The sequence below is a fragment of the Lathyrus oleraceus genome, chromosome 7 (assembly GCF_024323335.1).
Source record: "Lathyrus oleraceus cultivar Zhongwan6 chromosome 7, CAAS_Psat_ZW6_1.0, whole genome shotgun sequence".
Lineage (NCBI taxonomy): Eukaryota > Viridiplantae > Streptophyta > Magnoliopsida > Fabales > Fabaceae > Lathyrus > Lathyrus oleraceus.
In genome coordinates this window covers 325681543-325825721 of record NC_066585.1, presented here as the reverse complement: position 1 = coordinate 325825721, position 144179 = coordinate 325681543, and the positions used below count along the sequence as shown (strand labels likewise).

The following is a 144179-nucleotide window of genomic DNA, read 5'->3' as shown; positions in this document are numbered from 1 at the left end:
ATATCTTGTATTGCTTTGACCTTGGCAGGAACAACTTTAATACCCTTCTCGCTGACAATAAAGCCCAACAACTTACCAGAACGAACACCAAAAGTACACTTAGTGGGATTCAAGTGGAGTTTATACTTCCTCAAACGCTGGAATAACTTCAACAAATGCTCAACATGTTCCTCTTCATCAATCGATTTAGCAATCATGTAATCAACATAAACTTGAATCTCTTTATGCATCATATCATGAAAAAGAGTAGTCATTGCTCTTTGGTAACTTGCACCAGCATTGTTCAAACCGAAAGGCATCACTCTATAACAGAATGTTCCCCAGGGTGTAATGAATGTTGTCTTATCCACATCTTCGGGTGCCATCTTGATCTGATTCTATCTGGAAAATCCATACATAAACGAAAAGACTTTGAATTTAGCTGTATTATCTACCAACATATTAATGTGTGACAGAGGGAAATTATCTTTCGAACTGGCTTTATTCAAATCCCTATAGTCGACACACATGTGGACTTTTCCATCTTTCTTTGGCACAGGCACAATATTGGCCAACCATTGCGGATACTCGGCGGTCACACGGAAACCGACATCAATCTGCTTTTGCACTTCTTCCTTAATCTTCACAGCCATATCAGGATGCGTTCTTCTCAACTTCTACTTGACTGGCGAGAATTTTGGCTTCAACGATAATCTATGCTCCACAATCTCAGAATCCAAATCAGGCATGTCTTAATATGACCAAGAAAACACATCTGAATACTCTTGAAGAAAGTCAATCAACCATTTCTTAACATCTGGACACAGGCGAGACCCAATCTTGACTTCCTTCACATCATCCTCGGAAACCAAGTTGACTAGCTCAATCTGCTCTTCGAACGGCTGAATGATTCCTTCATCATGCTCAAGAAGAAGAGATAATTCATCACTTTCCTCCTCGGCCTCATACTCTGTAGCGGTAAATTTATGATCATTAAGCTATGAATAAGCTAGAGATTAAATAACAAGAGTCGCCACCGCGCTTTTATTGTTTCCAAGGGAAAAAGGAAAAAGTACGAACAAAACCCAAAAAGTAAGAAGTGTTCAAATCAAAACTAATAAAATATCAGAGATTACAGGTAAGGGAGTTGGTTACACAGAGGGAAGGTGTTAGCACCCAAAGTGTCCTAGGTACTCCTAGGTAGCCCTTTTTGTGTGCATATGTATTTGGTACAAATATATGTTTACAAACAAATAGAATGGGGGGATGAGTAAAGAATTCATTAATTATATTTTTGTGTTTGACAAGACTTTCGGTCTCGTGCCTACATACCAATATAAAAATGAGGGATCAAATCCTCCTAGTTCGTGTTATAAATTTCAAAGTGGATGCATTGTTTTTAACAAAAATTAAGTTTGAAATGCAGAAAGGCCTAAAAATGGTTGGAATGAGTTAGTTCTTTTTGGCTTTGTGAATGTTTAAGTCAAGTATATTTATGTTTATTTACAAGTTTGATTTAAGAAAAGAAGTTTGAAAATGAAATGGCATAAGGCCAAAGTTTCTATCTTTTTGTAAAAGTGGTCGAAGTTTTAGAACAAAATAAGTTCAATCAAAGAAGATTTTTGAAAAGGGAGGGAGAGATTTTGAAATTAAATAAATGGGGAGAAGATGAAGAGACTACTATAGCGGTAAATTCATGATCATCAAGCTATTGACAAGCTAGAGATCAAATAATAAGAGTCGCCATCACGCTTTTATTGTTTCCAAAGGAAAAGGGTAAAAGTACAAACAAAGCCCAAAAGTAAGAAGTTTTCAAATAAAAACTAATAAAAGTCAGAGATCGCAGGTAATGGGGTTGGTTACACAAAGGTAATGGGGTAATGGGGTTGGTTACACCCAAAGTGTCCTAGGTACTGCTAGGGAGCCTTTTTTGTGTGCATATGTATTTTGTACAAAGAGATGTTTACAAACAAATAGAATGGGGGGATGAGAAAAGAATTCATTAATTATATTTTTGTGTTTGACAAGACCTTCGGACTTGTGCTTACGTACCAACATAAAATGAGGGATCAAAACCTCCTAGTTCGTGATACAAATTTCAAAATGGGTGTGTTAATTTTAACAAAATTTAAGTTTGAAAGGAACAAAGGCCTAAAAATGATTTGAATGAGTTAATTCTTTTTGGCTTTTTGAAATTTTAAGTCAATTATAGTTAAGTTTATTTACAAATTTCTTTTTAAGAAAAGAATTTTGAAAATATAATGGCATAAGGCCAAAGTTTCTATCTTTTTTGCAAAAGTGGTCAAAGTTTAGAACAAAAATAGTTCACACAAAGAAGATTTTTGAAAAGGGAGGGAGAAATTTTGAAATTAAAGAAATGGGGAGAAGATGAAGAGACTATCCTATGTACAAAAATTAAAAAGTTAAGAGTTGAAAAGATCTGGCCAAATGGGTAGCAATCCAATAGACAAGTATGTCAATAGAAACACAGAATTCCCTTGGATTTTTAGAATCAAACAACACACAAATGCACAATTATATTATCTTGAAGAGCAAGGAATCAAATAAAAATGGCCTCATCCAAGCTTGTCCATTCCATGATCTTCTTCAAAATGGCCCATGTAACAGATGAATTCCACAAGTCATAGGTTCAAAGTAACAATTCCACAATGATCATGTTGCAGATGAACTTAGGGAGGTCTTCAAAGATGCATCATATGAAATTCAAATTGCAAGAACTTGGTTCTTTCAACAAGTTGGAATTGGCCAAGTCCATTAGCAAAGAAGGTTGCCTAAATTCTAAGTCCATTTGTCCAAGATCAAGCCAACAGTCCACTCAAATGTTTTTTAGAGTTCTTTGTTGTTTTTATGTACATTAATGGTCAAAGACAACACAAACAAGCAAAGTATACACAAACAAAATATATCACACAATATGGACAATGGCAAATGAAATAGAGTGCTAAAATTAAATTGCATTGAAGTAAAAGCTTGATATTAAAAGTTAGTAGTTAGTAGGTTAGGAGTTAATATTTTTTTGTTTTTCATTTCAAGACATTCTTTGGAGAACACTCAACTCACTTATCACAAGCATGGATTCTTGTACCAAAACATCTTCCAAAGGAAGGAAAGAAGGCCAACTTTCCATACAAAACCATGAAAGAGGGGAGACTTACAATCTCACTAACTAGAATGCTTATGCCTTTTATGTCACAAATTTAACGCTATGTTAAGCAATCGTAATTGGACTTATGTAGAAGTCACAACTATTTGAGGTCGGGCAATAGAATTTTGGTGTTAATGCATGTTAGAGACATAGTATAATGAACTATGCTCATGAAACATACCACACACTAAAAGAATATGCAAAAGGTGTGGCCTAATCTCATCCATACTCATGTTAATTTTTCAATCAACTAGCATTAGGACTTTGAGATTTCATACGCCAAATGGAATGAATGAATGAATAAGGGGAATAAGATGAAGTGGGAAGGGAAAGAATGAAACCACAAATAGGTCAATGGAGGACTTTTACCAAATTAATATCATCCATTCATTTTGGGAGATGGAATGTACATTCCATCAATCCCCTAAATCCAATGATATTAATTTGACAAAGTCAAATCAACCTTCACCAAGGCCCAACAACAATAAGGAAACTCAAATAAGTCAATAAAAGTGGTCAACAAAATTAATTTGCATTTATTCAATTAGAAGTAATAAAATAGTGCATTTAAATCAAATATGGTTTGTCCAATTCATAAAATCTCATCAAAACACCAAAGAAATGACCATGGGATTTTCATAGGTCAAACAAGGTCAAACGACCTTGGAGAAAAAATTTCATAATTTTTGGACATTTAAAAATACTTTTAAACAATTAAAAACAAATGAAAAATCAATTAATTCATGAAAAATATTAATAATGAGCCAAAAAATAATTTATATTCAGAATATGAAAGAGAAAAATATTTCAAAATTTTTGGTGAAAGTCCCATATTTTTTGGATCAATATTGAATTTAATATGTATTATTGAAAATAATGCAATTAAAATAAAAATTCAGAAAATCAAAAATACGTGGACCATCTGATCTCCCTCATTAATTGAGGTGGCAGATCAGATGGTCCCTAGCGCGCAGTCCACATGGAGTTGAGTCAACAACGCTGCACAGGTGGTATTTAAAACCAACAATCAAGATTAAAATGTAATGGATGGATCATGTGGTTCAGAGCCTTGCCAACTCATCGTTGGAGCCAGAGCTCCGGTCGTCTTCTCCGGTGGACCTCACCTGACTGGTCCACCATGAACCATCACCAAAATGAAAAACAAGGACATGATCTTAAAGAAAAAATGGCACTGAGCTCGAATCTGACCTCCATTCACTCCAACTCCAAGTATATTGAGAGATACATGGAGTTGAAATTTGAGGTACATGAACTGAGTTGCTTCGATTTTGCCTCAAAGCAACTCAATCTTCTTGCCTACATTGGTAGGACTTCAGACAATCAAAGAATCAATAGAATTGAGCAAGAATTTGAGAGAATCGAAGAGTTCAAAATTTCTGGAAAATACCTTCAATGTAGGTCTGGATTCGATGGATCTTGATCTTGCTTATGCTTGATCTCACTCCACTTGCTTGGAGGAGAAGGATTGAATGGTTAAAAGGCTATGGATTCCTAGAGAATTGAATTCCAAAACAGTGGAGATTCAAGCTCAAACTCAAAAGAATTTTTCAGGCTTATCCTTTGCAAAGTGAGGGTTTGGAATGGGGGATTGTAAGACCCTAATTTTTAACCTAAGATCCCTCATGGCATCATATCATTGCTCATTGCATTTGCGTCAAGGATCAAAGCATCTTGGCTCCTTTACCCTTTGGTCGGGACTTGTGTGAGTTGGGTCGAGACTACCAAGCATGCTTGAATTTTATATTATTGCTTTTCTTAATTTTTTACCAACCAAAAGCACAAAAATATGTCACTAACCTCTTTTTTTTTTAAGCTTAAGTAATCATGAGATCCCTTGCTCCTAGGAGGCCCCTATGCTCAATGAAGCGGCCAGATGAAGATGAAATCAAGCATTACAATGGTCCCCAAGGCTCTCAATCATCATATATGTCTCTCAAGTATCTCAATTTGCCAATTTGATCAAGATAAACCAAAGGGCTTGAGGATTGTCTCCCAAGGAAACCCTAATTCATCTGTGCATTGATTGTGCCTTGCTCATGAAGCAACCTCAACCTATGATAAAATTCAATCAAGTGAAGTTCTTTCATTCATCATTTTTTGCATATATGATCTTATATGAGTATCCTCAATCATTCATTCATCAAGATTCGAAGTTTGGGCTTGAGAAGTAGACTAGTCAAGTCATCTGACTAGTCTGAAATCCACTGAGACTTAACTTTTGATGTGTTTGTCAAATGAAGATCACCCCTAGATAAATAATGTTCTTAAGAACCATATGAACAACTTTCATGTTAATCAAAAATTCATTTGAAACTTGGAAGGTCATCATTCATTTCAAAACATTATAGGTCATTTTGATTGAAACCCTAATTTTGGGTCAACTTCCCAAAGACCTAACTCACTCATTTTTTATTATTTTGGGGCGAGATCAATTTCATTGGAAATATTAATATGTCTAATTAAATTTTTATGTTGGACAAAATTTTATAATCCTAAAAGAAACACAAAAGATAATACAAAACATTATAGGTCACTTTGGACCAAAGCCATTGAATCTTGAAAAGGTCCAACTTCAAGTGCCGATAACTTTCTCATCAAAAATACAAATGATGCAAATTTTAAGTCCATATTTATCATATTGAAAAGCTATACAACTTTTATGTTGGAGGGTTTTCCATTTGAGGCTTTCATCATTGAAACAAAAGGGCTTGAAGTTGGTCACTTTTGGCAAATTTTTTAAAGGCATGTTTTGTACATCAAACTTCATGACCAGTTTTCATAAATTTCCAAACTCTAAATGGATTTTTGTCCAACATAACTTTTGTTCCTTATGTCAAGATCTTTCCAACCATTACTCACATGCTTATGTTTGGGTTTTTCAAGAGTGACTTTGAAAGAGAGGAACACTTATGCCCAATTATCGAATTCATGATGAAACTTCATGCACAAGCATTTACCACTCAAACCACACGTACAAATAAATTCATTATGCTATCAGCTTGCAAAACATTCAAATTTTGGGCCTCACATGCGCCTGTACAGGCCCATGCATGGAGGACTCAAAGCGTCATGCACACAGATTCTTCACCTCTTGGCATCAACTCCATCTATAAATACATGCCATGCTTCATTCATTTCTCATCCTTGATTCAATCTGAAGCTCTGCAGAAATTGAATCCCAACCACACTAGAGGAATTTTGATTTTATTTTCTCAAATTCAAACTTGAATTTCAACTTCCCTAGTTGATCTTCAATTTATAATTCCACACTAGAAGAATTTGGTTGGTATAAGGCACGTACAATTTGGTGAAGGTTGCAAAACCTCCAACTGGTGGCCGGTTTCTGTTGGCTCACCGGAGAAGACGGTGGTGTAGCGGTGTATTCATCGCTATATGGTCTATTGATTAAACCATGAGCAAAGCATACAAAGAATCGAGTCGCCACCGCACTTTTATTTATCCTAAGGATTGGCTAAAAAGCGAACAAAAGCCTAAGAAGTTTTACACATAGAAAACTAATGAAAAAGATCAGGGAATCTGGGTAAGGGGTAAATTACGCAATGGGAAGGTGTTAGGCACCCAAAACGTCCTAGGTACTCCTAGGGAGCCCTTTTCACAATTGTTGTATGAAAATGTTATTTGTTATGAAATATTATTGTGCAAACATGAATGGGAAAATGAGAAAAGATTGTACAAGTTTTATTGTTTTTGTTTTTGAACGGATGAACCCGTTGCCTACGTACCTTCCATGAAAGGTAAGGATCAAAACGCCGTAGTTCGGCTAAAAGATTTCCAAAAATTTGTGAATTCATTTTAAAACACAAGCACTAAGGTTTTTCAATACCAATGGGAGAAAACTCAACCTGAATCAACAATCCACCATGCGAGGACGACTTCAACATACTACTGAGGGGTTAACCCTATAATAAGTATGGAAGACTTACAATCAACTCACTAAGGATAAGGTAAGATTTACATCAACCACTATGGTAATTGAAACCTATGGCTAACGTGTGAAAAACTTAACAAGAATGGACAAAGCCACAAAACAATTGAATGGGTGAAGTTAATTGATTACGAGTATTCACAAATTATGGTCAAGGTATGATTAAGATTCAATTCAGAAAGAAGTGTTATCAAAAGTGAAGTTTGAAAAATCAAGGACTTAAGGTCCAAGTTTCTAATTTGGAAAGACATGAAGATGTTTGCACAACAATTATTTCAAGTTTGGAAACAACATGTGAAAAGGTTTAGGACAAAGAGGGTGAATGGATAATGGAGTATAAAACTTCTTAGAAAAGTTCACCTCTTGAGATCATATAGAAGATCATTCAAGTATGTCCTTAGGAATGAGCAATGAGCAATAACAAACAAGCAAAACAAATGATACCGGATGTCAATTGCTGGGCTTATACCAATCTCACAAACAAAGGTGGATACCGGACACCACTCAATGGATTTACACCAGTCTCCTAAAACAAACAAGGATATCAGATGCCAATAAATGGACTTATTCCAATCTCCTAAAGCAAAACAAAACATGGATGTCAGATGCCAATCTATCTGGGCTTACTCTAACCTCCACAGGATGATCATAGGAATACAAATGCCAATAACATGGACTTACACTTGCATCCTCACATACAACAAACAAACAAAAGCACTAAATAAAGAGGACATAAGTGGCCAATGAAATGGTCTTACACTCAATCCCTTCCAAATCATAGGAACAATGGCCAATGAATGGACTTATAGTTGATTCCTCAATGGACGAACAAAGATGTGTCACAAAGATATGAAATTAATGATGATAAATGCACAAAGGCAAACAAGTAAACATGTACAGATGAACCAATAAGCAATCAATGATTCAGTTAGCACACACTATATACAAGCAAATAGGCTCAAGCAAGGGTTAGACTTTAAAGTCAACTGGAATGGGGTAAGTGGTGCTCTTAACCTTAACATTGAGAGTTAAGGTGAAGCAGATGAAAGGATATGAGGGGTGTGCCTCATTGCTCTTATCCCTGGTCAGGGAGAGCTTCAAATGATAGAAGGTGGGGGAGTTCAGAAAGTTGGAACTCTCTCCCCAAGGTAATGACTCTATAGATCTTGGGTTAAGATCCACAATGCTACAACATGTAATATGAGCAAAGGGATGACACACAGAATAGTAGGAGATGGACTACACATCTCTTCTATCTACCAATTGCCTTATCAAAAGGACTTTTCCTGCTTGGGGACAAAAATAAACAATCACAAACATTGCCTCTTAAGGAGGACTTCAGACAGGTGCCTGGCCACATAACAAGCCAGGTCTTCCAGACTACATGAAGAAGAGAAAGTATACCTAATTGGTTAAGCAACCAAGCAAAAGCAAGTTCAATATGAACTTAAGCAACTAATGTACTTGTTGAAACATCAAACAAATCAGTATGCTATACAGACAATCAAACCAACAGTTAATATCAACAGTCAACCAATAAGCAAAGGCATAAGCCCCAAGTCAATCTCAAATGAACCAACTCCAACCTACAAAACACACATTAGTAAGCTAAAGCAAATATCAAATGCTCTCAATATGAGGCATCATCAATTGTGTAACTTGAATGTGTAACCTGAAACAAAGCTTCAAACATGAGCAACCAACCACTAGGTCAAAGCCTAGGGTCAAAGAAGCTCAAATTTAACATGAGTCAACCTCAAACACATCTTAAGACAATCTAAAAGGTCTCATGTCATTATCAATTATCAAAAGAATTTCACAATCAAAACATGTCAAAGTGTGCAAGTTGAAAGCTCAATGAGGTAAACAGAATGAACCAATTCAAATCAAATCAAAAATGGCTCAATAAATTCCAAGAAAAATCATTTCTAAACAGAACACATCAAATGATCAACACACCAAAAATCATGGCATTTGGATGAGTATAAGCATGTCAATAAAATCATCAAGTCAAGGTAGGCATAAACAAGCTCAAACAAGACCACAAATGGTAAATCAAGTTCACACAAGCATAAAACAGTGATGACAAATGATAAATGATCCAAACCAAAACCAAAATGAACTTCAATGTGTCTAGAAAACATGTGTAAAATTTCAAGCTCATATGATAAGGCATAAGAATTTCACAAATCATGAAAGTTCAACACTCAACATAGGTTCAAATATGACCAACCAGCAAATAAAAATATCAAACAAATTGGAAATGGATCCAAAAATTCTACAATAGATCATGATCAAACCTAACATCCAGAAGAAGCAACATGCAAAAATTCAGATCATTTAGCATTTATTTGGCATGGTAAATAAAATCAGCAAGTTGGACAAGAAATGGTGTGACACACATTGTCACACCTATATTGATCAGCTCATATCTCACAAACCAAAAAAGAAAAAAAAGCAAACTCAAAGCCAAAATGTCAATTAGGATCTCTAGTTTATGCATGCAACTTTTCAGCTTCATTGGATTAACCATCCTCATTTCACAACCAAAATAGCAAGCAAGGTGCAAGAAGACACAAGCATGAACAAACCCTAGGCAATTTTTTAATCCAACCGAGCACAAATTCTGGAAAAATCATCATAAAATAGTAGACATCATGAGGATCATTATGCAAAAAATTTCATGTGATTTGGATGCATATTTTTGGAGATATGAATTTTTGAATGAAAAGAAAAATTAAAAAAAACACATGATAACATAGCATGAACATGGATGAATCATATAGAATAAAATGCATAAGGCTTAATTGGAAGTGATGGAGTGGGGAATCGAAGCTAGGCCACATTTGAAACTGGATGGCGCGCCAAGTCAAAACGCCGCGTTTCATTTAATTGAAACGCTGGCCAATCAGAAGCCAACAATTGGACCAGTACATGAGCACAAACACGAAATCGCATGCAAACAAGGCTTAGCAAGATCAAAATGATTCTGGAATTGGAAACCCTAACAAACTCATACAGTTCATCGTGTTCATCATCATCAAGATCCAATGTGCACAGAAAATCATGAAACGCATATCATTCGATTCGTCATTCAACACACATCATCAATCCAGCATCAATTTAACCTAACTCTAAACATGTTCAGAGAATCGAGCAATGGAAGTTTCACATATCAAACTTGTAATCATGATAACTACTTCAATATTGCATGAAATCACTAGATCTAAAGCTCAGCATAACCTATGTTCAACGATCTACAAGATGCATCTAACAATTTCAAGAATTATGATCATCGAAAACTGACCTCAATGATATAACAGAGTTGGATTCGTGCTTCTCAGGCTTGGAAAGGTTGAAACAGAAGTTCTACAACACCAGAACGAATGAATGGATGAAGGAAAACAGCTCAACAATGCTCGATCTCTCTGGAAACTTCAACTGCCATGGAAGAGTGCAATGTTCAACAGCTTCGATTCTTCAAGAATTCTCAAGGATCCAGCTCCAATAACCTTCAACAATGCTTGTAGATGATGCACAAACCAAGAAACAAGCAAAAGAAATGAAGAATTCAATGGAAAAGTTGAGAGAATTTTTGAGAGCAAAAGTTTAGATCTGAAATTCTGGAGTTGTTGCTGATGAATTCTGTTAGGATTTTGTTTAAATACCACCTGCTAATCAAACTTGTTAATCATGTTTAGCAAAAAACCCAAGGATTAGTGAAATGGACATGTTTATGCAAATTGCCAAAATCACCCTTATGCATATGCAAGGTAATGGAACAGTGCGAATTTCACTTGAAACAAGTTGCAAAATCTGTTTGGAGGCAAATGGAATTGGTTGGAATTGAAAATAATGCACATTTTTCAAATTCACATTTTCCCACCAAAATTCAAAATGAAATCAAGTGAAAAATGCATTATTTTTGTGATGAGTTTTAATGAAAGGTGATGCATGATTATGATGGTAGAGATCATAAGTGAAATGTCACAAAAAGAACCACATGATTTGGCCATTTGGTGCAAAAGTTATGCTAGCTTGAAGTTCAAAAATTCTTGGCAATGATTTGATCATAATTCTTCAACCACACATGAGAAATTCATGTTCTTGGACTTTTTGGAAAGGTGAGCAAGATCTCCAACTTTCATGTTGGACAAAATTTGATTTGAAGCTTGTTTGATGATGTAAATTTGAGGAGAAGGCCTTTCCATTTTTGGCAGTTTGAAATTACAGGTCACTTACTATTTTTGGAAACTTTCCATCTGACCTCAAATTCTTCATTGTTGATGATTGACATGTCAAATGAGACTTGTATGGACATGAATGAGACCTTTCTAACCATCTCCCACCATCAAATCCCTGATTAAATGCACAGTTGACTGAGGTTGACTTTTCTAGTGTTTTAGTTGACTGAACAGTGATCTGATGAAATCCAAGCCTCTACCACTTGAGATCTTGATTCAAAATAATATCATGGTTCATATGAACTCTTGTGAATGATCAATGGTGCCCAAATTCTCAAGAATGGCCACCATCTATTGCTCAATGGCTGCCTTTGACTGTCTTGACCTAGAATTGCTTCATCTGCAAGGAACCAGGTTAGATGACATATTTTTGTACTTTTGGTTAGTAAACAAAATGAAAAGCAATGATATACATATGCAAAACATGCTTGGTGATTAAGAACCACACTCACAAGATAACCCACCCACAGGAAAGAAGGCAAGGTGCACAATGATCCTTGAGGCAATGATATGATATGATATGATGCCATGAGGGATCTTAGGGACAAAATTGGGGTCTTACAGATGCCCCTATTTAAGGTCATTCTAGCCGGAGAAGTGAAGTTTAGAAATCTTCATCTCGACGCGGTAGAATGGGCTTAAATAACAGTAATGAGACAAATTTTGGTCCCTAAAAGACCTCATGATGCAGATGTATGCATGCAAAAGACACAAACTCTGTGGGGATATGGTTCACACAGAAGAAAAGACGATCCGTCGGAGTAATACACTCACCAGGAACGGAGACTCTACTAGGATTCTTATGGGGATAATAAAAAGAAAAAGAAATGCGTGAGCAGGACACGACTCTGAATTGGGGGAAAATAACACTGACACAGCGTGAACAAAACACGACTAGAATGGAGGCCTCACTGGGGAGTAAAGGACTCACACTGGGGAAGAGAAAATTCCAAAGGACAACACATCCATTGGAAGAACACGAGCTGACTCCTGGGGAAAAGCACCACAGGAAACTCCACTGGGTAAGCACCAAGATGAGGTGTTACCGGTATAAAGGTAACAAACTCAGGAGGAATGAATATCTAAGACCGGTATAAGGGTGAGAGATATCAATCAACCAAACATCTGAGAAAGACCTGAAAAAGGTACATCAACTCAGGAAAATCTGACTCCACAGGGGACCAAGGTCATAATAGGGAGCAGAAAGGAAGGAAACACAAGGGATACCGAAGTATATAATAGGTGACCGACCAAAGCGTGAATTGGTTTTTACTGCCAAAACACTCATCATCCAAAAGGAGGGCTTGAAAAAGCAAATCGACTTACAGGATGGACATTCGAACCCACAATGGGAAGACGAACCTTACTCAAATGGGGACATAAACCCAAAGAGTGCATGAGATATAATATCCATTACCGTCAGAACGTGGATAGAATACTCGCATGAGATATATTGTCTATTACCGTCAGAACGTAGATAATATACTCGCATGGCAAGAAACACCAGGGATACCGGTTACTGGGTATATAATAGGTGATCTACCGAAAACGTGGATTGGTTTTTATTGCAAAAACACTCATCATCCGAAACACAAACTGGTTAAAGGATGGATATTCGATTCTACAAAGAATACGAATCTTACTCTACTGGGGAAGATCAACAAAGGATTCCAACCAAAGAGTGCATCAGATATACTATTCATTACCGTCAGAACGTGAATAATATACTCGAAAGGAAAAGACACCAGAGATACCGGTTAGGGCATATAATAGGTGACTAACCCAAAAAGAGAGACAATCGATACCAAGCATACGGGTAAACAAAAGACAACTCAAAGGGATAAATTGCAAGCATCCGGCAATTATCCGAGAACAAAGAAATATTCGATTCCACAAAGGAATAACGAATCTTACTCGACTAGGGAAACACAAAAGGCTTCGACTGAAGAGTGCATGAGATATATCATCCATTACCGTCAGAACGTGGATAACATACTCGCATGGAAGATTATCCACAACCGGTTACTGGGTTAACAAAGGATAAATCGACCGAAAAGAAGGGCATCGGGATACCAAAACTAGGTATATAAAGATGACCCATCAAAGGGAGCAACAGTCATTTACCAAGCAAACGGGTAAATGAAAGGCGATCTACTGAGGATAAATTGCAAGCATCCGGCAATTATCCACAAGGACTAGCTGGGGATGCATTGATAAACAATCAATGATCCGGGGAACAAATCACTAGCAAACGGTGAAAAGACCCACTGGCGACTTCAAAGGGGATAACATTGCAAGCATACGGCAATGATCCAGAAGATTGCTGGGATACAATTACTAGCAACCGACAATTGTCCAGAAGCAAGGAGGAATATCAACATCGAACAACGAATGAAGATAACCACAAAGAGTAACCATCATCGGTTAGGATGAACAACAAGGATAACTCTGCAAAGGGGAGAAATTAGGGTTTATAACTACCGAATACTGGGTAGAAGACCAAAAACTGGCTGAGGAAACAAGGGGTTTAACACTACCGACCACTGGGTAGAAAATCAAAGACTCAGCTGGGTTAAACTTGCTAGCAACCGGCAATTATCCACCTGTACCACAAGGCACAAACTCCGCTGGGGAGAAAAATCACAACATGGGATTTACAACTACCGAATACGCGGTAGAAGACCACAGACTCAACTGGGGATAGGGTGAATGAATGCCAAATATTGAGCAATTGTTCAACCTATTCCACAGGGAGACTCCAAGTCTATTGGGGATGAAACCACAACAGCCAAAAACCCACCATCAACCAGAACAAACCACAAAGGTTACCTCTGCTAGGGGAAAAAGAGATAGGACTTACAACTACCGAATACGGGGTAGTAGCCATCAACTCTGATGAGGATAAAAAGAATTAGGGTTTACATCCATCGAATACTGGGTAGAAAACCAACAACTCCGCGTGGGGATGGAAAGAATCATAAATCCGCACGGGAAACAAAATAAAGGTTTATAACAAACCACAACCTCTGCTGGAGAGCAGGAAAACAGGAATTACGACTACCGACTACCGGGTAGAAAACCAACGACTCTTGCCGAGGAATAAAAGGTATATAACCACAAATTCCGCCAAAAAGGCAAGAACATAGGACTTATAACTACCGGTTACTGGGTAAAGGCCCTCAAAAAGACTCCACTGGGGATAAAAGAATTATTGCCGGTTACTGGGCAGTTCATTCATTTATTCCACAGGGAAGCACACGAAACAGTTGACAAATAGCCAATTCGGGATCAATCCGAAAAGACAGACTGAAACAAAACACGTCCTATGAGGATATAACCCAATAGGAACATCCATCCCAATATATGTGTTGGGTGGAAACGGAAGAAACCGTCATCCACGAGGATACATCTCAGTGGGGAACTGCAGAAGGAAAGACAGACACTTTCTGCTTATGGGCCGACTCTACATGGAGAGATTTAAACACCCGACATCTGCTTGGGAAGATCGATAAAGAGATCTATATCACCCAGAGCAGGGGACAACAAACAAAAGATATATGGCAAACAATGCAACATGAATATCTGAATGTTTACGAAAATGTATGAAAATGCGTAATTTATGTTTGATGAATGCTGACAAAACAGACATATCTAACACAAACAAGTCCAGGAATCAAACGCCCGGTACTATACTTCCAGGGGGAAAACCAACTGGAAAGCCAATCTGCGGAGATCCACATGCTAGAAAGCAAAGATCTGCGGGGAGGCAAAAGATCAGAGATATCAGGAAACACCAAATCTCTGAGTGATGGATCAATCAACAACCCAACTAAGGCACAGAAAGTCACAACATGTAAGAAACTGCCACCAAGACCAATCTGTTGGGGAATAAGAGAAATCTCGAAGTTCCTGCGGGGGATCTCAGTATCAACTGAGAAACAAAAAGAAGTGCACTGCACAAGCAAGAACTTGCTGTAAAAGCAACTCCACATAACTCCGCTGGGGAACAACCCACTGAGGGAGAAGATGTCACACAAGTAGATTCTGCAACAAACCACTCTACTTGGGGAGAACACGCATAGTCGACCGATCACAACAAGTAGATCCTGCCACATAAGCCACTCTACTGGGGATCGAAAGAACTTTCAATGGGCGGGAACTGCCACAACAACTGCTCTGCAGACTAAGCCGAGGAAAATGGATGAAACGCTGGGATATCAACCCAATCAACCACTGAATCTTCCAAAGAAAACATCCATGCTAGGGAGAGACTGCTGCTGGAAAAGCAAAACTGGATCTTCAACAACGTCTACTTGAGGAGCAACCCCACCAACAGCTCTGCTTGAGGAACAACCCCAACAAAGGTCTGGAGAAAGAGGATACAACCAAACCAGGAATGTGAACAACTGTCTTACCTGTTGGAAATCATGCCACCCTTGGGAGAGCACTGAGAAATTCTTAAGTATCCTTTCATCATTGTGAATATTCACTTTGTTTAAAACAACAATTTGGAAAAATTTATTTGTTTAAAACAATGATATTTTATCAATTAAAACATGCAAAACATTTGTTGAATTGAAACAAATAAGAGTGCAAATAATTGGATAAAAAGCTCAAATTGATTTGATGGAATGGTAGCCTGCAAATGGCAAGACTCCATAGATCTGTACAAATTTGAAATCAGTGATATATATTGGAAGAGGGCTACATTGAACATAATGATCCTTTCTCTACCAATTTGAATCTTGATGTATTTGAAGCTTCAGTTGACGACGAATCGAGAATCTTTGAAAAGACGGCTGTGGAACAAAAAGTCTTGTCAAGATGCAGTTACCTGCCAAATCCCTAATTTTTGCCTAGATTGCCCCAGGGTGAGGTACTCAATCTAGCGGGATGCAAATATATTTTTTTCATGTCTCTAATTTTTGCCTGGATTACCCTTGCGGGTTTACCACCGAGACGCTCATTTTTGCCTAAGCCGCCCTTTCGGGTTTTCAACTTAGCGAGCTATTCTGTTTTTCTTTTTGCATATACCTTTTTTTTTTTAGGCAAAGTATTTCTTGACTGCATCTGAATTCACAGGACGAGTGAAATCCTCCCCATCCATTGTTGTAAGCATCAAAGCACCGCCTGAAAAGGCTCTCTTAACAACATATGGACCCTCATAGTTTGGAGTCCACTTGCCCCTGGAATCGGGCGCGAAAGACAAGACTTTCTTGAGCACGAGGTCACCTTCTCTGAACACACGAGGCTTGACCTTCTTATCGAATGCTTTCTTCATTCTCTGCTGATATAACTGACCATGGCACATGGCAGTCAATCTCTTCTCTTCAATCAAATTCAACTGGTCATAACGACTCTGAATCCATTCAGCATCAGTCAACTTGGCTTCCATCAAGACTCTCATTGATGGGATCTCCACCTCTACTGGGAGAACAGCCTCCATGCTGTAAACAAGAGAGAAAGGGGTTGCCCCTGTTGAAGTGCGGACAGATGTACGATAACCATGCAAAGCAAATGGCAGCATCTCATGCCAATCTTTGTACGTAACTGTCATCTTCTGGATAATCTTCTTGATATTCTTATTAGCAGCTTCAACAGCCCCATTCATCTTTGGTCTGTAGGGAGAGGAGTTATGGTGTGCAATCTTGAACTCAGCGCACAACTCATCCATCATCTTATTATTCAGATTAGATCCATTATCAGTAATGATCTTATCTGGCACACCATAACGGCAAATCAGCTGATTCTTGATGAACTTCACGACCACCTGCTTGGTCACATTCGCATACGAAGCGGCTTGAACCCATTTGGTGAAGTAGTCAATTGCTACGAGAATAAACTTGTGTCCACTGGACGCTTTCGGTTCAATCATGCCGATCATGTCAATTTCCCACATAGAGAAAGGCCATGGTAACGAAATCACATTCAGAAGTGTCGGAGGAATATGAATCTTGTCCGCATAAATCTGACACTTGTGGCATTTCTTCACATATTTGCAGCAGTCAGACTCCATTGTCAGCCAATAGTAGCTTGCTCTCAACATCTTTCTAGCCATGGCATGTCCATTGGAATGAGTACCAAATGAACCCTCATGGACCTCAGTCATTAACAGGTTTGCTTCGTGTCTATCCACGCATCTGAGCAAAACCATGTCAAAATTTCTCTTATACAACACTTCACCACTGAGGTAGAAACTGCTTGACAACCTTCTCAAAGTTTTCCTATCTTTCACAGATGTCCCAGGCGGGTAGACCTGGTTCTGGAGGAAATTCTTGATATCAAAATACCAAGGCTTGTCATCTTTCACTTCTTCTACTGCAAATACGTGAGCCGGTCTATCCAAGCGCATCACGGCAATGTTGGGTACTTCGTTCCAATACTTGACCACAATCATGGAAGCAAGCGTAGCAAGAGCATCTGCCATCCGATTATCCTCTCGAGGAATATGATGAAAGTCAACTTCTGTAAAGAACGTTGAAATCCTTCTCGCATAATCTCTATACGGAATGAGACCAGGCTGATTCGTCTCCCATTCACCCTTGATCTGATTAACAACTAGGGCCGAATCACCATATACATCAAGATGCTTGATCCTCAAATCAATACATTCTTCCAATCCCATAATACAGGCCTCATACTCAACCATATTATTCGTGCATTTGAAAGTTAGCCTTGCTGTAAACGGAATATGTGTGCCATGAGGAGTAATGATTACTGCCCCAATTCCATTTCCGTACTGATTTACAGCGCCATCAAACACCATCGTCCATCTAGAACCAGGTTCCGGACCTTCATCAAGTGTAGGCTCATCACAATCTTTCATCTTCAAATACAGAATCTCCTCATCAGGGAAGTCATACTGAACAAACTGATGATCTTCAATCGGCTGGTGCGCTAAATGGTTAGCCAAGATACTACCTTTGATAGCCTTTTGAGCTCGATACTCAATATCATACTCAGACAACAGCATCTGCCAACGGGCAATCCTCCCAGTTAAAGCAGGCTTCTCGAAGATATACTTGATCGGATCCATTCTGGATATCAACCAAGTTGTATGATTTATCATGTACTGGCGCAAACGCTTAGCAGCCCAAGCCAAAGCACAGCACGTCTTCTCAAGCATAGAGTACCGAGACTCACAATCAGTAAACTTCTTAGTAAGGTAGTAGATAGCAGATTCTTTCTTCCCTGATTCATCTTGCTGACCGAGTACACAACCCATCGAGTCTTCAAGAACAGTTAAGTACATAATCAGAGGTCTTCCTTCTACAGGCGGACACAAAATCGGAGGTTCAGACAGATATTCTTTAATACTGTCAAAAGCTTTCTAGCAATCCTCGGTCCAATCATGGGACTGATCTTTCTGGAGGAGCTTGAATATCGGCGCACATGTGGTAGTCATGTGGGATATAAATCTGGAAATGTAGTTCAAGCGGCCAAGAAAACCTCAGACTTGCTTCTCAGTCTTGGGTGCAGGCATCTCTTGTATTGCTTTGACCTTGGCAGGATCAACTTCAATACCTCTCTCGCTGACAACGAAACCCAATAACTTGCCGGAACGGACTCCAAATGTACATTTGTTCGGATTCAGCCGAAGTCTAAACTTCCTCAGACGCTGAAAAAGCTTCAGCAAATGCTCAACATGTTCAACTTCCGTTCGGGACTTAGCAATCATATCATCAACATAGACCTCTATCTCCTTGTGCATCATATCATGAAACAAGGTAGTCATTGCTCGTTGATACGTGGCTCCGGCGTTCTTCAAACCGAAGGGCATCACTCAATAACAGAATGTTCCCTAAGGTGTGATGAATGTTGTCTTCTCCATATCTTCGGGTGCCATCTTGATTTGATTATAACCGGAAAATCCGTCCATAAACGAAAAGACTTTGAATTTAGCTGTATTGTCTACCAACATATCAATGTGTGGTAGAGGGAAATCATCTTTCGGACTAGCTTTGTTCAAATCTCTATAATCAATACACATACGGACTTTTCCGTCCTTCTTAGGAACAGGCACAATATTGGCCACCCATTGAGGATATGTAGAAGTCACCAGAAACCCCGCATCAATTTGCTTCTGAACTTCCTCTTTGATCTTCACTGCCATGTCTGGATGAGTTCTTCTGAGCTTCTGCTTCACAGGCACGCACTCAGGCTTCAAAGGCAGGAAATGTTGCACAATATCTATATCTAAACCCGGCATGTCTTCATACGACCAAGCGAAGATATCGGAATATTCTCGTAGCAACTCAATCAATCTCTTCTTGACAGACTCTTCAAGAAGTGCCCCAATCTTTACCATACGAACACAATCCCCAGACCCCAAGTTGACTGTTTCCAGATCTTCAAGGTGCGGCTGAATGATCTTCTTCTCGTGCTCAAGGAGACGGGTAATCTCATCAGGAATCCCTTCAACATCATCTTCCTCTGCCTCGAATACAGGGAATTCAAAATTGGGAGATGGCGTTGGATCATTATGTTCAATGGGTTTTAGAATCAACCTGCATAATGATTTTGGTTAATGAAAAACTTTAGAATTTAAACAAGCAAATCATTATGCAGATGAAAGATGATTGCTTTTATTCTTGTCTTTATGGGTTTTTTGTGATCACTGATTTCATGCAAAAGCAAAAAGTGAAAACAAATGGAAAAACAAATGTTTAACAATGCATTAATTGAATGAAAATATCATTGTATAAATGCTGCCAACAATGTCATCACTTCTCCTTTTGGCATGGGAGAAGGGTTTTGAACAAAGTGAACAATTACTCTGATCTATGGATGACTGTAGGAACATCTACAGCAACCCAATTGTGGCAGACACCACCAAGAATGATGAAATTGTTCAGATCCTCTGCATCCTCTTCCAAGATAGCAGCAGCTTCTTCAGGTTGGTCAGCATGGATGAATCCTCCACTCTTGAACAGGCCTTGCTCGTTGAATGCCCCAGAGGCATAGCCAATACCAGCCCGGGATTTGTTGTCTTCATGCTCAATCATCTTCCCTAAACCAGCAATTGCACCACATTCAATGGCCAGTTTCGCATCACGGTAGGAAGCAAATGAAGGAGACTTCTTCTGGATTAGCTCAGCAATAGACAAAGCTTGGAAAGGTGTTCCAACTTCATCCTCAGCGTCAATATACGAGAAAGAAGACAAGTGGCTAACCAGGAGAGCCTTTTCTCCCCCTACCACAACCAGTTTCTTGTTCTTCACAAATTTCAGCTTCTAGTGTAGGGTGGATGTCACGGTGCCAGCCTCGTGAATCCATGGCCTACCAAGGAGACAACTATATGATGGGTGGATATCCATTACCTGGAAGGTAACTTGGAAATCACTAGGTCCAATCTTGATTGGGAGATCAACTTCCCCAATCACAGTCTTACGTGACCCATCAAAAGCTTTCACAACAACACCACTCTGCCTCATAGGAGGACCTTGATATGATAATCGAGAGAGTGTGGTCTTTGGCAATACATTAAGAGATGATCCGGTGTCCACCAGCACGTTGGACATGGCATCAGACTTGCAATTCATATAGATGTATAAAGCCATGTTGTGGTCTCTTCCCTCCTCAGGGAGATCAGAGTCACAGAAACTCAAAGTGTTGCAAGCAGTAATGTTTGCAACTATACCATCAAATTGTTCCACAGTGACATCATGATCAACATATGCCAGATCCAAAACTTTCTGTAGAGCCTCCCTATGGGGTTCTGAATTCAGCAGCAAAGATAGTACGGGGATTTTGGATGGCGTTTGTAGAAGCTGGTCTACAACATTGTACTCACTCTTTTTGATGAGCCTCAGCATCTCATCACATTCTTCATTCACAACGCCACTAGGGCCAACAGAAGAATCAAGAGTCTTTTGTACAGAGGAGGGTTTGGCCACAGCAGGTGCCGGGTCTGAACCTTAACAGCCATCCCAACCGGACGCTCAACAGTATCAGAAGCAACAGCCCTAGCATGAGGCTTAGGCGCAGAAAATACATGACCACTCCGGGTCAAACCGCTCACATCAGCAATGTTGGTCACAGAAGTTGAAGGCAACGGCACTTCTCTCCCATCTTCCACAGCAACGGGGTTATATCTGAACGGCACAGCTCTGTCAGAAGAATAAGGCACATGGCCTGCAGGCTTGATTACTAATGAAGGAGAGACCTTCGGCTTGCTGCTATCATAACGAATGACAACAGGCTCGGGTAGCTTGAACACAGGATATATAACATTGACCTCTGGTTCATCTTCGTCAACATTTCGATTCTGTAGAATCTCAATGGTACCTTCATCTAGCAGCTCTTGAAGTTCTCTGTGCACTTGGCGACACCCCAAACGATTAACCGAACAGATGCGGCACCTGTCATGGTCATGCTCCATATGACTGTATTGACACAGCAACTGATGTAACTCGACCAAAGACTGTCTAATATGGCTGACATATTTGACTTTGTATTTCCCAGGGCACCCCTGGACCATATTCACAGATTTCCCATGCTCGGGCAATGGGTTCTTTGTAACATTCGGGCCTGAATCCTCGAAGCTCAGAATGCCACATCTCATAAGGTCTTGCACCTTAGTCTTCAACGGAAAGCAGTTCTCTATGTTCTGACTCGGAGCACCGGAGTGATACACACAGTGTTGGTCTGGCTTGTACCACCACTGAGGATTCGCGGGCACAGCAAGAGGATCCCTGGGAGTAACCAACTTCCTTTCCAACAAGGAAGGATATAGCTCAGCGTATGACATAGGAATCGGATCGAAGCTGATCTTCTTCCTATCATAACTCAAATTAGCCTGGTTGGTAGTGCTGCCACGAGGCTGGTAAGCCTGTTGCTGTGGACGGTGTTGTTGCTGATACTGCGGTTGCTGTTGATGCTGATGCTGCTGAGGTTGCTGATACTGAGCACTGTCTCTAAAAACAGGTGCTATGTGAGCCACCTGGTGCTGATTACCGGCACGACGTGCCGACTTCCTCTGAACAGAGGGTCTTCTTGGCTTAGCATGGGATTGCACAGCATGTGCCTCCCCATATTTCTTCTTAAACGCCCCGTACCATTTAGAAGAGCTCTCATCTTTAGCCAATCGTCCTTCACGGACTCCTTCCTCCAGTCGCATCCCCATGTTCACCATCTCGGTGAAATCAGAGGGAGCACTTGCTACCATCCGCTCATAATAAAATGAGCTAAGAGTCTTCAAAAAGATCTTAGTCATTTCCTTCTCTTCCAGCGGAGGAGTGATCTGAGCAGCCAATTCTCGCCACCTCTTGGCGTACTCCTTAAATGTCTCTTTATCCTTCTGGAACATGGCCCTGAGTTGATCACGGTCAGGCGCCATATCAACATTATACTTGTATTGCTTGACGAAGGCTTCGCCAAGATCATTGAAGGATCGGATATTTGCACTATCAAGGCTCATATACCAACGAAGAGCCACACCAGACAAACTATCCTGGAAATAATGAATCAGCAGCTGATCATTATCTGTTTGTGTAGACATCTTTCTGGCGTACATAACCAGATGAGCAAGAGGGCAGGTGTTCCCCTTATATTTTTCAAAGTCAAGCACTTTGAATTTGATCGGAATTTTAACACCGGGAACAAGGCAAAGCTCAGCAGCAGACTTTCCAAAAAGATCTTTCCCTCTGAGGGTTTTCAATTCCTTTCTCAACTCAAGGAATTGATCATTCATTGCTTCCATCTTCTCATTAACATCTGGGCCCTCAGACGGCTTAGAATGATAGATGGTGTCGTCTACCCTAGGCATGGTATGCACGACAGGAGGAGCAGCAACAGGGACCCGGCTAGATGCCGGCATGTGAGCAAAGGTTGGAGCAGGAATATTAGGCATGAAGCCTGGAGGCATACCCCAAGGAAACCCGACTGGCATGGCATTGGGCACAAAGTGAGCACTGGCGGCCGGCACGGTCGAAGCTACGACCTCTGAAATAACAGTCCTCTGGGGAGGAGTTGCAGGAGGCGGAGAAGGTTGATTCTGAGCAGACAGAAACAGCTCCATCAAAGCACTCAGACGAGCGACCTCTTCCTTCAATTCACGGTTCTCTTGTTCTAACTGATCCATCACTCTGGCAGAATTGGCTCTTGTATAGTACCGGTGAGTCAGCTTGTCTTCAAAATAAATGAAGAGCACAGAGTTAGGCCACAGACAAGAAGACCAGAACAAGATACCTGCTTATGCAAAATGATGCATGTAATGTTTGTGCATACGCTTTGCTTTTATTTCAAGGAACTTTTAGGGCATTATTTGCAAATTTTGAATTTTTAAAGCATTTTAATCTCATATGGAAAATATCTCATCAAATATATTTTGAGACAAAGAAGTACAACATTTTTTATCATTACAAAGAGAAAAGGAAAATAGACATCCTATGGATCCCTAGAAGCTCGGGATGCTGGAAGACGAGATGCACAAAGCTTCTTGATCTCTCTCTCATAGGAAGCTTCCATGTCTGCTTTCTCTTTTGCAAGTCGATCATACTTCCTCTTCCAGAATTTGGAAGACTGAGGAAGCAGAGAAGTCCAAGTATCATTCGGATCATCGATCACCTGATGCTCGAGAAACTCAATTAGAGCGTCCTTCTCCTTGATTCGCTGAAGCAACTCTTCTCTCTCACGGATCCAGGCACGTGAAAGGTCTTCTTCTCTCAACTCCTCTACACGTTGGTTAGGGAGGGTTGAAGGCCCAGCCACATCGAACGGTGTAGGCCTCGGATGATCATAAGGCATAAGGTACTCGGCAGCTCTCTGTCTGACCCAAGAAGTATAAGGCTCCAAAGCGATGCAACTCTTCGGACCCAACTCATTCCTACCCTTCTTGTGAATATTGCGCCAAGCGTGGACAAATCTGGCTTTCAGGCCTTGGGGATCTTTACCCTCCAGGAAGAATACACCTTCTAACAGAATGTTATGAGGTTTATCCTTTAAGGGGAACCCAAGCTGACGACGTGCTAGAATAGGATTGTAGCTAATCCCACCACATGTACCAAGAAGAGGCACATTAGGGAATTCACCACAATAATCAATAATCTGAACAGTATCATACACGCGATCATACCAAGAGATATCATCATTAGTGAGAGACATGAGTCTCTGAGACCACCGTAGACATCCCTTGTTCTCCTTGAAAGCAAACGTCTGCGGCAAGTGCGAAATAAACCACTTGTACAGCAAAGGCAGACAGCACACAATAACTCCTCCACCCTTTGCATTCCTCAGATGCAAAGAGACATAGGCATCACCCAACAAAGTCGGAACGGGATTAAGAACTGAGAAGATCCTAATGGCGTTCATATCCACAAATTTGTCGAAGTTGGGAAATAATATCAACCCATAGATGAGCAGCACAAATAAAGCCTCAAAGGCATCCTCACTCATGGCCTTTCCATAAACGGTAGCTTGAGCGATGAGGAAATCAGAAGGAAGACCCTGAATTCCACCTTTGGTAGTCAGATTAGCTTTAATCAAAGATTCATCTATGTGCAACAAATCTGCAACCTCTCGAGCAGTCGGAATACTCTCTAAGCCACTGAACGACACCTGATCCAGAATCGGAATCCCAATAAGATGAGAATACTCCTCCAAAGTAGGCAGCAACTGGAAGTCCGGGAAAGAGAAGCAATGATACAGAGGATCATAAAACTGAGCCAGAGTACTCATCAATCCCTCATCAACCTGAGTAGTCAACAGAGGCAGAAGCTTCCCATAACGAGCTTTGAAACCCAAGGGATCTAATACATAAGATGTCAGATTCCTTAGCTCTTTCACATCAGGTTGTCTAAAGCTTTACTTCTTTGTGTGCCTTTTTGGTCTTTCCATGTCTGAAAATTTTGCAAATAAACCCTTTAAGTTCCTTGAAAATTTTCTGATTTCTGATGACATGAAATGCAGATGAATGCATGAATGCATGAATGTAACAATCACACTCAAGGATCAAGCAAGTCACACCAGACAAAGGTCATGGGAAAGCTCATTGTATCCCTAATATCAATCGTCCATTTTTGTGGATTATGGTTTTCACCTTATCAACACCCAAGTTCCATTGATATTAACGGTACATGAACCGGCTCAAACATCCTTAATATCAACCATCCGTTTTGGTGGATTCAGGATTTACACCTTATCAACACCCAGGTTCCATTGATATTAAGGTTGTCTGAACGACTCAACCATGAATCACGGGTTTGCTGAGAGTCACGAGCATGGAGTCTCGGTTAAGAGCCACCCAAAGGGAGTGTACTAGGGTTTAAACCTGCCAGACATGTTCTACCAGAGGTTCCCATAATCATCATCCCATCTTTAGAATATTATCGGAGGAACGAATACTCGTATTCCAATAATATTCTCAAGAGAGACTCTTATGAGTGTAGTATCGCGTAACAATCGTATCAGATCTGACATCTGAACGACCTCCGCACTCCGTCCTATAAATAGGCCAAGATGGGCTTGGTAAACTAAGGTCCTTGGCTTCTAAGGCACATGATTGAAAGAATAATGCCTAACCACAAATAACTTATGTGACATTATTAATCCAACATGACCTCCACCAAGTGAATGGACTCGCAAGTCAACTGGCTAAGGAATACTCCACACCAGTCAACAAGACTATGCCATTCTCCTATCCTAAGGTGCACTCGAGTTCGGGTACAGAACTCATCTCACAGAGATCACCAAAGCAAACAACAATTGTATATCAAGCCATTCAAACATTACACTCCATACAGTTATCCCAAATCATACAAAAATATGTCATATAACAAATAACAATATATCACACATCAAGGGTGAAAAGTAGGCAATACCACCAAGGAATGTAGATCCCCAGCAGAGTCGCCACTTTTCTGTAGCGGTGTATTCGTCGCTATATGGTCTATTGATTAAACCATAAGCAAAGCATACAAAGAATCGAGTCGCCACCGCACTTTTATTTATCCTAAGGATTGGCTAAAAAGCGAACAAAAGCCTAAGAAGTTTTACACATAAAAAACTAATGAAAAAGATCAGAGAATCTGGGTAAGGGGTAAATTACGCAATGGGAAGGTGTTAGGCACCCAAAATGTCCTAGGTACTCCTAGGGAGCCCTTTTCACAATTGTTGTATGAAAATGTTATTTGTTATGAAATATTATTGTGCAAACATGAATGGGAAAATGAGAAAAGATTGTACAAGTTTTATTGTTTTTGTGTTTGAACGGATGAACCCGTTGCCTACGTACCTTCCATGAAAGGTAAGGATCAAAACGCCGTAGTTCGGCTAAAAGATTTCCAAAAATTTGTGAATTCATTTTAAAACACAAGCACTAAGGTTTTTCATTACCAATGGGAGAAAACTCAACCTGAATCAACAATCCACCATGCGAGGACGGCTTCAACATACTAGTAAAGGGTTAACCCTATAATAAGTATGGAAGACTTACAATCAACTCACTAAGGATAAGGTAAGATTTACATCAACCACTATGGTAATTGAAACCTATGGCTAACGTGTGAAAAACTTAACAGGAATGGACAAAGCCACAAAAGAATTGAATGGGTGAAGTTAATTGATTACGAGTATTCACAAAGTATGGTCAAGGTGTGATTAAGATTCAATTCAGAAGGAAGTGTTATCAAAAGTGAAGTTTGAAAAGTCAAGGACTTAAGGTCCAAGTTTCTAATTTGGAAAGACATGAAGATGTTTGCACAACAATTATTTCAAGTTTAGAAGCAACATGTGAAAAGGTTTAGGAAAAAGAGGGTGAATGGATAATGGAGTGTAAAACTTCTTAGAAAAGTTCACCTCTTGAGATCATATAGAAGATGATTCAAGTGTGTCCTTAGGAATGAGCAATGAGCAATAACAAACAAGCAAAACAAATGATACCGGATGTCAATTGCTGGGCTTATACCAATCTCACAAACAAAGGTGGATACCGGACACCACTCAATGGATTTACACCAGTCTCCTAAAACAAACAAGGATATCAGATGCCAATAAATGGACTTATTCCAATCTCCTAAAGCAAAACAAAACATGGATGTCAGATGCCAATCTATCTGGGCTTACTCTAACCTCCACAGGATGATCATAGGAATACAAATGCCAACAACATGGACTTACACTTGCATCCTCACATACAACAAACAAACAAAAGCACTAAACAAAGAGGACATAAGTGGCCAATGAAATGGTCTTACACTCAATCCCTTCCAAATCATAGGAACAATGGCCAATGAATGGACTTATAGTTGATTCCTCAATGGACGAACAAAGATGGGTCACAAAGATATGAAATGATGATCATGCAATAATGAACAATTAATGATGATAAATGCACAAAGGCAAACAAGCAAACATGTACAGATGAACCAATAAGCAGTCAATGATTCAGTTAGCACACACTATATACAAGCAAATAGGCTCAAGCAAGGGTTAGACTTTAAAGTCAACTGGAATGGGGTAAGTGGTGCTCTTAACCTTAACATTGAGAGTTAAGGTGAAGCAGATGAAAGGATATGAGGGGTGTGCCTCATTGCTCTTATCCCTGGTCAGGGAGAGCTTCAAATGATAGAAGGTGGGGGAGTTCAGAAAGTTGGAACTCTCTCCCCAAGTTAATGACTCTATAGATCTTGGGTTAAGATCCACAATGCTACAACATGTAATGTGAGCAAAGGGATGACACACAGAATAGTAGGAGATGGACTACACATATCTTCTATCTACCAATTGCCTTATCAAAAGGACTTTTCCTGCTTGGGGACAAAAATAAACAATCACAAACATTGCCTCTTAAGGAGGACTTCAGACAGGTGCCTGGCCACATAACAAGCCAGGTCTTCCACACTACATGAAGAAGAGAAAGTATACCTAATTGGTTAAGCAACCAAGCAAAAGCAAGTTCAATATGAACTTAAGCAACTAATGTACCTGTTGAAACATCAAACAAATCAGTATGCTATACAGACAATCAAACCAACAGTTAATATCAACAGTCAACCAATAAGCAAAGGCATAAGCCCCAAGTCAATCTCAAATGAACCAACTCCAACCTACAAAACACACATTAGTAAGCCAAAGTAAATATCAAATGCTCTCAATATGAGGCATCATCAATTATGTAACTTGAATGTGTAACCTGAAACAAAGCTTCAAACATGAGCAACCAACCACTAGGTCAAAGCCTAGGGTCAAAGAGGGGGAGAAAATTTAAAACAGAAGCTCAAATTTAACATGAGTCAACCTCAAACACATCTTAAGACAATCCAAAATGTCTCATGTCATTATCAATTATCAAAAGAATTTCACAATCAAAACATGTCAAAGTGTGCAAGTTGAAAGCTCAATGAGGTAAACAGAATGAACCAATTCAAATCAAATCAAAAATGGCTCAATAAATTCCAAGAAAAATCATGTCTAAACAGAACACATAAAATGATCAACACACCAAAAATCATGGTATTTGGATGAGTATAAGCATGTCAATAAAATCATCAAGTCAAGGTAGGCATAAACAAGCTCAAACAAGACCACAAATGGTACATCAAGTTCACACAAGCATAAAACAGTGATGACAAATGATAAATGATCCAAACCAAAACCAAAATGAACTTCAATGTTTCTAGAAAACATGTGTAAAATTTCAAGCTTATATGATAAGGCATAAGAATTTCACAAATCATGAAAGTTCAACACTCAACAAAGGTTCAAATATGACCAACCAGCAAAGAAAAATATCAAACAAATTGGAAATGGATCCAAAAATTCTACAAAATTCATGATCAAACCTAACATCCAGAATAAGCAACATGCAAAAATTCAGATCATTTAGCATTTATTTGGCATGGTAAATAAAATCATCAAGTTGGACAAGAAATGGTGTGACACACATTGTCACACCTATATTGATCAGCTCATATCTCACAAACCAAAAATGCAAAAAAAGCAAACTCAAAGCCAAAATGTCAATTAGGATCTCTAGTTTATGCATGCAAATTTTCAGCTTCATTGGATTAACCATCATCATTTCACAACCAAAATAGCAAGTAAGGTGCAAGAAGACACAAGCATGAACAAACCCTAGGCAATTTTTTAATCCAACCGAGCACAAATTCTGGAAAAATCATCATAAAATAGTAGACATCATGAGGATCATTATGCAAAAAATTTCATGTGATTTGGATGCATATTTTTGGAGATATGAATTTTTGAATGAAAAGAAAAATTAAAAAAAACACATGATAACATAGCATGAACATGGATGAATCATATAAAATAAAATGCATCAGGCTTAATTGGAAGTGATGGAGCGGGGAGTCGAAGCTAGGCCACATTTGAAACTGGATGGCGCGCCAAGTCAAAACGCCGCGTTTCATTTAATTGAAACGCTGGCCAATCAGAAGCCAACAATTGGACCAGTACATGAGCACAAACACGAAATCGCATGCAAACAAGGCTTAGCAAGATCAAAATGATTCTGGAATTGGAAACCCTAACAAACTCATACAGTTCATCGTGTTCATCATCATCAAGATCCAATGTGCACAGAATATCATGAAACGCATATCATTCGATTCGTCATTCAACACACATCATCAATCCAGCATCAATTTAACCTAACTCTAAACATGTTCAGAGAATCGAGCAATGGAAGTTTCACATATCAAACTTGTAATCATGATAACTACTTCAATATTGCATGAAATCACTAGATCTAAAGCTCAGCATAACCTATGTTCAACGATCTACAAGATGCATCTAACAATTTCAAGAATTATGATCATCGAAAACTGACCTCAATGATATAACAGAGTTGGATTCGTGCTTCTCAGGCTTGGAAAGGTTGAAACAGAAGTTCTACAACACCTGAACGAATGAATGGATGAAGGAAAACAGCTCAACAATGCTCGATCTCTCTGGAAACTTCAACTGCCATGGAAGAGTGCAATGTTCAACAGCTTCGATTCTTCAAGAATTCTCCAAGATCCAGCTCCAATAACCTTCAACAATGCTTGTAGATGATGCACAAACAAAGAAACAAGCAAAAGAAATGAAGAATTCAATGGAAAAGTTGAGAGAATTTTTGAGAGCAAAAGTTTAGATCTGAAATTCTGGAGTTGTTGTTGATGAATTCTGTTAGGATTTTGTTTAAATACCACCTGCTAATCAAACTTGTTAATCATGTTTAGCAAAAAACCCAAGGATTAGTGAAATGGACATGTTTGTGCAAATTGCCAAAATCACCCTTATGCATATGCAAGGTAATGGAATAGTGCGAATTTCACTTGAAACAAGTTGCAAAATCTGTTTGGAGGCAAATGGAATTGGTTGGAATTGAAAATAATGCACATTTTTCAAATTCACATTTTCCCACCAAAATTCAAAATGAAATCAAGTGAAAAATGCATTATTTTTGTTATGAGTTTTAATGAATAGTGATGCATGATTATGATAGTAGAGATCAAGAGTGAAATGTCACAAAAAGAACCACATGATTTGGCCATTTGGTGCAAAAGTTATGCTAGCTTGAAGTTCAAAATTTCTTGGCAATGATTTGATCATAATTCTTCAACCACACATGAGAAATTCATGTTCTTGGACTTTTTGGAAAGGTGAGAGCAAGATATCCAACTTTCATGTTGGACAAAATTTGATTTGAAGCTTGTTTGATGATGTAAATTTGAGGAGAAGACCTTTCCATTTTTGGCAGTTTGAAATTACAGGTCACTTACTATTTTTGGAAACATTCCATCTGACCTCAAATTCTTCATTGTTGATGATTGACATGTCAAATGAGACTTGTATGGACATGAATGAGACCTTTCTAACCATCTCCCACCATCAAATCCCTGATTAAATGCACAGTTGACTGAGGTTGACTTTTCTAGTGTTTCAGTTGACTGAACAGTGATCTGATGAAATCCAAGCCTCTACCACTTGAGATCTTGATTCAAAATGAAATCATGGTTCATATGAACTCTTGTGAATGATCAATGGTGCCCAAATTCTCAAGAATGGCCACCATCTATTGCTCAATGGCTGCCTTTGACTGTCTTGACCTAGAATTGCTTCATCTGCAAGTAACCAGGTTAGATGACATATTTTTGTACTTTTGGTTAGTAAGCAAAATGAAAACCATGATATACATATGCAAAACATGCTTGGTGATCAAGAACCACACTCACAAGATAACCCACCCACAGGAAAGAAGGCAAGGTGCACAATGATCCTTGAGGCAATGATATGATATGATATGATGCCATGAGGGATCTTAGGGACAAAATTGGGGTCTTACAGGTGGTTTCCACCACCATCCCGACGTGGATGAGTTCTGGCCCTTGGATCTCACTTCTCCGTTCTAATCATGGCCATGCATTGTGTTTACTAATTTTAATCCAGCGTGTGATGTGTTTGACTAATGATCACCATGCGCGCGCGCTTCTGGACCATTTGGTTGTCTACGTCAATTAATGAAGCTGAATCATTCGCTCCTTATTTTTTCTATTTTTCTAATTTCTATTTTATTTTCTTTTATTCCATTTATTTTCAAAAACTCATAACTCTTTTATTTGGAATCACAAAAATATGAGACCAATTAAAAAAAAATTCTTTTAAAATCTAGTTTCATAATCTGATTTTTAATTATGTTTGTGATTCCATTTAATATTTTTTGTGAATTATTTTGTTTTTGATAGTTTTTAATTCATTTTAAATACTTTTTGATATTCAAAAATTCCAAAAAATATTTTCTTAACACATATGGATGATGATAAGTCTATGAAAAATATTCTCATTAATGTCTTAATTGATTTGAGATATATTTGAGATTTTAGTTCATTTGTGTTATTTTTCTTGATTTTTAATTGTTTAAAAATAGTTTATGTTTTCAAAAAATGTTGAGAAAATTTGTCAAATCTTGTTTGACCATGTTAGACTTATGATGATTCAATTGGACTTATCCAATTTAATTTGAATTGAATTTGAAGTTTGACCTTACTTTGTTCATTTTATTTTATGTATTATTTTAACTCCAAAAAATACCAAAAAATATGTTTGACCTTTCTTGACTTCTAATCTTCATTTCACTTCTGTTTACCATTTAGTTGATGTTGATTCCGTTCATACTTGACCATTGTATTTTGATTATGTCATTTGAATTCTCATTTCCTATTCATTTCATCTCATCTTCATCTTCTTCTTTTTATTTTGGCCAATGAGTTAATGATTTTTGGTTAGTCTTGACATATGAGAGGCTTAACCTTATTTGATCCAAATCACATTCAACTTGATCAAAGATCAAGTGAATTGCTTTGTGTCCAAGATAGGTTGCTTCTTAGTCAAGCAAAGAACCTGACATCCATACAAGGCCTTCCCTTCTTTTCTTTTGGCATGGCAAGTTGTAGGAGCTTGGCTTACTAGTCATGATCTCTAACTTGTGTTTATTTGCCTATAGTTTTATTGACCGGCCTCAGATAGGCGTGACTACTACATTAGTCCACTTATAATTGCTTAACATAGCGCTAAATTGCCTTATGGCACACTAACACTAACTATTTATTACTAACTTTTAATTCAAGCATTTAATTCTTGCAATTTACTTTAATGCAATTTGATTTCTTGCTCATTTATTCATGTTGCTTTTTACTTTGCTCACTTGAGCTCATATTTTATATTTATGCTATTTGCCTTTTGCTCACTTGAGCTCATTATTGTGAATAAATAAATTGTTGCTTTGTGTTTGTTTTGTCTTTGTTTGTGTGACCCAATGCAAAAAGGAGAAAGAACTTAGAATTAGGACCTTACCTATGCTTAATGGAGTTCAAGAACAACTAGGCCTCGTGCCTTTAGAATGCTAAATTTGTTGAAGAGCAACTAAGGCTCATGCCTTTAGAATGCTTAATCTAAAAGTTTGCTTGAAAGGACCCCTAACCCAAAACTCTTTCTTTGTCCATTCTTCTTATTCAATTGTGAACTTTTTGATTGTTTGTTCTTGTGTGATAGGGATTCCAAACTTGAGATAGTAAGAGGGACCATTGTCATGGATAGCCAAGTTAAGAGAAAGACAAGCCAATTGAGATCCTAGGAGCTTATATGTTAAATTTGTTTTGATTGCTTGTTGCTTGCTATGTCCAAAGGAAAGGAGCATCTTGAATCATCTTTATGATCTCAAGAAAGAAACTCCAAGGGTTTTATCTCTTCTCTTATCTTTGCATGTTTAGGACTAGCCCTTATCTTCTTCCCTCCTCTCTAACCCAAGCCAAACTCATTTTGTGCAAACATTGACATTGTTTTCAAACTAGAAACCTAGGCCATATGCCTTTGCTTTTTCAAACTCTTTTCATTTAATACTTATTTTGAATTGAATCGTAAGTCAACTTTGAATTCATTTTGGGAATACTTCTAATTTTTAAATATAACTCACTTCAAGTGATTTTTGTGGTTCCAATGACCACCTTTGTCAAAATCTTTTTCATAAACATTAGCCATAGGTTTGAGTTATCATAGTGGTTGATGTAAACCTCACCTTATCCTTAGTGATTGGACTATAAGTCTTCCATACTTGTTATAGGGTGGATCCCTCACTAGTATGTTGAAGCTCTCCACACCTGGTGGATTGTTGGTTTAGGTTGAGTTTTCTCCCTTTGATAACAAAAGACCTTAAGGCTTTTGATCAAATCAATTCACCCATATTTTGAGATTTTTTACCCCGAACTATGAGGTTTTAATCCTACCTTTTGTGATGGTACATAGGCGATGGGTTTATCCATTCAAACAACACAATTTTAAATAATGTGTATATTCTCTTCTCATCTCCCCAATCATGTTTGCACAAATATTTTCACAAATACCAACCTATAATACACCTTTGCAAAAAGGGCTCCCTTAGAGTACTAAGGATGTTTTTGGTGCTTAAAACCTTCCCATTGCATAACCAACCCCCTTACCCAGATCTCTGACATTTTTATTAGTTTTTGATTTGATAAAACTTCTTACTTGGTTTTTGTTCGCTTTCTAACCTTTCCTTTGGATAAATAGAAGTGCGGCGGAGAATCGAATTGTATGATTTACTTTTGATTTAGTCAATAAATCTAAAGGTAACGAATACCCCATTACAGGGATGAAAGATGGTGCCAATGTGTGTTCATTTTTGAGCAATTAAAGCCATATTTATAGGTGAAATGGTTGATAATTGCACACTCCAATTCACTTTCCAAATTTGGCAAATGGTGATGCAATGGTGCATGGGCGTGCACAGGCCCATGAAATGATTTCTTGAGGTCCACAAATGAATATCAAATGCTCTGAAGTAAGCTTGGATTGCAAGGAAAATGCACATTGATGTTTGAAGTTTGATCCTTGCCAAGTGATATCACCCTTTTTAAACCATGTGCAGCCTATGCATTTCTTGTCTAAAATGAATGAATTTGAGCTCTTTGGAAATGTGATATCAAGAGGAACAACTTTCATGTTCAACACTTTTCCATTTGGAGCTTGGAACTTGGAGAAATTTGAGGTGGAAGTTTGGAAAACTTTGACATATCAATATTCCACCTTGCTTAACTTTTTATATAAGCTTCAAATGAGAAACGTGTCTTCATAAAAGTTGTATCTCTCTAAAATACCTTCAAAATTGTAACTAATTTCATGTCATTTGGATTGGAAATGATAGAGTTATGCATTTTTGAAGTTTGGAAAAATCACTTGGTCAATGGTATAGGTCAAAAGTGACCTATAATGTAACCTCATATGACATGCTCAAAAAAGTTGAATTACCTCCCACTCCAAACATCAAAGTTGAAGTAGACACATTTAATTTGATTGTGCAACTTGGATATCTTTCATCTCATAAAAATTGAGCAAGTTATGGCCTTGGTAAGTTGACTTTCAAATTAGGGTTTAGACAAAATGACTTGTAATGTTTCAATATAGAAAATGATTTTACAAGCAAAAATAGATCTAGGTCTCAACATGAAAGTTTTTTTGGAATGTCATTTAGAGTAAGTTTTCTCTTGGAATCATTTTCATATGGTGAAAAGTGTAGGAGATAGGGTCTAGGGAGACCCAGTTTTGATCAGATGAATCCATCTGGCCAACCACCATCAACCAACTTGCTAATTTTGAATTCTATTAACTTTATTGACTCATGGTAGATCATATATGCATAAGATGATGAATTTTGAAGTTTCCCTTGAAAAATTTGATCAATTGGCGAGATAGCTTATGGGAGAAGTTACTCAAGATACCCAGTCAAACTAGGGTTTCCAAGGCAAATCACCCTCAAACTCTTAAAGAAAACATGAGCAATATAATATGTAAAGAACATTGGGACTCATATATGATTTTCATAACCATTATTGAATTAATTCTTAGTTGTGTTCTTTGTTCATGAGGGTCTCAAACCCTAGATGTGATCTTGATGAACCAATGAGACATATTTTTGGTATTTTGGTTAGTGAAATGGTAAAATATAAGTATGATATAATCACAAAGTGCTTGGTGATCTCTCCCAAAGAAAACCCAGTGAAAAAGGGGTAAGGAGGATGCCAAGGTATGATCCTAATGCTAATGCTTATTATGGAATTACATGAGGGATCTTAGGGTCAAAATTGGGGTCTTACAACTATCCTATGTACAAAATTAAAAGTTTAGAGTTGAAAAGATCTGACCAAATGGGTAGCAATCCATTAGACAAAAATGTCAATAGAAACCCAGAATTCCCTTGGACTTTTAGAATGAAGCAACACACAAATGCACAATCATATTATCTTGAAGAGCAAGGAATCAAATAAAGATGGCCACATCCAAGCTTATCCATTCCATGATCTTCTTCAAGGTAGTCCATGTAACAGATGAATTCCACAAGTCACAGGTTCAAAAGAACAACTTCACATTGATCATGTTGTAGACGAACTTAGAGAAATCATGAATGATGTATCAGATGAAGTTCCAAATTTCAAGCACTTGGTCTCTCAATAAGTTGGCATTGGCTAAGTTCTGTAGCATAGGAGTGTTGCATAAGTTCTAAGTCCATTTGTCCAACTTAGGGTTTTTGTTGTTATTATGTACATTGATGGTCAAATACCACACAAACAAGGAAAGCACAAACAAAATATATCATACAATATGGTCCATGTGGACAAAGTGAAAATTGCATCAACATAAACAATTAGAATGATATGAACAATGGAAAATTAATAAAGGCTAGAATTAAATGACATTAAAGTAAATGGCTTGAAACTAAAAGTTAGTTGTTAATGAGTTAGAAGTTAGTATTGTTTTGTTTTTGTTTTTCATTCTTAGACATTCTTTGGAGAACAATCAACCCACTTATCACAAGCATGGATCCTTGAACCAAGACATCTTCCAACGGAAGAAAAAAGGCTAAGTTTCCATAGAATACCATGAAAGAGGGAAGACTTACAATCTCACTAACAAGAATGATATGCCTTTTATGTCACAAATTTAGCGCTATGTTAAGCAATCGTAATTGAACTTATGTAGAAGTCACAACTATTTGAGGTCGGGCAATATAATTTTGGTGTTAATGCATGTTAGAGACATAGTATTATGAAGTATGCTCATGAAACATACCACACACAAAAAGAATATGCAATAGGTGTGGCCTAATCTCATCCATACTCATGTTAATTTTTCAATCAACTAACATTAGGACTTTCAGATATCATAGGCCAAATGAAATGAATGAATGTAGAAGGGAAATGAGATGAAGTGGTAGGGGAAAGGCTCAAAACACAAATTGATCAAATGAGGACTTTTACTAAATTAATATCATCCATTCATTTTGGGAAATGGAATGTACATTCCATCAATCCCCTAAATCCAATAATCTTAACTTAACAAAGTCAAATCAACCTTGACCAAGGCCCAACAACAATAGTCAAACATAAACAAGTCATCACAATTGGTCAACAAAATTATTTGGCATTTATTCCAATTAAAAATACTAAATAATGCATTTAAATTAAATATGGTTTGATAAATTCCTAAAACCTCATCAAAACACCAAATAAATGGTCATGAGATTTATCATAGGTCAAACAAGGTCAAAGGACCTTGGAGAAATTTTTTTAGAATTTTATAAGAATTAAAAGTATTTTTAAACAATTAAAAACAAATGAAAAATCAATTAAATCATGAAAAATATTAATAATGATACAAAAATTAATTTTAATTCAGGATATGAAAGAGAAAAATATTTGAATTTTTTTTGTGAAACTCTCATATTTTGTGGATCAATATTAAAATTAATATGAATTAATAAAAATAAAGCAATTAAAAATTAAATTCAAGTAATCAGAAAAATGTGGACCACTTAATCTCCCTCATTAATTGAGGTGGCAGATCAAGTGACCACCACCGAGCGTTCCATCATGGTCTTGAGTCAATGCGCCACAGGAAAGGTAATTACAATGCACGCTCGTGGTTAAAACAATTCAAATGAGATCATTGGCTCAGAACCAAGCCAGCACATCACCAGCGTCCAAAGGTCGATCGTCTTCTCCGGCGACACTGGCCGGATTGGTTCACTCATCACCATCAGAAAAATGAAAAATGAGGATATGATCTGAAAGAAAAAATGGCGTAGAGCATAAATCTGACCTAAATTCATCCTAACTCCAAGTATATTGAGAGATACATGGAGTTGAAATTTGAGGTACATGAATTGAGTTGCTTCGATTTGGCCTCAAAGCAACACAATCTTCTTGCCTACATTGGTAGGACTTCATACATCCAAAGAATCAAGAGAATTGAGCAAGATTGAGAGAGAATCGAAGAGATGAAAAATTCTGGAAAATACCTTCAATGTAGGTTTGGATTCATCTGTTCTTGCCTTGGTTCGTGCTTGATCTCACTCAGAATGCTTGCAGAAGTAGTATGGAATGCATAAAAGGTCTTGGATCCCAGGAGTTTTGAATCTTAAAACAGTGAGAATTCAAACTAAATTTCAAATGAAATTCTCAGGATTATCCATTGGAATGAGAGGGTTATAGGTTTGGGATCAAAGCTGGCGCGAATGTGTGTGAAATTTTGAGCATATGGAGCTCTATTTATAGCAAATTCAATTGATATTTGCACACTTGAAGTGAACTTCCAAAATTAGCAATATGTGATGCAAGGGTGCATGGGCGTGTGCAGGCCCATGAAATCACTCCATCTGATCCATAATTGAGTGTAAGCAAGGCTGAAGTCATGTTGGAATGCTAGGCAATTGTGCATGGAAGTTTGAAGTTCAATCTTTCCCAAATGATGATTACATGTTCATGTCATGTGCAGCCGTAGCAATTCTTGTCCAAAATAGATGAATTTAGACTTTTTAGAAAGGTGAGATCAAGAGGAACAACTTTCATGTTCAACACTTTTTCATTTGGAGCTGGTATCATGATGAAATTTGAGGTGGAAGTTTGGAAATTTCAACATGTTGAAATTTTTTCTATGTGTCAAGTCATATATCTCAATATTCCACCTTGCTTAACTTTTTATGTGTGCTTCAAATGAGAAAAGTGTCTTCAACAAAGTTGTAAATATTTCAAATACCTTCAAAATGGTCGCCAATTTCATGTCATTTGGATTTGAAATGATAGAGTTATGCATTTTTGAAGTTTGGAAAAATCACTTGTTCAATGGTATAGGTCAAAAGTGACCTATAATGTAACCTCATATCTCATGTTCATAAACATTAAATTAGCCCGCACTCCAAACATCAAGGTTGAAGTAGGCATCTTGAATTTGATTGTGAAACTTGGAAATCTTTCATCTCAGAAAAATTGAGCAAGTTATGGCCGTGGGAAGTTGACTTTCAAATTAGGGTTTAGACAAAATGACCTATAATGTTTCAACATAGAGAGTGATTTTACAAGCAAAACTAGCTCTAGGTCTCAACATGAAAGTTGTGTGGAATGTCATTTAGAATAAGTTTTCTCTTGGAATAATTTTCATATGGTGAAAACTGTAGGAGATAGGGTCTAGGGAGACCCGAATTTGATCAGATTAATTCATCTGGCCGACCACCATCAACCAACTTACTAACCTTCAATTCTCTTGACTCTTTAGGCTCATGGTAGATCATATATGCATAAGATGATGAATTTTGAAGTGTTCCTTGAGAAATTTGATCAATTGGTGAGATAGCTTGCTGGAGAAGTTACTCAAGATACCCAGTCAAACTAGGGTTTCAAAGGAAAATCACCTCCAAACTCTTGAAGAAAACTTGATCAATATGATCATGTCCTACCTACAAAAGTGTTAGGCAAATGCAAAGACATATTTTTGGTATTTTGGTTAGTAAAATGATAATATACAAGTATGGTACAATCACAAAGTCCTTGGTGATCTCTCCCAAAACAAACCCAATAAAAGAGGGGTAAGGAGGATGCCAAGGTATGATCCCAATGCTAATGCTTATGATGAAATTGCATTCTAACTTAGGGTCAAAATTGGGGTCTTACAGCTGCCCCTATTTAAGGACATTCTAACTGAGGAGGCGAAGGTTAAAATCTTCATGTCGACTCAGTAGAATGGGCTTAAATAACAACACAGAAACAAATTTTGGTCCCTAAGAGACCTCATGATGCTAATGATTAGAATGCAAAAGTAAATTCTTTATGGGGAAATATTGCCACGAAGGAAAAGAAATCGGAGAGACCGAAAGTCCGCAGGAGTATAATGCATTCCATAAGGAAAACTCACTGGGGAGACAGAGACTCTAGGGGGAAAAAGGGTTATGTGTAGGCCCGACTACGACTTAAAACTACAGGGGGACTCGAGGGATTCCATAGAAACATGGAAAACACTCAGGCGGGGAACAACAACATCTGTAGGGGATAGGAGTAAGTCAGGATAAAACTGAAATACTGGAATCATGCAGGGAAAAGCGATTTCACTAAGGAAATGCGCACTCAACTCAACTGGGGAAGCAATAAACTTCAACACAGGAGGAGTAGAAATCTATTATCTACTACCTATTACTGGGTAAGGAGATAATAAAGATCTGACACAGAGGACATCCGTCATCGGTTAAGATGAACATATCAAGGATGACTCGCCGGGTTACAACAGAAGGGAATATTTATTACCGGTCACTGGGTAAGAAGAGCCTTGCTGGGGAAAACTGTAGAAAATAGGATTTACAACTACCAGTTACTGGGCAAAAGACCAAAGGTGAGAGTATCTGTCATCGGTTAGGATGACCATATCAAGGATAAACTCAACAGGGAAGAAAATCCGTCACCGGTTAGGATGAACATATCAAGGATAGACTTGCCTAGGATTGTCAAGGAGGATACGTGTCATCGGTTATGATGAACATATCGAGGATAAACCAATTGAACAAAAAGTAGGAATTACATATATCGAATGCTAGATAGAATACCGTTAAATAGAAAATATGTCACCGGTTAAGACGAACATATCAAGGATAGACTCTGCGAGGAGATAAAATAGGAATTACATCTATCATTTACTGGATAGAATACCAGGAGAGAGAATCCGTCACTGGTTAAAGTGAACATATCAAGGACCAACTTTGTAGGGGACCAAAAGCAGGATTTACAACTACCGGCTACTGGGTAGAAGACCACAAAGAGAAAGAAACCCGTCATCAGTTAGGATGAACATATCAAGGATTAACTCTCTGGGAAACAAGGATAGGGATTACAACTACCTTTTACTGGATAGAATACCGGAAAGAGAATATCTGTCATCGGTTAGGATGATCATATCAAGGACAAAATCGAGCAGCAGAGAGAAAGATATCCTTCACCGGTTAGGGTGAACATATCAAGGATATAGTTCTTAGGAAATTAGATCCACTAGGGACTCTTTTGCTGGGAAAACCGGGGTATTTTTGTCGGGTATTGGGCAAGAAGTAACAAACTGCAAACTAAGAAGAATATTACTAGTTACTGGGTAATAGACTCTTAGGGGACTCAAAGTATATATCTAGGTAGGAGCTAGAAAGAAACAGTCAAACAAGACTCAACCCAATGAGAACATAACTCAAGGGGAGTGGTTCCATCCAGATAAACAACTGGGGGGGAAACTGAAGTAATAATCATCCACGAAGAAACAACCCAGTGGGGAAAAGGAGAAAGGTTAAAGTCTTTCTGCCTAAGGGGCTGACGCTCTACAATTGAGGGAGGACAGACACCGAAATTTGTATGGGGATCAAGTACCTCCATCCAGGGAATGAGAATCTCAAACCAACAATTTAATCAGATATATGAATATGCAAATATGAAATTATGAAATGATATGAACGTATATATATATATATATGATGATGATGATGATTATGCTGACAGGGATGATCACAAAGGATACGAAGGTGTCGCAAAGAAATTGAATCGTCGGCACAATCCTTGGTCAATCCACAAAATATGGAGACAACTGCTGGAGAATAGAGAGATCAACAATCCAAAAGGGCTCAACCCTAACTGGGGAAGGAAGAGATCTGCTGAGGATAGAGAAAATATCATCGAGCCTATGGGGAATTTTAGGTCAACACCATAGAAATGGGAGACAACCCTACAGGGGAAAATAAACTGCTCAGAAACAAGGAGGAAACTCTGACTAGGGAGCAAGTCGACTGGCGATTGGAGGGGAAACCAATGCGATCTACTGGGGAAACCGATCTTAATCCGCTGGAGATTGAAAAAAACATCGACCCTACCGAGGAATACACAAACTCCGCTGGGGAGGACAAAAACTCTGGTGAGGGAAACAAGTCGCAGGGTACCTGAATCAACCAACTCAGCTAGGTAAAAGGAATGAGGCTTTACTGGGGAATCAAAAACTCCGCCGAGGGACTGAATCAACACTATTGTCTAGGTATACCCGAAGGGTTAAATTCTTGGGGAACCTCTGATGTTTCACACTCAAAGACTTATTCTCCATCAGAATACTGTTGATATTTCTTTTAATTGCTTTGGAAAATTCTTGCTTTTTATATGTTTTTAAGAAAAAGCTTTTCTTAAAAAAAAGAAATTTAAATTTTCAAAAATGATCATAATAAAATTTAAACTATTGACGGAAATAAATAAGAGTAGAAATAATTGGATAAAAGCTCAACTTTATTTGATAGAATGGTAGTCTGTAAATGACAAGACTCCATAGATTTTACAAAGTTGAAAATGGTAATTTACATGGAAAAGGGTTACATTGAATACAAGTGATCCTTAATCCTTCTACCAACTCTTAATATCCACTGTGCTCTTGACCGTTGTCGGGGTGATGAATTGATGTCAACCCTTGTGCTCAAACAAGTTTCTCAAAAACATTGAAGATTAGGAGAATGCAGTTACTTGCCATAATCCCTAATTTTAGCATAAGTTGCCCCAGGGTGGAGTACTTAACTTATCGGGAAATTCTTTCTGTTTTATGTCTCTAATTTTTGCATGGATCGCCCTTTCGGGTTTTCAATCCACCGAGACACTCCTTTTTTGCCTAAGCCGCCCTTTTGGATTTTCAACTTAGCAAGCTGTTCTTTTATTTTTTTTAGGCGAAGTATTTATTGACTACATTTGTGTTCACAGGACGAGTGAACTCTTCACCATCCATAGTTGTAAGAATCAATGCACCTCCTGAAAAGGCTCTCTTAACAACATATGGACCTTCATAATTAGGAGTCCATTTTCCCCAAGAATCTGGTTTGAGCGATAAAATCTTCTTGAGCACAAGGTCACCGTATCTGAACACACGAGGTCATACCTTCTTATCAAAAGCCTTCTTCATCCTTTGTTGATATAACTGACCATGACACATGGCAGTTAATCTCTCCTCTTCTATCAAATTCAGCTGATCAAACCTGGTCTGACACCATTCAGCCTCGGTCAACTTAGCTTCCATAAGGACATGCAATGAAGGAATCTCAACCACTACGGGGAGTACTGCTTCCATACCATACACAAGAGAAAAAAGGGTTGCCCTTATTGAAGTGCGGACAGATGTACGATACCCATGCAAAGCAAATGGGAGCATCTCATGCCAATCCTTGTATGTGACAACCATCTTCTGAATGATCTTCTTGATGTTCTTATTCGCAGCTTCAACAGCCCCATTCATCTTGGGTCTGTAGGGAGAATAATTATGATATGCAATCTTGAAGTCTTTGCAAAGAGCTTCCACCATATTGTTATTCAAGTTTGATCCATTGTCAATAATGATCTTACTTGGCACACCATTACGGCATATAATCTGATTCTTGATAAAACTTACAATAACTTGCTTGGTTACATTTGCACACGATGTCGCTTCAACCCATTTTATGAAGTAGTCAATTGCCACCAAAATGAAACGATGTCCATTCGAACCTTTGGGCTCAATCATCCCAATCATATCAATTCCCCACATGGAGAAAGGCCATGGGGAAGAGATAACATTCAATAGTGTCGGAGGAACATGAATCTTATCAGCATAAATTTGACACTTGTGGCACTTCTTCACAAACATGCAATAGTCAGATTCCATTGTCAGCCAATAGTAACCTGCTCGCAACATCTTATTCACCATTGGATGTCCATTGGAATGAGTACCAAAGGAACCTTCATGCACTTCAGTCATCAACAAGTCTGCTTCGTTTCTATCCATGCATCTGAGCAAAACCATGTCGAAGTTTCTCTTATACAGTATATCACCATTCAAGTAGAAATTACCGGCTAATCTTCTCAAAGTCTTCTTATCTTTCAAAGATGCCCCAAGCGGGTAAATCTGACTTTGGAGGAGACATTTGATATCATAATACCACGGCTTCTCGTCTTTGATCTCTTCAACAACAAACACATGAGCTGGCCTATCAAGACGCATCATAGACAAATTGGGAACTTCATTCCAATACTCTACCACAATCATTGATGCCAATGTTGCAAGAGCATCTGCCATCCGGTTTTCATCTCGAGGGATATGATGAAACTTGATCACACTGAATTACACCGTGTTTTTGACTCGGATTTCACATGTTTATTAGGACTTTATTATCATTTTTTTTTGTATTATGCTATCTTTTATGTTGTTTTCAGATATTTACCTCTTTTGAGACCCTTTGAGAAGAAACGAAGCAAAAAGACCTAAAATTAGGGTTTTTCGGCGAATATTGTACACATGGCGTTGCACATGGCGACCGTTATAGGAGAAGCCATGACTCATCAGCCCTCAACCAGGTGGTAACCGCCACGTTCCCATGATCTTTCCCATTTACAGACATGGCAGGCGCCATTAAGGGATGGCGGGCGCCACCTTTGGAAATCACGTTCCCACTAAGCAGAAGTTGGAGGTCATCATGGTCTTTGCAAGCTGCTGAAATCCTCTATAAATAGTTCGTTCCATTTCATTTTCAAATCATCCAACTTAGTTTACAACATAAGCCTATATTTATCATTTGTAAAAGCGGTAATCCGTCACATCAGGGGGTGTCGCATTACGCGAAAAACCGGCGGGAAACGAAAACAACAGAGCCGCTACCGTGCGTTATTTATCCCAAAAGAGGGAAAGGAAACGCTCGAAGTAAACCTGGAAATGACATGGTCTCGCGACCAAAGAGAATGGGATTGGGAGTCGGTTATGCGAAGGGAAGGTATTAGCACCCCTACGCATCTGTCGTACTCGACGGGATCCACGCACAAAAGGAAGGAATATGGTTGCTAAACACTGCTCAAATAAACACCAAACACTGGCTGAAAGAGACACAGAAAACAAATGAAACTAACTCGGCAGGATATCGCATCCTGGGCCTACGTAGTCTGTCAGGCACAGACATCAGAGTCGACGTAGTTCGGGACAGGGGAAACGTGCTCGCTAGGATGTCGCATCCTATGCATACGTATCTTCTTGGACTAAGAAGAATCAGAGCACTCGTAGCTCGGCTCACGCACGCCAAACAAAACCACACAGGAAATCGACTGCCAATCGCTGGACTTACGTCAAACTCCACACAAAGCAGGCAAACCTGGAAACCGAAAGCCAATCGCTGGACTTACATCAGACTCCGAACCAAACACACGCACACTGGAAACCAAATGCCAATCGCTGGACTTACATCGGACTCCAAGCACACAACAAGAGGATACGGAATGCCAATAGCTGGTCTTACATCCATCTCCTGACACACACAAAGGGACAAAACAAAAAGGGCGCCCGGAGAGATCAGCTCATCTCCTGCCTACGTACCTCATCTGGTATGAGGATCAGGGCGACGTAGTTCCCCTACGCAGGGATAAAGGACTAGCCTAACCAGATACAAAGGGAGACACAACTAGGGAGACTACGACTCGAGCCTAGATGTTATCATGCATATCATCCCTAAGTTAAGGTTGCTATCTAACTTGCACAGGGAGCAAGCTATCATATACAGCACAGGCAAAGTAAACAATCACAAATAGCACACACTATAGACACACAAAGTGGGCTCACACAAGGGTTAGGTTGCAAGAGCAACACAACTGTAATCGGGTGATGTTAGCTCTTAACCTTAACATTGAGAGTTAAGGTGAAGCAGATGAAATGGGAAGTGAGGGGTGTGCCTCACAGCTCTTATCCCTGGCCTGGGAGAGCTTTAAACAAAGGAATGTTTGGGTTCAGAAAGTGGGAACCCTTCTACACTTATGACACAGACTCAACTGTACAACTGTACAAGGATCTTGGGTTAATGTCCACAATGCATCAACACCAGTTGTGTGAGCAAAGGGATGACTCAACAAGAATAGCAGGAGATGGATTGCACATCTCTTGTATCTGCCAATTGCCTTATCAAAGGTCTTTTCCTGCTTGGGGACAAAAATAAACAATCACAAGCATTGCCTCTTAAGGAGGACTTCAGACAGGTGCCTGGCCAAGTAACAGGCCAGGTCTTCCAGACTACATGGAGTTGGAGACATTATACCTCAATGCGCAAGCTATCAAGCAAAGCAAAAGCAAACTCACAAAGAAACTATAGCAACTAAGGTACCTGAAAACAATCCAACATAATCAGTACACAACTCAAATAAAAGTCAAACAGACAGTGGTCAACAGTTAATAGTACACAGTCAAGCAACAATCAAGCAAAGCAATGCACAAAGGTGCAAGCCACAAGGCATAGGCCTACAAAACAAACTCAAGGTTAGTCATAAACAAGCAATGGGCCAACTCCAATTGAGTGCACATCATCAAGTATAAGCAATTGTGCTCTTTGACCTGAAACAAAGCTCAAACATTAAGCACTAACCACTAGGAAATGGCCTAGGGTCAAAGTGGGAGCAATAAACCAAAACAGAACATGAAGATTGGCATAAATCAAGTTCAATCAAATAAGAAACAAATCCAAGTGGCCTCACATTCATATCATCAACCAATTCCATTTCACAAAGCATTTAGTGCAAAGCATGCAATTTGAAGCTCATAGAACCAAATAGAAAGATCCAATTCAAATCAACTCACAAACAATTCAATAAATTTCAAGAAAAATCATGGCTACAAATCATTCATCAAAGGATCATCACACCAAATTTGAAGTCATTTGGATAAATGGAAGCATGTCAATTAAATTCATCAAGTCAAGGCATGGCAAAATAAGCTCAAATGAAGCACAAATTCATACATCAACTTCACACAAGCATAAAACAGAATCCAAACATGATATGGACATCAAACCAAAGCCATGGCAAACTTCAAGGTGTCTAGAATACGTGTGCAAAATTTCAAGTTCATCCAATAAACATCAAGAATTTCACAAATCATCTAGAATCATGACTCACAAAAAGTCCACAATTGGTCAAACAGAGGAGAAATTCTCAAACAAATTGGAAATGCACTCAACAAATCCACAAAATTTCAAACTCAAACTTAACATCCAGAAGAGTCAACATGCAAAAATTCAGATTATTTGATGTTCATATAGCATGGTAAAGAAATTCCACAAGTTGGACAAGAAATGGTGTGACACACATAGTCACACCTCCAATGAACAGAGCATATCTCACAATCCAGAAATGCAAAAATCACAAACTCAACGCCAAAATGTTCCTAAAGGTGTCTAGTTTACTCATGTAAAATTTCAAAGTCATTGGATCAAGCATCATCATTTCACAATCAAAATGGTAAGCAAGGTACATGAAAGAACACATGTGAACATTCCCTAGTCAAAATGAAAATCCAGGCGTGCACAATTTTTGCAAAAATCATCATAAAATAGTAGACATGGCAAGGATCATGGCACAAAAAATCTCATGTAAATTGGATCATTATTTTGAGAGATATGAATTTTCTAATGTGGAGAAAAAAAATAAAAAAATGCATGTGAAGGCATATGAACATGTATGGATGAATGAGCTAAAATGCCAAAAGCACAAAATGGGAATGCCTTGGACCAGGATCGAAACGAGTTGGTTTTTAAATGTGGTGCCCTCACAATGAAACGTCGCGTTTCATTAAAGGTGAGGTGGCAAGGAGAAACGCTCGTGACCAATGAAAATGCCATGCTGTACTACATGCAACCAATGCGAAGCCATAAACAAGAAATCTCATGCATTCAGCGCCAAACAAGATCAAACATAATCTGGAAATAGAAAACCCTAATTGTTCATCGTGTTCTTCATGGATTTTCCAGCTCAAGAACAAAGTATCACCAAAATTCACAAACAGCATACCAATAGCTTCGTCTTCTAACGCTCATCACTAATCTAACATTGATTAAACCTAATTCGTGCTAACATGCTTGGATCGAGTCAAATAAGTTTTACATCTCAAACATAGATTCACAATATCTCATTCAATTCTCAATGAAAATTAAAGATACGAAGCTCAGCATACTCCACATGGAAAGATCTATCAAACGTACATCACAATTACAAGAATTAGGAGGATCGATTCCTAACCTTGTTTGAAGTGCAGAGTTGGATTTGGAGTTTTCTGGCCTTGTGATGTGCAAACAGAAGTTCTTCAATGCTCAGGTTGATGAATGGAAGAAGGATCGAGTCTCAAGGATGCTTGATGTAGCTCAAATTCGCATTTGCCATTGATGAAGCTTGATGGAACAGTTCCACAAGAGGCACGAAAACCTTGAATGCTTGCTTCCAAAACCTTCAATAATGCTTGTGGATGATGGAACAATGAAGAACAATGGAAGTTCTATGAAGAAATTTGCAGAAAAGTGAGAGAGAAAGTTCTTGAGATTTTCAATTTTTGATCTAGATCTGGTTTGAATGAAGTGTTAATGATGAATTCAGTTAGAATTATCTATTTATATGATGCACTAATCATTTCCTTAATCTCAATTAGCCAAATGTGAATGTTTAATGGAAATGCAAGTGTTATGCTAATTGGTCAAGTCACCTCTCATGCATGGAATGTGCTGCTACAGTACACGAAAATTGAGCCAAATGCCCTCCAAATATCATGTAGTAGCCAAATGTGAAGCTTGGAAATGTGGAAAATGCATATTTCTCAAAATGGACTTTTTCCCTCCAAATTCAAATTCAAATCAAGTGAAAAATGCCATTTTTGTGTGATGATTTTTGATGAAATGTAATGAATGATTATGATAGAGCATGTTAAACCAAGATTGTAGCAAAAAACCCCACTCCATTTGGCCAATTGGTGTGAAAGTTATCCAAGTTTGAAGTTCAAAATATCTTGACAATGATTGATCCATAATTTGCCAACCACACATGAGAAATGGATGTTCTTTGACTTTTTGGAAATGTGAAAGCAATATCTTAAACTTTCATGTTGGACAAAATTTCATTTGAAGCTTGTATGATGATGTAAATTTGAGGAGAAGACCTTTCCATTTTGGGCAGTTTGAAATTACAGGTCACTTACTATTTTTGGAAACTTTTCATCTGACCTCAAATTCTTCAATGATGATCTTTGACATGTCAAATGAGACTTGTGTGGACATGAATGAGGCCTTTCAAACCATCTCTCACCTTCAAATCCATGACTTTATGCACAGTTGACCACAATTGACTTTCTAGGGTTTCAGATGAAATTCAGCTTGACTGTTGAGCTTTGATCATCCAATCCTTGGCCAAACCACTTCAAAAGGACCCCTAGATCATATGAACTTGATGAGTCAACCCTAGGGCTTTGCTTCAAAGGATATGCATTTGCTTGCTTGCACAACTGATCCTCCTAACCAGTCTTGACTGATGACTTGCACTTGGGCAAATGGACAATGCAATGCTATGCAGTGGACAATGTAATGTTAATGACCTAATCATGAAAATGTATGTACAAAAAGGTAGGTGCAAATTTGAGGTGCTACAGCTGCCCCTATTCAATCAACTGGGAACCCGAATGGATGAGAGCAACGGCTGTCAGACTTTCAGGGTAAACAGGGATTGAATACCAAGAACCGTAGAAATTTGCACAATGCGGGGATCCACCAACGGAAACGTCCACTGGGATCTGATATTTATTACTGGGGATTTTGGTTTTTCTCTCAAAGGTACTGTCACATCCAGACATCACAAGACGATGAATGGGACAACTAGGAAAAACTCGACGTTTATCGAAACCAACGGAGAGGTTGTAACACCCTAAAATTTGCCCTCCTCATTCATGCATTCATTTAGCATTTCATATTGCATTTCATCATGTCAATCAGAATTAGATCCGAAAAAAAAATAATAAAATAATAAGAATAATAATAATAATAATTTTTTACAAAAAAAATAAATAAATAAAAATAATAATAAATAAATAAATAAAATATAATAAAAAATTTTGGACTTGGGGTCTCTCTCATTTGAGCCCACAAAACCATGAAATTCAGTCTATAAATACCAAGGTTTCACTTGAGAAAAAAGGAAGAGAAGCAAAATACTCTGAGGTTTCCTTGGAACAAAACCCTGGACAAAACCTGAAGAGAAACCTGACAGAGAATTCAGAGCAGCCTCCAAACCCTGAAGGGCCTCACGGGTGCAACTCAATTTCAATCAAGCTCTCCAATCAGGTTTGCCATATTCCCATTATTTTACGCCTTCAATTTGAATGTTTTAAATGTGTGATGTATTATGAATGGGTGAAACCTATGCCTTGAATGTTTAATCACATGATTTCTGAAGTGTATGCCACAGGGTTTGAGGTTTCTGAAACCATACTGTTATCCATGAAAAAAATGCTTATGGTGTTTCACTAACCCTTTTGTTGAGTTTTTGTGAGGGCTCACATGACTTTTGCAGGGATAACTTGCGTGGTTTCCCACTTTATTTGTGGGATAACCCCTGGAGGTTCATTCCGATTACCTGTACTGACCCACTTTCTTTGATGATGTTAGCTTGGAAGGATCTCAGGGTTTCCCATTCCTCTAATTGCTGTTACTTCGGATCTTTATCCGCGTGGTACTTTTACATTTTTCCCGCATTTTACTACTTTCCTAGCTGGAAGACCTCGATAGGAGGCAATGTTTTTGTGTTTACTTTATGCAGGTTCCTTTGTCCAGGGTTAAGAGCTATGAGGTCTTATCCTCATTACCCTTTTGCATGCGCGTTCCTACAATGCAAACAAACCCTTCATTGATTTTTCTTCTCCATAACACACGTTTACTCCTTCTACTACAGGCGAGTAAGTCTCCAAAGGTCGAGCATCCGGTAGATTGCGTAGTGACGTCGTTCGTCCAAAACCCAATCCACAACCCCGTAGTTAGCCGAACTACGGCTTGCTCTGATTCTCATTCCAGATGAGATACGTACGCATAAGACGCGATGTCTTAGCGAGCACACATCCCCCAACCCATAGGTCAGCCGAGCTACGAAGACTCTGATTCTCATATTCAGATGAGATACGCATGCAGTGGATGCGACATCCGTGCGAGTCATTTTCATTTAACCCTTTTTTTTGGTAAACAGCACAAGATAAACTCACACCCTTTAGACGAAAACTACACAAGTGGATCCCGTAGAGTACTACGGATGCGTAGGGGTGCTAATACCTTCCCTTCGCATAACCGACTCCCGAACCCAAGATTTGGTTGCGAGACCCCGTCTTGTCCTTTCCTTTTTCAGGTTTACTTCGAGCGTTTCCTTTCCCTCCTTTGGGATGAATAACGCACGGTGGCGACTCTTCTGTCTTTTTCTTTCGCCGGTTGTTTTTTTTGCGCACTGTATTTTTCAGGTTGCGACAGCTGGCGACTCTGCTGGGGACTAAGAAGTTGACCTCTTGCTGGTCCATCTTCCCTAAGCGAGTCCCTCCTAGCTTGTGTGATTTTCTTGATATTGGGTGTTCATGCTTTTGTACATTTATATGCTTACCTGCTTGCATGCATCTGTTGTATCTATTGGATCTGTTTGTTTGTTTGTTGGGATGGGATGTTCTATGAGAGATAAGCCCATCACCCAGGCTTGAGTGTACACACAGGTTTTAGAGTGGATGATCATGAGGCTTGCGTGGCATGTTGCTACGTTAAGTCGTTCGTGAAGAACCACACCCAGACGAGGTTTCTTTTGGATATATTATGTCCTACGGATGTTCCGTAACGACATGGTGTTCCTTTAGAAATCGTCGACTCTGGTGACCATTTCCCGAGAACTCAGTCGAGGCCTCTCCTCCGAGACATGATTATGTTAGCTCTGGTGGGCGCATTCTCGCTGATCAATCCGAGGACCCCGAGACTGGGAACTTGCTTTAGGATGTCCTGTTGAGGGGAGTCAGTGGAGGTCTTTTATCCCATAATAATGCCAAACCTTCAGTGGTAAACGTATTATTCGCGACTGAAGGGCTGAAGTTGACGAACTTCTGTTCTTAGAACCTACCAGTGAGGGGCGGGCTAAATTCAGGAAACCTTAACCTCCAACCAACCCGGTTTTCTGGAGCAGAGTTTTGGTCTTGTATTATATTCCTCAGTGAATTTCTCTCCAGGAAATGCAACCTGACAGATGTTCAAGCGGATCCATCAATTCTGATTGACATGCCTTTGCATTGCATAACATCATCTGCATATTTGCATCCAACATCTCATGCTTATTCATTTGCAGGGTATTCCCTTTCAAAACGGGGGTGCCTTAAAACTGAACAAGCAGTGCATCGCATACCATGCATATTAACCCTTGTTTGTTTTGCAGGTGTCACTGCAGTGTCTAATGTTTGTTCCCTGTATCAGGCAGTTATTGGTCCCAAGCGAGTTCACAGATACCCGACAAAGGAAAACCGTCCATGACTAGCGATGGACCAAGTACAAAAAGAGCTGGCTGATATGCGTGAAAGGATGGATCAGTTCATGACATTGATGACTGGTATGGCAGCAGGTCAAGAAAAGCTGAGGGAATTGGTTGGGCAACCGAGGCCTGAGGTGGAGATACTAAATGCTGAGGGAAACCCTGGTAACCCTGTGAACACTGGTAACGCGGGTAACGCAAATGCTGATGAAAACCCGGGTAATGTTGGAAACACAGGGAATGTTGGAAATGGTATTGGCGGAAGGTGCAATGTGAATCAAGGAATTCGGATTAACGGGCGCCCCGTTACTGAAGATTATCAGTATGATCAATTTTCTTTGCACGACGAGGCCCTCGAGACCACTCGCCGTATGGATGAGCTTGCTGAGAAGCTCAAATCTTTGGAGTCTCAAAATCCCTTAGGCTTTGATGTCACAAATCTTGGTCTGGTTCAGGGAGTAAGGATTCCTCACAAGTTCAAACCCCCTACTTTTGAGAAATACAACGGGGCTTCTTGCCCACGCACTCATCTCCAATCTTATTTGGGAAGGTTGGGAGCTCACACGGAAGATGAAAAGTTGTGGATGTACTATTTTGAAGACAGTCTAACTGGAGCTTCTCGTGAATGGTATGCTTATTTGTCCCGTACCACCATCAAGAGCTGGAAAGACTTGGCAGAGGCTTTTGCAAGCAATATCAATACAACTTGGACATGGCTCCAAATCGGACCTTGTTGTAAGGTATGTCCCAGACTGCCAAGGAGACCTTTAGAGAATATGCTCAGCGTTGGAGACAGATTGCTGCGTCCGTCCAACCCCCTATGTCTGAAAGGGAGATGGCGGACATGTTCATGAACACTCTTCAAGGCAATTATATTGAGAGATTGGCTGCTTGCCCGTCAATCAGCTTTGCAGAGATAGTAATTGCTGGAGAAAGAATCGAGAGTCTATTGAAGATGGGCCGAATTCAAGACAATAGTGCTTCCAACTCATCAGGTCCCAAGAGACCGTTTGCTGGTAAGGGTCAGCAAAGAAAAGAAGGCGAGGCAAGCGTTGTGTATGCCAGCAGAGGCAGGGGTAGAGGACGCCCTAATTATTATCAAGATCAAGTGGCCGCAGTCACTATTCCAACACCTGTTCCTCAACCGCAATATCATCCGCAACAACAACCCAGGTACAACAATCAACAACAAGGAGGTAATCCGGGTCAGCAGAGACACTATCAACAACGTCCAAGGTAGACGGACCGGGTCATCGAACCAATCCCAATGCCTTATTCAGTATTACTTCCCAAGCTGATTGACATGAATCTGGTTACGTTGAGAACTCTGGCCCCACCAATCGATCCCAATAATTTGCCTAGAGGTTATGATGTCAACGCCAAATGCGCTTTTCACTCGAACGCACCTGGCCATACTACAGATAATTGCAAGGCTCTCCAGTTAAAGGTACAAGATTTGAGAGATGCCCAGGCTATCAATTTTGCTCAGGTGCCTAATTTTATCCAGAACCCGATGCCGGCTCACGGCGGGCAGAGGATTAATGTTGTTGACAGTGGGGAAACTTTGAATTTAGTTTCTGATGTGACTAAGGTGAAGACTTCGCTATCGGTGGTTAAAGACCGACTTCTAAAAGGACAGATTTTCCCGGGCTGTGGGGAAGAATGCAGAAATTGTCAAGCTGCCGAAAACGGATGTGACAGTTTGAGAAGGGGTATTCAGTAGTTGATAGATGAAGGTTGTCTTCAGTTCGATCAGGCCCTTCCGGTGAAGAATGATGTATCGACGGTGACGTTTTATTTCACTCCTGAAGAATTATATGTTCCCGAGAGACTCGCTCCGACAACAATATATTTCCCAGAAAGTACAGAACCAGCAGCGGTGAACATCGAAAGTTCAGCACCAGTCGCAATTTACTCTGACAGCCCTCAACCGACTTTGGTTGGTCCAATCACCATCACGGTACCAGGACCTGTTCTGTATGAGAAAGACAGTGCTATCCCGTGGCACTATGGGGCTGATATCTACTGCCAGGGGCAGAAAGTTAACGAAGAAGACATTGACATTGGTAGCTCCGGTGTAGACAATGTTGGAGGGGTTGGTGGCTTCACTCGTAGTGGACGCCTATTTGCACCATCAACATTACGCGCGAATACTGAAGCCGAGGCAGCTGCTAAGGCTAAAGGGAAACAGGTATCCACCGAAGAGGTTACTACTGAGGAAGATCCTCCTAAGACCGCATTCGAGAAGGAAGTGGATGAGTTTATGAGGATTATCAAGAAAAGTGACTACAAGGTAGTCGACCAGCTAAATCAGACACCCTCAAAGATCTCCATTCTCTCACTATTGCTGTGCTCTGAGGCGCACAGAGCAACCTTGTTGAAAGTACTGAATATGGCCTATGTTCCACCGGAGATAACTGTTAACTAGCTAGAGTCGGTAGTTTCCAATGTAAACGCTAGCCAGGGGCTAGGTTTCACCGATAATGACCTGACACCTGAGGGCAGGAATCACAACAAAGCCTTGCATATCACAATGGAGTGCAAAGGGGTGGTGCTTTCCCATGTTTTGGTTGATACAGGCTCTTCTCTGAACGTTCTTCCAAAGAAAGCCTTAATGAAGTTGGATTGCGACGACACCATCCTGAGGCCAAGTAACTTAGTTGTGAGGGCTTTTGATGGCTCTAAGAGAGCTGTCTTTGGCGAAGTTGAGTTGCCAGTTAAGATTGGACCGCAGGTATTCAAGAGTACCTTTTATGTGATGGATATCCAGCCTGCCTATAGCTGTCTGCTAGGTTGGCCTTGGATTCATGTTGTCGGTGCTGTTACTTCTACCCTCCACCAGAAGCTCAAATATGAACTAGAAGGCCAGATCGTCACTGTATGTGGTGAAGAAGATATTTTTGTTAGCCACCTGTCTACATTTAAGTATGTAGAGATGGATGGCGAGATGCATGAGATGCTGTGTCAGGGCTTCAAAACTACAAACATCAATGAGGTCGTGCCCGAAGCTGTCTTTTCACCTGAGTTTGAGAAGGTCGGAACTTCTATCTCTTCATACAAGCAAGCTGTCGAAGTGGTTAAAGCTGGTAATGCCCAAGGCTGGGGCAAATTTGTGGAGCCAGTCATCAAAGAAGACAAGTTTGGATTGGGGTGTGCTCCGGGATCTCAGAAGAATGAAACCAGTACTCTCTCCAGCGGGGGTTTGGTTTCCCCCCACATCGTCAATGCTGCAGATGAAGACAAGGCTGACAGCGGCTGTGACTTAGATAGCTGGATTCGCCCCTGTGTCCCGGGAGAAAAGCTCGACAATTGGTCGTCTGAAAAAACCGTCCGGGTTACTCTGCTGATAGAGTGATTTTTATTGTTTTCCTTTATTACATGCATAATAAAGTCTTACACTTTGCCCAAGCTGTAATGGCTCATTTGTAGGGCCATCCATTTAGTTACGTTTCGCAATTATTTTTATCATCAATAAAGGACGGCTTTTGCAAACAATTTTGTGTTCTCTTTCTTTCAGGTTTTTTTTTACTTTTTACAAAAAAAATGGCAATGTTTCTTTTTTCGTTTTTCCTTTCTTTAAAAAAAATCTCTCATTCTAAGGTAAAGCATGATCCTCCATCATGCAGAGCCGACCACTCGGATCTCACTGCTAACGACACTGCTATGGCCAAGTATGACTTCGACAATCCTATCTATCAAGCCGAAGAAGGGGCTGAGGAAGATTGTGAATTGCCTGAAGGGTTAGCCAGATTGTTGAAACAGGAGGACCGAGCTATTACACCTTATTAGGAGGTGGTTGAGACCATCAACGTTGGTACCGAAGACGACAAGAAAGAGATCAAGATTGGGGCAAGTCTACAGGCCGAGAGGAAAGACCGTTGATCATGTACTTGACTGTGTTAGAAAGGTCAATGGGTTGTATGCTCGGTCAGCATGACGAGTCAGGTCGAAAAGAGCATGCAATATACTATCTTAGCAAAAGTTTACCGACTGTGAACAAAGATACTCATTGCTGGAGAAAACTTGTCGCGCTTTGGCATGGGCTGCTCGCCGACTAAGATAGTATATGTTGACTCACACGACTCTATTTATATCAAAAATGGATCCAGTCAAGTATATTTTTGAAAAGCCATCACTTACCGGAAAGGTTACTAGGTGACAAATGATACTGACAGAGTATGACATCCAATACACTTCACAAAAAGCCATCAAGGGAAGTGTCTTGTCAGACTATCTTGCAGAGCAACCGATTGATGATTACCAACCTATGAGGTTTGACTTTCCTGACGAGGACATCATGTTTCTCAAATCGAAAGATTGAGAGGAACCACTCCCGGAAGAGGGGCCTGACCCTGAATCCAAATGGGTTATGATGTTTGATGGGGCGGTCCACGTCAATGGTCGCGGAGTTGGTATAGTGTTGATCACACCGGAAGGGGGTTCATATGCCATTTGGTGCCAGAATAACTTTTCCCTGCACCAACAATGAAGCCGAATACGAAGCTTGTATCCTAAGACTTGAGGAAGCCGTCAATATACAGATTAAAACCCTGGATGTATACGGGGATTCAGCTTTGGTCATCAATCAAACCAACGGGAAATGGTATACACCTCAGCCTCATCTGGTTCCTTACAGAGACTACATGAGAAGATTGTTAATTTTCTTTTGAAGAAAACCAATTTGCTGATGCTTTGTTTACCTTGTCTTCGATGATTAAGGTGCTATGCTGGAACTACGTACCCAGAATTGACGTATCTCGGTCAGAGACGAATGAAGAAAGCATTTGGTCAGAAAGTGCGCCCTCGGGGTATCAAGTCGGTGAATTGGTACTCAAAAGATTTCTTCCTCCCAACACAGATCACAGGGGCAAATGGACACCGAACTATGAGGGTCCGTACGTGGTTAAAAGGATTTTCTATGGCGGAGCTTTGATGCTAACAACCATGGATGGCGAAGGATTCCCGTCCCCTATTAACTCAGACGCAGTTAAAAAAAAATACTTCGCATAAAATAGACCCGCTGGACGATAAAAAGAATAGTCCAGGCAAAAAAAGGGCATCCCGACGAACCAAAAAAAAAAAGAATAAAGAGGTTCGGGCAAAAATTAGGGATATAAAAAAAGAGTACACCCGGTGAGTCGAAAACCCAAAAGGGCAGCTCAGGCAAAAAGGGGTATCCCGGTGGATTGAAAACCCGAAAAGGGGGCGATCTAGGCAAAAGTTAGGGAATAAGCGAATGACTGTGATCTGAGTTCATCAGTGTTATATCACCGTTTCATTCAATCCGGCAATCTTCGAAGGTTAAAGATCGACTAATCATCCACTTCAGAAAGCAAGATGAGCAGAGCGTCTTGAGGACATACGAGTCATAGCAGAGTCGAAACTCAGTGGGACCCCGTATCCCCATTGCCATTAGGATAGTTCTCTTTTTATAGCGATCACCTCTTTTCAGGGATCAACTTCCTGATACCCTCGCCTATTCCTGGCACAAATTTTCTCCCCAGTAAGAGTCGAATAATTCAGTTAAAGAGCCTCTTTATTTTTCATTTATCAGTTTGTTTGCAAAAATGTCCGAATTTTTGATAAAACATATTGCATATGAACATAATGGTGGCTTTTGCAGATGATTTGCACAGGAAAACATTTAAAATTGCTTTGAATGTGCTTAATCTCGGACGGTGAATTCAAACCGAGTAATTCCCCCGAGGCATACGTGTATTTTTGGTTGCAGGTCACAGGAACCGGATGCCAAGTCATGAATCCTCATCCCCAAGCGGTTGACAAAGTCTCTCCTCAGCAAAGCATGTTCCCCAGCAGAGTTGACAGTATCCAGACTATATATCCCCAGCGGAGGTGACAGTGTCAGACTGTATCTTCCTAGCAACAGCGGAGTGGTTGCATAACCAACAGATGAGAGGGTGGCGTTCCCAGTGTTCATCTCATTCCCCAACAGATTATTTTGAACAGATTTGTTAATCCCCAACTTGAGGGCGATTAGCAAGTTCATATCCCCAGCAAAGGCTGTTTCCTACGACATTTCCCCAAGAAGTGTTTTCCCCACAGACTCTCCTCATAGAGCCTCGCCGAACAAAGTTTCCATAGTTGATACTCCCCCCGCAAGGTCAACTTTTCAAGCAGCCAATTTATTTTTGGTGGCTCATTGGTCCCGGCAGACGGATCATTACCCACAGAGCATTCAAGGGTTGATACAGCGATCTGTTCCCTACCGGAGTTTGCTTCCCCAAGCAGATTTCTTTTTACACCATGCATAACATTTGCATTTGCATGCATATCATATCAAGCACACACATAAGCTGATAAACAGGTTCTTCCAAGCAGACTGAAGAATTACTTTATAACCAAGGTCATGAGATCCAGCCAGAGGATCAAGCGTGAGTGATCCATCCTGAGGGTCGTTTTGAAGATTCAGCCTGAGAATCGTGTTCTAGTGATCCAGCCTGAGGGTCATTTTGAAGATTCAGCCTGAGAGTCGTTTTCTAGTGATCCAGCCTGAGGGTCATTTTGAAGATTCAGCCTGAGAATCGTGTTCCAGTGATCCGGCCTGAGGGTCATTTTGAAGATTCAGCCTGAGAATCGTGTTCCAGTGATCCAGCCTGAGGGTCATCTCAAAGATTCAGCCTGAGAATCGTGTTCCAGTGATCCAGCCTGAGGGTCATTTCGAAGATTCAGCCTGAGAATCGTGTTCCAGTAAGCCAGCCTAAGGCTCAATTTGAAGATTCCCCAGTGAAGTCGCCTACAAGCTTTATTTCCCCAGCAAGCCCAAGTCTAATTGAGGAGTCGTTACAACATGTTCTAGCCCGAAGAATATGTACGAAGCCCAAAAGTGGAATATTCTCGAAGTTGCATATCTAATATGAAGATTGGGTGTAGATTTCAAAAGAGGGTCAACCAGCGCATGCCTCAGATGCGGGATCCTAATGACGGGAATTTATCATCAAAACAATCCAGATCTAGCCAGAAGATCGAAGTAGATTCAGCCAGAGAATCGAAACAAAGAAGATCTAGCCAGAAGATCGAAAATCACAACAATTCAGATCTAGCCAGAAGATCGAAGTAGATTCAGCCAGAGAATCAAAGGAAATAGATTCAGCCAGAGAATCGAAACGGAGGAGATCTAGCCAGAAGATCGAAGAAGATCTAGCCAGAAGATCAAAATCGTATCCAGCCCGAGGATCAAAATTAATATCCAACCAGAGGACTAAATTGAGTATAGGTTCAGCCAAAAGGATCGAAACTCCAGATTAAGCCAGAGGATCGGAAGAAAAATAAACAGCACGGTGTATTTCCGCGTTTTTGTGGTGTTCTCAGAGCGCAAATTTTCGGTCTGTCTTTGGTATTCAATCACAGCTCACCCCGTTTGTCTGATAAGCTGTTCGCTTTCATCCTACTCGGTTTAGCTGATGATTGAATAGGGGCAGCTGTAACACCCCAAAATTTGCCCTCCTCATTCATGCATTCATTTAGCATTTCATCTTGCATTTCATCATGTCAATCAGAATTAGATCCGAAAAAAAAAAAAAACGAAAAAAAAAAATAATAATAATAATAATAATAATAATAATAATTTTTTACAAAAAAAATAAATAAATAAAAATAATAATAAAAAAATAAATAAAATATAATAAAAAATTTTGGACTTGGGTCTCTCTCATTTGAGCCCACAAAACCATGAAATTCAGTCTATAAATACCAAGGTTTCACTTGAGAAAAAAGGAAGAGAAGCAAAATACTCTGAGGTTTCCTTGGAACAAAACCCTGGACAAAACCTGAAGAGAAACCTGACAGAGAATTCAGAGCAGCCTCCAAACCCTGAAGGGCCTCACGGGTGCAACTCAATTTCAATCAAGCTCTCCAATCAGGTTTGCCCTATTCCCATTATTTTACGCCTTCAATTTGAATGTTTTAAATGTGTGATGTATTATGAATGGGTGAAACCTATGCCTTGAATGTTTAATCACATGATTTCTGAAGTGTATGCCACAGGGTTTGAGGTTTCTGAAACCATACTGTTATCCATGAAAAAAATGCTTATGGTGTTTCACTAACCCTTTTGTTGAGTTTTTGTGAGGGCTCACATGACTTTTGCAGGGATAACTTGCGTGGTTTCCCACTTTATTTGTGGGATAACCCCTGGAGGTTCATTCCGATTACCTGTACTGACCCACTTTCTTTGATGATGTTAGCTTGGAAGGATCTCAGGGTTTCCCATTCCTCTAATTGCTGTTACTTCGGATCTTTATCCGCGTGGTACTTTTATATTTTTTCCGCATTTTACTGCTTTCCTAGCTGGAAGACCTCGATAGGAGGCAATGTTTTTGTGTTTACTTTATGCAGGTTCCTTTGTCCAGGGTTAAGAGCTATGAGGTCTTATCCTCATTACCCTTTTGCATGCGCGTTCCTACAATGCAAACAAACCCTTCATTGATTTTTCTTCTCCATAACACACGTTTACTCCTTCTACTACAGGCGAGTAAGTCTCCAAAGGTCGAGCATCCGGTAGATTGCGTAGTGACGTCGTTCGTCCAAAACCCAATCCACAACCCCGTAGTTAGCCGAACTATGGCTTGCTCTGATTCTCATTCCAAATGAGATACGTAGGCATAAGACGCGATGTCTTAGCGAGCACACATCCCCCAACCCATAGGTCAGCCGAGCTACGAAGACTCTGATTCTCATATTCAGATGAGATACGTATGCAGTGGATGCGACATCCGCGCGAGTCATGTTCATTTAACCCTTTTTTTTTTGGTAAACAGCACAAGATAAACTCACACCCTTTAGACGAAAACTACACAAGTGGATCCCATAGAGTACTACGGATGCGTAGGGGTGCTAATACCTTCCCTTCACATAACCGACTCCCGAACCCAAGATTTGGTTGCGAGACCCCGTCTTGTCCTTTCCTTTTTCAGGTTTACTTCGAGCGTTTCCTTTCCCTCCTTTGGGATGAATAACGCACGGTGGCGACTCTTCTCTCTTCTTCTTTCGCCAGTTGTTTTTTTTGTGCACTGTATTTTTCAGGTTGCGACAGAGGTAACCAGACATTAATGAATGACTGGAAGAGATACAACCACATGTCAGCGGACATAGTGGGAAAAACTCGACGTTTAGCGAAACCAACGGAGAGGTAACTCAACTGGGGACGACCAGGAAAAACTCGACGTTTACCAAAACCAACGGAGAGGTAACTCAACTGGGGACGACCAGGAAAAACTCGACGTTTACCAAAACCAACGGAGAGGTAACTCAACTGGGGACGACCAGGAAAAACTCGACGTTTATCGAAACCAACGGAGAGGTCCCAGACATCATCGGATGACTGGGAAGACTCGACCAGACGTCAATGGACGAACGGGAGAAGCTCGACGTTTATCGACACCAACGGAGAAGGAGAAGACATCACTAAGGAAGGGATACCACAACCGGAAACCGAATAGGACGCCCACCGACGACTCTACTGGGGATTCTGGCTGGGAATCAACCAGACATCAACGAATGACTGGGGAATAGGATATACAATCAGACGTCAACGGAGGAATGAGAAAAACTCAACGTTTATCGAGACCAACGGAGAGGTAACTCTGCATGGGGAAATATATCACAAACAACCGTCAACAGACGATCGGGAAAAACTCAACGTTTATCGAAACCAACGGAGAGGTAACTCTGAGGGGAATCAACAGCCATTAACGAATGGTCTGTGGGAAATAAGCAACTATACGTCGACGGACGCATAGGAAACTCAACGTTTATCGAAACCAACAGAGAGGTAACCCTTATTGGGGATAATGAACACAACCAACCGTCAACGGACGATCAGGAAAAACTCAACGTTTATCGAGACCAACGAAGAGGTAACCCTGGGGAGGGTAAGGGATGTTACGAACATCGAAAGATGATCTTTACCGACATCAAAAGAAGACCAGACATTGACCGATGACTGGGGTGAGACTCGATGTTTACCGACACCGAAAGATGTCCAGACATTAACGAATGACTGGGAAATACGACTCGATGTTTACCGACACCGAAAGATGGTGTTTACTGACACCAAAGAATTAACACACGCGGGTGTTGACATGACACTGACCAGTATCACGAGGTGACATCTACATATGTCAGGGCAAGGCTGAACACTTGCTGGGGATCTCACTGGGGAGAAACAGGCTTTCCTTCCACCAACGGATGAGGAAATAAACCTCTCTGGGGGGTGTCAACCCTGGATGCTGCCAGGAGCAACTGTAGCAAATGTGCTGTACCGATGTTGAACAAAGATCCGCCTCTGTCGGGGATATGGTCTGATGGATTTCAACACATGAATGCATATGTTTGAATTTTTCTATGGCGTAATGCTCCATATGAAATGGAAATGCTACGCGATTTTGAGGATGCAATGATCACTATATGAAAAATGCAAAATGATGAACTCCGGTTGGGGAGCCAAACTGATCAGATACTCCAACTCTGTGGGGAGATTCTGCTTGATGAATACTCTGCGGGGAGAGCACCGACTTCTCACTCATGCTGGAGAAACAATATTGTTGCTGAGGAAAGGATAGACTCCACTGGGAACATCCTTCAAAGGACCCAATCCACTCGGGGACTCCACTCGGGGAAACAATCAATACCACTCTGCTGAGGACTACCCAACGACGACTGCACTGAGGAACCAACAATACGACTTCACCGGGGAAGTAAACAAGGCAACTCTCTGGTGAAGTAATGAAACTACTCGCTGGGGAGTAACAAGGCAACTTTGCTAGGGATAACCAGGCGACTTCACTGGGGAGAGCCAACCACTCCACAAGTAGGATAAACTCTGCTCTGGGGAATAAATGCTACTCCGCTGGGGACGACCCCTCCAATCCACAGGTAGGATAGACCTAGCTGGGGGATGCAGATATCGTTCCGCTACGGAAAACTCATCCAATCCCTAGGTAGGATAACTGCTGGAGATAAATTCTTTGAACCCGCTCCACTCGGGGACTTGCTGAGGAAAACTATCAACACCAATCTCTGCTCGGGAGATCTGCTAGGGAAAGCAACTCTGTTGTGGATAACACACCAACCTGCTGAGGAAGAGCAAAACTCTGGTGGGGAAAGCAAATATACCAGCCTCTGTGCTGGGGAGAAATATCCACAACCCTGCTGGGGAACAAGCGCTCACGACCATGCTGGGGATAACAATACTTCAAACCCGACTGCTGGGGAACAACACTCCACTGACCTCCGCTGGGGATACCACATCCTTCCAACTCAGTGGGGATCTCAACTGGGGAAATATTCGTTGGGGAATACACCCACTTTCAGGCCTGCTGGGGATAGGCAATCCTTAGATCTGCTAGGGGAATAAAAGGCACTATCCACAGACAACTCTGTAGGGGAGAATATAGCTCTGATAGCTTCCACACTTGCTTGGGAATATAACTATTGGGGAAACGTCTTCCCAGGTGGCGACCTGAAAAAACAGCACAACAAAATGCCCTAGGGGATACATGGACAAGATACGCTCAAGTGTCCTCAACATTCAAAATGATTTTCAAATGCTTTATCTTTCTGCAAGTTATTGTTCAGCCTTCATGTTTTTATATGCAATGTTTATCAAAAATTCGGACGTTTTTGCAAACAAAACAGTAAAAATAAAACAAGAGAGCTATTTATCTAAATAACGACTTTTATTGATTGAAAATGTGCCTGAAAAGGCGAATACATCGGGAAGCAATTCCTAGAAAGAGGTAATTGCGCACAAAAGGAAAAATCTATCCTAATGGCAATGTGAACACGGCATCCACTATTTCCCAATTATGTCATAACTCACAGATCATCAGTTTTCCTCCCAACTCCTTGCTTTCTGAGAAGAATGACTGGACCGATCACATCTTTCAAGATGGCAGACGACGAAGCGCGATGAGGTACAGATAACCCAGACTGTAGTCTTCGCTCTAATCCCTCTTTTGGCTGGATCGCCCTTTCGGGTTTTCAATCCACCGGGATACCCATTTTTGCCTAAGCCGCCCTTGCGGGTTTTCGACTTACCGGGTGTACAAATTCTTTTCATTTTTATCCCTAATTTTTGCCCGAACCTATTCTTTCTATTTTTTTGGTTCGCTGGGATGCCCTTTTTTGCCTGGACTCTTTTATTCTTTTTGTCCAGCGGGTTAATTTATGCGAAGTATCTTTTGACTACATCTGAGTTAACAGGGGACGAAAAATCTTCACCATCCATAGTTGTAAGCATCAAGGCTCCACCGGAGAAAACCTTCTTCACAACATATGGACCTTCGTAATTAGGAGTCCACTTGCCCCTGTTATCTGTATCGGGAGGAAGGATCCTCTTCAAAACTAGATCACCAGTCTGATAGGTTCGAGGATGCACTTTCTGATCAAAGGCTCGCTTCATCCTTCTCTGATATAACTGCCCATGGCACACAGCTGCTAGCCGTCTCTCTTCGATAAGGCTCAACTCATTAAACCTTGTTCGAATCCACTCGGCTTCGTCCAGCTTGACATCCAACAAAACTCTCAGAGAAGGAATCTCCACTTCAACTGGTAGGACTGCTTCCATACCATACACAAGGGAGTACGGGGTTGCCCCGGTCGACGTACGTACTGAGGTACGATACCCATACAATGCGAAAGGCAGCATCTCATGCCAATCCTTGTACGTCACGACCATCTTCTGCACAATCTTCTTGATATTCTTGTTTGCCTCCTCTACAGCACCATTCATCTTCGGTCTGTAAGGAGAAGAGTTGTGATGTTCAATCTTGAAATCTTTGCAAAGCTCTTTCATCATCTTGTTATTGAGATTCGAACCATTGTCAGTAATGATTCTCTCAGGAACTCCATAACGACAAATGATTTCTTTCTTGATGAACGGGCAACCACTTGTTTGGTAACATTAGCATAGGAAGCTGCTTCCACCCATTTGGTGAAGTAATCAATCGCAACCAAGATGAAGCGATGTCCATTAGAAGCAGTAGGCTCAATCTTCCCAATCATATCAATCCCCCACATGGCGAACGACCAAGGCGAGTTCATGACATTCAACGGGCTTGGTGGTACATGCACCTTATCAGCATAGATTTGACACTTATGGCACTTCCGAGAGTACTTGAAACAATCGGATTCCATGGTCATCCAGTAATAACCGGCTCTTAACAACTTCTTCGACATTGCATGACCACCAGCATGGGTACCAAACGAACCTTCATGCACTTCTTGCATCAACATGTATGCTTCGTGTCTATTCACGCATCTGAGCAAGACCATGTCAAAGTTTCTCTTGTACAGCACATCATCCTGATTCAAGTAAAAGCTTCCAGCTAGCCTTCTCAGGGTTTTCTTGTCATTCTTTGACGCACCTTCAGGATACTCCTGGCTCTTGAGGAAGTTCTTGATGTCATAGTACCACGACTTCTCATCAATCACCACAGACTCGGCTGCAAACACATATGCAGGCCTCTCGAGTCGATTCACCGCAACATGTGGCACATGATTCCACCAATGAACTTTGATCATGGAAGACAAAGTAGCCAAGGCATCAGCCATCTGATTCTCATCCCGGGGGACATGATACAACTTCACCTTCTTGAAGAACGTCAGTATTCTTCTGGTGTAATCTCTGTAAGGAATCGAATGCGGCTGGTTCGTATTCCAATCTCCATTGACCTGATTGATCACCAGAGCGGAATCTCCAAAAATGTCAAGAGTTTTGATCCTCAGATCAATGGCTTTTTCTATTCCCATGATACAAGTCTCATACTCAGCTTCATTGTTGGTGACGTCAAAAGTCAATCTGGCAGCAAAAGGTATATGGGCACCTTTAGGATTGATCAGCACTGCACCAACACCGTTACCATTCACATTCACAGCCCCATCAAACATCAGTGTCCACTTGTCATCAGGATCCGGTCCTTCCTCGACAAGAGGCTCTTCACAATATTTCATCTTAAGATACATGATGTCTTCATCAGGGAATTCAAACATCATAGGCTGATAATCTTCAATCGGTTGCTCGGCGAGATAGTCTGACAAAATACTACCTTTGATAGCCTTCTGCGACGTGTACTGGATATCATACTCTGTTAAGTTCATCTGCCAACGGGCAACACGTCCAGTGAGAGTCGACTTCTCAAAGATGTACTTCACTGGATCCATCTTAGAAATCAACAAGGTAGTATGGTTCAACATATACTGCCTCAATCGGCGAGCAGCCCAGGCCAAAGCACAGCAAGTTTTCTCGAGCTGTGAATATTTGATTTCACAGTCGGTAAACTTTTTGCTAAGGTAGTATATGGCATGCTCTTTTCGACCAGACTCGTCATGCTGTCCCAATACACACCCCATCGAATTCTCAGTCACTGACAGGTACATTATCAATGGTCTCCCAGGAACTGGAGGAATCAGGATTGGAGGTTTCTGCAAATACTCCTTTATCTTGTCAAAAGCTTTATGACAGTCATCATTCCACCTGATTGCTTGATTCTTTCTCAGCAATTTGAATATCGGTTCACACGTGGCAGTTAGGTGAGATACAAACCTTGCAATGTAGTTCAATCTCCCTAAAAACCCACGAACCTGCTTTTCCGTTTTAGGTTCAGGCATTTCTTGAATAGCTTTGACTTTTGCTGGATCAACCTCAATCCCTTTCTCACTGACAATGAAGCCTAACAGCTTCCCTGATCTCACGCCAAACGTACACTTGTTTGGATTCAGCCTCAGTTTGAACTTGACCAATCTGTCAAACAACTTCTGCAAATTAACCAGGTGCTCCTCTTCTGTCTGCGACTTCGCAATCATATCATCCACGTACACTTCAATGTCTTTGTGCATCATGTCATGAAAGAGAGTCGTCATAACCCTCTGATAGGTAGCACCGACATTCTTCAGCCCAAATGGCATCACCTTATAGCAGAACGTGCCCTAAGGTGTAATGAATGTCGTCTTTTCCATGTCCTCTGGCGCCATCTTAATCTGGTTATAGCCCGAGAAACCATCCATGAAAGAGAATACCGAGGATTGAGCCGTATTGTCCACCAATACATCAATGTGAGGTAATGGGAAATCATCTTTCGGACTCGCTCTGTTCAAATCCCGGTAATCGACACACATTCTGACCTTGCCATCCTTCTTCGACACAGGAACGATGTTGGCAACCCACGGTGGATACGTCGTCACTGACAAGAAACCCGCATCGAACTGCTTCTGAACCTCTTCCTTGATTTTCACTGCCATATCAGGACTCGTTCTACGAAGCTTCTGCTTGACCGAAGGACAATATTCTCTGAGAGGTAGTCTATGAACCACAATATTAGTATTCAGCCCAGGCATATCTTGATAAGACCAGGCGAATATCTCCACATACTCTCTCAGCATCTCAATCAATCTGCTCTTGACCTCTGTTTTCAAAGCAGCCCCGATCTTAATATCTCTTCTGGCGTCCTCAGTACCAAGATTCACAATCTCCAACTCCTCCTGATGAGGTTGGATGACCCTTTCCTCTTGCTTCAATAATCTGACCAATTCTTTCGGGAGTTCACAGTCTTCCTCACTCTCCTCTTCAGCTTGGTAGATGGGATTATTGAAATCTTACTGAGCCATAACAGAACTGTTCATAGTAGATGCCGTGAAATCACTTCTGCATGTTTAATGCTTTATTTTAGAAAAAGAGTTCAATAAAGTCACAAAAACAAAAACATTGCCATTTTTATTTTTTTGAAAAATGAAAACAAAAATAGAAAGACAAGGATCACAAAATTGTTTGCAAAACGTCCGTTATTAATGATAAAATTGTAAAACATGATGTGGCCCTACAATGAACCACTACGTCTTGGGAAGAACGTAGGGTTTTGTGCAGAATGAAAAAAAACAAAAGAAAATTACTCTGTTTGAAGAGTAACTTGGACTACATCCTCTACCGTCCAGTTGTTGATCACTTCCCCTGGTGCACGCGGGCGAACCCAGTTGTCGAGATCATAATCACTGTCACCATCTTCAACATCGGCTGCAAAGACGTCACCGTGATTCATCAGCCCAGCGCTGGTAAAGGTGCTCGGACCTGTCTGCATACCCTGCTCCTCCTGCAAGGGTTGATAGCCAATACCAAATTTATCTTCTTTGACCGGCAAATCCACCATCTTGCCCCAGCCTTCAGCCTTGCCAGAGTCAACAACCTCTTTGGCCTGCTTGTACGAAGCAATCGGAGCACCCGGCTTCCTCTGATCAGCACATGCCACCCCCTCGAGAGCAACCGTCTCAAATGCCTGGCATAAAGTTTCATGGATCTCTCCATCCACCTCGACATATTTGAACGAGGACAGGTGACTCACCAAGATATCTTCTTCGCCACACACGGTCACAATCTGACCGTTCCAGACATACTTGAGCTTCTGATGGAGAGTCGACGAGACTGCCCCTGCTGCATGAATCCATGGACGCCCCAACAAACAACTGTAGGCGGGCTGAATGTCCATAACATAGAAGATAATGTTGAATACCTCAGGACCTATCTTCACAGGCAAGGTAACTTCACCAAACACAGAACGTTTGGATCCGTCAAAAGCACGAACTATCAGGTCACTAGGAGTAAGCACAACCCCTTCAACAGATATCTTCTTCAGAATTTGCTTGGGCAAGACATTCAGCGACGAGCCGGTGTCTACCAGCACGTGAGACAACACAGCGCCCTTGCACTCCATCGTGATATGCAAGGCCTTGTTATGGTTTCGCCCTTCAGGCGTCAAATCAAGATCAGTGAACCCCAAGCCGTGTCTGGTGCTCACATTGGCAATTACACCCTCCAATTGATTGACAGAAATCTCTTGAGGTACATACGCCATATTCAACATCTTCAGCAAGGCGTTACGATGTGCCTCAGAGCACAACAGCAAAGAGAGAATGGAGATTTTGGAAGGAGTTTGGTTAAGCTGATCTACAATCTTGTAGTCACTTTTCTTAATGATTCTCATAAACTCCTCCACATCCTTTTTAAACGAGCCACCAGGCACATCCGTCTGAGCAGGTTCTTCGTCAACCACAGCCTGTTTGCCCTTCGACTTAGCAGAAGCCTCAGCATGGGCATCCCTCAACGGTTGAGGAGCAAACAGTCATCCACTGCGAGTAAAACCTCCTGGACCACCAACATTGTCCACAATGGGACTCACCACCACAGGAGTTCTACTAACTGGTACACCAATAGTCACAGGCGCTTGATTCGACGGTCTGACCCGATTCTCAGCCCTTCTGTTGCTACGATAGGCATTATCATACTTCCAGGGAACAGCCCTGCTGTCAACAGCCCTTCTGACCGGAGTGACGATGGTTGTCGGATTACTGGTAGAAACTGGTGCAGAGATGGTAACTGGATTACCACTTGTTGTAGGCGCACTAACAACAGTACTCGGCCCACGTCCTTCAGACGGTTTGAAGAAAATAGTGACAGTTGACACTGCCCCACGATCTCTATTTTCAGCCCGAACAAACTGAATACAGCCCTCGTCTATCAGCTTCTGAATACCATCCCACAACTGTCCACAACCATTATCAGCTTCTGCACAGCCCAAACAATCTTCATCACAGCCCGGGTAGACACCCCCATTCAGCAAACGGCCCTTGACAACAAGCAGAGAAGTCTGAATCTCATCAACACTGACCATCAGATCCTCAGCTTCTTCCCCTTCGACATTGTTCACCCTATGCCCACCATCTGAGGCATAGGATTGTTCACGACGTTAGGCACTGGAGCGAAGTTGATCGTCTTGGCATCGATCAAATCTTGGACTTTGTGCTGGAAAGCCCGACATTTCTCAGTATGGTGTCCTGGTGCCCCAGAGTGAAAATCACAACGGACATTGGCATCGTACCTAGGAGGCAATATTGTTGGCGGAGCCATAGTCCTCAACTCGACAAACCCTAGTCTGAGCAACTCAGGCAGAAGCTCAGCGTAGGTCATCGGCAGTGGGTCAAAAAGTCGATCAGGCATCCGCTGCCTCGGCTGATATGGATGTTGTTGATGTTGTTGTTGTGGCATCTGTTGTTGAACCCTCGGTTGTTGCGGTTGTTGACGTTGTTGAGGTGCAGGAATGGTCACTGCGGCAACCTGACGGTACTGATTTCTGTTCTGATTTCTGCGGTGTTGAACAGCATTAGTCTCACCCTCTCTACGGCGAGGTGCCCTAGAGAAAGGTTTCTTGGAAGACGAGGAACTAGCATCATTGATCTTACCAGCTTTGATCAAACTTTCAGTCCTCTCCCCACAAATGACTACATCAGAAAAACTACCGAATGGGCAGCTTCCCATCCGGTCCATGAAAACACCTTGAAGTGTGCCAATGAACATATCCGTTAACTCCCTTTCCAACATAGGGGGTTGAACTCTCGCATCCAATTCACGCCACCTCTGGGCGTACTCCTTGAAGCTTTCACCGGATTTTTGGCAGAGACTCTGCAACTGAGTCCGGCTCGGTGCCATATCCATGTTATGCTTATATTGCCTCAAGAAGGCCTCACCCAGATCCCTCCAGCATCGGATAGAATCTCTCTTCAGCTCCATGTACCAGTCCAAAGAAGCCCCAGATAGACTATCTTGGAAAAAGTACATCCACATCTTTTCGTCATCGGTATATGCGGAGATCTTCCGATAATATGCCTGCACGTGGGTGCGAGGGCAAGAAGTGTCGTTGTATTTATCGAAGGACGGTGCTTTGAATTTGTAGGGGATCCTCAGCCCATCAACCAACCCAATATTGGTCACATCGAAACCAAGGGAGTTTTGACATTCCATCGCTCTAATCTTCTCAGCCAGGGCATCCACCTTACGATCCCTATCCTCAACTCTGACCACCTCATCATCTTCACTCAGCAATGTGAACATGTCCTCTTGTCTATCGACAATAGGAGCTGGATGACGAACCGGAGCCCGGGTAGCTCTAACATTGACAGTCTCTGCAGCAAGAGGCTGTCCATTGATCCTTATTCCTCTCAACTCATCCCCGACAGCATAGTCGTTAGCGGGAGCAGCAACATTAACATTCTCATGAACAGGTGCAACAACAGGTGAAGCACGGTTGGACGTATGAATCACGGTCTCTTGTCTCTGAACCAAGGCTCGAAGCTCTTCCTGACCTTGAGCAACCCCTTGCATCATCGTCATGAACTGGGCCATGTTTGCCCTTATCTCAGCCAACTCAGTCTGAACCTGATCCATACTTCTCTGTTGATTGAGTCTGGTTGAATACCGGTGCGGTCTCTGATCAGCTATCCTGCCTGACACAGGAACCAGAGTGAGAAGTCACGAACAAGAACACCTGTTATGCAATATGATATGAGTATGATGCTAATGCATATGATGCACATGATATGTTCATTTCTCAGGCATTCAAAGAGCCTGATTCATCCTCAAAAGATGGCAACCCGCAACAAGAATAACACAGGAAGCATAGAAACAACATACACAAGAGCAATGAATACAAAGTGAAACCAACAACCTCATCTATAAATGAGCAACAGGATCATACAACAAGGTCAACAAAGATCCAGATACCTCAAAGTACAACAATGAATCCCACCCAACAAGCCTGGGGGTGATTCTCAACATATACATCAGAAAAGCTAAGACAAACGACTTCCAGGAATGAGCGTCTTCAAGTAGTGACACTGGTCTATCAACAGTTCACACTCTGAACATTCTGGCAAGGGAGTAATCTTCTCCTTCAACTGTCTTCTAAGCTCTACAACTTCTGCTCCAAATTGGTCCTCTGATGCAAGTCTCTGATCGACTTCCTTCTTCAGCTGGATATCTTTGTCCCTGAGTTGTTTCTCCAAGTCTCTGATCTTCTTCAGGTAATTGGCTTCAGCTCTCTGCAATCTTAAACACTCTCTGTGCTCTGCATTCAGCAAGTTCTCCATCTCTGCATAAGATCTCTTCTTGCTCCTCACTCCACCCATATCTATACTCTGAATGTCTCTGAGTTGATGAGTCAGGTTCAACCTATTTGCTTTGGCCTGATACAACTCCATCTGGGCATCTTGCTCTTTCTCCTTCAGACGACGGTTCTCCATCAGGGCTTGCTTGTACTGCTCAGCAGGTACACTCTTAGCAAGGATCAAAGGTGGTTGCACTTGCAGCGGATTCATCCTATCATAGGGTAACAACAAAGTTTCTTGTACAAGACTTAAAGCCCTCTGTTTGGAGCAGGTTCTTATTTTATCTCTTTATTTAATTACTTATCTACGCTTTATTTTATTTACATTCTGTCTACACTTTACTTTATTTATTTTCCGTCTCGCTTTACTTTATTTACTTTCTGTATATGCTTTACTTTATTTATTTTCCGTCTCGCTTTACTTTATTTACCTTCTGTCTACGCTTTATTTTATTTATTTTCTCTCTATGCTTTATTTTATTTATTTTCTGTTTACGCTTTACTTTATTTATTTTACGCGCTTTACTCGTTCCTTACGCCTTGCATTCTAAAACAACTTTTCATCATGATCAATATCGTTGTGTTTGTTGGTATTACCATGTCTGGCTAAATCTTTTAAAGATTAGAATGTAAGGATCGCGGTTAAAGAGATGTTTCACATATTGAATCTTTATAAATACTTAAATGCTGTTTTGATTTTTAACTTGAGTTTTCTGAGACAAACTTGGTTAGTTTTGACTAATCAAGGAGTGAGAAAGCACCCTGGCTTAGTTAACTAGGAACATTTATCACTTTAAGGAAAAACTATTTTTGAAACTGTTTTCGGACACGTTAATAGATTTAAAATCAGGAAATTCCTTGGGTAAACTTTCCAAATCAAGATCACTTTTCAACTAAGGTGACGAGTCTTATTTCTTAAAAATAAATTTACTACTTTAGCATTCTGCGCACCTTTTATAAGTGACAATGAAAGGCCTTAATTTAAGGGTAAACTCGGTTCTGAATACACGAAAGCGACAGTTCCTGTTAGATGGATTCTTTTCAAGAGTAGAAAATATTGCCTCATAAGTAGTTCTATTTAGACAATCGAAATATCACTTAACTAACTTGATATACATTTAAACCTGTCTTTATCTGCACTGCATTTATTATTTACCATTATTTTGAAACACCAATATCTCTATTATACCGCCTTAGATAAACACCGTAACGATAGAAATCGATAGATTGACGATTTGGTCTCTGTGGGATCGAAATTCTTTTATATTACTTTGACGCGATTCGTGCACTTGCGATTCGTACCCTGTTGTTACACCATCTAGACTAAGGCATTATTAGCCGGTAAATGCAAAGAACCCGTAGTACCAGAAATTTAGTAGATCCTTTAGCGGAACCCGAACGTTACACTCGTACACGCCTCTTACTCATCCGAATTAAGAAAGTTATGGCCGAGAATCGCGACCGGAGACCTCTTAAGGAATTTTCCCAACCCTCAGACGAGGAACCTAGTTCGAGTATAGTAAACCCCCTTATTCCTGCTAACAATTTCGAACTAAAACCGTCTTTGTTGCAATTAGTGCAACAGAACCAATTCACGGGTCTCGCTACTAAGAACCCAAATCAACATTTAAAAGTCTTTATCCAACTGGCCGACACTTTTAAATTCAATGGTGCTTCGCCTGATGCGATCCGTTTGAGATTATTTCCTTTCTCCGTCAAGTATAGAGCACGTTCATGGTTAGATTCACTTCCATCTAATTCAATAACTACTTGGGAAGACCTTAGGAGAGTATTCCTTTCTAGATATTTTCCCCCTAGTAAGACTATTGTTATTTGAAACCAAATAACTAGATTTACTCGAAACCAAGGAGAATCGCTTTTTGAAGCTTGGGAGAGATATAAAGAGCTATTAAGAGTCTGCCCACACCATTGCCTAGAACAATGGCTGATCGTTCATACCTTCTACAATGGACTCCATTATAACACCAAGATGAGCATCGATGCTGCCGCTGGTGGCGCGCTGATGAACAAACCTTACCCTGAAGCTTGTGACCTAATTGAGGATATGGCCCGAAACCATTACCAATGGGGAACTGAACGAGCATCAATAGTGAAAAAGGAGACCCAAGGTGGAATACATGAGATAAGCTCTCTAGACATGATGCAGGAGAAAATGGACGCTTTAGCCCTTACGATCGAACATATGTCTACAAACACTAACACCACAGCAGTAGTCCACATAGAGTGTGAACACTGTGGATCTAAAGGACACGAATCAACAGAGTGTAACCTTTTGAACGACCTGAACACCAACCAAGTGAATTACACCCAAGGTAACCCATTTTCAAACACTTACAACCCTGGATGGAAGAATCATCCAAATTTTTCCTATAAAAACCAGAACCCTATCAAAAATAATGCACCTCAAAGACCACAAGGTTATCAAGCCCAAAAACCAAATCAACCTATGCAAGTTGTACCCCAGAAGTCTAACCTTAAGAAGATCATGGAGAGATTTATATCGGGCCAGACTCAGCAAAATAAAGAATTCCCAAACCAGAACATTCACGTAAACGAACTTATAACGCAATTAGGAACCAAGGTTGATCATATAATCACTCACAACAAGATGCTTGAAACCCATATCTCACAGGTAGCACAAAACCAAGCCCCACAAACTACACTTGGAGGGCAATTCCCTAGACAACCTCAACAAAACCCTCGAGGGCAAGCTAATGATATCTCGTTACGAAGTGGGACCGTTACGAAGGGCCTCATATCCCAGCAATGAGCGAGTCCAAAATTTCTAAAGAAAATATACCTACCAACCAAGAAGAGGAATCAGTAGAACCCGAGAAACAAACCAACATCGAAGGAGAAGCCAAGGATAAAACATACAAACCACCACCCCCATACAAACCACCAATCTCATATCTGCAAAGACTCAAACAAACCAAAATCAATAACCAATACCAAAAATTTATAAAAGTGATAGAGAAGCTTCACATAGAGATTCCTTTCACCGAAGCTATCACCCAAATTCCATCTTACGCCAAATTCCTCAAAGACATCTTAATCAACAAGCATAGGCTTGATGATCCAAAACCCTTGGAATGCAACTTTATTTCCGAGGATAAACTTGCTAAGAAGGAGAAAGACCCTGGTAGTTTTTCTATACCTTGCATTTTAGGGAGTCATGTGATCGACAAAGCTTTCCTAGACTTAGGGGCTAGTGTGAGTTTAATGCCCTTAGCTGTAGGTAAAAAGTTAAACTTAGGAGAATTACAACCAACTAAGATGTCCCTCCGAATAGCTGATAGGTCTGTTAAGTATCCTGTAGGCATTTTAGAAGACATCCTAGTTAGGATCGGTCAACTTTATATCCCAACAGACTTTGTAATCATGGATATCAAAGAAGACGAAGATACCCCTATCCTTTTAGGTAGACCATTCTTATCAACAGCAGGAGCTATAATAGATGTTAAAAGAGGAAAGTTAACTTTTGAAGTAGGGGATGACAAGATCGAGTTCATTCTTTCAAAATTCCTGATGGCACCAATCCTAGGAGACGCATGTTATGCAATCAATATCATAGATGAGTGCATAAGAGAATTTGATCGAGGAGAACCTGTGATCGAACCATTTTCAAACCCGAATGAAAAGGATGACGAGCTAGAGGAAACGGAACCTCACACTAACGAATGTTTGGATCTTACGCCAGACCTTTCACCAAATTCTCAAAAACCAGCTCAAGAACTTAAGGAACTACCCAAGGACCTAAGATATGAGTTTTTGGATAAAGAGATGAACCGCACAGTAATAGTTAGTGCCACCTTAAACCAAGACAAGAAGAATCGACTCTTGAATGTTTTAAGAAGATACCCTTCTGCCTTGGGGTACAACATCTCTGATTTAAAAGGTATAAGCCCATCCGTGTGTGTGTGCACAGGATCTCACTAGAGGAGGATTCAAAACTTTCCATGGAACATCAGAGACGAATCAACCCTGTAATGAGCGAGGTAGTAAAGAAGAAGGTCCTTAAACTACTGGAAGCTAGTATAATCTATCAAATTTCTGATAGTAAATGGGTAAGTCCTGTACATGTGGTACCCAAAAAGGGAGGCATCAGAGTCGTGCAGAACACGAAGGGCGAGCATATAGCTAAACGCATAGAAGGCGGATGGCGTATGTGCATAGATTATAGGAAGCTCAATAAGGCAACTAGGAAAGACCATTTCCACTTTCCATTCATAGATCAAATGCTTGAGCGTCTTGCCAAACACTCTTACTTTTGTTATCTGGATGGATATTCTGGATTTTTCCAAATACCCATACACCCCAAGATCAAGAGAAGACAACCTTTACTTGTCCTTACAAAATGTTTGCTTACAGACGAATGCCGTTTGGACTCTGTAATGCGCCAACTACATTCCAATGTTGTATGATGTCAATCTTCACAGATTATCTCGACGGAATTATGGAAGTATTTATGGACGATTTCTCGGTGTGTGGGTTAGACTTTAAAGATTGCATCATTAACCTTGAGAAAATCCTAGAGAGATGCGTAGAAGTTAACCTTGTGTTAAACTGTGAGAAGTGCCACTTTATGGTTAAAGAAGGTATAGTGTTAGGGCATTAATATCTGAAAGAGGCATTGAGGTCGACCAAGCAAAGATAGAAGTTATAGAGAACCTTAACCCTCCTAAGACATTTAGAGAAGTCCGTAGTTTTCTAGGACACGCCGGTTTCTACCGACACTTCATAAAAGACTTCTCTAAAATAACAAAACCCCTGACTGGCCTTCTAATGAAAGACATTGAATTCATTTTCGATGAAAATTACATCAAAGCCTTTAATCAGTTAAAATAAGCACTAATTTCAGCACCCATTCTACAAACTCCAGATTGGACTAAACCCTTCGAAATAATGTGTGATGCTAGCGGTTTCGCTATAGGAGCTATTTTAGGGCAAAGAAAAGATAAGAAAATACATGTAATATATTACGCTAGTAGAACCCTAGACGCCGCTCAATTAAATTATACAACAACAAAGAAGGAACTCCTAGCTGTAGTTTTCGCAATCGATAAATTTAGGTCTTATCTTGTAGGATCTAAGATTAGAGTCTATACAGACCATGCAACAATCCGTTACCTTCTAAGAAAAAAGGATGCAAAACCTAGATTACTCAGGTGGATCCTTTTGCTACAAGAATTTGACTTAGATATTAGAGACAAAAAAGGAACAAAAAATGTAGTTGCTGACCATCTTTACAGATTAGAGCATTTGAAGCCAGACCATTTACCTATAAATGATGACTTTACTTATGACAGATTGATAGCTAAGTTAGATACCGTTCCCCTTGAACCTGATAGAGACAACCTTGGGACAGTTTCAGAAATTAGCAGAGTACCATGGTACGCTGATTTTGTGAACTATCTAGCCGCTGATATCATACCACCTGAACTCAACTATCAACAGAAGAAGAAGTTCTTTAAAGATATAAGACATTTCTATTGGGACGAACCACTCCTTTTCAAAAGAGGAACAGATAACAAATTCCGACGTTGCATCCCGGAAGAAGAAGTCAGAAATATCATGGAGCATTGTCACTCTTCGCCCTATGGTGGACATTCAAGCACATCCAATACATACGCTAAGATCCTTCAAGCTGGTCTTTATTGGCCAACATTATGGCGTGATGTCCATACTTATATTGTCCAATGTGACCGGTGCCAACACGCTGGGAACATATCAAGACGTGACGAAATTCCTTTGAAGAACATCCAAGAAGTAGAACTATTTAACGTTTGGGGTATTGATTTCATGGGACCTTTTCCATCTTCGTGGGGAAACAAGTACATTTTGGTAGCCGTTGACTATGTGTCCAAGTGGAGAGAAGTTATAGTCGCACCCACCAATGACACAAGAGTAGTCATCAAGATGTTCAAGAATAATATTTTTCCCAGATTTGGAGTACCACGACTTGTCATAAGTGATGGTGGATCACATTTTATATCCAAGATATTTAATAAACTCTTAAGGAAATATGGAGTAAAGCACAGAGTAGCAACACCATGTCACTCCAAGACTAATGGTCAAGTGGAAGTATCTAATAGAGAGATTAAGCAAATCTTGGAGAAAACTGTATCAATATCTAGAAAAGATTGGTCTAAAAAGCTAACCGAAGCACTACGGGCTTACAGAACTGCTTACAAAAGCCCTATTGGAACTACACCATACCAGTTGGTCTACAGGAAGTCATGTCACTTACCTTTTGAACTCAAGCACAAGGCATATTGGGCCATCAAGACCCTGAATTTGGATTACCTAGCATCTGGCAAGAAGCGAATCCTTAATATTCACAAATTGGAGGAACTCCACCAGAACGCCTACGAGAATGTCGTTATATACAAAGAAAGAACCAAAGCTTGGCACGACAAAAGGATTATGAAAAAGGAATTTAATATAGGCGACTCTGTTCTCCTCTTCAATTTGAGATTACGACTTTTTCCAGGTAAGTTGCATTCGAGATGGACACGCCCCTTTGAGGTTTTGTAAAATCCTAAAATCTAGAGTAGTTGAAATCCGGAATAGTTCCTGTAATCTGTTTGTGGTAAATGGACAAAGACTGAAGCAATACCAAGGAGGTGACATCCCCACAGAATGCCATGACCAAGCTCTGATCGACCCTCTAGTTCCTACCTCTAATATATAAAGTTCGAATCGTCAAGATAACGACGTTAAACAAGCGCTGCATGGGAGGCGACCCATGATTTCTTTTCCTTTACTTTTATTATTTAAATTTATATTTTTAGTTGTTTTATATATATGTATATCTATGTGTATACTAACAGTTATAACATTTGCGATTTCAGGTGTCCTCTGTTTTAACCTAACTTTTCAGGATGGAGAATATCGACACTATGCTAGTAATCTTTCGTGACCCAGTTCACGAGTAACGCTACGCCATGCTTTCCTAACGACCAATGCTACCCACCAGATATCCCAACTCGAGCTGCATGGAGGCATTAAGAATTGAGCCTAGTGTCAAGAATTTGTGCAATCAGTTACAATGGGATGAATATACTGATGTTATGCATGTGACTTACAGGAACCTGACTTTGGAGTTCTTGAGCTCGCTGACCTACAAGCCCTATGTTGGTCACGCTAGTGATGGTGGATACATTAATTTCAGGTTGTTTGGGGCAGAATACACTTTCAACCACAAGCATTTTGGTGACTTACTTGGATTTCAGACTGCATATAATGCTTCATCTGAGCTCCCCATGAGCTATTTCCTGAGCCGAGACGTCGAGAAGTTTTGGAGTGACATTACATGTGGAGGTAGTCCTGACCCTTCCACCCAAATCTCCAACAAGATTCACAACCCTGCTTTCAGATACTTTCAGATGATCATTGCCCACACCTTCCTAGGGAAGAGTGACCCTGATACGCATGTGAGTGCTGAAGAGATCTTTTTCATGTACTGTACCACTCAGTCACGCCCAGTGGATTGCGGAGCTTTCTTGATCGAGAGTCTATATCTTAATGCTCGCTCCGCTGCGAGCCCTATACACGTTGGAGGCACGGTGACTCATATAGCCTCATCCCTAGGACTTGATAGAAGACTATCTCACCTGACGTCTTACTGCAGCTACACCTTGATGGATATTGACTTCTGTCTGGACCGTGGCCTCTGTAGCGGGGTATTCGTTATCATTAGAGATATTGACTAAATCCAAGGTAAATCGTACAAAGTCGAGTCGCCACCGCACTTCTATTTATCCAAAGGAATGGTTAGAAAGCGAACAAAAACCTAAGAGTTTTATCGAATCAAAAACTAGTAAAAATGTCAGAGATCGGGGTAAGGGGGTTGGTTATGCGATGAGAAGGTTTTAAGCACCCAAAACATCCTAGGTACTCCTAGGGAGCCCTTTTCATACTTGTTGTAAGGTTGGTATTTTGTGAAAATTTGTTTGTGCAAACATGATTGAAGAGATGAGAAGAGAATATACTAGTTTATTTACATTTGTGTTTGGATGGATAAACCCATTGCCTACGTACCATCTTAAAAAGATTAGGATCAAAACCTCGTAGTTCGGGGTAAAAATCTCAAAATGAGTTGGTGAATTGATTGGTCCAAAATCCTTAAGGTCTTTTGTTATCCAAGGGAGAAAACTCAACCTAAAACCACAAATCCACCATGTGAGGATAGCTTCAACATGCTAGTGAGGGGTTAACCCTATAATAAGCATGGAAGAGTCACTGTCCATCACTAAGGATATAGGTGAGTGTTACATCTACCTCAAGGATAACTCAAACCTAATAGCTAAAGGTTATGAAAAATTTGATTAAGAAAGTGGCCATTGAAACTACAAAAGACATTTGAATGGGTTATATTTACCAATGAAAAGTATTTACAAAATGGTCAAAGTTGACTTAGAAGTTCAATTCAAAATAAGTGTTATGAAAAGAGAGTTTGAAAATCAAAAGCATAAGGCTTAGGTTTCTAGTGTTGAAAACAAATGTTAGATGTTTGCACAAAAAAGTTTTGGCTAGGGTTAGAGTGGAGGGAAGAAGAAGAAAGGCTAAGTCCTAATCATACAAGAGGTAAGGAATAAGAAGTAAAACCACAATTGGAGTTCCTCTCTTGAGATCATATGGATTATCCAAGTAGCTCCCATCCTTTGGAATAAGCAATCACATAAGCATAAACTCAAGCAATCAAATGAACTCTTGGAAAGTTCCTCAATGTATCTTGGGTCCCTCTCTCTTAGAAGCTCATGGTAATGGTTCCTCAATTTAGATCAAGTTGGAATCCCTAGCACAAGAACACACACATTAAAAGGTTCTATCAAACAAACAAGGAATGGACAAGAAGAGTTTAGAAGTTGGTCCTTTCAAGGTTATCTTCAACATTAAGCATTCTAAAGGCCCGATGCCTAGTTGGTCTTTGACTTTTATAGCACTCTAAAGGCCCAATGCCTAGTTTCTCTTTGACTCCAAAATTGCATAGGGAAAGTCCTAAAGTCTAAGTCCATTTATCCATTTCTTTGCATTTGGTCCACAACAATTAAAACAAAACACAAACACAAATGATATATACACAATTATGTGCTCAAGTGAGCAAAAGGAAAATTGCATTAACATAAACATGTGCTCAAGTGAGCAAAGGAAAAAGAAAATGAATAATATGTTCAAGAATAGTAAATGGCATAAATGTAAAATGCAAAAAGTAAATGTTAATGGTTAATGGTTAATGTTAGTGGTTAGTGTGTCATAAGGCAAATTTAGCGCTATGTTAAGCAATCGTAATTGGACTTATATAGAAGTCACAACTATCTGAGGCCGGTCAATAATATGTAGGCAACAACACAAGTTAGAAGTCTTGATTAGTGAACCAAGTTCCAACAACTTCCCATGCCAAAAAGAAGAAGAGAAATGATCTTGTATTGGTTTAAGTCCTTTGCATGATTTAGGAAGCAACCTATCCTTAATGCAAATCCATTCACTTGATCATTTGATCAAGATGAATTAGATTTGAATTAAGGAAGATTAAACCTCCTTAATCAATGCTAACTTATCAACCCTTAACTCATTGATCAAAAAAGAAAAGAAGAAGAAGAAGATGAAGAAGATGGATAATGAAAAATGGAAATGAAAAGAATAAAGGGCATTAAATGAAATAGAATGTATCAATCAACAAGTGTTAACCAATGACATTGAGGATCATGGTCAAACAATCAAAAACAGAAGAGGGATGAAGATTGGAGGTCAAGACATGAACAAAATATTTTTGGCATTTTTAATATTCAAAAATAAACTTGAATTAAAATACTAAAGAAAGGTCAAACTTCAAAATCACTTCAAATCAACTTTGAAAAGTCCAAGTGATTTATCCTAAGTTCAACAAGGTTAAACAAAGTTTGACAACAAATTTCAGCATTTTTAAAAGTCAGAAACTATTTTTAATCAATTAAAAATGAATAAAAATTACCTAATTGAACTAAAATCTCAAATAAATATCAAATCAATTAAAAAATTGATGAGAATATTTTTCATAGATCAATCATCATTCAAATAGGTTGAGAAAATATTTTTGTATTTTTTGGATATTAAAAACTATTTAAAATGAATTAAAAATGGCCAGAAAGGAGAAAATTCACAAAAAATATCAAATGATGAAGTAAAAAAAATTGAAAAGCATTTTTAGAAACTAGAATTAAAAAGAGAAATAATGCAATTGGTCCCATATTTTTTGGATTAAAAATGAAAGAGTTGTGAATTTTTGAAGTTAAATGAAATAAAAGAAATAAAATGGAAATTATAAAAATCAGAAAAAACCACGAGCGTCTGATCAAGCCTCATTAATTGACATGGCTGATCAGAAGGCTCTCAAGTGCGCGCTTACCATGTACATGAGTCAAGCGCGTGGTACCATGCATTAAATGGAGTCAAACATAACAAGGGCCAGGATTAGATCGTGGGAAACGCATCCAATGGTCCAGATTCAATCTGGCATGGTGGACGGTGGTGTACACCACCGTCTTCTCTGGCGAGCACACCAGCTCTGGCAGAGTTGCAGGTTTGCAAAAGTTAACTAAAACTCACAATCCATATACCAAATTAAAGCTGGGGTGATGTACATCACCCCTGTACCATTAGTTTCTCTTCTAGATCCCCATAGTAAGAGAAATAAGAAGAAGAAAAATATGGTGTTCATGCTGAACTTCATGGATTTCAAAAATTGAGCATATAGCAATGATGCCTCTATAGAGAGGACTTCAGACAACACAATATCAAGGCCAACAGATCAAAGAATAAGGAGTTTCGAAGAAAAAATCATTTGATGCACACCTTTGAATTGTGAAGCTTTGAGTCCCTTTCCTTAGCTCCTTTTGCAAAACAGAACTTCAATGTATCACATGATGAAGGCTTAGGAACTTTAGATCTGAAGATTCAACCAAATTCAATTGAATTTCAGATCTGAAATTTTGAAGAAATATGAACTTAGTTCCTTTGGTATGGTTGGGAATTCACTCTTGCAGCATTTCAGGCGCCTTTAGGTTAGTTCATAATGAAGCATAGCACATGTATTTATAGCTGGAATTGGCTGAACAAGTGATTTTACTCGTGTGCATGGCAAATGGATTTTCCTTGCATGGGCTTGTATGATCATGTGGAAGGCCCAATGAAGCTTGGAATAACTTGCTGAACTCATGCAGATTGCAAATGGACGTGTACAAGTAGTGTAAACAGCTCATGCATGGCAATTGGAATTGAATTTCCCAAAATGCAGTAAACCTTCATGCCTTTGGAAATGGTGCTTCCAAACTCCAAATGCCACCTCATGAGTAATGGTTAGAAAGCTTATTGCATAAGGAACAAATGATATGTTGATCAAAGTTTCAATTGGGCCTTGGAAATTAGTGATTTTGAGTTTAAAGTGTAAGGTGCAAAACATGCAAAAGTGAAGTTTCCAAATTTGGCCAATGTTCAAGCCCTTCTGTTTTGATGATTCAAGCCTCAAATGGAAAAACCTCCAACACCAAAGTTGTATATATTTTCAAGACAATCAATATGGACTTACATTTTGCATCATTTGGATTTTTGATGAAGAAGTTATGGGCACTTGAAGTTGGACTTTTTTGTCTTTCAATGCATTTGGTCCAAAGTGACCTATAATGTTTTGCATTATCAAATGTCTTTTATTTGAGATTATGAAATTTTGTTCAACATATAATTTTAAGTAGACACAATAAGATTTCCAATGCATTTGATCCCACCTCAAAATCATAAAAAATTAATGAGTTATGTTCTTGGGAATTTGACCCAAAATTAGGGTTTCAGTCAAAATGACCTATAATGTCTTGGAATGGGAGATGACCTTCCAAGCTTCAAATAAATTTATGATGAACATGAAAGTTGTTCATATTGTCCTTAAGAACATTTTTGCTTTTGGGATCATCTCCATTTGACCAACACATAAAAAGTTAGGTCTCAGTGCATTTCAAAATAGTCAGATGAATTGACTGATCAACTTTCCGAGTCCACAACCCCTATCTTGATGAATTGATGATTGAGGACACTTAAGTAAGTTCAAATATGTATGAAATGATGAATTAGAGAACTTCCCTTGATTGTATTTGACCATGGGCTGAGGTTTCTTCATTAGCAAGGCATTGTGGTTGATTAGATGAATTAGGGTTTCCTTGAGGAACAAACCTCAAACCCTTTGACTTGCTTTGATCAAAAATGATGAATTGAGATGCTAGGGAGGCATATTTGATGGATGAGAGCTTTGGGAACCATTTCCATGCTTGCCTTCATCTTCTCTTGGCCATATCTTTGCACCATGATCTCCTAGAAGCTTTGGACCTTGTGATTGCTCAAGCTACAAACAAAAGATGTTAGTGACATATTTTTGTGCTTTTGGTTGGCAAATGAAAAATGAGAAAAGCAATGATATACAATTCAAGTATGCTTAGTGATCTCAAACCACTCACAAGAAGTCCCATCTAAAGGTAAAAGGAACCAAGATGCTTTTGATCCTTAAGGCTTTGCAAATGCAATGTTATGATGTCATGAGGGATCTTAGGGCCAAAATTGGGGTCTTACAGCCTCATGAGGAGATCTTCTTTCCAACCGGATCAATACAGGCTCTTGATCATGGGTGAGACTATTCACTACTTCACTCTACCGGACCCTCAGGTAACTTGTGTTATTGATTAGTCCAACTGGGCCTATGCCATAGAAGGGCAGGGAGAGATAGTAGATGAGCCGAAAATCGCACATATCAGAATCAAAGTCCTCACCAACAATCCAAATCTCCAGAGTCTGAGCATGCAGTCTGAACTGGTTAAGCTTCACATGGAGATAGCCCAGCTTCGCAAGGAGCTTCCTGACGTTGCTTTGCAGGTCGAAGTATCAGTTGCATCACATTACACTGAAACTGATATACTAAATGATGAGATTGCCGACCTCCGATGCCAGATCACAGAGCTTTGTGGATACGAAGCCGAGAAGACTCCACTATACCCTGAGCATTGATGCCATCACCAACCGAGAAACACCGTTTGATTTTCCTATTTTCCCGTTATTTATTATTTATGCTTATTTTTATTGTTTCCTTTGACATTATGCTTGCTTTATATTTCCTAAGATATCTGGACTCCTGAATTATTATTAACTCTTCATACATATATATATATATATATATATATATATTATCATTATTATGTTTTTATGTCCATTTTATTTTATTTTGTTTCATTTCACTTTATTATTTGGTTTTATTTTATTTTGTTTTTTTAAAGCTTAAATCAAAAAGAGCATTCATAGAAACCTATCTGCACCCCCTTTCTTACAAAAATGATGACAAAAGAGTCGAGGCCCAAGTAGCAATGACCAAATCTGGCCCAACCAAATCCGAAGACATGGCGGGCGCCATAAGCTTCATGGCGGACGCCATGATGTCTGCAACTTTAACGGGACAAAACCCCTATTTTCACCATTTTCAGCTTCTTCAACCTCTCCAAACCCATTTTCTCCTCCTCCCAACTCCACCAAAGTTCACAAAAAAATCCCAACTTTCTCATTGTAGCTACAAGCCATTACCATTTCCAAACTTCACTTCTCCATTTCTCGTTCAAAACTCCATTAAACTCCATTTTTCACTTCCTTTCTATAAATACCCATTTTTCTCTACAATCACCATTAATGGCCGGAATGGAGTTCAACAAGATCATTCTTCATGGAGGAAAATCCGGTGAGCGATAAAACAAGATTTTGCAAAAATTGCAAACTCGGGAGATCCTCGTTACCAGGTATGTCGACGAAGATTTTTTGTACACTTTAGGAACATACCATAGTGTTTTCCACATGCTTGATACTTTAGGATTACACGATATTTTTGTTAGTAAAGCACCCACCTATGATAGGCTGACTAAGGAATTTTTTAGTTCCCTAATTTACACTGCTTACCCTAGGACTGCTAGCACGGTAGGTACCGTTTGTTTTAGAATGTTTAATGTGGAATACAAGTACACTACCGATGCTTTAGCGGGTTTGCTAGGAACGCCTTACGGTAAGGGTGCTATCTGTGAGACGCCCTTAAATGCTGAATGGGAACTCGAAGCATTTAATTTTTGGAATAGATTATCAAATGTGAATGTCACTTCCTTTGAAGGAATTTTGGCTTCTAATATTCATAACCCGGCCATACGTATTTTTCGATACCTTTTGGCATGTACTATATTTGGCCGGGAGATCTCTAACAAAGTAAATGCCCGAGAATTGCTATTTTTACAGGGTTGTCTCACTAATCGCAAGATCAATCTTGTTCCTTTTATGTTGGCCATATGGCTGCCATTCCTAAAAAGGGAGGAACCATCTCTTTCGGTGGTTTGATTACTTCCATTGCTAGAGTGTTAAATCTCAACGCTGAGTTAACAGCCTTGGAACCACTCCATCACCGCACCATTAACTTGAAGTTTTTGAAAGATATGAAATTATGCAAGGTGCGGAGAGCAGGTGGTTTTCACCTCATGATACATGGTGTAGCTATACCCAGTGTTGTTTTACCTTGCTCTCAGCGTACAGATGTGTGACATGCAAGGAACTGGACGTATGATCTTGACGCTCCACCCTTTACCGGTCATTTGCCACCTAACGTTCCTATGGACAATGAGCAAGGGACCGATGATGAGCATGACCGACTCTACCAGTCACCTGCTCACGATATTCCTACTACATCACTTGCACACACTGCACCTTCTTCTTCTCACCATTTTGCAGGTATCAGTCTCGGTTTCTACATCACTGAGGAGATGTGACGCGAGCACCTGGCTCGTGAGGAAAGGTGTGACACCCTCCTGAATACCATAATCCAACAACTAACAGATAATATGAGTTCTATGGTAGCTTCCCAGCAGCGTGGTGAGCAAGCACATCAGACTATCACTGAGTCCTTACTTCGATCACTAATGAGCAGCATCGCCAGCGATAGGCTAATGAGCGTCACTTCACTCTTATCAAAGCCACCCAAGGATCTCTCTTAGGTCGCTCTCAGCAGCTGCAGGAAGGACTTAGTACTCGTAGCAGACATCGTCGAGGCAGGCATCCTGACTAGGGCGGTGACGGTACCGGTGATCACCCATAGTCCTCTCACTCTCTCTTCCAAGTTACTCTTATCCTATCTCATATCGAAACATTGGGGACAATGTTCGGTTTAAGTGTGGGAGGAGATTTTTATCGCTTTTTATCGCTTTCCTTTATATTTTTAGTATGTTTTGTTTGTTTGTTTCCTTTCAATAAAATAACATGTGTTTGACGAGTCATCTGTGTAGTGTATCTGTATTTCTCCCATTTCTTTAACCTTACTAAGAATTTTGTGAGCAAAGAAAACAATACATCTTTATTATTCATGCTTAAGACTATTTTATAATAGGATGTAAAATACTTGGGAAAACTTTTTCTAAAAATCGGTATTGTCTTAACATCGTAGGCTTCATGATTATAAGATTCGATCCCGATACCCCATATGTTGTGGCCCTAATTTTCGTTCCAAATAAGTCCTTAAGTAGTTTTAACCTTCCAGTCAGCTCCGGCTTAAGCATGCTCTACGTAGAGGACCGATGAAAATAAGTGAATGATCACAAAAATTCCTGCTTTGTTCTCAAATCGTATGAAAATCCGGGCTAGGTGACTCTCACACGGTCATTTAACTCAGCAAAATAAAGACGTATGCGAAACATGCAGAAGACAAATAAAGTAGGCATATTTGTTGGTTGGTTCAGAGGTATCTGGGGCTGAACTTGGTAGGGTGGATTATGATCCAATCCCCCACAACTACAAATTCGGTTAAATAAAGGGGTTACACCAACTTATGTACCAGAGCCCCATGCTTAGAAAAATAAAAAATAATAAGCCTATTTGTTGGTTGGTTCAGAGGTATCTGGTGCTGAACTTGGTAGGGTGGATTACGATCCAATCCCCCACAACTATAAATTGGGTTAAATAAAGGGCTTAAACCAATTTATGTACCAGAGCCCCATGCTAAAGATCATAATCACTAACTGGTCACTTTACTATGAGTATGTACAGATAACGGACTTAATGTGATTACACCTGAATGAAAAAGGACTTTAAGAAAACGAAAAGAAGGCTTAGGTATGGTGGGCTAATGTGGACTGATTTGTATAGGAATGAAGCCTTCGACCGCATTTGCGGGAAGTTTCACTACAATATCCTTAGTTCGATTTGTTAGTACCTATCGATACATTCCTTGAATGAACCAATAAGTCTTTTTGCCTCGAATTAACTCTAGTGGATACTGTTTTTCTTGCATAAACTATAAAGAGTTTTGCTTGAGGACAAGCAAAGGTTTAAGTGTGGGAGAATTTGATCACACTGAATTACACCATGTTTTTGACTCGGATTTCACATGTTTATCAGGACTTTATTATCATTTTGTTTGTATTATGCTCTCTTTTATGTTGTTTTCAGATATTTACCTCTTTCGGGTCCCTTTGAGAAGAAACGAAGAAAAAAGACCTAAAATAAGGGTTTTTTCGGCGAATATTTACACATGGCGTTGCACATGGCGGCCGCTATAGGAGAAGCCATGACTCATCAGCCCTCGACCAGGAGGTAACCGCCATGTTCCCATGATCTTTCCCATTTACACACATGGCGGGCTCCATGAAGGGATAGCGGGCGCCACCTTTGGGAATCACATTCCCACTAAGGAGAAGTTGGAGGGCACCATGGTCTTTGTAAGCTGCTGAAATCCTCTATAAATAGTTCGTTCCATTTCATGTTCAAATCGTCCAACTTAGTTTACAACACTAAGCCTATATTTATCATTTGTAAAAGCGGTAATCCGTCACATCGGGGGGTTATCGCACCTTAGTGAGATTGAGTTGGGTCACTTCGAGTCGTTGTCGTGTTTATCTTCAGAGTCGGAGGTTTATTTTTCTTGTACCAGATTTAAAGCCCTCTGCTTGGAGTAGGTTCTTATTTTATCGCTTTATTTATTTACTTGTCTAGACTTTATTTTATTTATTTTTTGTCTATGCTTTACTTTATTTATTTTGCGCCTCGCTTTACTTTATTTACTTTCTGTCTACGCTTTACTTTATTTATTTTCCGTCTCGCTTTACTTTATTTACTTTTTGTCTACGCTTTATTTTATTTATTTTCTGGCTACGCTTTATTTTATTTATTTTCTGTCTACGCTTTACATTATTTATTTTACGCACTTTACTCGTTCCTTACGCCTCACCTTCTAAAACCACTTTTCATCACGATCAAAATCGTTGTGTTTATTGGTATTACCATGTCTGCCTAAATCTTTTAAAGGTTAAAATGTAAGGATCCCGGTTAAAGAGATGTTTCACATATTGAATCTGTAGAAATACTTAAAGGTTGTTTTGATTTTTAACTTGAGTTTTCTGAGACAAACTTGGTTTGTTTTGACTATTCAAGGAGTGCGAAAGCACCCTAGCTTAGTTAACTAGGAACTTTTATCACTTTAAGGAAAAACTATTTTTGAAATTGTTTTTAGACGCGTTGATAGATTTAAAATCAGGAAACTCCTTGGGTAAACTTTCCAAATCAAGATCACTTTTCAACTAAGTTTACGAGTAGTATTTCTTAAAAATAAGTTTACTACTTTAGCGTTTTGCACACCTTTTATAAATAACAATAAAAGGCCTTAATTTAAGGGTAAACTCAATTCTGAATACGCAAAAGCGACAGTTCCTGTTAAATGGATTCTTTTTAAACACCAATATCTCTATTCTATTCTATTACCTCATAAGTAGTTCTATTTAGCCAATCGAAACATCACTTAACTGACGTGATATACATTCAAACCTGTCTTTATCTGCACTGCATTTATTATTTACTGTTATTTTGAAACACCAATATCTCTATTCTATCCCCTTAGATAAACACCGTAATGATAGAGATTGATAGATTAATGATTTGGTCTCTCTGGGATCGATATTCTTTTATATTACTTTGACGCGATATGTGCACTTGCGAATTCACATGATCAAAACTCAACCTTTGTAAAGAAAGTTGAAATTCTCCTTGCATAATCTCTATGTGGTATTAAACCGGGTTGATTTGTCTCCCATTCACCTTTGATTTGATTCATAACCAAAGCCGAATCACCGAAGAAATCCAAATACTTGATTCTGAGATTCATGGCCTCTTCATGCCCCATAATGCAACCTTTATATTCTGCCATGTTGTTTGTACACTTAAAAGTCAATTTAGCTGTAAATGGGAGATGCGTTCCTTGAGGAGTAATAATCATTGCCCCAATGTCATTTCCATACTGATTAACAGCTCCATCAAATACCATGCCCCAACGGGAACCAGGTTCTGGCCCTTCTTCAAGCAATGGTTCATCACAATCTTCCATTTTCAAGTACAAAATATCTTCATCTAGAAAATCATTATGCACGGACTGATAATCTTCAATTGGTTGGTGAGCCAAATGGTCAGCCAAGATACTACCTTTGATCATTTTCTGAGATCGGTATTTGATATCAAACTCTGATAACAACATCTGCCAACGGGCAATCCGCCCAGTTAAAGCAAGCTTCTAAAAAATATACTTCATTGGATCCATTTTGGATATCAACCAAGTGGTATGATTTAACATATACTGACGCAGAGGCTTAGCAGCCCAAGCCAATGCACTACAAGTCTTCTCAAGCATAGAATACCAAGTCTCACAGTCGGTGAACTTCTTACTGAGGTAGTAAATTGCAAATTCTTTCTTTCCAGTCTCATCTTGCTGACCAAGAACACAACCCATACTCTCATCAAGCACAGTCAGATACATGATCAATGGTCTTCCTTCAACAGGTGGAGACAAAATCGGAGGCTCGAGCAGATATTCCTTGATACTGTCAAAAGCTTTTTGGAAATCTTCGGTCCAATCACAAGATTGATCTTTCCGAAGAAGCTTGAATATAGGCGCACATGTGGTAGTTATGTGTGAAATGAATCTGGAAATATAATTCAAGCGGTTGAGAAAACCTCTAACTTGCTTCTTAGTTTTGGGCACATGCATCTCTTGTATTGCTTTGACCTTGGCAGGATCAACTTCAATACCCTTCTCGCTGGCAATAAAGCCCAACAACTTATCAGACCGAACACCAAATGTACACTTATTGGGATTCAAGCGGAGTTTATACTTCCTCAAACGCTGGAATAACTTCAACAAATGCTCAACATGCTCCTCTTCATCAATTGATTTGGAAATCATGTCATCGACATATACTTCAATCTCTTTATGTATCATATCATGAAAAAGAGTAGTCATTGCTCTCTGGTAAGTTGCACCAGCATTCTTTAGACCGAAAGGCATTACTTTATAACAGAATGTTCACCAAGGTGTAATGAATATGGTCTTCTCCATATCTTCGGGTGCCATCTTGATCTGATTATATCCGGAAAATCCATCCATAAACGAATAGACTTTGAATTTAGCAGTATTTTCTACCAACATATCAATGTGTGGCAGAGGGAAATCATCTTTCGGACTGGTTTTATTCAAATCTCTATAGTCAACATACATGCGGACTTTTCCATCTTTCTTCGGCACTGGAATAATATTGGCCACCCATTACGGATACTCAGTGGTCACAAGGAAACCAGCATTAATCTGCTTCTGCACTTCCTCTTTGATCTTTATAGCCACATCAGGATGCATTCTTCTCAACTTCTGCTTGACTGGCGGGCATTCTGGCTTCAACGGAAATCTATGCTCCACAATCTCAGAATCTAACCCAGGCATGTATTGATAGGACCAAGAAAACACATCTTAATACTCTTGAAGAAGATCAATCAACCCCTTCTTGACATCTGGACACAATCGAGACCCAATCTTGACTTCCTTCACATCATCCTCGGAACCCAAATTGACTAACTCGACTTGCTCTTCGAACGACTGAATGGTCTTTTCATCTTGCTCAAGAAGACGAGATAATGCATCACTTACTTCTACTTCACTTTGCTCTTTGGCCTCAAACACAGGGAATTCAAAATTTGGAGAAGGAGAAGGATCATTGTATTCAATGGGGCTAGGAACCAACCTGCATAATGATTTGATATTTTGATTTTAGAGAAGGGAATTTGTGACCAAATTTATGCAGATGGACAATTATATTATTTATTTATGTTTTTTTTGTGATTACCATTTTTAGAAAAAAGCAAAAAGTAAAAATAAACATCATAGATGTGGATGAATAGAATTAATTTTATTGATGATCAATTTGAAAATGCCCAAACAATGTTTACTTCTCCCTTAGGCATAGGAGAAGGATTTTAAAACATATAAAAGAAATTACTTATATCAATGCAAAATAACAGGAATATCCACAGCAATCCAATTGTTGGAAGTCTTTCCATGCATCACAAAATTGGTGCAGTCTTCCTCTAGCACAAAAGTGTTGTTCATTTCCATGAATGAACCCTCCGCTACGGAAGCTAAGTTGCATATCTTTAGATCTAGGAGTTGATGAGCCTTTCTGGAACCCCAAACCGGTTCTTCCTTTGTTGTCGGAGACCTCTACCATGCCCCCCACTGATCAACATTGCCTTCTTCCACAATCTTTTGAGCATCTTTCAATGAGGACATAGGTGCCCCAACTCTCTTCTCAACAACAATAGTTAAGGCTTGGAATGGAGTTCCAACCTCATCCTCAGCTTCCACATAAGAGAAAGAGGATAAATTGCTAACCAATAATGCCTTCTCTCCACCAAAAATCACTAGCTTGCCATTCTTGACATATTTGAGCTTCTGGTGCAAAGTGGGGGTAATAGCTCCTGCCTCATGAATCCATGGCCTTCCCAACAAGAAACTATAAGCAGGGTGAATATCCATTACTTGCAAAGTAATTTAAAAATCACTCGTTCCTATCTTAACCGGAAGGTCCACTTCACCAATAACCGTCTTGCGCGAACCATCGAAGGCCTTGACAATTACACCGCTATACCTCATAGGCGCTCCATGGTAAGATAACTTTGACAAAGTTGACTTCGGAAGCATATTCAGTGACGAACCGGTATCAACAAGCACGTTTGACAAAGCGTCATCTTTGTAATTCATAGAGATATGCAAAGCCAAGTTATGATTTCTGCCCTCCTCAGGGAGTTCTTCATCACAAAAGCTGAGATTATTGAAAGAAGTGATGTTAGCCACAATATGATCGAATTGATCCACTGTAACTTCATGTTCTACAAAAGCTTATTCCAGAACTCCTTGCAGTGCCTCTATGTGTGCTTCGGAATTCATGAGGAGAGACAACACTGAGATCCTTGAGGGGGTTTGGAGCAGCTGCTCTACCACATTGAACTCACTTCTTTTAATCAAACGAAGTACCTCATCATCATCATTGGTTTTCAAGTTGCTGGATCCACCAGACTTATCTTTTGAACAGCCAACTAGGTCTTCAACAGGAACTTCCACTTTCTTACTCACAACTGCTTCTTCTTTATCCCTTGGGAACATCGACCCAAACACTCGACCACTCCGGGTCACCTTAGTAACATCAACAATGCTCACCACTGAACTAGTCATAGGTAACGAGACCTCTTGACCATCCTTCATCATTGTAGCTTTATATTGATACGGAACAACTTTATCAGATGAATACGGGTCTGGGTCTGCTAACTGTATTACCAACAGTGATACTGATCTTTGAGTGTTACTGTTACCGGAGTCATACTGGATTACCAATCACTCTTGTTGCTTGAAAACAGGCACTATGACATTTACGTCGTCATCTACGTGACGAGATTGAACAATTTGGATCATGCCTTCATCCATCATACGTTGGATGTCCTTTTTCATAACTTCGCAACCCCTCGGGTTAACACTACAAACAGCACAACCATCATGGTCGTGCTCACACTCACTTACCAAACAGACATCCTTATGCATCTGCACTAAGGACCTCCTGATAAAACTCACATCAAAAACTTTGAATTCTCCAGGACAACCATCCACCATATTCAAAGAAGAGTTCCCATGAGTGGGCAAAGGGTTTGCTTTCACATTTGGCGCGCGGTCCTCGAAGGACATCATACCACTCTTCATCAATTTCTGAACCTCATTTTTGAGCGGATAACAATTTTCAATATAATGTCCGGGTGCTCCTTGATGAAAAGCATAACGGAGCTCAGGTTTATACCACCAAGGAAGTGGTTCTGGAATCTGTGGCGGGTTTCTTTGTTGGATCAGGTTCTTGAGAACCAAGGATGGATAAAGCTATGCGTAAAATATAGGAATCGAGTAAAAAGAGACCTTCTTCCTTTCAAAGGTTGTTGATGATGATTATTGTTGGTATTGTTGATGTTGTAGGTGTTCGTTCGTTGTTGCGGTTGTTCTTGTTGACGTTGGTGTTGTTGAACTGGTGTTGATTGTTGATTAGAAAATACCGGGATAACGAAAGATACTTGATGATGATGATGTCGATGGGATGATGGATTCCTTCTGATGTGAGGCCTCCTCTTCCTCCCACTGCTTATTGCATTTGCTTCGCTGTCTTTGTTCTTACCAAAATTACTACCATACCTCTTACTTTTTGATGCCTCATCTCTTGACAAAAGTCCCTCTCGGACTCCTTCCTCAAGCCTCATCCCCATGTTTACCATTTCGGTAAAGTCACTAGGGGCACTAGCAATCGTTCGTTCATAGTAAAATGAACTCAGAGTTTTCAAGAAGATCTTTGTCATCTCTATTTCCTCCAAAGGAGGAGTGATATGGGCAGCCAACTCCCTCCATCATTGTGCATACTCTTTGAATGTCTCTTTGTCCTTATGAGACATAGACCTCAGTTGGTCTCTATCTGGCGCCATGTCCACATTATATTTAAACTGCTTGACAAAACCCTCCCCTAACTCATTGAAAGTGCGAATGATGGCATTGTCCAATGCCATGTACCAACGAAGCGCAACGCTGGTCAGACAATCTTAGAAGTAATGAATAAGCAATTGATCATTATCAGTCTGAGTAGACATCTTACGAGCATACATCACAAGATGACTGATGAGATAATAGTTCCCCTTATGCTTTTCAAAGTCAGGCACTTTGAACTTCACCGTGATCTTTACATTGGGCACCAAACACAACTCGAAAGCACTCTTCCAAAACAAATCTTTACCTCTCAGCGTCTTCAATTCCTTGCGCAACTCAAGAAACTTATCTTTCATTTCATCCATTTTCTCATTGACATCGGACCCTCAGACGGCGCGGCGTGATAGATGGTGTCCTCTACCGAGGCAAAGTGTGCATAACGGGAGGTGGCACGGACATGACTGGGCTAGATGCCGGCATGGAAGCAAAGGTAGGCGCAAGACCTTCTGGCACGAAGTTGGACGGTATTCCCCATGGCAATCTGGCAGGCATGGTTGGCGCGAAGTGGGCGGCAACAGCAGGCATGGTAGAGGTAGCCACCTCTGAAAGAACAGTCCTCGCAGGAGGAGTTGCAGGCGTTGGAGAAGATTGACTCTGAGCGAAAAAAACTAACTCCATCATGGCAGTCAGATGGGCGATCTCGTCCTTCAGCTCTTTGTTCTCTTTCTCTAAGTGCTCCATGATTCTCAGATGATTGGCTCGGGTATTGTACCGGTGAGTCAGCTTGGCTAAAGCATATAAGAAACACCAATCAGACATCTAGTGAAAATCTGCTTATGCAAATGATGCATGAAATGCAATGCTTGATTGTTTTTATTTTTCAAGGAACTTACTATATCATTTGCAAATACATATTTAAATGGCAATTGCAACAATTTGGATATGACCAAAAATCTCTTTTTATTTATATAAATTGGAAGGATTACACTGAGTAAAATTTCAGAAACCAAATGAAAAGTATAAGAGAAAAGGAGACTAGTCATCCTAAGGATCCCTAACAACAATGTCAGAAGATTTGGTTGTAGGCGCGTATTTCCTTCGAATGCGACGGATCTCGATCTCAAAAGAAGCCTTCATCTGAGTCTTCTCGAGGACAAGCTGATCAACAATCTTCTTCCAAACAATCTTCTTCCAATCTTCTTTCAAGTAGCTCAATAAGTGCATCTTTGTCCTTAGACTCCAACTGCAACTCTTCATGCTTCTTGCTCAAAGCATGGAAACGCTCTTCCCACATATCCTTCTATTGCTTCATCTTGACGAGTGCGTCTTCCAACTCCTCTACATCTTGGTTAGGGAGAGTTAATGGCTCAACCACAACCATAGATATAGGTCTTTCACATGGATAAGGCATCTTCAAACTATATCATCATTAATGAGAGACATAAGTCTCTGAGACCACCTTAGACATTGTTTCTTCTCCACAAAAGCAGGTGTCTGAGGCAAGTGAAAAATAAACCACTTGTATAGAAGAGGAATGCAACAGACAATCGTTCCACCACCTTTAGAATTTCTTAGATGCAAAGAGAAGTACATATCAGCCAACAAAGTAGGCACATGGTTCCTAATCAAGAAAAGTCTAATGGCGTTAACATCATCAAAACCGTCAATGATAGGGAACAAAGTTAATCGATAAATAAGCAACACAAAGATAGCTTCAAAAGCGTCCACACTACCGGCTTGAGCAAAAGCAGTAGCTTGCTTGATGAGGAAATCAGATGGCAACCCAAATAACCATACTTTCTTCACCAAATGAGCCTCTATCTCAGACGTCTTCAAGTGAAGAGCTTCAGCTATAATACTAGTGTAGCACCTCAAATTTGCACCTCCCATTTTGTATATACATTTTCATTTTAGGTCATTAGCATTGCATTGTTCATTGCATAGTCCATCAAGTCATCAGTCAAGACTAGTTAGGAGATTCAGTTGTGCAAGCAAGCAAGTGCATTTTCTATGGAATCAAAGCCCTAGGGTTGGTTCAATGAGTTCATGTGATTCAAGGATCATTTTGAAGTGGTTTGGCCAAAGATTGAATGTTCAAAGCTCATCAGTCAATGATCAATTCATCTGAAACCCTAGAAAGTCAACAAAAGTCAACTGTCAGTTCAACCATGGATTTGGAGGTGGGATATGGTTAGAGATGCCTCATTCATGTCCAAACAAGTCTCATTTGATATTTCAAACATCAACATTGAAGGATTTGAGGTCAGATCAAAACTTTCCAAAAATAGTAAGTGACCTGTAATTTGAAATTGCCAAAAATGGAAAGGTTTTCAACTCAAGAATACATCATCAAGAAGGCTTCAAATGAAATTTTGTCCAACATGAAAGTCGAAGATCTTTCTTTCCCATTTCCAAAAAGTCCAAGATCATGAATTTCTCATTTGTCGTTGAAGAGATATGGATCAATCATGGTCTAGTGAACATGGAACTTCAAACATGCATAACTTTCAAACCAAATGTCCAAATGAAGTGGTTCTTTTTGCATTATTCTTCTTTTGACCTCTACTTACCAAATCATGCATTGCATTTCATGAATTCTCATCACATAATCATTTGGATTTTCACTTAAATTTTGGAGGGAAAATTATAATTTGAAATTGGTGCATTTTCCACACATTCTACCACTTGCATTGGCTCCAAAATGAAATTTCAAGTGAATTAAAATGCAGCTCGTGTACTGTTCCATTTATATGTTCCATGCATAAGGTGAAATGTCCAATTTGCATGTGCACTCCTATTTTGCTAATCCAATTACCAATGCTTAAACATGTTTAGGAGAGTGATTAAGAGAGACTATATAATGTAAAACCCTAACTGTTTCTGCAGGAACACTCACAATTTTCAGATCTAGAAAAAAATTCTTCAAACTTTCTCTCTCAATTTTCTTTAAAATTCTTCAAACAAATCGCACTTCTCTTGATCCATTCATGTTTCTGAATCATCATTGAGCATTGTTGAATCTAGATCCACAGGAATTCGTGCAGTTTGAAGCAACTTGGAGCTTTGATACATCAATGGTGAAATCTGGTTTTGGAGAGATCAAGCACGATTAAGCCTTCATCATTCATCCAATCAACTCCCCAAGCACTTTGGAAGATCTGTTGAGCTTTGCCAAGGCCTGAATCAAGCAATTCCAGTTCTGTTTTCTCCAAGAGGTCAGGAATCGATTCTCTCAATTCTCAAATTACTTATGCTAGTTTTGTTCATCTTTCAATGCTGATGAATCTGAGCTTTATTTCATGAAAATCCACGCTCAATTGAGCTAGATATGTTAGATTAAAGTTTCATGTGTGATTCTTCTTCTCTTCGATTCATGCGTATGTGTTGATGTCTTGATGAAATATTGGTTGATTATTGATGTATGTTGAAAGACCTTCACGTTGATATGCTCAAATTCCATTTATGAGAAGTTTGTTCTTAAGGCCTGGCAGTGTTCATGATGAACACGATGAAGCTGATGAAATTTTCTGTCCAGAATGTATTTTGATCTTTCCAAGCGCGTTATCTGAGTTATGCATGTGTTTTTGTAATACCGTACATGTATTGGTCCACCTCGGCATATGCATGTCATTTTGATTGGTTATTATTGCTTGGACATGCCACGTCTGTTTAATGAAACGCTGAGTTTCACTCAGCAAGCGCACTCATTCAAAATTGGCTGGTGTTCGATACCGGCTGGTGACATTTTTCCATGTGCTTCACATATTTTCCCATTTCCTTCCATTCATGTTCATATGCCTTTGTTTCATGATTTTTTATTTTTTCTTTCTCTTTCAAAATTCATAAATCATTGATAAATCATCCAAAAAATATGAGGATTTTTGCATCATGTTCCTAATTGTTTCTAGTTTTTTTCATCATTTTTGCATAAATTGTGCTTGGCTGGCAAATTATTTTGCCTAGGGTTTGTGTACATGCATGTTTTCTTGACCTTGCCTTACTATTTCATTTGTGAAATGATGGTTGTTTATCCAATGCTCATGAAATTTTTCATGCTTAAGCTAGACTCTTGGCTTGACATTATGGTGTTGATTTGGTATTTTTACCATTTGTGGTTTCTGATTTATGATCATGTGAATGTAGGTGTGACAATGTGTGTCACACCTTGTGATGTCCAACTTGATTAATTTGTTTGCCATGCCAAATGAAATCCAAATGCCTTGATTTTCTGTATGATGCTTGATATGGATGTTGTTATTGCTCATGATATTTTGTGGAACTTTTGGATTAATTTCTGATTTGATTGAGATTTTTCTTTCTGGATGGTCACATGTGAGCTTTTGAATTGCCTTGATTTTCATTTGTTTGTGAAATTCTTGTGCTTTGTCCTATGGATGTGAAATTTTGCACATTATTTCTAGACATGTTAAAGGTTGTTTTGGCTTTGGTTTGAGGTTTTTACCATGATTCATTTCTGTTTTAGGCCTGTGCTAAGTTGGTGTGCCATTTTGTGTCACACATGTGCTTGATTGTGCTTTCCTTGACTTATGCAATTTGATTACCATGCCTAATGATGTCCAATGCCTCTAATTTTTTGTGTGATGATCATGTTGTATGTTCTGTTCACTCATGAATTTTTACAAGATTATTTGAATCATTTTTGAATTTATGTGCATTGGTTCATTCTGTGGTCACAATGTGATCACAACTTGCATACCTTGCCATATTTGGTTCATGAAATGAATTTGGTGAATGATTTTTGATATGGGAACTTTTGGATTGTGTTCTTAATTGACTGAGGTTGATTCATGTTGAATTTCATGTTCTGTTTTGAATTTTTTCTCCCTCTTTGACCCTAGGCCTTGACCTAGTGGTTGGTGACTCACAGTTGAGCTTTGATTTCAGGTTAAGAAGCACATTGCTATGATGGGATTGATTCACTCTCTTGAGTTGATTAATTGGTTAATATTGACTAATTTTGAGTTGTTTTGTAGGTTGATGCCAAGTTGTTTTGTGTTGTGCCCATTGGCTTATGCCTTGCACACTATTGCATTGCTTGCTTGTCTGTCTGATTGTGATTGATTGTCTGTTTGTCTGTACAGTTGAACTGATTTGTTTGATGTTTCCACAGGTACATAAGTTGCTTAAGTTCAATTTGAACTTGCTTTTTCTTTTGCTTGGTTGCTTCACCACATAGGTATAACTTTCTGACTTCATGTAGTCTGGAAGACCTGTCCTGTTACTTAGGCAGACACCTGTCTGAAGCCCTCCTTAAGAGGCAATGCTTGTGTTTGTTTATCTTTGTGCCAAGCAGGAAAAGTCCTCTTATGAGGCAATTGGCAGATAAAAGAGATGTGCAATCCATCTCCTGCTATTCAGTGTGTCATTCACTTTGCTCACAGACCTTGTGTTGATACATTGTGGATATTAACCCAAGATCTTTGTTGTGTCGGTCATATGTGGAGAAGAGTTCTAAATTTCTGAACTCCCACACTTTCATTTGTCTGAAGCTCTCCCAGGCCAGGGATAAGAGCTCTGAGGTCTTATCCTCACTTCTCATTTCATCTGCTTCACCCTAACTCTCAATGTTAGGGTTAAGAGCTAACTACACCCGATTCCAGTTGGCTTGTGTTTCACAGCCTAACCTTGTGTGAGCCCACTTTGTTTGTATATAGTGTGTACTAATTGTGTGTATGTCTGTTTTGCCTGTGCTGTTTATGATAGCTTGCTCCCTGTGCAAGTTAAATAGAAACTTTAACTTAGGGATCGTATGCATGACAACTTCTAGGCTCGAGTCGTAGTCTCCCTAGTAGTTTTTGTCTCCCTTTGTATCTGGTTAGGCTAGTCCTTTTTCCCTGCGTAGGGGAACTACGTCGCCCTGATCCTCATACCAGATGAGGTACGTAGGCAGGAGATGCTGATCTCTCCGGGCGCCCTTTTTCTTTTTCAATCCCCTTGTGTTGTGTGGAGTCTGACGTAAGCCCAGCGATTGGCAGTCGGTTTCCTGTTTTGTGTTTGGAGTCTGACATAAGTCCAACAATTGGCAGTTGGTTTCCTGTGTGTGTTTTCCTGTTTGGAGTCTGACGTAAGTCCAGCGATTGGCAGTCGGTTTCCCGTGTGTGTTGGTTTGCTTGGAGTCTGATGTAAGTCCAGCGATTGGCATTCGGTTTCCTGTTTGTGTTTTGTTTGGCGTGCGTTAGCCGAGCTACGAGTGCTCTGATTCTTCTCCAGTCAGAGAAGATACGTATGCATAGGATGCGACATCCTAGCGAGCATGTTTCCCCCTGTCCCGAACTACGTCGACTCTGATGTCTGTGCCTGACAGACTACGTAGGCCCAGGATGCGATATCCTGCCGAGTTAGTTTCTTTTGTCGTTTCTATGTCTCCTTTCAGCCGTGTGTGGTGTTTGTGAGCAGTTTTTAGCAACCTTATCCTTTCTTTTGAGCGTGGATCCCGTCGAGTACGACGGATGCGTAGGGGTGCTAATACCTTCCCTTCGCATAACCGACTCCCGATCCCATCTCTCTCTGGTCGCGAGACCATGTCTTTTCCAGGTTTACTTCGAGTGTTTCCTTTCCCTCTTGTGGGATAAATAACGCACGGTGGCGGCTCTGTTGTTTCGTTTTCCCGCCGGTTTTTCGCGTAATGCGACAGCTGGCGACTCTGCTGGGGATGTAGAGAAGTTGACGTCTTGCTGGTCCATCTTCCCTAAGCGAGTCTCTCCTAGCGTTCTCTAGGTTAGGATTTGGTTGCTTTTGCTGTTTCATTTATTGCATTCATTTGTTTATTGTTTGCATTCATGTTTGCATTTATGTTTGCATTCATCATCTTTTCATCTGTGCTGGCTGGTTGTCTGTTTCTCTGTTGGGGTGGGAGTTACATGAGGTAAAAGGCCCAATACCCAGGCTATGAGTGAAATCTAGGACACCTAGGAATAGAGTGATTCATGGGAAGCGGGTGGTATTGCGCCACTTAGCGGAACTTGATATCACGAGCAGTTCAGACTCTGATGGTGGTATTGCGCCACTTAGCGGGACTTGATATCACGAGCAGGTACAGATGGTGACTTTGGTTCAGATGAACTTATGGGTACTTACTTCTGTCACGCTGGAATTTTGTCCGTGATATCTATTAGCGGGTTCCGTTTATTTCGGATCCCTGGGTTGAATTTGAGAGTACTCGTTCAGAGGATCTGGTTGTCGTCCGTTCAGTGGATGTTCCTGTGATGATAGTGATATAATCTCCGGTTCCGTTTATTTTGGAACTTCCCAAGTTGGATGTATGGTGACTTAGTCCCTCAGATGACTGTGACTGGTTCAGAGACTTATTGGGTCTTCAGATGACTTGGAAGATGGCATAGTGATTCGCATTCATGCATCTGCATCATTCCCATTTTGCATTCATCTGCATTTAACCCATGTCTATCCGTACTCAGGGTCCGTTTTTGATTGAGATTCTGATCGAGAGACATCATGATGCCAGAATATTATTGTTAAAATATTATCTGTCTCGATGAAGCCAGAATCAAAGGACAATGCCTCATACGGATAGACATTGCATGGGTGAGTCATACTAACCTGTTTGCTGTTTTGTAGGTGTCAGTATCTAACCGGTACGCATAACTCTTCCGTTTAGACATCCTGCCAAACTCAACAAACTCAGACTGATGGATTCACCCAACGCTGACATTCTTGAACTGAAAGAGATGATGAGGGAGTTGTTCAGTGTTGTGCAAGGGATTGCCTTGGGACAGAAAGCAATGGCGGAGAGGTTGGAAAGGATTGAAGGCTGGATGATAAAGGAGAAAGTTCAGGGAAAGGATCCGTCGTCCGCAGTAAAAAACCCCTCTGGCACTGTAGTAAAGAAGCCCTCTGGCAGTGGTCAGCTCAAGAAGGACGTTGAGTCAAGTGGTGTGCAGGCCAAGAAAGAACACGATAAGGATCATTACCACCCTTATGCTGCCACTGTAACCATTCTTGTTGGTAGTCCATCGGTACCACAACAACAACCACTACCTCAACAGAAGGCGCAGAAAGCTAAGAGCCAAGTGAAGAAGGGGACGGATCGTCAGTTTGATAGGCCACCCATGACTTATACCCTTCTGTTCAAGAGGTTGAGGGATTTGGGGTTAGTCCGGCCAAGGATATTGATTCCTGTAGAACCGCATCGGAGGCCTTCAAACTACGATGAGAATGCCAGGTGCGAGTTCCATTTTGAGACACCCGGACATAACATTAAGGGTTGTAGAGCTTTCAAGCACGTCGTCCAGGATATGGTGGATTCTAAGGCCATCAGTTTGGTGCCAACACTGAATGTTAACACTAACCCCGTGCTAGGTCCCGTGGGGGTGAAGGTGATGTCAAAAGACAAGAGAGGAACAGATGTGCCTGAGGGGGATCAGTTAAAAACTTCAGTGTCTGTGGTCTCAAAACATCTGATGAAGAGTGGAGTTTTCCCTAGTGTTGATAATTGTTGCGCGGTTGTCGCCACAAGCGGGGGAGTAGTGATGAGGGTGACGACTCAGAAGATGTCGGAAGTAGAAATGGACGGTGAAAAATTTGAAACACTAAGTCAGGAAGTTGAAACCGTCAAGGTGGAGAACGCCATTCTTGCTGAGAAAGAGAAGAAGTTGTCCATTTCTTCTTACAAACAGGTCGTGGAAGTGGTGAAGAACGGAGAAGCCCTAGGCTGGGGAAGGATCATAGACATTGTGGTGAAAGCGGACATGTTCGGGGTCGGCTATCAGCCAGATCAAGAGTCGTCTAGACAAAACAAAGGACGTCGTCCACCGTACACCTTCATCAGTGCAAGAATGTTGGATCCTGGTCACGCCTGTACAGTGAGTGAAGAGATTGACTGTGACCGCGAGCTTGAGTCGTGGATAAAGTCGTGCGTACCAGGAAACTGGAAAGCCTTCAAGACCATCACTGTCACTCATTCTGAAGTGTAGTAGTTCTGTTTTTCAATTTTGTTTGCATGAAAGCCATACGTTTTCCCCGAAACGTAATGGTCTATTGTAAGGGCCACCTCATGTGTTTCATTTTGCAACATTTTGCATCAGCAATAAATGGATGTTTTTGTGATTAAAAGCAGGTGTTCCCTGTTCTTCATTTCTTTTTGCAATTTTAAAAATATAAATGGCAATGTTTTTTCATTCTCTTTCCTTTTGATTCATTTGGTTCCGACCTCAAAAGTGACTATCCTCCTGATCTCATTGATAACAATTCGGTTACACCTCTGTATGACTTTGACAATCCGATCTATCATGCCAAAGAAGAAGGCGAAGAAGACTGTGATCTACTGGAATTAGCCAGGTTGTTGAAACAAGAGGAGAAGGTGATTCAACTGCACGAGGAGCGATTCGAGATTGTTATTCGAGGCACCGCCGAGGTCAGAAAGGAAGTGAAAGTTGGGGCCGCTTCAGGGGCGAGTCGAGAACAGAATGGTAGCCCTGTTGAAAGAGCATGTTGATATCTTCGCCTGGTTGTATCAGGATACACCAGGGTGGAATACCAATGTTATGGGGCACAAGCTACCATTAAGAGAAGATTGTCCTATAGTGAAGCGGAAGCCGGTGCCGAAAAAGGATGAGAAGATGAGAATGTGTGTGGACTGCTGAGATGTGAACAGAGCTAGTCCGAAAGATGAAGTCCCAGTACTCCACATTGATGTATTGATCGATAATACTGCTCAGTTCTCGGTGCTTACCTTCCTTGATGGTTTTTTTGGGCCAAAGTCAAATTGAATGGCTGCCAGATGATATGAAGTAAACAATGTCCATCACACCAAGGGGCACATTTCTTGTTATAAGGTGATGCCATCCAGTCTCAAAAAGGTTGGTGCTACGTATCAAAGGATGACATGATGGCAAAGTCCCAAACAGGAGAAGGGCATCCGTTGGACTTAATCAAGTTGTTTGACCGGTTGAGACAACTCAGACTGAGGTTGAGTCCGAATCAGTGCACTGGTGGGGTACTGTCCGGTAAAATGCTGAGGCTTATTGTGAGCGGATAAGAGGAATCGAGGTTGATCCTGCTAAAAAAATATATATATATAAAAAAAAAGAGAAGAAAAAAGAAAAAGCAATACAAAGAAATGCCTGAACCGAGAACAGAAAAGGAAGTTCGTGGTTTCTTAGGTAGATTGAATTGCATTTCACGGTTCATATCTCATCTGACAGCCACGTGGGAACCCATTCAAGGAAAAAAGAGAGCAAACGGTCAGGTGGGTAATGATTGCCAAGGGGCATTGAAAGATAAAAGAATAAGTTGCAGGAACCTCTGATTCTGATGCCTCCCGTGAAGAGACGGTCGTTAATTTTGTACTTGACAGCCCTCGAGGGGTCTATGAGGTGCGTATTGTGTCAGCATGACGAGTCCGGTCGAAAAGAGTATGCAATTTACCTTAGCAAAAAGTTTATCGACTGTTAAACAATACATTCACTGCTCGAGAAAACTTGATGTACTTTGGCATAGGCTGCTCGCCGACTGAGACAGTATATGCTGGTTCATACCACTTTGTGGATTTCCAAGATGGGTCCGATCAAGTGTGCTTGAGAAGATAGCATTGACCGGACGGGTTGCGAGAGGGCAAATGATTCTGATTGATTTGCGATATTCAGTATACCTTTCAAAGAGCAGTAAGGGGGAAGTGTAATGTCTGATTATCTCGCCCAGCAACGCATAACCAAGGGAGTTTGAGTTCTCTGATGAGGACATCTCGAGGTGCTCAAATCGAAAGATTGAGAGTAACCGATCCCGGAGGAGGGGCCTGACCCTGAATCTGAACGGATTCTGATGTCTGATAGGGAGGTTAAGGTGAATGAGTTAGTGTTTCCTGGATAACCTTCGAATGCACCAACAATGGTGGCTGAGTACGAAGCTTGTATCCTAGGCATCGATCTTCGGTGCGTACGTCTACTGGGGCAACACCGCGCTCGCTTGAGTATGGGATATAAGTGGTATTACCTACTGAAGTCTAGACCCCATGGTGGAGGGTCCTGATGAATGAGAAATTAGAGAAGTCTGGGTGGATAAGGATTCGGTATGACGCGTTGAGCCTGACTGAGGAAGAGAGGCCGGCAGTTACTTGTTATAGGGCAGTTGTACCTAGTGAACGAAACGAGCTTTTGACCAAAAAGTGCGACCTCGTGCGAACCACGTGGAAGAGGTGGTGTTGAAAAGGATCCTTCCTCCTCAACGATCGTAGGGGCAAGTGGACACACAATTATGAATGCCCATTCGTGGTCAAGAAGGTTTTCTCTGACAGAGCCTTGTTGTTGACGACCACGGATGACGAGGATTTTCCATCCCCTGTGAATGCGGACGCAGTTAAAAAATACTTCGTATAAGAGACCCGCTGGACGAAAAGAACAAAAGGGTCCAGGCAAAAAAGGGCATCCCGGCGAACCGAAAAAAAGAGAATGAAAAGGTTCGGGCAAAAATTAGGGATAAAGAAAAACTGTACACCCGACAAGTCGAAAACCCCACAAGGGCGACTTGGGCAAAAAGGGGTATCCCGGTGGACTGAAAACCCGAAAGGGCGGTCCAGGCAAAAGAGGGAATGAAACGAACAACTGCGTCTAGCATGGTCGTTTGTGCTTTGGATATGACTTGAGTAATCGACAGAGATCGATCGGAAGCGTCTTGTTCAGAAGGCCGAAAGTGAGGAAATTCTTGAGGACATATGGGGTGTAACCGAGTTGGAACTCGATGAGATCACGGTTTCACATTGCCATTAGGATAGATTTTTTCCTCTTATGCACAATCACCTCTTTCCAGGGATTGCTTCCTGTGTGTTGCTCGGTTCTGAGCCACCTTTTTCAGTCAATAAATGCGTGTTCAGTCAAATAGTTTTGTTTTGTTTTCATTACCGCTTTGATTGCAAAAACATCCGTTTATTTTTTACAAGAATATTCGCATTTTGAAACATAGAGGTCCCTTCTGATGCATGCTTATAAGATTGAAATCTGGAATCTTATTCAGAAGTTTGAGTGACCTAGGTGTTGAAATGTTGGCACGCCTGGGGCACGCTTTTATCTAATGATCTCTTGTGCAGGTACTGTTAGATATCTTCATTCACTGGCAGGTTGTGATATGAAGCCTTTTGACAAAAGAGATCCCTGTAGAGTCCAATCAGGGGCAAGGGATAGAAGAACGGTGAAGAGATGAAAATTACGACGACGATCCTGGAGGGTTAATCAAGAAGACTCTTCAAAGTATGATGACCGGAAAGTTTTTATGAATCCCAGGAGTTCGATATCCGTGGAGTACGGAGAAGTCGGGAATACAAGTTGATGAATCAGAAAAGTCCAGACGAGCATGGGAGTTCTCAAAAGTGGAAAGTCGGCATTGTGGTTGGATGATGAATGCCGCTGTTCGACGAATCGACAGGTGTTCCGTGTCAAATAAGCCGTATCTCCCCAGTGGGTTTGAAAGTGTTATTTCCCTAGCAGATTCGAGATCGGTGTCTCCTCAGCGAGCCTGAAGGTTTCCATATCCCCAGTGGAAGTGTCGGTGGGTAGATTGTTTCTAAGGGTTGAGGATGATTCCCCAGCAGGCTTAAAAGTGGCCATTTCCCCAAGCAAGTCTGAAAGTTATTTTCTCCCTTGCAGAGGCGTCTGTGGATAGTGTGTCCCTCCGTAATAGAATCAAAGGCTATTCTATCCTCAGCAGGCCTAAGGATTTTTAACTCCCCAGCAGGCCTGGAAGTGGGTTTGTCCCCAGCTGGTTGGAAGATCGTTAATCCCCGCTGAGTTGGAAGGATGTTGTATCCCCAGTAAGGATGTCAGTAGAGTTGTATTCCCTAGCAGTCTGGTTTGAGGTACTGCTATCCCCAGCGGGGTCGTGAAAGCTTACCCCCGGCAGGGTGGATGTCTATTTTCAGCGTGGTCTGATATATTACTTTCCCCACCAGAGTTGCTTTTCCTCAGCAGAGTGGTGAGTGCTCTCCCCAGCAGAGGTTTGTGTTGATGGAGATCCCCAGCAAGTTCCCCAAATGGATCAGGTTTGGTGAATTATCTCCAGCAAAGTCTATCCTACTTATGGATTGCCAGCTCTCCCCAGAGAAGTCGCATTGATTGTGTCCCAAGCGGAGTCCCCGAGTGGATTGGGATCCTTTCCCCAGCAGGAATGTTATTCTCCAGCATGAGTGAGAAGTCGGTGCTGTTCCCCCCGCAGAGGATTCCTTAGACAGAGTCTCCCCACGGAGTTGGAGTATCTAATCAGTTGGCTCCCCAACAGGAGTTTTCATTTTTGCATTTTTGCATGTAGTGATCATTGCATCCTCAAAACGCGTAGCATTCCCATTCAATATGGGGCATTACGCCATAGAAAAATTCAAACATATGCATTCATGTGTTGAAACCCAATCAGACCATATCCCCGGCAGAGGCGGATCATTGTGCAACATCTGTACAGCACATTCGCTACAGTTGTTCCTGACAGCATTCAGGGTTAATGCCCAGAGAGGTTCATTTCCGTACCCGCAGTTGGAAGGAAAGCTTGTTTCTCCCCAGTGAGAGCCTCAGCAAGTGTTTAGCCTTGCCTTAACATAGGTAGATGTCATCCTTGCGATACCCGTGAGTGTCGTGGTTGTCCCCACATGGGTCCTTTCTTTTGGTGTCCGTAGACATCATCTTTCGATGTTCGTAACATCCTCTATCCTTTCTCCAGTCATTCATTGATGTCTGGTCACCTCTTCGTTGGTGTCGATAAACGTCGAGCTTCTCCCATTCGTCCGTTGACGTCTGGTCGAGTCTTCCCAGTTCATCCGTTGATGTCTGGTCACCTCTCCGTTGGTGTCGATAAACGTCGAGCTTCTCCCGTTCGTCCGTTGACGTCTGGTCGAGTCTTCCCATTCATCCGTTGATGTCTTGTCACATCTCCGTTGGTTTCGGTAAACGTTGAGTTTTTCCCATTCGTCCGTTGACGTATGGTTGTATCTCTTTCCCATTCATCCGATGATGTGTGGTCACCTCTCCGTTGGTGTCGATAAACATCGAGCTTCTCCCGTTCGTCCGTTGACGGCTGGTCGAGTCTTCCCAGTTCATCCGTTGATGTCTGGTCACCTCTCCGTTGGTGTCGATAAACGTCGAGCTTTTCCCATGCGTCCGTTGACGTATGGTTGTATTTCTTTCCCATTCATCCGTTGATGTCTGGTTACCTCTCCGTTGGTTTCGGTAAACGTTGAATTTTTCCTATTCGTCCGTTGACGTATAGTTGTATTTCCCCACAGGTTACCTCTCCGTTGGTTTCGGTAAACGTTGAGTTTTTCCCATTCGTCTGTTCACGTATGGTTATATCTCCTTTCCCAGTCATTCATTAATGACTGGACACCTCTCTCTGTTGATGTCTGGTCACCTCTCCGTTGGTTTTGGTAAACGTCGAGCTTCTCCCGTTCGTCCGTTGACGTCTGGTCGAGTCTTCCCAGTTCATCCGTTGATGTCTGGTCACCTCTCTGTTGGTGTCGATAAACGTCGAGCTTCTCCCGTTCGTCCGTTGATGTCTGGTCGCGTCTTCCCAGTTCATCCGTTGATGTCTGGTCACCTCTCCGTTGGTGTCGATAAACGTCGAGCTTCTCCCGTTCGTCCGTTGACGTCTGGTCGAGTCTTCCCAGTTCATCCGTTGATGTCTGGTCACCTCTCCGTTGGTGTCGATAAACGTCGAGCTTCTCCCGTTCGTCCGTTGACGGCTTGTCGAGTCTTCCCAGTTCATCCGTTGATGTCTGGTCACCTCTCCGTTGGTGTCGATAAACGTCGAGATTCTCCCGTTCGTCTGTTGACGTCTGGTCGAGTCTTCCCATTCATCCGTTGATGTCTGGTCACCTCTCCGTTGGTTTCGGTAAACGTTGAGTTTTTCCCATTCGTCCGTTGACGTATGGTTGTATCTCTTTCCCATTCATCCGATGATGTGTGGTCACCTCTCCGTTGGTGTCGATAAACGTCGAGCTTCTCCCATTCGTCCGTTGACGGCTGGTCGAGTCTTCCCAGTTCATCCGTTGATGTCTGGTCACCTCTCCGTTGGTTTTGGTAAACTTCGAGCTTCTCCCGTTCGTCCGTTGACGTCTGGTCGAGTCTTCCCAGTTCATCCGTTGATGTCTGGTCACCTCTCCGTTGGTGTCGATAAACGTCGAGCTTCTCCCGTTCGTCTGTTGACGCCTGGTCGAGTCTTCCCATTCATCCGTTGATGTCTGGTCACCTCTCCGTTGGTTTCGGTAAACGTTGAGTTTTTCCCATTCGTCCGTTGACGTATGGTTGTATCTCTTTCCCATTCATCCGATGATGTGTGGTCACCTCTCCGTTAGTGTCGATAAACGTCGAGCTTCTCCCATTCGTCCGTTGACGGCTGGTCGAGTCTTCCCAGTTCATCCGTTGATGTCTGGTCACCTCTCCGTTGGTTTTGGTAAACGTCGAGCTTCTCCCGTTCGTCCGTTGACGTCTGGTCGAGTCTTCCCAGTTCATCCGTTGATGTATGGTCACCTCTCCGTTGGTGTCGATAAACGTCGAGCTTCTCCCGTTCGTCCGTTGACGTCTGGTCAAGTCTTCCCAGTTCATCCGTTGATGTCTGGTCACCTCTCTGTTGGTGTCGATAAACGTCGAGCTTCTCCCGTTCGTCCGTTGACGTCTGGTCGAGTCTTCCCAGTTCATCCGTTGATGTCTGGTCACCTCTCCGTTGGTGTCGATAAACGTCGAGCTTCTCCCGTTCGTCCGTTGACGGTTGGTCGAGTCTTCCCAGTTCATCTGTTGATGTCTGGTCACCTCTCCGTTGGGGTCGATAAACGTCAAGCTTCTCCCGTTCGTCCGTTGACGTCTGGTCGAGTCTTCCCATTCATCCGTTGATGTCTTGTCACCTCTCCGTTGGTTTCGGTAAACGTTGAGTTTTTCCCATTCGTCCGTTGACGTATGGTTGTATCACTTTCCCATTCATCCGATGATGTGTGGTCACCTCTCTGTTGGTGTCGATAAACGTCGAGCTTCTCCCATTCGTCCGTTGACGGCTGGTCGAGTCTTCCCAATTCATCCGTTGATGTCTGGTCACCTCTCCGTTGATGTCGATAAACGTTGAGCTTCTCCCTTTCGTCCGTTGACGTCTGGTCGAGTCTTCCCATTCATCCGTTGATGTCTGGTCACCTCTCCGTTGGTTTTGGTAAACATTGAGTTTTTCCCATTCGTCCGTTGACGTATGGTTGTATCTCTTTCCCATTCATCCGATGATGTCTGGTTACCTCTCCGTTGGTTTCGATAAACGTCGAGTTTTTCCTGGTCGTCCGTTGACGTCTAGTTGTGATTTCTATTCCCATTCATCATCTTTCGATGTCTAGATGTGGCTGTACCTTTGAGAAAAAATCAAAATCCCCAGTAATAAATATCAGATCCAGTTGAAGTTACTGTTGGATCCCCCGCAGTGTGCAAATTTCTACGGTTCTTTGGTATTCAATCCCTGTTTACCCTGAAAGTCTGACAGTCGTTGCTATCATCCGTTCAGGTTCCCAGCTGATTGAATAGGGGCAGCTGTAGCACCTCAAATTTGCACCTCCCATTTTGTATATATATTTTCATTTTAGGTCATTAGCATTGCATTGTTCATTGCATAGTCCATCAAGTCATCAGTCAAGACTAGTTAGGAGATTCAGGTGTGCAAGCAAGCCAGTGCATTTCCTATGGAATCAAAGCCCTAGGGTTGGTTCAATGAGTTCATGTGATTCAAGGATTATTTTGAAGTGGTTTGGCCAAAGATTGAATGTTCAAAGCTCATCAGTCAATGATCAATTCATCTGAAACCCTAGAAAGTCAACAAAAGTCAACTGTCAGTTCAACCATGGATTTGGAGGTGGGAGATGGTTAGAGATGCCTAATTCATGTCCAAACAAGTCTCATTTGACATTTCAAACATCAACATTGAAGGATTTGAGGTCAGATCAAAACTTTCCCAAAATAGTAAGTGACCTGTAATTTGAAATTGCCAAAAATGGAAAGGTTTTTAACTCAAGAATATATTATCAAGAAGGCTTCAAATGAAATTTTGTCCAACAGGAAAGTTGACGATCTTTCTTTCCTATTTCCAAAAAGTCCAAGATCATGAATTTTTCATGTGTGGTTGAAGAGATATGGATCAATCATGGCCAAGTGAACATGGAACTTCAAACATGCATAACTTTCAAACCAAATGTCCAAATGAAGTGGTTCTTTTTGCATTATTCTTTTTTTGACCTCTACTTACCAAATCATGCATTGCATTTCATGAATTCTCATCACATAATCATTTGGATTTTCACTTATATTTTGGAGGGAAAATTATAATTTGAAATTGGTGCATTTTCCACACATTCTACCACTTGCATTGGCTCCAAAATGAAATTTCAAGTGAATTAAAATGCAGCTCGTGTACTGTTCCATTCATATGTTCCATGCATAAGGTGAAATGACCAATTTGCATGTGCACTCCTATTTTGCTATACCAATTACCAATGCTTAAACATGTTTAGGAGAGTGATTAGGAGAGAGTATATAATCTAAAACCCTAACTGTTTCTGCAGGAACACTCACAATTTTCAGATCTAGAAAAAAATTCTTCAAACTTTCTCTCTCAATTTTCTTTGAAATTCTTCAAACAAATCGCACTTCTCTTGATCCATTCATGTTTCTGAATCATCATTGAGCATTGTTGAATCTAGATCCACAAGAATTCGTGCAGTTTGAAGCAGCTTGGAGCTTTGATACATCAATGGTGAAATCTGGTTTTTTGGAGAGATCAAGCACGATTAAGCCTTCATCATTCATCCAATCAACTCCCCAAGCACTTTGGAAGATCTGTTGAGCTATGCCAAGGCCTGAATCAAGCAAATCCAGTTCTGTTTTCTCCAAGAGGTCAGGAATCGATTCTCTCAATTCTCAAATTGCTTATGCTAGTTTTGTTCATCTTTCAATGCTGATGAATCTGAGCTTTATTTCATGAAAATCCATGCACAATTGAGCTAGATATGTTAGATTAAAGTTTCATGTGTGATTCTTCTTCTCTTCGATTCATGCGTATGTGTTGATGTCTTGATGAAATATTGGTTGATTATTGATGTATGTTGAAAGACCTTCACGTTGATATGCTCAAATTCCATTTATGAGAAGTTTGTTCTTGAGGCCTGGCAGTGTTCATGATGAACACGATGAAGCTGATGAAATTTTCTATCCAGAATGTATTTTGATTTTTCCAAGCGCGTTATCTGAGTTATGCATGTGTTTTTGTAATACCGTACATGTATTGGTCCACCTCGGCATATGCATGGCATTTTGATTGGTTATTATTGCTTGGTTATTATTGTGCTTGGCTGGCAAATTTTTTTGCCTAGGGTTTGTGTACATGCATGTTTTCTTGACCTTGCCTTATTATTTCATTTGTGAAATGATGGTTGTTTATCCAATGCTCATGAAATTTTGCATGCTTAAACTAGACTCTTGGCTTGACATTATCATGTTGATTTGGTATTTTTACCATTTGTGGTTTCTGATTTATAATCATGTGAATGTACGTGTGACAATGTGTGTCACACCTTGTGATGTCCAACTTGATTAATTTGTTTGCCATGCCAAATGAATTCCAAATGCGTTGATTTTTTGTATGATGCTTGATATGGATGCTGTTATTGCTCATGATTTTTTGTGGAATTTTTGGATTAATTTCTGATTTGATTGAGATTTTTCTTTCTGGATGGTCACATGTGAGCTTTTGAATTGCCTTGATTTTCATTTGTTTGTGAAATGCTTGTGCTTTGTCCTATGGATGTGAAATTTTGCACATTATTTCTAGACATGTTAAAGGTTGTTTTGGCTTTGGTTTGAGGTTTTTACCATGATTCATTTCTGTTTTAGGCCTGTGCTAAGTTGGTGTGCCATTTTGTGTCACACATGTGCTTGATTGTGCTTGCCTTGACTTATGCAATTTGATTACCATGCCTAATGATGTCGAATGCCTCTAATTTTTTGTGTGATGATCATGTTGTATTTTTTGTTCACTCATGAATTTTTACAAGATTATTTGAATCATTTTTGAATTTATGTGCATTGGTTCATTCTGTTGTCACAATGTGATCACAACTTGCATACCTTGCCATATTTGGTTCATGAAATGAATTTGGTGAATGATATTGATATGGGACCTTTTGGATTGTGTTCTTAATTGATTGAGGTTGATTCATGTTGAATTTCATGTTCTGTTTTGAATTTTTTCTCCCTCTTTGACCCTAGGCCTTGACCTAGTGGTTGGTGACTCACAGTTGAGCTTTGATTTCAGGTTAAGAAGCACATTGCTATGATGGGATTGATTCACTCTCTTGAGTTGATTAATTGGTTAATATTGACTAATTTTGAGTTGTTTTGTAGGTTGATGCCAAGTTGTTTGGTGTTGCGCCCATTGGCTTGTGCCTTGCACACTGTTGCATTGCTTGCTTGTCTGTCTGATTGTGATTGATTGTCTGTTTATCTGTACAATTGAACTGATTTGTTTGATGTTTCCACAGGTACATAAGTTGCTTAAGTTCAATTTGAACTTGCTTTTGCTTTTGCTTTGTTTCTTAACCACATAGGTATAACTCTCTGACTTCATGTAGTCTGGAAGACCTGTCCTGTTACTTGGGCAGGCACCTGTCTGAAGCCCTCCTTAAGAGGCAATGCTTGTGTTTGTTTATCTTTGTGCCAAGCAGGAAAAGTCCTCTTATGAGGCAATTGGAAGATAAAAGAGATGTGCAATCCATCTCCTGCTATTCAGTGTGTCATTCACTTTGCTCACACACCTTGTGTTGATGCATTGTGGATATTAACCCAAGATCTTTGTTGTGTTGGTCATATGTGGAGAAGATTTCCAACTTTCTGAACTCCCACACTTTCATTTGTCTGAAGCTCTCCCAGGCCAGGGATAAGAGCTGTGAGGTCTTATCCTCACTTCTCATTTCATCTGCTTCACCCTAACTCTCAATGTTAGGGTTAAGAGATAACTACACCCGATTCCAGTTGGCTTGTGTTTCACAGCCTAACCTTGTGTGAGCCCACTTTGTTTGTATATAGTGTGTGCTAATTGTGTGTATGTCTGTTTTGCCTGTGCTGTTTAAGATAGCTTGCTCCCTGTGCAAGTTAAATAGAAACTTTAACTTAGGGATCGTATGCATGACAACTTCTAGGCTCGAGTCGTAGTCTCCCTAGTAGTTTGTGTCTCCCTTTGTATCTGGTTAGGCTAGTCCTTTTTCCCTGCGTAGGGGAACTACGTTGCCCTGATCCTCATACCAGATGAGGTACGTAGGCAGGAGATGAGCTGATCTCTCCGGGCGCCCTTTTTCTTTTTCAATCCCCTTGTGTTGTGTGGAGTCTGACGTAAGCCCAGCGATTGGCAATCAGTTTCCTGTTTTGTGTTTGGAGTCTAACATAAGTCCATCATATGGCAGTTGGTTTCCTGTGTGTGTTTGCCTGTTTGGAGTCTGACGTAAGTCCAGCGATTGGCAGTCGGTTTCCCGTGTGTGTTGGTTTGCTTGGAGTCTGATGTATGTCCACTGATTGGCATTCGGTTTCCTGTTTGTGTTTTGTTTGGCGTGCATTAGCCGAGCTACGAGTGCTCCGATTCTTCTCCGGTCAAAGAAGATACGTACGCATAGGATGCGCCATCCTAGCGAGCATGTTTCCCCCTGTCCCGAACTACGTCGACTCTGATGTCTGTGCCTGACAGACTACGTAGGCCCAGGATGCGATATCCTGCCGAGTTAGTTTCTTTTGTCGTTTCTGTGTCTCCTTTCAGCCGTGTGTGGTGTTTGTGAGAAGTTTTTAGCAACCTTATCCTTTCTTTTGAGCGTGGATCCCGTCGAGTACGACGGATGCGTAGGGGTGCTAATACCTTCCCTTCGCATAACCGACTCCCGATCCCATCTCTCTCTGGTCGCGAGACCATGTCTTTTCCAGGTTTACTTCGAGCGTTTCCTTTCCCTCTTTTGGGATAAATAACGCACGGTGGCGGCTCTGTTGTTTCGTTTTCCCGCCGGTTTTTCGCGTAATGCGACAACTAGGTTGGGGAATCTCATCCAATCCACAAAAAGGCACTCTACTAAAAATAGGTATCCCCAAAAGATGAGAATACTCCTCTAAGGTAGGTGTCGCATTACGCGAAAAACCGGCGGGAAAACAAAACAACAGAGCCGCCACCGTGCGTTATTTATCCCAAAAGAGGGAAAGGAAACGCTCGAAGTAAACCTGGAAAAGACATGGTCTCGCGACCAAAGAGAGATGGGATCGGGAGTCGGTTATGCGAAGGGAAGGTATTAGCACCCCTACGCATCCTTCGTACTCGACGGGATCCACGCACAAAAGAAAGTAATATGGTTGCTAAATACTGCTCACAAGCAAACAAACACTGGCTGAAAGAGACACAAGAAAACAAACGAAACTGACTCGGCAGGATATCGCATCCTGGGCCTACGTAGTCTATCAGGCATAGACATCAGAGTCGACGTAGTTCGGACCAGGGGGAGACGTGCTCGCTAGGATGTCGCATCCTATGCATACGTATCTTCTCGGACTAAAGAAGAATCAGAGCACTCGTAGCTCGGCTAACGCACGCAAGACAAAACAACACAGGAAATCGACTGCCAATCGCTGGACTTACGTCAAACTTCACACAAACAGGAAAACATGGAAACCGAATGCCAATCGCTGGACTTACATCAGACTCCGAACCAAACACCCACACACTGGAAACCAAATGCCAATCGATGGACTTACATAGGACTCCAAGCACACAACAACAATAGGATACGGAATGCCAATCGTTGGTCTTACATCCATCTCCTAACACACACAAAGACAAAACAAAAAGGGCGCCCAGAGAGATCAGCTCATCTCTTGCCTACGTACCTCATCTGGTATGAGGATCAGGGCGACGTAGTTCCCCTACGCAGGGACAAAGGACTAGCCTAACCAGATACAAAGGGAGACACAACTAGGGAGACTACGACTCGAGCCTAGATGTTATCATGCATATCATCCCTAAGTTAAGGTTGCTATCTAACTTGCACAGGGAGCAAGCTATCCTAAACAGCAACTGAGTAAACACAATCACAAATAGCACACACTATATACAAGCAAAGTGGGCTCACACAAGGTTAAGCTTTAGTCGAGGCGTCATGTCAACCTCGACAAACAAGCCAATGTATCAGGGTGATGTTAGCTCTTAACCTTAACATTGAGAGTTAGGGTGAAGTAGATGAAATAGGAAGTGAGGGGTGTGCCTCACAGCTCTTATCCCTGGCCTGGGAGAGCTTCAGACAAATGAAAGTGTGGGTTCAGAAAGTTGGAACCCTTCTACACTTATGACTGACTCAACATGGATCTTGGGTTAATATCCACAATGCATCAACACCAGTTGTGTGAGCAAAGGGATGACTCAACTGAATAGCAGGAGATGGATTGCACATCTCTTGTATCTGCCAATTGCCTTATCAAAAGTCTTTGATATGTACAGGGGACAAAGATAAACAAACACAAGCATTGCCTCTTAAGGAGGACTTCAGACAGGTGCCTGGCCAAATAACAGGCCAGGTCTTCCAGACTACATGAATTTAGAGACATTATACCTCAATGCTCAAGCTATCAAGCAAAGCAAAAGCAAGTTCACAAAGGAACTATAGCAACTAATGTACCTGAGAACAATCCAGCTCAGTTAGTACACAACTCACAAAGTCAAACAGACAATCACAAATCAACAGTTAACTGTACACAAACAGACAAACAAGCATCAATGCACAAAGGTGCAAGCCACAAGGCCTAGGCTTAAGTCTCAAAGCCTACAAAATAAACTCAAGATTAGTCATCAACAAGCAAGGGATCAACTCCAAATGAGTGAACCTCATCAAGCATGGCAATTGTGCTTTTTTAACATGAAACAAAGCTCAAATGTGAGAGGCTAACCACTAGGACAAGGCCTAGGGTCAAAGAGGGAGCAATATACCAAAACAGAACATGAAAATTGGCATAAATCAAATTCAATCAAATAAGAACAATGTCCAAGTGGTCTCATGTCAATATCATCAACCAATTTCATTTCATGGAGCATTTAGTGCAAAGCATGCAAGTTCAAAGCTCATAGAACCAAACATAATGAATCAATCCACATCAACTCAAAAACAATTCAATAAATCCCAAGAAAAATCATGGCTAAACAGCATTCATCTCATGATCTACATACCAAAATTCAAGTCATTTGGATGAGAGGAAGCATGTCAAATAAATTCCCTAAGGAAAGGCAAGGCAAAACAAGCTCAATGAGGGAACAAAATCATACATCAACTTCACCCAAGCACAAAACAGAATCTACACCTGATAAATGAATCAAACCAAAGCCATGGCAAACTTCAAAGAGTCTAGAATACATGTGCAGAATTTTAGGTTCATATGATAAACATCAAGAATTTCACAACTCATCTAAGATCATGACTCACAAAAAGTCCACAAATGGCCAATCAACAAAGAAAGTCTCAAACAAATTGGAAAGGAATCCAGAAATTCCACAAAAATTCATGATCAAACTTAACATCCAGAAGAGTCAACATGCAAAAATTCACATCAATTGAAGTTCATATGGCGTGGTAAAGAAAATCAACAAGTTGGACAAGAAATGGTGTGACACACATTGTCACACGTACATTGATCAGATCATATGTTAACAACCAAGCATGCTAAAAATACAAACTCAAAGCCAAAAGATCAATAAAAGTGTCTAGATTAAGCATGTAAATTTTCAGAAGCATTGGATCAACCATCGTCATTTCACAATCAAAATGGCAAGACATAGCAAGAAAACACATGTATGAACATTCCCTAGCCAAAATAAAAATCCAGGCGTGCACAATTTTTGTAAAAATCATCAAAAAATAGTAGAGATCATGAGGAACATTATGCAAAAAATCTCATCTCAATTGGACAATCCATCATGAAGATATGAATTTTTGAATGGAGAGAAAAAATTAAAATGCATGAAACAAGCATATAGAACATGGAAGCATAAATGAAAATAATATGTGAAGGCAAAATGTGAAAATGCTGGAATGGGGAATCGATTCGCGTTTCAATTCAAATCTGAGCGCGCTACAGTGAAGCGCTGCGTTTCATTTACGCTGACATGGCAATTGGAAGCGCTATGAGCCAATCGTTCAGCCCAGTCACTGCTGGCGTGGACCAATACATGGTGATAAATAACAAATCTCATGCAAACATGCGCGCTCAAGATCAAAATGGTTTCTGGAAACAAAAAGCTAGGGTTCTTCATCAGATTCATCAAGTTCATACACTCAAGAACATTTTGTCACAGAAATCCACAAACGATACACCATTCGCTTCGTCTTTCCAAGCATATCACTAATCTAACATCCATTTAACCTAATTCTTGCTAACATGAACGGATCGAACAGAATAAGTTTTGCACATCAATCTTAAAATCAACATAACTTCCTTAATTCTTGATGAAAATCAAAAGTACAAAGCTCAACATGTTCTACAATCAAATATCTACAACAAACACATGATAATTTCAAGAATTGCGAAGATCGATTCCTGACCTAAACTGAAGTGCAGAATCGGATTTGCAGTTTTCAGGCCTTGTGACGTTGAAACAGTTACTCGCCAATGCTCAGGTAGATGAATGGATGAAGAAACGAGGCTCAATTGTGATGGATGTATCTCAAATCCGCAGCTGCCATGGATGAAGCTTGCTTTGACAATCCTTGAATCAGCTCGAAGATGATGAATGCTTGCTTCAATTCAACTCCAAAATGCTTATGGATGATGATTCCATGAAGAATAATGTCAGGTTTATGCAGAAATTGGATGACAAGTTCAGAGAAAAGTTTTGGAGCTTTTGCAATTTGATCTAGATCTGAGTAGAAAATGAATGTTAAATGTGTTTTCTGTTAGGATTAGTCTATATATATGTTGCACTAATCATCCTCTTAATCTCAATTAGCCAAATGCAAGTGTTTAATGAAAATGCAAGTGTTATGCCAAATTGCCCCATGCACCCTCATGCATGCTAAATGTTGCTACAGTACACGTTTTTATAACCAAATACACTCCAAATGCTGTTTAAGACCAAGTGCAAGTGATTGGAAGTGTGGAAAATGCTTAATTTTCAAATTGGACTTTTTCCCTCCAAATTTCAAATTTAATTCAAATGAAAAATGCAATATTTTTGTGATGAGAATTAATGAAATGTGATGCATGAATTGGATAGAAGAGATCAAAAGAGAAATGTTCCAAAAAGAACCACATGATTTGGCCATTTGGTTCAAAAGTTGTGCAAGCTTGAATTCAAATTTCCTTGGAAATGATTGATCCATAATTTCTCAACCATACATGAGAAATTCATGTTCTTGGACTTTTTGAAAAGGTGAGAGCAAGATCGTCAACTTTCATGTTGGACAAAATTTCATTTGAAGCTTTCTTGGACATGTAATCTTGAGGAGAAAACCTTTCCATTTTTGGCAATTTGAAATTACAGGTCACTTACTATTTTTGGAAACTTTTCATCTGACCTCAAATTCTTCAATGTTGATCTTTGACATGTCAAATGAGACTTATATGGACATGAATGAAGCCTCTCTAACCATCTCCCCTCTTCAAATCCATGATTTCCTACACAGTTGACTTTGGTTGACCTTCTAGGGTTTCAGATGGATTTCAGCTTGACTGTTAAGCTTTGATCATCCAATCTTTGGCCAAACCACTTCAAAATGATCCCTAGGTCATATGAACTCAATTAACCAACCATAGGGTTTTGCTTCAATAGGAAATGCACTTGCTTGCTTGTACAACTGGATCTCCTGACCAGTCTTGACTGATGAACTTGCACTTGGGCCATGGACAATGCAATGTTATGCAGTGGACAATGTAATGTTAATGACCTAATCATGAAAATGTATGTACAAAATGGGAGGTGCAAATTTGAGGTGCTAAAGTAGGCACAAGCTGAAAATCTGGGAAAGTGAAACAACGGTAGAGAGGATCATAGGACTGCACTAGCACACTCAAAAGTCCTCCAACCACATCAGTAGACATGATAGACAGAAGCTTCCCATGACGTTGTTTGAAGTCCAAGGGATCTAATACAAGAGATTTTAGCTTCCTTAACTCTTTTAAGTTGGGACATCTGAAAATGTACTTCTTAGTGTTCTTCGTCCACAGTCCATGGTCTGAAAATATTTGCAAATAATACCTCAGTTCCATGAAATTTCTGTGTGATGAATGTTATGATGTGCATGAATGCATGAATGCAACAATCACAAATAAGGGATCACACACAAGGCAAACAAAGGTCAAGGGATGAATCAAGTGATTGTCAAGATCAATCATCCATTTTGGTGGATTATGGTTTACACCTTATCAACACCCAAGTTCCATTGATTTTGACAAGACTTGATTGTAAGTCACGAGCATGGAGTCTGGGTAAGAACCATCTCAAAGGAGTGAACTAAGGATGAAACCTGTAGATGATGTTCTAAAAAGTTCCCAGAGTCTTAATTCCATCTATCGGATATTACAGGTTAAGATGATTGACTCATCGATCCATAATATTCTCAAGAGAAACTCGTCTGAGTGTAGTATCGCGTAACAATTGTTATCAAGTCTACACCTGAACAGTTTCCGCACTACGTCCTAAATAGGCCAAGAGGAGGTAAAAGTTCTACGGTCCTTATCTTAATTGCACTCAGGTTTGAGTTAGAATTTATCTTACCACTCAGAGATCACCAAGCAGGAAAAGTAGATTATCACACATACATATATACAAACATCACATATATATAAATATAAACACAAAAAGTAGGTTAAACCCACTAGAGACTACTCCCCAGTAGAGTCGCCACTTAATTTCTATAGCGGTAAATTCATGATCATCAAGCTATGGATAAGCTAGAGATTAAATAACAAGAGTCGCCACCGCAATTTTATTGTTTCCAAGGGAAAAGGGAAAAAGTACAAACAAAACCCAAAAAGTAAGAAGTTTTCAAATCAAAACTAATAAAATGTCAGAGATTACGGGTAAGGGGGTTGGTTACATAGAGGGAAGGTGTTAACACCCAAAGTTTCCTAGGTACTCCTAGAGATCACTTTTTGTGTGCATATGTATTTGGGACAAAATGATGTTTACAAACAAATAGAATAAGGGGATGAGAAAAGAATTCATTAATTATGTTTTTGTGTTTGACAAGACCTTCGGTCTCGTGCCTACGTACCAACAAAAATATGCGGGATCAAAACCTCGTAGTTCGTGATACAAATTTCAAAGTGGATGCATTATTCGTGATACAAATTTCAAAGTGAATGCATTCTTTTTGGCTTTTTGAAAGTTTAATTCAAGTATAGTGAAGTTTACTTACAAGTTTGATTTAAGAAAAGAAGTTTGAAAATGTAATGGCATAAGGCCAAAGTTTCTATCTTTTCGCAAAAGTGGTCAAAGTTTTAGAACAAAATAAGTTCAATCAAAGAAGATTTTTGAAAAGGGAGGGAGAGGATGAAGAGACTATCCTATGTAGAGACTATCCTATGTAGAAAATAAAAAATTTAGAGTTGAAAAGATCTAACAAAATGGGTAGCAACCCACTAGACAAAAATGTCAATAGAAACCCAGAATCCCCTTGGACTTTTAGAATCAAGCAACACACAAATTCACAATTATATTATCTTGAAGAGCAAGGCATCAAATAAAGATGGCCACATCCAAGCTTATCCATTCCATGATCTTCTTCAAGGTAGTCCATGTAACAGATGAATTCCACAAGTCACGGGTTCAAAATAACAGATTCACAATGATCATGTTGCAGATGAACTTAGAGAAATCTTGAATGATGTATCAAATGAAGTTCCAAATTGCAATCACTTGGTCTCTCAATAAGTTGGCATTGGCTAAGTCCTTTAGCATAGGAGTGTTGCCTAAGTTCTAATTCCATTTGTCCAAGATCAAGCCAACAGTCCACACAAAAGTTTTTTAGGGTTTTTGTTGTTATTATGTACATTGATGATCAAAGACCACACAAACAAGCAAAGCACAAATAAAATATATCACACAATATGGTCCAAGTGGACAAAGTGAAAATTGCATTAACATAAACAATTAGAATGATATGAATAATGACAAATGAATAAAGGCTAGCATTAAATGACATTAAAGTAAATGGCTTGAAACTAAAAGTTAGTTGTTAATGAGTTAGAAGTTAGTATTGCATTGTTTTTCTTTTCATTCTTTGACATTCTTTGGAGAACACTCAACCCACTTATCACAAGCATGGATCCTTGAACCAAGACATCTTCCAACAGATGGAAAAAAGGTCAAGTTTCCACACAATACCATGAAAGAGGGGAGACTTACAATCTCACTAACAAGAATGCTATGCCTTTTATGTCACAAGTTTAGCGATATGTTAAGCAATCGTAATTGCACTTATGTAGAAGTCACAACTATTTGAGGTCGGGCAATATAATTTGGTGTTAATGCATGTTAGAGACATAGTATTATGAACTATGCTCATGAAACATACCACACACAAAAAGAATATGCAAAAGGTGTGGCCTAATCTCATCCATACTTATGTTATTTTTTCAGTCAACTATCATTAGGACTTTGAGATATCATAGGCCAAGTGAAATGAATGAATGAAGAAGGGGAATGAGATGAAGTGGGAGGGGAAAGTTTCAAAACAAAAATTGGTCAAAGGAGGACTTTTACCAAATTAATATCATACATTCATTTTGGGAGATGGAATGTACATTCCATCAATCCCCTAAATGTAATGATATTAACTCAATAAAGTCAAATCAACCTTGACCAAGGCCCAACAACAATAGTCAAACATAAACAAGTCATCACAATTGGTCAACAAAATTATTTGGTATTTATTCCAATTAAAAATACTAAAATAATGCATTTAAATTAATTATGGTTTGTCAAATTCCTAAAACCTCATCAAAACACCAAAGGACCTTAGAGAAAAAAATTCAGAATTTTAAAAGACTTAAAAGTATTTTTAAACAATTAAAAACAAATGAAAAATCAATTAAATCATGAAAAATATAAATAATGATCCAAAAAATAATTTTAATTCAGAATATGAAAGAGAAAAATATTTGAAATTTTTTGGTCAAAACTCTCATATTTTTTGGATCAATATTAAAATTAATATGAATTAATGAAAATAAAGCAATTAAAAATGAAATTCAAATAATCAGAAAAACGTGGACCACTTGATCTCCCTCATTAATTGAGGTGACAGATCAAGTGGCCACCAGCGTGCGTTCCATTATGGTGTTGAGTCAATGCGCCATAGGAAAGGTAATTACAATGCACGCTCGTGATTAAAAAATTCAAATGAGATCAATGGCTCCGAACCAAGCCAGCACATCACCGGCGTCCAAAGGTCGGTCATCTTCTCCGGCAACCCTGGGCGGACTGGTTCACTCATCACCATTAAAAAAATAAAAAATGAGGACATGATCTGAAAGAAAAAATGGCATAGAGCACGAATCTGACCTCAATTCATCCTAACTCCAAGTATATTGAGAGATGCATGGAGTTGAAATCTGACGTACATGAACTGAGTTGCTTAGATTTGGACTCAAAGCAACTTAATCTTCTTGCCTACATTGGTAGGACTTTAGACAACCAAAGAATCAAGAGAATTGAGCAAGATTGAGAGAGAATCAAAGAGATGAACTTTTATCAAGTCTTAAACATAGGTATGAATATTAAGAGTAATATTTATACTGGATTGACCCGCTATGAGAATACTATATAGAATGTTATGCAAAGTGTCATAAGTTATTCTCATGGTGATAATGGTGTATACCACACTTCGACCTGAAACCACTATGGACCCTAGATGTAGAGTTGAATGCCTTATGGCTGATCAAATATTGTCCGTAACTGGATGACCATAAAGACAGTTGATGGGTACTCCACGAAGCGTGATAAGGGAGATGAGTGACCTAGATGGAATTTTCCCATCCTGCGTAACAGGATAAATGTCTATGGGCCCAATATTGAACTGGACAAGGATGACATGGTCTATGCCTTGTGTTCAATATAAACATAAGGGCAAAAGGGTAATTGTACATATAAGTATTATCACAAAAGGATTTGTCAGATCACATGACATTTTCGTGTCTTGGGTAGCAGTGATGTGTTTCTAGATACCGCTCACTATTTATTATCTTAAATATGTGATTTAATATAATTGCCAATGTCGAGAAAACCTACAGGGCCACACACAAAAGAACGGATTGATGAGAGATAAAGTAACTAAGGAATACCGTAATGTACGGTGCCCTTAATTGAATTATAGAACATCGTAAGGTATGATGTACTTAAGTAGAATACGAAATATGGTAAGGTAACACGCGCTCAAGTGATTTTGGCATATTATAAGATATGGGCCACATACACTTGAGTGGGCTTTTTAGCTTGCATCCCACACAAGTGGCTTTATAAATAGAACCCTTGTGTAGAAGCATTCGTGCAGTTACAATTTCGTTTCTCTCTCTCTCTATCACTCAAAGCCTTCATTCATAGCAGCTAGCACTGAGATTGAAGGAATCCGTTCGTGTGGACTGAGTAGAGGCGTTGTCATCGTTCAACATTCGTGATCGCTCTGTAGATCTGCATCAAAGGTTACAATCGCCATAAGAGGTAACAATTCTATCACTAATCATGGCCACTCATAAGGATCACTAAAGGAGAATTTTTAAACTCCGCTGCATTTTGGATCGCCCTTCTCCTTCACATGATCCATAGGTGTTAAGAAAATATTTTTGGATTTTTCAAATATCAGAAAGTATTTTAAAATGAATTAAAACTATTAAACCCAGATAATTCACAAAAAATATTAAGTGAAGTCACAAAAATATTTAAAAATCAAAATATGAAACTAGATTTTTCAAGAAATTTTTTGGCATTGGTCTCATATTTTTATGACTTCAAATAATTTTTTTATGAATTTTTGAAAATAAGAGGAATTAACTAAAAATAAAATGACAACTAGAAATGATGGAAAATCCAGCGCCACATGATCAGATTTATTAAATGACGTGGCGTGGATAGATGGCTCAGATGTGAGGGCGCATGGTGGACATAAGTTAAACGTGTGGAAAAGTGATTTAAAAAAACTAATAACAATGGATGATCAGGATTATAACGTGGAAACACAATCCAAGGGTCATGAATGCCTACACGTGGTGATGGTGGTGGAAACCACCATCTTCTCCGGTGAGCTACCAGAATCCGGCCACCACTTGCAGAGAATTTTTTTTAACAAAAATAAAAAACAAGGACATCAAATTGAAGCTCGTATGATGTACATCACCACTATATCCATGGATCTTCCTCACTCTTCCTATTTTGAGAGAAATGTGAAATGGAAGATCATGGTGATCAAATTGAAAGTGCAAGAAATGGAAAATTGAAACCACCATTAGCTTGCCTCAAGTGTGAGGACTTCAGAAAACCACACAAACAAGAGAATACTACATTCAATTGCAAGATCTGGATCCAAAAAGATTGAAGTTCTACCTCTGAATTGAAGCTCTTTAAGCCACGAAAACTTCAAGATCCTGATTCCTCTTTGCTCTAGGGATGTGATGGAGATGATAGGCTAAGGAATTGAGCTTTGAAAATCAACTAATGATGTTGAATTTCAAGCTTGAAAGTGAGAAGAAAATCTGGAAAATTCCTTTGGTATTGGTTAGGATTTCAGTGCTGCAGTATTTCAGATCTCCGAAAGGTTATGAAATGAAGCTCATGAGGTGTTTATTTATAGCTGGATGTGGTTGAGTTCATGATTCCCTCGTGTGCATGGCTATTTGATATTTGATGCATGAGCCTGTACAGGCGCATGTGAGGCCCAATGATGGGTGAAAAACCAAGCTGAATTCATTTGAAATGGAATTGGACATGTACATGTGATGTAATCAGCTTGCACATTAAGTTTCATCATGAAATGTCAAAATGAACATAAAGAAAAAACTATTCAAAACTCACACATGGAAAATCCAAAATAGCAATGTGAGTAATGGTTGGTAAGCCCTTGAAATAAGGAACAAAAGTCATGTTGGACAAAAATTCATTCGGCATTTGGAAATTAGTGAAAACTGGCTGTGAAAATTTAGGTATAAAACATGTTTAAGTCTCCTTTGAAAATTTTCATCCAAAGCAAGCTTCAAATGGAAAAACCTCCAACATACACGTTGTCGATCTTTTCAAGATAATCAATTTAAACTCAAATTTTGCATCATTTGGATTTCTATGACAAAGTTATGGGCATTTGAATTTAGGTACTTTTTCAAATTTAATGACTTAGGTCCAATGTGACCTATAATGTTTTGTATTATCACATGTATTTGTTTTAAGACTATGAAATCTTGTCCAACATAAAATTTGAAGTAGACATCTTAAGCTTTACAATTAATTTGGTCTCACCTCAAAATCATAAAAAATAAGGAAGTTATGCTCTTGGTAAGTTGAACCAAAATTAGGGTTTCAGTCAAAATGACCTATAATGTTTTGAAATGAATGATGACATTCCAAGTCTCAAATGGATTTTTGATGAACATGAAAGTTGTTCATATGGTTCTTAAGAACAATTTTACTCTTGGGGTCATCTTCACATGACAAACAAATCACAAGTTATATTTCAATGGTGTTCGGCTTAGTCAGATGACTTGACTCGTCAACTTTTCAAGGCCAAACTTCCAATCTTGATGAATGAATGATTGAGGATCCTCAAATAGGCTAAGTTATGCATAAAATAATGAATGAAAGAACTTCCCTTGATTAAATTTGATCATAGGTTGAGGTTGCTTCATGGGCAAGGCACAGTCAAAGCACAATTGAATTAGGGTTTCCTTAGGAAACAATCCTCAAGCCCTTTGGGTTATCTTGATCAAATTGGAAAATTGAGATACTTGGGAGACATATATAATGATTAGGAGCTTTATGGACCATTGCCATTCTTTTTCTCATCTTCATCTAGCCATTGCATTGAGCTTAGGAGCCTCCTAGGAGGATGGGAGCACATGATCACTTGAGCCTTAAAACAAAAAGTGTTAGTGATATATTTTTGTGCTTTTGGTTAGTAATCAAAAATAAGAAAATCAATAATATACAATACAAGCATGCTTGATGGTCTTAAAACACTCACACAAGTCCTAACCCTAGGGTTAAAGAGCCAAACATGCTATGATCCTTGAGGACATGCACTTGTGCAATAACATTATGCCATGAGGGATCTTAGGGTCAAAATTAGGGTCTTACAGATAACATTATCCCTAAGAGACCTCATGATGCAAATGTATGTATGCAAAAATAAAATCTTCATGGTGAATAATTTCCACAAAGGAAAAGAAATTGGGAGAAACTGAAAAGTCCAATATGAGTAACACACTCACTAAGGAGATAGAGACTCTGGGGAAATAAGGTAAAAATGCGTGAGCAGGTCACGACTTGAAAACTTGTTGGGAGACACAAAGGGATTCCACGAAAATAAATCGATGGAAAGACTCGAGTTGACACAAAGATGCATGTATTGGGGAATGTGCCAATACAACAAGACTATCCGCAAAGGATACTTCGGATAAAAATCTGGACTCAGACGGGGATGTCCACAAAAGGACTCAACTGAGGAAGAAAAAACGAGATATTACCAGCTACTGGGTAATGAACTCGAAGAGATACATGTTATCAAAACACCAATTACTGGGTGAGAGAACAACACGCTCAAGGAGAAATCTAACTCCACAGGGGATAAAAAGTCATAATAGGGAGCATAAGGAAGGAACACCAGGGATACCGGTTACTGAGCATATAATAGGTGACCAACCAGGCATGAATTGGAAACATATCCAAGACACTCATCATCTGGAGGGAGGGCTGAAAAAGCAAACTTGACTTACAGGATGGGTATTCGATTCCATAAGGAGATACGAATCTTACTCGACTGAGGAAGAAAAAGACTTCAACTGAAGAGCGCATGAGATATATTATCTATTACCGTCATAACGTAGATAACATACTCGCATGGAAGATTATCCACAACCGGTTGCTGGGTTAATGAAGGATAAATCTACCGAAAAGAAAGGACACCGGGATACCGGTTACTGGGTATATAATGATGACCGATCAGGATGGAGAAACAATCATTACCAAACAAGGGTAAATGAAAGATGACTCGCAAGGGATAAATTTCTTGAAAACAACAATTTTCCAAGAGATATATCACCGGTTACTGGGTGGTATACTCAAAAAACGAAGGAGTATCAATACCGGCTACTGGGTAAAGATAACCAACAAAGAGGGGATTACATGTACCGGTTACTGGGTAAAAAACCACAGAAATAGGACTTACAACTACCGGTTACTGGGTAGAAGGCCACAGAATTCACTAGGGAAGGAATGAACAATTACTGGTTACCGAGCAATTGAACAAACGAACCACAGGGAACCGTAGGGGATAACAAGAAAAGAGTCAATCTAGGAACAAACTAGAAAGATACAACCAAAGAAGACTCAACCCAAAGAGGATATAACTCAGGGGAGTAATTCCATCCCGATACATACTAGGGAGGAAACTGAAACAATAATCATCCACTAGGACATAACTCAGTGGGGAAGAACGGAAGAAAAGATAGACACTTTCTGCCTATGGGGCTGACTCTATAAGGAGAGATCAAATGCAAACATCTGCTTGGGGAAGAACATTTCACCAACAGCAGGAGATAACAAACAAAGATATATGGCAAAGAATGAAAGATGAATATCTGAATGCTATGATTATGCATGTATATGCATGATTTGTGTATGATTAATGCTGACAAACAGACTTATCTAACACGAGCAGGTCCAAGAATTACGAACAGACATCCGGCACAACATCTCACCAAGAAGGACAAACACTATTGGAGAAATCAGTTCGGGGAACAACCCGAGCAGGATGATAATAAATCATCGGGGATATCAAACCATATCCCACAGCTACACTCACTGAGGATACAAAGAAGATGTATTCAGGATCAGCGAAAGAAGATGATCAAACAGAGAACTCAACTCTGGTGGGGATCATCCAGGGAAGAAGAAAAACAGAAGGGAAGATGTCAACCACAGCTGGGTACAGGCAAAAAGATCCGCCAGAGAGGAAACTCTACTTGGGAACTTATCAAGGAATGACATGAAGCTCCGTGGGGAATAACGACCAATCGGATATACATCAATCAAAATACTTCCTTCTATCTGCTGGAGAGGAAACTCTGCTCAGGGGAGAAAAAACAATTTGCTCCACTGGGGAAGGAAGTAAACATCTTCGACACTAGCTCTCCAGGCTAGAAAAAATCTTCAGACTCAGAGGGGATACAAATCATTATCCTCGGATCAAGCAGCCCTACTGGGGACAAGCTATAAACGTTCTCGAAGGAACTACCCTGGATGAGGAAATCGGAAATGATTCCTTTGTCAACAAACGACATGCTGGGGATGAAAAGGGAGACAAGCCTTCACCAATTGCTCTAGGCAACTTCTTGCTCAGGAGACAATTATCTGGAAAGATAGCCCTACAGGGAACACATGCTTACTCCGTTGGGAACTCCTACTCATGCTGGGGATGAATAAAGTCCTTGTGAGTAGAATAGCATATCAACTTTTATAAATCTATAGGGGATTTTAAGTCAGTCCACATAAGGGATGACAACTATATAATTGATAAAACACAAATGCTAGTGCCTGATTATAGAGGGATACAAGTTTCTAAAGGATCAAGGCAAGAATTGGAACCAAAGGGATCATCCATGGATCAACTAAACAACCAATCAAGGATTGCTAAGACTCCATGGGGAAACAAGCATGTATGTACAAACAAACTATCTGGGAACTGCTGAATGAACATCCACAAAATTCTGCTAGAGGAAAGCAATCCAACAAGATAGAACCAACTGCTGCCATCAAAGGGAACTTCTCATATCAGACTCCCTGGGAAGCTGATGACGTATCATTCTTCTACACTCGCTGGGGAGACAACCAGAATAATGACGAAGAGGACATAAACATGCCAGAATAAGAACAAATGTCTTACCTTTTGGAAATCATACTATCTTTGGGAAAGCAACCGAGGACGTTCCACTTATCCTTTCAGTCATTGTGAATGTCCATTTTGTTTTAAAAACAGTTTATAAAAACTTTATTTGTTTAAAACAATGATATTCATCAATTAAAACATGCAAACATTTGTTAAACAGAAACAAGTAAGTGTGAAAAGAATTGGATAAAAGCTCAAATCTATTTAATAGAATGGTAATCCGCAAATGGCGATACTCCATAGATCTTTACAAGTTTGAAATTGGTGATATACATGGAAAAAGGGCTACATTGAACATCATGACCGTTTCTCCACCAACTCTGAATCCATTGTATTTGAAGCTTTAGTTGACGATGACTAAGTGAGAATCTTTTACAGATGACAGTTGTGGAACAAGGTCTTGTCGGGATGCAGTTACTTGCCAAATCCCTAATTTTTGCCTAGATTGCCCCAGGGTGAGGTACTCAATCTAGCGGGATATGCGTATTCATTTTTTTTATGTCTCTAACTTTTGCCTGGACCTCCCTTTCGTGTTTTCAATCCACCGAGACGCTAATTTTTGCCTAACCCGCCTCTTCGGGTTTTCAACTTAGCGATCTATTCTGTTTTTATTTTTAGGCGAAGTATTTCTTGACTGCATCTGAATTCACAGGACGAGTGAAATCCTCCCCATCCATAGTTGTAAGCAACAAAGCACCGCCTGAAAAGGCTCTCTTAACAACATATGGACCATCATAGTTTGGAGTATACTTGCCCCTGGAATCGGGCGCGAAAGACAAGACTTTCTTGAGCACGAGGTCACCTGCTCGAAACACACGAGGCTTGACCTTCTTATCAAAGGATTTCTTCATCCTCTGATGATCCAATTGACCATGGCACATGGCAGTTAATCTCTTCTCTTCAATCAAATCCAGCTGGTCATAACGACTCTGAACCCATTCAACCTCAGCCAACTTGGCTTCCATCAAGACCCTCATTTATGGGATCTCAACATCCACGGGGAGCACAATCTTCATGCCATATACAAGCGATAAAGGGGTTGCCCCTATTGAAGTGCGTACAGATGTACGATAGCCATGCAAAGCAAACGGCAGCATCTCATGCCAATCTTTATACGTAACAACCATCTTCTGGATAATCTTCTTCATGTTCTTGTTAGCAGCGTCAACAACCCCATTCATCCTGGGTCTATAGGGAGAGGAATTATGATGTGCAATCTTGAACTCGATACATAGCCCTTTCATCATCTTATTATTCAAGTTAGATCAATTATCAGTAATGAACTTATCTGGCACACCATATCGGCATATGAGTTGGTTCTTGATAAAATTCACAACCACCTTCCTGGTCACATTTGCATACGATGCCGCTTCAACCCACTTGGTGAAGTAATCAATGGCTACGAGAATAAAACGATGATCGCTCGACGCCTTAGGTTCAATCATGCCAATCATGTCAATTCCCCACATGCAGAAAGGGCATGGTGAGGAAATAACATTCAGAAGTGTCGGGGGAATATGAATCTTGTCTGCATAAATCTGACACTTGTGGCATTTCTTCACATACTTGCAGCAGTCAGACTTTTTTGTCAGCCAATAGTAGCCTGCTCTCAACATCTTTTTAGCCATAGCATGTCCATTGGAATGAGTACCAAATGAACCCTCATGGACTTCAATCATTAACAGGTCTGCCTCGTGTCTAACTACGCATATGAGTAGAACCATGCCAAAATTCCTCTTGTAAAGCACATCACCATTAAGGTAGAAACTGCCAGATAATCTCCTCAAAGTCTTCTTATCTTTCAAAGATTCCCTATGTGGGTAAATCTGACTTTGGAGGAAACACTTGATATCAAAATACCACGGATTATCATCTTTTACTTCTTCAACTGCAAACACATGAGTTGGTCTATCCAAGCGCATTACAGTAATATTGGGGACCTCATTCCAATACTTCATTACAATCATTGAAGCAAGCGTAGCGAGAGCATCTTCCATCCGATTCTCATCTCGAGGAATATGAAGGAAGTCAACTTTGGTAAAAAAAGTTGAAATCCTCCTCGCATAATCTCTGTATGGGATGAGGCTAGGCTGACTCGTCTCCCATTCACCCTTAATCTGATTCACAACAAGGGTCGAATCACCATAAACGTCAAGATGTTTGATCCTAAGATCAATACACTCTTCCAAACCCATAACACAAGCCTCATACTCCACCATATTATGTATGCATTTGAAAGTTAGTCTTGCTGTAAAAGGAAAATGTGTGCCTTGAGGAGTAATAATTACTGCCCAATACCATTTCCATACTGATTAACAGCACCATCGAACACCATACCCCATCGGGAACCAGGCTCTGGCCCTTCGTCGAGCGTAGTCTCATCACAATCTTTCAACTTCAAATACAGAATCTCCTCGTCACGGAAGTTGTATTGCACAGACTGATAATCTTCAATTGGTTGATGCGCCAAATGGTCAGCCAAGATACTACCTTTAATAGCTTTTTGAGCTCGATACTAAATATCATACTCAGAATAACAACATTTGTGAATGGGAAATCCTTCCAGTTAAAGCAGGCTTCTCAAAGATATACTTGATTGGATCCATTTTGGATATCTACCAAGTGGTATGATTCAGCATATACTGGCGTAAACGCTTAGCATCCTAAGCCAAAGCACAACATGTCTTCTCAAGCATTGAGTACCGAGACTCCCAATCAGTAAACTTCTTACTCAAGTAGTATATCGCATATTCTTTTTTTCCTGATTCATCTTGCTGACCAAGGACACAACCCGTGGAATCATCAAGCACAGTCAAGTACATAATCAACGGTCTCCCTTCAACAGGTGGAGACAGAATCAAAGGCTCGGACAGATACTCTTTGATACTGTCAAAGGCTTTTTGGAAATCCTCTATCCAATCATGACGCTGATCTTTCTGGAGGAGCTTGAATATAGGCGCACATGTGGCAGTCATGTCGGATATAAATCTCGAAATGTAATTCAAGCGGCCAAGAAAACCTCGGACTTGCTTCTCAATTTTGGGCGCAGGCATCTCTTGTATTTCTTTGACCTTAGCAGGATCAACTTCAATACCTCTCTCGCTGACGATAAAGCCCAATAACTTGTCGGAACGGACTCCTGTTCGGATTCAAGCGGAGCTTGTACTTCCTCAAACGCTAAAAAGCTTCAACAAGTGTTCTACATGTTCAACTTCCGTTTTCGAGTTCACAATCATATCATCAACATACACCTCAATCTCCTTGTGCATCATATCATGAAATAAGGTAGTCATAGCACGTTAAAACGTGGCTCCGACGTTCTTCAAACTGAAGGGCATCACTCGATAATATAATGTTCCCCAAGGAGTGATGAATGTTGTCTTCTCCATATCCTCGGGTGCCATTTTAATTTGATTATAACCGGAAAATCCGTCCAAAAATGGAAAGACATTGAATTTAGCCGTATTATCTACCAACATATCAATGTGTGGTAGAGGAAAATCATCTTTTGAACTAGCTTTATTCAAGTTACGGTTGTCCACACACATTCGGAATTTTCCATCGTTCTTAGGCACAAGCACAATATTGCCACCCATTGAGGATATGTAGAAGTCAACAGAAACCCCACATCAATTTTCTTCTGAACTTCTTCTTTAATCTTCACTGCCATATCAGGATGAGTTCTTCTGATCTTCTGCTTCACAGGCACACACTCAGGCTTCAACGGCAAGAAACGTTGCACGATATCAGTATCTAGACCAGGCATGTCTTCATACGACCAGGCAAAGACGTCGACATATTCTCGTAGCAACTCAATCAACCCCTTCTTAACAGACTCTTCAAGGAGTTCCCCAATCTTTACTTCAAGAATGCAGTCTTCAGACCCCAAGTTGACTTTTTCTAGATTCTCAAGATGTGGCTGAATGATCTTCTCCTCGTGCTCAAGCAGACGGGTAATCTCATAAGGAATCTCTTCAACATCATCTTCTTCTGCCTCAAATACAGGGAACTCAACGTTGGGAGATGGTGCTGGATCATTATGTTCAATAGGTTTGATTAACCTGCATAATGATTTTGAGTATAAAAGAGATTTCAAAATTCAAACAAGGAAAATCATTATACAGATGAAAAATTGATTTTATTCTCTTTTTAGGGTTTTATAGTGATCGCCAATTTCATGCAAAAAGAAAAAAGGAAAAATAATTTGAACAACAAACATTTAACATGCGATTATTGAATGAATATCATTGTATTAATCGAATTATGCATACAATGTCTTCACTTCTCCTTTTGGCATAGGAGAAGGGTTTTTGAACAAAATGAACACATTACGTTGACTTATGCATAACTGTTGGAACATCAACAACAACCCAATTATTGCAGTTTCCTCCGGGTATGACAAAGTTGCCAAGGTCTTCCTCTTCATCATTTTCAACAATAGCAGCAGCTTCCTGACCTTCCACGGTGTGGATGAAACCTCCACTCTGGAACAACCCAAGATAATTAGACACACCAGAAGAGGACCCTATACCATCCCGAGACTTATTATCTTCCAACTTGATCATTTTCCCCAAACTAGTAGTTGCACCATTCTCAATGGCCAACTTCTCATCATTATAGGAGACAAATGAAAAAAGTCCTTTCCTAGAAAGCTCAGTAATAGATAAGGCTTGGAACGGAGTCCCAACCTCATCCTCAGCATCAATATATGAGAAAGAAGATAAATGGCTGACCAAGAGAGCCTTCTCTTCCCCTACCACCACCAACTTCTTGTTCTTCACGAACCCTAACTTTTGGTGCACGGTGGATGTCACGGCGCCTGCCTCGTGAATCCATGGTATGCCAATAAAATAGCTATAAGACGGATGAATATCCATGACCTGGAAAGTGATCTGGAAATCACTAGGGCCAATCTTGATCAGGAGTTCTAATTCGCCAATCACAGTTTTCCGTGATCCATCTAATGCCTTCACTACCACTCCATTTTGCCTCATGGGAGGCCCCTGATATGAAAGTTTAGCAAGAGTGGATTTTTGCAATACATTGAGTGATAAACGTGTGTCCACCAACACATTGGACAGGGCATCGTCTTTACAATTCATGGATATATGTAAAGCCAAATTGTGGTCTTTTCCCTCCTCGGGAAGATCATCATCACAGAAGCTCAAATTGTTGCAGGCAGTTATATTTGCAACAATGTTATCAAACTGCTCAATCGTGACATCGTGATCCACGTATGCCACGTCCAACACCCTCTGCAATGCTTCGCGGTGTGGCTCTGAATTCGTCAACGAAGATAAGACATATATCTTTGATGGAGTTTATAGCAACTGAGCCTCAACATCTCATCACCATCCTCTTTCAAAATGCCAGAATGGACAACTAGGACAGGAGTATTATTGGTTTTCACAACAACAGGGTCAACACCCTTCACAACAGGAACAGGATTATTTGAAGAAGAAGACCCAATGGGACTGGCAGGATTAACAGCAACCTTTTTCACAACGTCTTCGTGGGGTTTCGGTTGAGCCGAGAAAACACGACCACTACGGGTCACTCCACTAACGTCAGAAGTTCTCACGACAGAGGTTGAGGGCAACGACACCTCCTTCCCATCTTCTAGCATGACTGCATTATACTGGTAGGGAACAACTTTGTCTGATACATACGGGACAGGACCCGTTGGCTTAATCACAAGAGTTGGCGATACTTTCTTCTTGCTGCCATCATACTTGATAACAACAGGCTCAGGAATTTTAAACACGGGAGTGATAACATCGACTTCATCCTCATTACGATTCTGAAGTATCTCAATCATCCCTTGATCTATCATCTCTTGTATGTCCTTTCTCACTTGACGACATCCTCTCTCATTGATAGTGCACACCTGGAACCTATCATGATCATGCTCATTATGCGTCTCAACTAAAGATTCCCTTATGTCATTCACATAAAGGACTTTGTACTTGCTAGGGCACCCCTGAACCATATTAACAGCTTCTTTCCCATGCTCGGGCAATGGGTTCTTCTTCACATTAGGGCCTACGTCCTCAAAGAACAGTATCCCACTCCTCAAAAGGTCTTGCACCTTGGTCTTCAATGGATAGCAATTCTCCACATCATGTCCGGGAGCACCGGAATAATACATACAGTGAAGTTCGGGCTTGTAGCACCACTGAGGATTGGCTGGCACAGCAGGAGGATCACGAGGAGTTATCAGCTTCCTATCGATCAAGGAAGGATAAAGTTCAGCATACGTCATCGGAATCGGGTCAAAAGCAACCATCTTCCTCTCGTAGTTGCTGGTGTTGGTGTTATTATCGTGAGGCTGGTAGGCCTGTTGTTGTTGACGACATTGTTATTGTGGTTGTTGAGCTTCTCTAAAAGCAGGTGCTACATGAGCCATCTGGTGTTGGTTGGCAGTTGGATGGACTTCTCTCCTCTTCACATAAGGCCTTCTTTTAACATGGGAAGACACAACATGAATATCTCCCTCCTTCTTCCTAGCAAATCCTCCATATTTCTTTGCTAAGGAACCATCATCACGAGATAAACGTCCTTCGCGGACCCCTTCCTCTAGCCTCATTCCCATATTCACCATTTCGGTGAAGTCCGTGGGAGCACTAGCGATCTTTCGCTCGTAATAGAAAGAGCTCAAAATCCTCAGGAAGATCTTTGTCATCTCCTTCTCCTCTAGGAGCGGCACTATCTGAGCTGCCAGCTTTTGCCATCTCTGGGCGTATTCCTTGAAGGTCTACTTATCCTTTAGGGACATTGACCTCAATTGGTCCCTGTCTGGAGCCATATCCATATTATACTTGTACTGCTTCACGAAGGCCTCGCCTAGATCGTTGAAAGTGCGGATGCTTGCACTCTCCAGCCCCATATACTACCGGAGCGCAGCACCTGTCAGGCTATCCTGAAAGTAGTGAATCAGCAATTGATCGTTGTTAGTCTGTGTTGACATCTTGCAAGCATACATCACAAGATGGCTGAGTGGACATGTATTTCCCTTATACTTCTCAAAGTCAGGCACTTTAAATTTAACAAGGATTTTAATGTTTGGCACGAGGCACAACTCAGCGGCACTTTTCCCAAAGAGGTCCTTACCCCTCAAAGTCTTTAGTTTCTTGTGTAGCTCAAGGAATTGGTCTTTCATTTCATCCATTTTTTCATATACATTTGGGCCCTCAGATGGCTCGGAATGATAAATGGTGTCTTCTACACGGGGAAGGGTGTGCACAACGGGAGGTGGCACAGACAGGACCGGGCTAGATGCCGGCATAGAAGCAAGAGTATGAGCGAAGCCCTCTGGCACGAAATTAGAAGGAATTCCCCAAGGGAATCCCGCTAGCATAGTTGGAGCGAAGTGGGCTGTGGCGGCAGGCACGGTTGAGGTAGCTACCTCAGAAATACCGTCCTCACGGGAGGAGTTGCAGGAGTTGGTGAAGCTTGACTTTGCGCGGCCAGAACTGACTCCATCATGGTAGTCTGTCTAGCGATCTCTTCCTTCAGGTCCCTGTTTTCTTGCTCGAGATGTTCCATTATCTTTGGATGATTTGCTTCGGTGTTATACCGGTGCGTCAACTTGTCTTCAAAGTAAATGAAGAGCAAACAGTTAGACAACTGACCAAGAGCTCGGAACAAAACCTGCTTATGCATATGATGCATGCAATGCTTGTGCATATGATTTGTTTTTATCAGAGGAACTTTATAGAGATCTATTTGCAAATATTTGAAAATATTGAATTTTTAAGTTATATATGAAATATTCGTAGAAATAATATTTGGAAACTTTTTACACCAAAGAAGTAGTACAGTTTTGGTAACCAAATACAATACAAGAGAAAAGGAGAATAAACATCCTATGGAGCTCTAGAAGCAATCTTCCAAAGCATTCGAGATCGGAAGATAAGTTGCACGAAGCCTCTTCACCTCTCTCTCATAAGCTGCTTCCATATCGGCCTTCTCCTTGGCGAGCTGATCATACTTCCTTTTCCAAAATCTAGATGAGTGAGGGAGGAGATAAGTAACCACATCATCGGGCTCATCAATAACCTGATGCTACAGAAATTCTATCACTTCATCCTTATCTTTGAGCTGCTGAAGAAGTTCCTCACGCTCACGGATCCATGCACGTGACCGGTCTTTGTGTCTCAACTTCTCTACTCCTTGATTAGGGAGGGTTGAAGGCCCAATCATAATCATAGGGATAGGTCTTGGATACTCGTACGACATGCGGTACTCAAGAGCTCTCCTCTTCACCCAAGCGGTGTCAGGTTCCCAAGCAACACAATTCTTCGGACCCAGCTCATTCCTTCCTTTCCTATGAACTTTGCGTCAGACGCGGACCATCCTATCCTTCAAGTTTTGGGGATCTTTACCCTCTCGAAAGAATAAGCCTTCTAACAAAATGTTGTTAGGTTTATCCTTTAAGGGGAACCCAAGCTGACGACAAGCCAAAGCGGGGTTGTAGTTAATTCCACCACATGTACCAAGAAGAGGCACATTGGAGAACTCACTCCAAGAGTCAATAATCTGAACGCCATAATAAACACGGTTATACCCAGAGATATCATCATTAGTGAGAGACATAAGTCTCGTGGACCACCGTAGACATCCCTTGTTCTCCTTGAAGGCAAGCGTCTGAGGCAAGTGCGAAATAAACCACTTGTACAAAAGAGACAGACAGCACACAATGGAACCACCACCCTTTGCATTCCTCATATGTAAAGAGAAATAAGTGTCACCCAATAGAGTTGGAACGAGATTAAGAGAGGAGAAAATCCTAATAGCGTTCACATCCACAAAGTTGGAGATGTTGGGAAATAACACTAGCCCATAGATGAGCAGTACAAATATGGCTTCAAAAGCTTCCTTACTCATGGCCTTCCCAAACAAGGTAGCTTTGGGAATCAAAAAATCAGACGGGAGACCTTGAATTCCACCTTTGGTAATCATATTGGCAACAATGTCAAATACATCCATATGAAGTATATCAGCAATCTCTTGAGAAGACGAAATCTTCTCCAAACCACTGAACGGCAACTGGTCAAGAATAGGTATACCCACAAGATAGGCATACTCCTCAAGTGTAGGCAAAAGCTGGAAATCCGGAAAAGTGAAGCACCGATACAGAGGATCGTAGAACTGCACCAACACACTCATCAGACCTTCATCCACCTTAGTAGAAAGAATAGACAGAAGCTTCCCATGGCGAGCTTTGAACTCCAAATGCTCTAATACATAAGATGCAAAACTCCTTAACTCTTTCAAGTCGGGTTGTATGAAACCGTACTTCTTTGTATTCCTTCTTTGCTTATCCATGTCTGAAAATTTGCAAATAGACCTCTTAAGTTCCTAGTAAAATCTTTATTGTTGATGTCATAAATGCGAATGAATGCATGAATGCATGGATGCAACAATTACACTCAAGGATCAATCAAGTCACACCATACAAAGGTCACGGAATGGCTCAAGTCATCCTCCATATCAACCATCCATTTTGGTGGATTATGGCTCAAGTTCCATTGATATTGAGGATATACGAGAACAGATCAACCGTGAATCAAGGGTTTATTGAGAGTCACGAGCATGGAGTCTCGGTTAAGAACCACCCTAAGGGAGTGTACTATGGTTAAACGTGACAATCATGTTCTAAAAAAGGTCCCCATAGTCATCATCTCATCTTTCGGATATTATCGGATAAAACGACTACTCGTATTTGAAAAATATTCTCAAGAGGGACTCTTATGAGTATAGTATCGCGTAACAATCGCCTCAAGTCTTACACTTGAATGACCTTCGCACTACGTCCTAAAATAGGCCAAGATGGGCTAGGTATCTAAGGTCCTTGGCTTCTAAGGTTTATATTGGAAAGAGTAATGCCTAACCACGACTACTCGTATGACATTATTGATCCCATAAAGACCTCCACCAAGTGAATGGGCTTGCAAGTTAACTTGTTAAGGAATAATTCCACACAAGTCAACAAGACTATGCCATTCTCCAATCACAAGTGAACTCGAGTTCGGGTATAGAACTCATCTCACAAGAGACCACCAAGCATACAACCAATTAATATATCAAGCAATTCATACATTACAAACAATACAATCATCCCAAATTTGCAAAAAAATATGTCACAAATAAATATAAACATACAACACATACAAGCAAAAAGTAGGCTAAACCCACTAGGAATTTCATCTCCAGTAGGCTAAACCAAAAGTAAACATACAATTCGAGTCGCCACCGCACTTTTATTTGTCCAAAGGAAAGCCTAAAAAGCGAACAAAATCCCAGGTAAGAAGTTTTTCAAATCAAACACTAATAAAAATGTCAGAGATCTAGGTAAGGGGGTTGGTTATGAAATGGGAAGGTTTTATGCACCCAAAACATCCTCAGTACTATAAGGGAACCCTTTTTGCAAATATGTGTTATCAAAGGGAGAAAACTCAACCTAAACCAACAATCCACCATGTGAGGAAGGCTTCAACATACTAGTGAGGGGTTAACCCTATATTAAGTATGGAAGACTTATAATCCAATCACTAAGGATAAGGTGAGATTTACATCCACCACTATGATAACTTAAACCTATGACTAATGTTTATGAAAAGGTTTTAATAAGGTGGCCATTGGAACCCCAAAAATAACTTGAAGTGAGTTATATTTACAAGTTAGATTTATTGATAAAATGGAGTCAAAGTTGAATTAAAGTTTATTCACAATGAGTATTTATGAAAAAGTGTTTTGAAAAGTCAAAGGCTTAACGCCTAGGTTTCTAATTTGAAACAAAGTCAAAGTTTGAAGAAAAAGATTTTTGGCTTGGTTAGAGTGGGGAGAAGAAGAGAAGGGCTAGTCCTAAAGCATACAAAGATAAGAGGGGAAAGATAAACCCTTGGAGTTCCTTTTCTTGAAGTCATAAAGATGACTCAAGATGCTCATTTCCTTTGGACTCAGCACACAAGCAAACAATCAAACAAATTAAACTCAAGCTCCTAGGATCTCCATTTGGCTTATCTCTCTTAACATGGCTACTGTAGCACCTCAAATTTTCCCTCCTCATTCATGCATTCAGTTTAGGTCATTTAACATTTCATATTGCATTTCATCATGTCAATCAGAATTAGCTCCAAGAGTTTGTCTTCCAAGAAGTTTGGATATCATCCAAGTCACTTTGTGGGTTCTATCTGAATGATCAATCAACACAAGGGAAATTGTGCATCAACTAGGGTTTTTCTCAACACTCAAGGAAGTTTGTATTCATCTGGGTATCAAGGGTGCATCACCATCTTCATGATCTTTCTTTCCTCAAATTTTCATTTCTTATCAGTAAAGTTCATATGAATTAGGGTTTGACCTCTGGTCAACTTTGGTCTACTGAAGCAGTCAAAGTAGGGTTCCTCAAGGATTGAGATGCAATCTTGGTTTGAAGGTCTTATGGATGTTGTGTAGAGCTCTTGGGAGCTAGGGTTTCATTTTCAGAGGTTTTCTTCAAAGGATCAAGTTTAATGGGCTCAGTACAGTTCAAAATTCAACTATGAAGTCAAAAGTCAATTGTTAGTCAACTGTGGGTCAAATGGCTAAGGAATGACTTGAGATACTTCCAACATGTTCAAATGGGGTCTATTCATCATTAAAAACATTAATCTTGAAGGAACGAAGGTCCAGTGCATAGGTTACCAAATTTGGAAAGATGACCTGTATTGTGAAGTTTCCAAATTTGGAAGGATTTTGACCTAGCTTCAACTTGATTTTTCATCAACAAGGAAGCTCAAATTAATTTTTTCTCAGAAATGAAAGTTATAGATCTTTGTCTCCCCTTTCCGAAAAGTCCTATTTCAAGGCCATATGATGAATGGTTGAAGAGTTATGATTCTTGAATGACGAAGTGTGCATGAAGGCTTTAAAAAGGCATAACTTAAGGTTGACAAGTCCAATTGGTGTGGCTCTTTTTGCTATGGTTTTATTTTGAGAAGTACTTCAAAATGGCATGCAAAATAACCTATAATTTTGCATGATTCATCAATGGTGCAAGTCATGTTTCAAGTTTTCTTTCATGAAAAGTCAAAAGGACACAGGATGACATCATGGAATATTCTCACGTGCCAATCATTGGGAATTTATTCAGCATTGTTTTTTGGGCCAAATCCACCTTGGAATTTGAGCCCATGCATTCCCACATGTGTGGAAAAGTCATACATGCACAAAAATTACACCTTTGTAAAATTGTCATTAAACATCATTTTGTGTTATTTCTTTCATATAATCATGATTAATCAAGTCTCAAGAGAGGATTAATACATTAAACAAGGTTGTTCATGTGCAAATAAGGGGGGCATTTCCAAAAAAAACCAAAATAATCATGGACTTGAAACTCCTTCATTTGAGCCCACCAAGCCACAAAAATCAGAGTATAAACTCTAAAAATATCATTGAGCAAAACCCTAATTCGTGCAACCTCCATACACACTGAAAATCTCACTTTCCAAAAATAATATCATACTTTATTCTCATCAAATCTCTCCATACATCCATGGAAAATGAAAACCAATAGCATATTCTTGATCTACGCACTCTAAGGATCATAAACCACCCACGATTTGAGTCATTCCAAGCAATTTCTAAACAGGGCTTTAATGGAGGTTGCTTCTTGAATCTCAAGATCTGGACCGTTTCAAGAACAACCAAAGGTAGCAAACATTCATATAAGTTCAAGGGAGGTATT

At 40.3% G+C, this 144179-nt stretch overlaps 1 pseudogene; it reads right to left on the bottom strand.

The window, feature by feature from the left end:
* Positions 1–74276: 74276 nt before the first annotated feature.
* On the bottom strand, positions 74277–74375 carry LOC127109309 (uncharacterized; annotated as a pseudogene).
* Positions 74376–144179: the final 69804 nt, after the last annotated feature.